At 39.6% G+C, this 144,179-nt stretch overlaps 1 protein-coding gene and 1 long non-coding RNA gene across 2 annotated transcripts; one reads left to right on the forward strand and one right to left on the reverse strand.

Moving 5' to 3' along the window:
* Window positions 1-17,777: 17,777 nt before the first annotated feature.
* galnt18b (UDP-N-acetyl-alpha-D-galactosamine:polypeptide N-acetylgalactosaminyltransferase 18b) lies at window positions 17,778-113,868 on the reverse strand. The gene is made up of 11 exons (XM_074617117.1): window positions 113,045-113,868; window positions 75,962-76,157; window positions 72,959-73,125; window positions 64,354-64,537; window positions 60,867-61,064; window positions 59,223-59,337; window positions 37,186-37,371; window positions 31,391-31,528; window positions 26,502-26,597; window positions 23,212-23,376; window positions 17,778-18,446 (listed from the first exon to the last, which is right to left on the reverse strand). The coding sequence occupies exons 1-11, from the start codon at window positions 113,280-113,282 to the stop codon at window positions 18,300-18,302; spliced, it is 1,830 nt and encodes a 609-aa protein (XP_074473218.1). The 5' UTR covers window positions 113,283-113,868; the 3' UTR covers window positions 17,778-18,299.
* LOC141756992 (uncharacterized) lies at window positions 72,135-88,067 on the forward strand. The gene is made up of 4 exons (XR_012591570.1): window positions 72,135-72,256; window positions 84,717-84,816; window positions 87,532-87,607; window positions 87,826-88,067. It is a non-coding gene; the product is annotated as an uncharacterized LOC141756992 (long non-coding RNA).
* Window positions 113,869-144,179: the final 30,311 nt, after the last annotated feature.

Genomic DNA, 144,179 nt, shown 5'->3' on the forward strand with positions numbered 1-144,179 from the left:
TTAAGAATCCAATATAACTGTCAAAAACAGATGTTTATCTGCATGATACTGGATGAACAAATGAGCTGATCATTCCTCACCAAAGGCAGCAATAGACAGGAACATGGAGTCATCGCAGTGAGATATACTGTACCTCATTATACCAATGTTCCTGAGTTTTATTTGGCCCTGAGTTAACATGTACACACTCAAGTACTGTCCTTATGTACAGTTTTAAGTTACTTGTACTTGATCATATTTATGTTACTTTATACTTCTACTCCTCTACATTTCAGAGGGAAACATCGTCCTTTTTTACCCCACTACATTTATCTGACAGCTATAGTTACTGTAGCTACTTTTCACATTAATTGAATTGAATTACCACCTCATGAGTTGCAGTTTACATCCACGTCTGTCCAATATGTCATCACTTCATCATTTTATCCTATTAGACATTTCTGTTAAATTGTCATAATTAACATAAGAATTGTTGAGTTATGGCCAAAAACGTGGTTTGTGAGGTCACAGTGACCTTTGACCACCAAAATCGAATCAATTCATCAATTCAATTTGTGCCAAATTAGAAGAAATTCAAGGCGTTTCTGAGATATCGCTTTCACAAGGATGGGATGGACGTAAGGTGACCATGACCATGACCTTTGACCTATGATCACCAAAGCAGACATACGGACGGACAGGCGGACAACCCGAAAACATCCCACCTCCACCTCCACCTGTTGCCGGCACGGAGGTATAAAAACACATGATAAATACATAAAATACAATGCATTTTAAAAATGAAACCAGAGTTTTCTAACTCTTTTCTGGCTTGTGACCTCTGGATCTGGCTAGGGCTCCTTGTTTCAGATGTCTATAAGTTTGTTATCAGTTTCATCAAAGAAACATTTCTCCTCTAAACTTCTCACATGGTTTCATTTAAATAGCAGTTTGAGGCCCAAAGAGGTCGAATTATCCAACATTTCACAAACAAATCAACGGTTAGCAAAAAGTTAATCTCTACAAACAGATTCTGCATTCATATGAATGAATCTGGAGGCAAAGGGACAAGATTTTGGTACCAGAAGCGTTCTGGTAGCGTTCTGAGTAGTATTGACCAATCACGTTCGAGCAGGATTTGGTTGAATGCAGGTAAACAGTCCGTGTGGAGCACGAGAGGCGGCTATCGTCTGACGAAGATTTAGCTTTAGTTTAAAATTAGCTTGTAAACCGGCTACTTGTGAAACAATTCGGTCGTACACATTGTCTCTCAAATCCAACACCAGTCTCGCATCTCAAGTTGCTAATCGGACTGTAAACAATGAGCAGCACACGAAAGAGGAAGTCTTGACCTGGATATCTGCCGGCTTTACACCAGAAATATAAACCCTTGCCCCCAGAGGCTTATCCGTCGTCAGACCAATAGTCCATAGTATGAATACAAATTTGTGTGTCAGAACTCTGTTTTAAATGCTGGATTATTAGTTGTAATTTTCAATCTAATTTTATAATATATTTTACATTACTGTATTGGTACTTTTTACTTGAGTAAAAAATCTGGATACTTCTTTCACCACTGGCTATTATGGTTAGGCATTTTAGTGTAACACGCTAATTATGGTGCAGGACTGGACAGCATTAGCAAAGTGGTGACTGAGAGGAACAAGGTGAGAGGAGAGGCCCACATTATATATTATTCTGAAAAAAAATCCTCATTCTTCTCACTTTTATTCTCTCTTGACAGTAAGTGACTCCATGCTGAGAGGTAAAATTGATCTTTTTCTCACTGCGTAGCTTCCTCCTCAGTGGAGACAATTTCCAATCAGCCAATTCATGACACAAAGCTGCAACAGTTTACAGTCTTTATAGCAGATTAAACTGCATCAAACCAGTATCCTTCTACCTGGCACTATGTTGAACAGATGCCAGTCATAAAGCACACCACACTTAATATATCATTGTTTCAGTTATTCAGTTTAAAGGTAATTATGTTCCTGCGCCTTTAAGATGTGCTTGAATTGCAGATCCTCACTCTCACCCGTGAACATCACAGGAGAATAAACATGTTACTGACTGCAGGATCATTTTGCAAACGTGTCGCATATAAATTACATTTATAATAATTAATTTTTTCAAATATGTTTCGAGGGGAACATCGTCATTGCCGCTAGGATTATGCAGAGGCAACATTTACAGAAGTTGCAGGGAGGCGGTGGTGATGGATGATGGACACACACACACACACACACACACACAGCACAGGACTTAATTGCCTTGTAGCACTCAGCGATGCCCTGCCGCAGTGCTGTATCACAGGAAATGGAGCAGGTCAAAGTGTTGATATTTAAAGCTATTAAATATGCATTTATATGTGGCCATTTCCATTGCATTTGGCCACATTTGTCAAAAGAGCATGCTTGGTCTGTGGTTGCTTTACATCCAGCGAACGGTACCAAAGGGACATGAAAGGTAGAATATCTAAAATTAGGACTTTTTTCTGTTGTCCCTTTCGTTCAACTTAAAGCCCCTGAAAACTTGATTTGAAGTATTTTTCTCTAATTTTGAAAAGTCATGATTAACTGCAACAATCAGATTTAAAGTTAGGAATAAAACATCGTCAGTTATTATTCAGCAATCATAGACTGTATATAAGATCTGGACGTAGTCACCGTGACGTCACCCATTGGTTTGTGGACTACCGTTTGGAAGCCTCGAGTTCGGCATTTTAGACGTCGTCATCTTGGGTTTTTGGAACCAGAAGTGACACGAGAGGGTGGAGCTAAGTACAACCAAACGCTGAATAAGACATTTTTAGGCAACCAAAAAGGCTTTAATTAACTTTCATGAACTGAAAACACACTGTGAAAGGGTTAAAGATGTAAGACGAAAACACGGACAACTCCCAGACTGGACAACTCTGTGGTAGCGACCTGTCAATCCCAAGGTAGCCACGCCCTAAAGCATCCCCTGCTTTATGGTGGATTTGACTCTAAATGGGACCATAATTTACTAAATGAACATCATGCTGTATTGAAGAAGACTTGAAACTAGTGATTGAGACCATAAACTCATGTTTACAATGTTTACTGAGGTAATAAATCCAGTGAGAAGTAGGGTCATTTCTCATAGACTTTTATATAATCAGTCTTCTTTTTGCAACCAGAGAAGTCGCCCCCTGCTGGCTGTTAGAAAGAATGCAAATTTAAGGCACTTCAGCATTGGCTTCACTTCTCAGACCCAGAGTTGCCCACTGTCACCTCTCAAAAACTCTGCTTCATCAGGACTGTGTGGACGCAGTTTAAACATATTTGACTGATTTGATTGACAGTCATCATATCTTTTAAAATATGCATCTGTCCATTATCTAGCCATTGATCCAGGTCAGGACTACAGCGGAGTGAGGAGACTAACAGTTGGCCCTGTCGTCTCCTTCCACCAGGGGGTATTCTTATTTCGAACTTAAACCATTTCATCTGGTTTATCTCGGTGTGGAGGAGCAGTGGCTGGATGTCAAGGTCCCCTGAAATTACATATTCCTCATCCTGTCTCTCAGAGTATGGCCAGCTCCCTCTCAGAGCCATCTCATTCGGTGGTGCTTGTATAGGTGATGGTCATAACGAGATATCGGTCAGTAAATCAAGAGCTTTGATTTGTGGTTTAGCGCTTTCTTCACTCCCAAGGTCTGATACCAAGGTGCGTGGTGCTTGGGTTGCAAAACTGTCGTACACCGCAGCTATCAATCACACGATTTTTCTCGCACTCGTTCATGACCCTGCGCGACCCCCTCTAACTGTGCCAAATACATCCCAAATGAGTCGGGCTCAGCTGCAGTGTTTACTGTTGCAGAAGCAGAGTTCTCTCTGCAGTTTTGCAGTGCACACAGTGTTGGCCATCCATCATCGAACAAATACTGTACCTGGGAGGATTCTGTCTGTGACTTTGCATGCATGTGTGTGTGCACCTGACTTTGTTTGCATACTGTAAGTATGCCCCGTGGGTGTTCCCCTCATGTTTCTTTTACTAACAGAGTTCATTAGCATTTCAAACAGTTTCAGCATCTATAAATCTGTCACATCTCTTCTTTCAGGAAAAACAAGATCAGAGGTGCTCGCCCCGGAGTCTAATGCCGCTCAGGTCATTTGTTTTCATTGAGGATGGCAGAGTGAGAAGCATATTAAATGATTGTTAACGAACTGCGCTCTGCTTTGCTTTTTTTGAGGTCTCCCAAATGACTCTCTGGCCTTGTTTATAAATGGGGCCAGAGAGGCATCCAAAGTGTCCCAATCTGCTTTCTGTGTAATGATCAATCTGTGTATCCAGTCTGCAGTCTGCATTGTAATTACATTTTATTTTCTGCGTTCTTTGTGCAGTTAAACAGATCGATCACTGACTTTTGGCCAAAATAAAGAATACTGGTTACTTACCCCTTTCTTTTTAATGTAATTAATGAGAAGGGCTTCAACGGCATACAGGATTATATTTTCTTGAATATTTACTATTTTCCTAATAATTTTAGGATATTTTCCTAATAACTGTTAGATATTTGATTGATTTCTTTTCTGTGATATTTTAACTATTTCTGCTCTGGATATATTACAAATTTCTTTTCTCGAATATTTCCTAATCATTTTTCAGATATTTTTCTAATAATTTTTGGATATTTTGCTGATTGGCATTTTTATGAAATTTTACCAATTTTTACTCTGGATATATTGCTGATTTTTAAAAATATTTACTAATAATTTTCAGATATCTTACAGATTTTTTGGGGGGATATTTTACTAATAATTTTTGGGATATTTTCCTTTTTCAGATATTATCTGATACTTTGCTTTCGATGCTGCTGTACAAAACTTTGAAGCCAGCACTTAGTAACTTTGTAGAGTAAAGATACCACAGCAGCAAAAGCAAAGACAGTTTTAAAACAACGTGCTGAAAATACTGTAATTAACTATTTAATCTTATGTTGTGTAAACTTTGTAGATATTTGTCTTCATACATTATTTCAAATGAAAATGTGATCCAGTGGTAAAAGGGATCTAAAAACACAATTTATTTTCACTGTGGTCAACAGAAATGAAGACTAAAGGCCCGAATAGGAAAAATGAAAGCCTCCTGTTAAATTTCTGGCTGCTGTTTATGGTTATTTAGTGTCTGCTTCACAAAAGCAGCAGCTAATTATGCTATTAGTGCCTGGAACTATCCTCTGCAAATGAACGAGAGCTCAAAGGCACATTTCAGTGGTGGATTTAAGTGAGATCAGCAACTTCAGAAGTGGAAAATGTGGGTTACTGATTATGAAACAGAAACAACATTCAAAAACATTTACCAAGGCCACAATTAAGTAATTTGAGCCTCTTTTACTCATGAAATTATAACAATAACCTGCAGTTGTAATGCAGTGGGAGCCACTGACTAAAGTTCAAAGGGAATGATAAAGAGATTAATGACATAAAAAAGAAAGACAGCTTCACACTTATTTTTGGTGGCATTTGATCTAACCTGTCGACATGAGCTGATCTCTGTGTGAAACCGTGGCTGTACATCATGCACCCCATCCTCCCTTTTTGTTCCAGAAACGTGTCTCGTCACAGTGATGTGCTGACAAACGTGTTCTCGACATACCTGCATTCACTTTCCAATTAGCACAAACCTTAACTCAGCTGCATGAAAACATCAACTAATCTGACCTAATCTCCCTCTCGCACTGATTCCCCCCACTGAGACACCTGTCACCTCCCCTGTGCGCCACAGAGTTAAGCTAATCTTCACTTGTTAACATCATTGACTTGATTGATCCATCAGCTGTCACCTGTTCACTCTTTTTTTATGCTCACAAATTAGCTGCTTGCTGATTCCCAAGTCAGTGCTGTGGCCAAGCAAAGACTAACATTGTTTTACCTTTTAAAGAGGACCTATTATGCTTATTTTCAGGTTCATACTTGTATTTTGTGTTTATACTAGAACATGTTTACATGCTTTAATGTTTAAAAAACGCTTTACTTTTCATATACCGGCTGTGCTGCAGCACCTCTTTTCACCCTCTGTCTGAAACGCCCTTTTCGAATTCCTGCCTCGCCCTCCGAAAAAGACCAGTCTGCTCTGATTGGTCAGTTGGCCTACTCTGTTATGATTGGTCAAACAAACCAAACTCTTCAGACTCCGCTGCAGCTCTGCTAGAACTAGCTTTGTTAGAGGGCTTGCCAAACTAGCTGCTAGGCAAGTATTATGAAAATGTATTACTTGGTGACATCACCATGTCATGGAAGAAAAGGCGGGACTTCAATCAAGGCGTTTCAGGCAGTTCAGGAGCAGTGTTTCTGTGGGGGAGAGTAACTCCCTTTGGCATGGACTTTGGGCTTTATAACTTTGTAAACCTTTTACATGCACAAAAAACGATACAACACACTAAAGGAAAGGGAAAAAGCACAAAATCATAATAGATCCCCTTTAGAGGATTAGTCTGACGTTTTGGGAAATTTGTTTGTTCACTTTCTTGCCAAGTGTTAGATGAGAAAATCGACACCAAATATGAAGCTGAGAGTGGCATCAACCGTCTCATCTAACTCTCATCAAGACAGCGAATGAGTGTATTTCCCGAAAGTGTCACACTTTGTAAGTAGTAACTGTGCGGATCACACATCTCCAAAAATATGTTCTTAATGGTTATGCATTATTCTGCCTAGATTTACTATATCTGCAATGCAAGAGCAATTTTTTTCCCCATCATTCAAACCAAATGTAACCTGTATTGTTAGTGAATTTGTGAAACAGAAAATAGTTTTTTAAAAGTCTGTTAAATCCAGAGATAACTGGTCAGGGGTTTTAGACTACTGTCTATTGATTACATCGTGAGAGGTTCAAAAAGAAATATGACTAAATTATTAGATAGAAATTTCTATTTCTGAGTTTCAATATGTCAGCAATTTGTTTTCCAAGGCTCATGTAATTGAGTCCTGTAAGGACATTCAGAAATAAGCTATTGATGGATTTTCTCCTGCAGTATATTCTGAGGATTATAGCTTATTGTATTGTGTGTATACCCTTGATAAGTTCAGAGCCAGGTGGCCATAGAAATGAGCGTCTCTCCTTCTAAAGCACATACCATTAGATCATTGCACTCCATCTGCTTGACAGATGCTGTTTGCCAGAAATTATTAATTTTGCATCTAGGTCAGCACGAGCTTTGTACATCAAACACGCGCTAACATGAAAATTACTTTAAAAGGGATCCAAATGAAAGATAGAAAGGATTTCTGGAGGATGTGTCTGATTATTCAGACCATCTGTATCTCATGCAGATGGTTCCTATTTTTCTACAACAGATATCAGTGTGTTATGATGAACCCGTAATGTCCAGAGTCACCCAGCATGGTGAACTGCGTTCTCCATCCAACTATAGATGAGTAACCTCCAGTTCCATTGATGTACCAAATAATGTACAGGTAATTAAACTATTAGGGCAAGTTTATGTATTCTTTTTTCAATTAAAGATAGGGTTGGTAATCTTAAGAAACTAGCAATAGTAAACTAGATAAAAAAAATTATCCAACCAAAGAAAATGAGTCCAGTGTTGCCAACTTTTTTACCAATGAAAGTAGCAGCACTAGCACCAAAAGTTCCTAAATCTAAAGAGAAAGTTGCCAAGTCGGCGACACTGACAGTCCGTCCCTTCAGGCCTCCCTCCAAAGCCACTACCCCAAAATTATCATAATGAACGTAAACAGCAAACATTGTTAGTACTCACAGCTGTCAAGCTAGCAGCCTGTGGAAGACGTGCAATGAGTGCACGGGCAGAGTACGCACAGGCAGAAAGACAGGTAAGCAGGCAGGTCGTCCAATCATTTCATTCGAGCCGAATGAAATGATTGGACAGGTTTATTACAGTCCTGCGACGGCCACAGATACCAGATTTTTTTTCTGTCAGCACATTTGATTTATTGATTGGTATCGGGATGTAATGAGAATTTCAACAATGTAACAAAAATGTTTTTGAAGAATATTAGCAATTCTAGCTTAATCATTTAACTATTTGGTTTGTAAAATGTCATAAAAATAGTTCTCAGTAACCAAGGTAACATCTTCAAATTGAAACCAGAAGATGTTTAATTTACAGTGGTATAAAACAGAGAAAAGCAGCAAATCCCTGCATTTGAGAAGCTGGAACCAGATAATATTTGGCATTTATGGTTGATTTTAGACTTGATGTATTTTCATGTATGACATTATTAGATTGTTAATACTACAACAATGTGTAAAGAAGCATTTTACTTTTGTAGTTGGTCGATGTGGAGCTACTTACGTAATATAGTCCAGTGGTTCCCAACCTAGGGGTTTGGGACCCATCCAAAGGGTCACAAGATAAATCACAAAAACAAAGTTCTGATACACAAATTTATATACCTTTTTGTATACTTGTATTTTTGTGAATTATTGGATATTTTACAAAAACATCCAATATCTCCAACAAGGTTGGAAACCACTTACTTTTAAATAAATGGATAATGTGTTTTTTAATGTAAAATAATCAACACAGTCTCACAGGAAGGCGTAAAATGAGCACGACATTACACAGACATTCTGCATGTTATGAGGAAGTATTTTAGGCTTTTCTAGTGTCTTTTGTACGCCACGTAACAAAACTACAGTAACGTACGCAGTTAGGTTTAGGCAACAAAACCACTTTAGGTTTAGGAAAAACATCATAGTTGGACTTAAAATAAGGACGTAAACTAAGTAAAATATGTACGGAAACAACATAACATAAATACAGAAAACAGACACTGATTAAAACTAAAAAAATTAAGGTCTTATGTTTGTTGGACCCATCCACCTACCTCAAGCGGCCTTTCTCGCTTTCTATTCTACGTCACTAGCACTGAGCGTTGCATATTCATGCGGTCAGTATCGGTACAGTCTACATGGCGTCAAAATGACACACCAAATACATGCAAATATTACTGAAATTTAAATAATTGTGGCTGTGGTGAAGTAAAACCTGCAATATTTCCCTCTGAAATAAAGTGTAAAATAGCATAAAATGAAAATACTCAAGTACCTCCAACTTGTACTCGAGAACTTGATACAAATTAAATATTTTCCACCCAGAGACGGTGAATAAGATAGACAGAGACAGACAGGTTGATTGACAGATTGTGTGAGACAAGTGCAGAGAAGCCGTCATGTCCTCAATCTTATCTGCGATCAGAATAGCACACTCTTGAAGGTGACAGTCACATGTCTCTGAGATCCATGTGAATCCAAAAAAGAGATGACACCACAACTCTGATGTCTATAATCTTCACAAAACCCCAAATCTTTAATAGATATGCTGTTCAGCAGGGCTCTCTGTGTTTACTTAGACAAACTGAAATCTTTCAGAGAGATCTAAATCCAGAGGAAGAACAGAAACAGGATAATCTTTGGCTGTGGAGGCCTTCATGATCTATTGGTGTGTTCGAGAGGATCTGGTATCAAATGCAGCTCCGTGTGCAGGAGGACAAGAATAGAAATAGAGCTTCGCTTCAGTGCTAACAAGATGTCTTTCTCAGCAGCGTTGCCGCTGGAGTGGAGGGGCAGAGTCGAGATCCAGATTGATTAGACATTGTTGGAGTGTGTCTGCGATGTGGGTTCATGGACTGAAGCCTTTTCTACCCATTTAGACAAAAGTGGTCTAAAATTCCTCCGGCCAGTGGTGTCAGGGGTCACTAGGTGTTGTCAGTGGGCAGACAGAGGGCAGACTATTGTTGTCACATCAAAATGGACCATAAATATGTGTCTGGTCTAACCTAATGTAGCGTGTGTGTGACAAGCACAGACTGAATCACTCTCTGAGGTGTGATCTTCAGAATAGGTTTCCTGGCTTTGCTTTGATTACATTTTGAAGGATCTTCTTGCAAAGAAACTTTTTTATTATTGCAGTTTATTCATTAATTTTAGATGTCACAAATGTGCAGATAGAAAAACAGCTTTGTAGAGTAGTAGCAAAGCAAAAAATATCCCAATACAAAAAATCCATTTAAAAAAAAAAAAAAGGTTTACCTTCAAGTTAAAATATTCAGCAGGATTGACTCCGTAAGTAAATCATGACCATGATAAGCTATTCAGTGGCATCTGATCCCTGCTTCAGAAAAGGAATAATAGCCACAAAGTCTTTCCGCAGAGGCAGACAGATTTAACTTCAGTGAGAAGTTACTAAAAGCTAAAAGCAAATAGAGTGCAAATAATACAGTCAATACCAATTTTCACTGTTAAATCTGATTTATAGGCTTCCTCTTGGAGCCTCATCCGTCACTGTCAAAAGCCAGTTAAATTGAAATGGATGAAATGCCACAATATGTATATCCTCTCACTTGTTAGCACTTATTGAATAAATCGATAGCAGCACAAGTAAAGTATAGTGAGTTCCAATGAGCCGCATGTCTTTGTAAAATATGGGTTTTTGATTCAGTTTAAATCTAATATTCAGGCTTATTGTTTTAACTGCTGAAAACAAAGTTACTATTAATGACCTGCAGTATTAAACTGGGAAAAGGAAAAAATTGCATTCCTGACAGATTTGTGCAAGTAAAGGTTTTAAAGCTGCTCTAATCAATATTTCTATATTAATAATTGATCAAAAGATTGCGTGTAGGAGCCATGACATTATTTTGTTAAGTGCAATATGCAGCCAAGCACTATACGGGTTGTTTGGTGCAGGCCTAAGCTCTAGGCCTAGACCTCGCCACATGGCAGTTATCGCATGTCATTCTGATTGGGAAGGAAGCAAACTGTTTTTTGATTGTGTTTCGAATAACATTGTGTGCTGTATGTGTTTAATTTGGAGATCAAATTTATTGAAAGTGACGGACACAGATTATGTTGGTAAAATAAACGGCATTATATAAAGTATTGGTAACCTTGTATATTGTTTTTCGGAGCACATGTCAGAACAACTCAGATCAATTTGCTGCCAGTAGCCACCAATGTGTAATAAATGTGTCACTTGTAGTGCTGAACCCACAGAACACCCTCAGCTCTACGCAGCATTTCAGATTCTTGTTTTCTTGTTTTTTTAACCTACAACTTTACAGTGGTAAACAGCATCGTTTACGGCTGCAGCAGGCCGCTGTTTCAGCAAAAAAGCTCTAAAAACCCCCACTGCATACTACCTGCCCAGCACTACAGCAAACAGACAAAGTCAGCGACTAGCTGGTGAACATAGTGGAGCATTCAGCAGCTAATGAGTGTCACAGACTGGCTCAGTGTGACCAGGAGGGAGTCCACACAAGGTCCTACACACCAACACAAATTAAAGTACAGTTAACACAAAACAAACAATGGAGTGTGTAGATCAACAACTCAACAACAAGTAATGAAAGCCATGCATGAGTGTCAAGTGTACTGTGGAGGTGTTGAAGGTGAAGAACCCAAAAGCAGCCATGCAGGGTGGATGTCTGCTGTAGAGAGACAGGGAGCACACGGAGCACATGGAGCAGCTTTCATAGCCTGGAGGGCCCAGATGAGCTCAATCAAGCTAATGAGCCTCCCATGTCAGCCAGCCTCCAGGACAGAGGGGGAGGGGCGCGTCACATGAGCCACATATTTCTCTCAGGAGATGGAGGAGACCAAAACAGGGCAAAAGAAGACAAATATTAATATTCGGTGGCCCCAAACGTGACGCCGGTGAATGCTAATGTTGCTCCGTAACTGCTTGATACTGAATTTGCTAACATCTAAATAATTGCCATATCAACTTTATAAAGTGCTAATATGTCAATTTTGTGGTTACGACTTGTTCTTCCCCAAAATTGTATGGAAATGAATGCAGCTTTAAAGTTGAAGTAGTACCTCATTTATTAATTATTCATCTTATTCATTAATTGAGCAACTTTAAGTAGACAGTAGAGACCGAGCGCCCACACCGGAGTGTAAAACAATTCATCACTCTCCATTGACTTTGTATTGCATGAAGGTGCCTCCTTGTCAGTTGCTGCTGTGTGGTGGGATGCACTACCAACACAAAGAACCCAGAAGTTTTTATAAGCTGCTGAACCAAAAAACTGAGTCATTAAGAAGACACTCATGCTGATTTTGTCCTAATGTCAGTTTTAGGGTAATTTTCTGTAAGTTAAGCTAAAGCATTATGACAGTATGCAACTTGTGTTATAGAAACACAAAATCAGAAAGCCATGCAATTATGTTTGCAAGTGCATTAGCTCAGTGGTTCTCAACCTGGAGATTGGGACCCCCGAGGGGGTTGCAGGATCATTTCTAGGGGTCGCCAGATGGTTGTGGGGAAAAAAATAAAATAACATATTGAAAATAAAATAGACTGGGGAATGTTTTTTTTTACATTACATTGCCTGTACCAGTGATATAATTTGCCTCAGGGGCGGTTCGCGAACACCAACCTGGTTATTCTGGGGGGGGGTCACGACTACGGTAGCTTGCTAACAGCTCGCTTCATCATCTTAATCATCATGCATCATTTTGGTTATCAATTGCACCCTGGGTAGACATAATAATCCTTTGACATGCTGAAATCGGATGTTTTTAACTAGCTTTTTTGTTCAGCATTTTAGCCCTTTTTTGAATATTGTGGCGCCACTTGTTTCCCCTCCAGTGGGTGTGGTTTTCAGAGTATGACACGCTGCACTGTGTCTCTATGGGGACAGAATAAAACTGCATTACTTCAGTTTAATCTCCTGCGCTGAAACATGTCTGCCTGGGTGATCAGAGATGATTTGCCCCTCACTTTCAGCCTTTTTCATTATGACTTCAGACCTCCCCATGAGATGCATTTCCACTGTAGCAAATCCCTTATCCACCATTACACTCCTTTACTTCACATACAACTGAGACAGATCTGCACAAAAACAAATAGATTTGTCAGCCTGTAGGTCAAAGCATTCAAGCGTGAAATAAAAAGGGCAAAGATTAAAGTTACATCTGCATCTGCGGGCAATTACATCCTGTCAGGTCTTTTCAGCTAATGTGCTCACCTATCGTCCGATGCCTGGGGATATCGGAGTAGGAGAATATGCAGTTTAGGACTTGTAGCCATGGTAACAAGTCAGATTCACTCTCACGGAAAACAATTAACAGTGACATTTATCCACATGTGAAGCATTTTGGCTGTGCGGTGAACACAAATTTCACACCCACATGCACTGTTCTGGTAAATCAGTTTTTTCAGCTTAAAGCCTCTAACACTGTTGTCCTCCTGCAGATTGTAAATGAAGAGTCGTTTCATCTTTGGCAGGGTTTATGTTTATTTTCAACTGAGAAGTAGCTGCTTAGACTATTCCCAGTGTCTTTTCCCGTGTGTTGTCCCATACGCCCTGCAGGTACTGACAGCTTCCCCTCAGCTACCTGTGGCTCACCTGCAGGAGAGAGAACAGAGAAAGCCTCCTCTCTGCATCCTGAGGGGTGTTATTCTCACTTCTGACAAGCTGCTTCCTTTTGCCACAAGGTGTTCAAAACTCAGCTGATTCCCCTGATCATACCAGGACTTCTGCCAGGAATATAGTCCTCAATGTTTAATGTCTCCATGTCGGGCGCACAAAATAATGACAAGACATGATAGGTTGCCTCTCAGAACCTTCTTCCACAAGAGACAAAAGATGAATTATAGAGGCAGAGAGAGATACAGAAACACATGGAGAGAGAGAGAGAGAGAGAGAGAGAGAGAGAAAGAGAGAGAGAGGTGGGGGGTGACGTAGATTTTATTTTAAGGAATAGTTCGACATTTTGGGAAATAGGCATATTTGCTTTATTGTCGGAAGTTAGATGAGAAGATCTGTACCACTCTCCTATCTGTATGCTAAATATGAAGCTATTGCGGGTGGGAATCACCAGAGGCCCCACGATACGATATTATCACGATACTTTACTACTGCGCTTTTAAACATTTTGCGATATGCTGAGTATTGCGATAAGATATATAAGATAAGATATTCCTTTATTAGTCCTACAGTGGGGAAATTTGGAGTGTAGCGATACGTATATTGTGATTTATTTCCTTTTTCAACGGCAAATTATGCAGATTGTCAACCTCTGTTTTATTTAATAAGATACATTTTTCATTCTGCTCATCTCAGCGTTTTCATTCACGTATCTTGAGGTCAGAGGTCAAGGCCCCCCTTTGAATATGGCCATGCCAGTTTTTCCTTGCCAAAGCGTAACTTTTGAGCGCTACTTAGCGTTCTTCCCAACAAGCTAACATCACATGGTTGGTACAAACTTGATAAGGACGGTTAGGCGGTTAGTTTATATAATAAAAGATTGATACTTGACATCCCTTTATTGAAACAATATTGCCACACAAAATATTGCGATCTGCAATGATTTCCCCAGTTAGTAACAAACAGTAACAACAATAACGGTAACAAAACCAGCCTGCTATGTAGCCAGGACAGCGACTTTAGATTATGGTGTTGCAAATAAATCGGTTGTAAATACTTTTTAAAAGACCTATAGAACGAAAAGGCTAAGCCTATATGTCCTTTAACAATAGCTATGTCATGAAAAGGAGCCACTATGTGTGGCAGTAGATTTAGTTTTATTCGTCAGATGGATCTTGCATTGGAAATCCAAAACTACATTTAACATCTAAAGATCCAGTATGCAACATCTGCCGATATCTAGCGGTGAGGTTGCAGATTGCAGCTTCTCCCGTGTACCAAGCGTGTAGAAGAACTACAGTGGCCAACGTGAAAACGCGAATGGCCTCATCTAGAGCCAGTTGATGTAAGAGTAGGTCATTTAGAGCAGAGTCAGTGTGGAGAGTGTATGTGTGTACGTGGGAAGTGAGTGGTGAAGCAAGAGAGAGAGAGAGAGCGGCGGCGTATGTGTGCAGTGGCCAGAAAACAGAGTTAGTTAAGCTTTGAGAATTTCAAGTGAATGTTCAGTGGAAGTTGCAGTTTGTGCAGAAATAAATGTTGCAGCTCCTCAAGACCAACAGATGTTTCCTGTGTCTTGTTTTCCAGCGGCTGAGTGGAGTGACGGGGGTTAACTCCGGAGCGAGTAACGTTATCCACTCCGGCCCAAGCAGGAAAAGTTAACACAGTGGTTTGTCCGTTCTGGGCTACTGTAGAAACATGACAGCTGGCTCCGTGAAGAGGACCTTCTCCCTATGTAGATATAAACGGCTCAATCTAAGGTTTCACAACAAATCACAACAATTCTTATTTTCAGGTTAAACACTAAAGAAAACATACTTATTAATATTAGATTCAATTTCCGCCCATAGATCCCCCAAATGTTACACGTTTCTTTAAAAAGTAAAGCACATCATAACTAATTTCATTGCAACATTGGCTGTTTTTTTCCCCATTTTCCTGTCTTCTTACCCAGTAACGATATTAATTATTAAATAGGTACATAGTCATTTTACCTCCTCCCTGGGAGGTAGGTACCCAGTAAGTATTTTTCTGTTACCCCTACGTTCTTGATAATAATTACATTGTGATTCGCATGCGGTAATCTAAAGCCTTACCTGAGCTACAGCTATTCTACTATCGCCACGTTTCAACAGCATGTTTTTACCCAAATCTTCCCAAAGGAGCTCTCAGTCTGCACATAGTCTAGCTAAGCAAAAAGAATTGAATAAGGACAACAACAAAACTGGTGGGGATTAAGGAGCAATATTTCTTCCGAGACACATTTTCTCCCATTTTCAACAGTAAACCTCATGTTTCCCACAAATAATACACACTGCCCTTTTGGTCCAAGTAGTTTCAGTTATATAAAAAGCAAAATCACATCAGTATATTTCTGGAAATTGAAGAAGCACTCTCCATAATAAAACCTGTCTCTTGTGACAAATTGCTCATATGAATAAAATATTCATGACAGTTGCTCCAGAGAGGCAGAAGACGTACCTGTTAAAAGTCAGTCTTTAATTCTCATATCAAGGGTAAATGACTGTAATTTCGCAAATGCTAGATCTCAAAGGGAAGACAGACATTTTATCGCCCCGGCTTCATCGAAATCAGGCCAGCAATTCTCGGAGACATAGTACGTGACTCATGCTCAGACAGCTCTGCAGCTCCATCACAGTGTACTTTGTGCCAACCAAAAATAAACCTTATTTCAAGTCATTTTCTGGCCCCAGATGATGTGCTAAATCAACAAGGGTGATAAATGTATGTATGATAATAGAATATTAAGCAAATGTACACACACAGATTCCCCATCTACGGTCATTTTAAAGTTGAAAGTAGCGTTTGGAAAGCAGCAGGAAATCAGTATGTGAGGTCAGCTAAAAGAGGATGCAATGTGCATGGGAATACTGTTTTGTTGAACTGCTTTCATTCAAAAGTTTGAGCATGCAGAGGCGCTCTTATTGCATATATTAAGACGTGTTAGTGAGGGAGATCCTTTTGATGAAAGTGAGTTTCCATGTATATTTAATGCCATGGTTTGCCGAGCTCTGCTTGAATGTGGATGGTAATGAGGACTGGCATGTTGAAAACAGGCTGTGCCACTCGTCTCCTCCCCAGGTGCTCACAACAGTCGGAGCAGAAAGCAGCCTCGTTTCTCAGCTCCTGCCTCTGCATTTGTCACTACAAACCGACGACATCTTCCATGACTCTGTATTTTCTAAATGCTGTGTGTGTCTGCATGTACATCAGTCTTTGTTATTAACCAAATCTATGGTGGCCCTGAGAGTTCACACTGCAACTAAAAAAAAACAAATGTAAATAGACAAAACAAATGCAATTAAGAAAACAGTCATCAACTTGACCATGGAGAGCGAAGGTTTGTTTCTAATCAACTACGAACGATAACCTTTTTGACCTCTGAAATGACCTCTGTGTACTTAATTGTAGTTTGTAGTCCGTAACTCAACTCAGCATGACCAGAGCTTTCATTAGAGCCCTAAGAAGAAGGCTCTATGAGTTTGAAAAATTGACCTTTCAGTGCTGAAAATCAGCAGCAATCTTGGATTTGAAGGTCAAAAATAGGTCAAATCATCAAAACGACATAATTTATGAATTCCTTGACCCAAAAAGTCCCAGATACTGTTCAGCATTGTCGGTGAAATCATTGAAAAGATCATTTCCAACATGGCCGATGGTGTCAATTTTTGGATTTGGGGCTCTCACAAAGTTAGCGCACATTTTTGCGACGGGAAACGAGCCTCAGTTCTCCACGGTAACGGAATTGCTGAAGATGACCAAACTAAAACGGAAAACACAAATACCAAATACAGAAACACACTTAAGTTGACCACCTGTCGACGGTGTTGGAAAATGAGCTAACAATTAAAGTTTATTTCAGTTTTAACATTTGGATTATATTTCCCATATTGCACAGCAAATATCTATAGAATACAGTACAGGCCAATAAAGCCCGTCACACTATGGCATGTCTACATGAGAGGTGTTTCAGCTGCTCTGCTAACGCCTCCTGTGGGAGACAATGTGTAAGTCATACGTCACTTCATTACCCACATATCACGACAACGACTCACGTGCATGTCCCCCTGGAATCTTGCTCAGTTCCGTTTCTTTTTTTCTGCAACTTGCAGCATTTCTGTATTTGGTTGTTGTCTGACTTTGCAGTACATTTTGTTATGTATGCTGTATACTGTATGTGTAGTCAAACTGATGAAGTGTTTTGTATATCTGCATAGGTTTTCTTTAGTTGCGGTGCATTAAACTCTCAGAGCCAACGTACATACCCAACATTTTTGACAATAAAAAATCTATTTGGGATTGACAGCAGATTCCAGTCCTTTTAATTTCAACCCTTTTTGTTAAGAGTTGAATCACAGATTGCGCCACAACAAAAGGAAAAAAAAGCACTTGCACTCAGTAGTTTACATGAGTTATTTTACTGTTATATATTACAAATAATCAAAATATTTACATGTAGAAAATAATCATTTTCAGATTTATTCCAACATTTCCCACAACTGTACAGCTGAATCGCATAATAAACCTACAAACCTGAGACACTAAAATAAAATAATTACAGCAGGGACGGGTTCAGAAAGCTTGCTACACAGTAGCAATTATGAACAAAATACAAAAACATATTGGACCCATTACATCTTTTAAGTCAACGAAAATCTGACTGTACCACAAAATATACTAAATATACTACCTTGTCAAATCTGCAAAATACCCGCCAACTATGGCTGATCCTGTAGGCAAAATAAAATGTTTAACATTTACGATGTGATGTCGACTCGGCTCATCGGAGGACATCGTGGAGCTCAAAATGATCGTGTTCAACTCCTGTTCAATCTCCTGTCCCGACTCCTGCGTCTTATTCTTTCACACACACAAAAGAAACAACTTATTCACTCCGCTCTTCCCTTCAGCAGTCGATCATAAGGCGCTGCTAAACAGCACGTTTGTGATGAACCATTTCTGTCCAGTGCATTTCTGCAGAGCCAGTTGGTAGCCAAACTCATTGTCGCTGCTCGCTACAAGCTCTAGGCATCTCTTTGATTTCCTGTTCTGAATGGATCCTCCCTGAAAAGATAAAAGCAGGCTGGTGAAAATTGTGCCGCGCTCCAAAAGAACAATTTGTGTGCACAATATAACTTGCCTCTGTTAAACCCACACTGCTGTGAATGGATGTGTGCAGCTGAAGCACCCTGAGCTCTGGGCGTTTTGGCTGAATCACACTACCATCCTCATTGGGCCCACCAGATAGCATCAAAAATGGTTTCAAGGCAAAAACAACATTGCAATTGCCAGTGTAGTCATTAGTGTTCTTCCTTGCAAGGGCCAAGATTATAAGGGAATACGCAGAAGAAAAGAGGAAAACGAAAGACACAAAAACATCTGGTGTTGAGTTGAAAGAGAAATTGAAACAAAGGCATGAAGGACACAAAAACCTCGTAGTTTCAGAGCCATTGTACTATTATTTAAATCAATCATTTAATTTCTAATTGGCAGGTGGGAAATATGCTTGGAGGACGAGCGAAAACTTTAGTGCAAAAATAAAGTACGGTCCAGCAATTTACAAACTTTAATATGACAGCTGTTGCCCGATTCTGAGCACATCAAGCTCTGCAAAAATATTCCAGCGTGTCCCGATGAAACGCAGTAGGATTTTCTCATTACAGCGTCGGGGCAGACCAAGGGCAAGTGACTGAAGAGGAGGCCTTCAGCAGTCAATACAGTGTGGAGAGAGCTGCGAGGAGATAGCAGCGAGGAGAGAGCTCTTTCCAATACTATGAGAGCAATGTGGGGGGGAAAAAAAGAGCTAAAGATTGGACAGGTTGTACAGACTGAACTAAATTACTCTTTCTGTATTTTCAGAGTTTGGCCTATCTGTGAGGTCCAAGAGACATTTTATGTGATAGATAACAGATGGTAATAACTGCTGAAAGTGGCCATTTATGGACCACTATGTGGCGGTGTCCTTAGCCAGCCCATAAAAGCAGTGAATGGGGCAATCAAGGCGTTTTTTAAACTTATGGGTATCAGCTAAAGCCAGATTCGTTTCAGATCCCCACTCTAGGTTACACTGTGCCAGCTTTCAGATGAGTTGTGAACTGCAGAGATTATAAAATTATCATATTCTATAATGTGACAACATTTTAACCATCTCCATGACAACTGAGCTGAGCTGAGGAAGGCCACACGTTGTGGTTGAAAGCTTCAGAAACAAACAACATTAACATTATTTTGTTGAGCTCCTGTTTGCAGGGTCAATGTTGAACCTTCAAGCTCCAGCATTAAGGAAGAGAACATGAAAAAAGATGTAATATATTTAATATTTTATATATTTATATATTTTTTCCAGCCTTTTAGAGCAAAGATTAGTATCCAAACTTGAAGATACTTTTACACGTTTTTTAAAAAAAAATACTTTTGACGCAGACACAAGCTCCATGGCCAAGTTTTCCAAGGCTGGATGAGATCCTGGCAGTGTGCACTGCAGGAGAGTGCCTGGGCCTGCCAAGGCTCACAAAGAAAACCACCTGTTTAAGCTCTATTCAGAAACGGACTCATACTCTTGGTTGGTGCGTCTTTGCTTCTGAATGCTGTCGGGGTGCTTGGACCCCTGCATACCTGCTTGCTGATTGTAACACTATAAACTATTTGTAGGCGGACGATCCAAACAGATTATTTGTAACATTTCAACGGCTTATTAGTTGAAATTCAACAATTCAACTGTTTCGCCTCATCTGTAGATCTTTACGTATGTAATTCATGAACATACCTGCATATTCTCAGAATGATTTAGTTAAACTTGAACTACTCACTCAACCTACAGTATGCTATACAGGAGTGATTGTTCTGAGAATATCATGAATTGTCACATACAGTAATCTGTTAAACATCTACAGACAAAGCTCAACTAATAAGCTGTTGAAATGTTACAAATATTCTATAACTATTTGTAGGAGGACTATCCAAACAGTGTTACCGTAAATTAAGTAAATACTGTTGTTGTTAATATAAAACATTTGTTTTTAATTTTCAGGTAAGAAACCTCTATCAAATAATGTCTACCTTTAAGGCAGTTACACACCAGCGCCATTTTTTTTGTGCGATTAATTTGCCAACATATTTTTTCAAACTGTTGTTTTTTTCATGAATACTTTCACACAGAACACAAATATTATGCGTCGAAAAAGCAATGTAATTTGTTTTTCAGAACCAACAAACATTGGTTTCAATTAACCAGTCACATTGTGCGGAACGTTTTGAGTTGCACCTATTTGCTATATTTATGAAACAACAACACGGAGGCTCCATAGTCAGGACGGCAAACTTTTCAACCTTGACAAAAGCAGTGCAGAGCAGGGCCACTCCTTCTGTTCTTACCTTTCACAATAAAAACCTAGTCATATAATATTTGCAGGCGAGTATTACACATTTTCGTGTTGTTTATTCGTCATGGTGTGTAATGGCCTTTAGTAATAAATAAAAATAATTTGACCAGCCTGACCAGGATGCTCTTTCATTGATGATGTTACGGACTGAGTTACCCAGAGTAATAAAAGTTATAAATTATAGCATATATACTATAAGAGAGAAAACCAGGTAACATCTAATAGTCTTATGCTACAATATATTTCAAATACAGAATGACACAAACCAGGTGTTGACTGTAGAATCCCAAAGCCTGCATCGAATGATTATTTCATTTAGAGATGATGTTTGGTTTACTAAGTTATCTGGATAACTTGGCTGACTAAAAGTAGCCTAATAATTAGACTGAATTGTCATTTTGTTTCACTTTAATTCGGTCTAACGTTAGCTGATTTCTGTGTCGGCCAGGGAAAGTGACACATCGGTTCTGTTGACTTCAGGTTTTAGTTAAAGAAGCTTCAGTGGCAGTAGCTTAGAGCAGTTTATTTCTCAATCCATAGATGTAGTGATTTTTCTGGCTCCTGCACAGAAAAACAACATCCCTATTCTTAATGCTGTTTACAATGCTCTGATTGGCCGATTGTTTCTCAAACCGGAGGAGACAGCAGCCCATTAGCACAACACTAGACATATCTGAGTAACTCGCTAACAAATCAGAGATGTGGGTGGTGATTCAGAGGCCTGGATGGAGGCCAAACTACAACCCAGGATCGCTGGAGCAATAACTGATAAAAGAAGCAACTGGGTTTCACTCAGCCAACTTCTCTATATAACCTCTTCAGGCTGCTTCTTGCTAATGAATGTATATGCGAGCATATAGCATGTGGGAAGGTTGTTATTTGATTGACGGTGCTATGGTTTGCATTACATTCAACTACGCTATATGCAGAACTATCTGTATTCGTTACAGAGAAATAAAAAGGTATCGCCCACGCCAGCAGAACAAACCATACAGTCCCACCCACTGAACATGTGCTCGCTTTTCTAATCTGCACCTACCAACGTATGACGGATCTTTACATGCACTCACTATTTCTTTTCTTTCCACAAATCAAAAGCTCTTCTTCGTGGATAACGAGAGGTCTTTACAGCGGATAAAGGAAGTGAAGTAATTTTGCACGTTTCACTGGGAAGAGATTAAAAATATCTTCAGTTAATCAGGTTTTGTGCAAAATTTGAATTAAGATTAAACAAAAAAAACCTCTCTCTAATCTACTATGGCTGCATCAAGGCAATCTGTTTCTGCTTGAGTTGGACACTTTGCATATGTGCAGTCAAAACTGTCAATAATTGATGTCATATTTCAGAGACGTGATACTCCCCAGTCTTGCTGATATGTCCCATCCTGCTTACTAAATTATACAAAGTTAACTAAAATAACCATTTACAGTTCAGTGTGAGGATATGGGACGTATGCGCTCAAGCATATAAAAGCTTTTCACACTTTATGTCCATGGCGCCGTAAAACCAACCAACCTGTAGCGGCAGTCCAGCAGCGACAAAGTCAAAAGAATATTGTATGCGTTATAATCATAGACTGTATATAAAGATGGACGACATGACAGCTCCCTAAAAGTGAAGCCAAAACATCTGGAACGCACCCTGGTGGCTGGTTGCAGTATAGGTCATAAAGCCTGCCTCCTCTATTTTAGCGGATAGGCCAAACTAAAAAGTCAAAGTACACGTCAAATAAATTTTCCCCAAAGATGGTTTCTGTCATTTTATGTAGTTCTTATCACATTTCAAGTGTTCATTTTTCTGATAAGTTATGTTTTAATTATTTATTTCAGTCTATAGAAAGGGGGTGAGACGTCATGATTGACAGCTGTGAGTCTCTCGATGACTGAATCTGAATCTGAAGATGGCAGCTCCCGTATCCGTGATATTTTGGCTTCACTTCTGTACAGTGGGAGGAAGTGGAGACAGGTCGCCCATCTTTATATACGGTCTACAGTTATAACAAGCGTCTAATATGAAGCACATTTGGGTTTTTAAATACATATTTGACTGAAAGGGGAACAAAATCTATAATTAACGCTGTGCTGACAGCGTGGCAGTTAACAATATGAGGTCCTTTGAGCCCAAATTAAAGCATGCAGTAAATCCAATTCACCCGCTGTCATGGGGCATTTTGTGAGGTGGCTGCTTGTTCTGTTAAAACACAGTTTGCAAGCACAGCTAATGAAGAAAGACAATCATCAAGTTTCACTGGCTCTTCACGTCTAAATGAGTTACAGAACTGAGGCGGTCACACAGTAAATTAAACCACTCGCATGATTAAAAGCTGCCAACACAGTTGGTTTTCCTATCACAGTCAACAAATTGTCCTAACTGAGGCTGAATGTAAACAGAAAACTGAATGTTAACCTTGTGTTTTCTGACCGTGTGTGTTCGTGTGTGTCGTCACCTGAGAGAAGAGCCAGTGGAGCTTCATGCGTTTGGCTGCGGCGTAGCTGCACTCGAGGAGGCGCGGCCTGCTATTCACGTCCACCAGGCACTTGTTGTCGTCGTCGTCAACGGTTGGACTGAGGAGCCCGATGTGGAGCTGCTGAGTACTGGTGTAGTACACATTCTGCAAAGAAACACCACATCCTGCTAACTGCATAGTGCCGTACTGTAGGTTCAGACTGCTGTGGTTGACATTTAGATAACGCTCCCTCCAGAGCTGTATATGACCATACAGGTAATAAACTATGCAGCAAATGAGGATTGCTCTTCGGTTGTCTTTGGGTATGAAAGAGACATTTACATACACTAACTATGCATATTTATACAGCTATGCTGACTGAATGGAGGACAAGGAAAGACGAGGCAAGGCACACAAAAGAAGCTCATTATTAATTCAGGAATGGGGAGAAAACCCAAATAATTGTGCCCTCTCTGATGGTCTCCATCCCAAATGATTTTTTGCTCATATTTAGCTGACAAAAACTGAAAATCATTTGCAGGAATAAAGCAGGAGAAGAGGCTGAGTGGTATAAGCATGACAGAGAGAGAGAGATGGAAGAGAGAGGGAATATGTGGATTGTATTTACAGAGAGACCCAGCGCAGTCTGTTGGCGTAACGCTGGCTTTAGTTTGGTGTAGTGCACAAAGGATGGACTGTATATGATGACATACAGTACAGTCGGGTTTCCACACACATCATTGCAGTTTGTATGAGAAAGTTGGTTTGTGTTCTTTATATAATCGTAGAATAGAAAATTGGTACATTTGTCTGTACAAGGCCACGTTAAACAAACTGCTTCCTTATTTATGTTTATATCAGTAGCTGCAACGTCCGTCGTTCCTCGAACCAGCACCGTTTCTGGTGAAAGTGCTTTTAAAGTTTTTGGAGCCTCATCTTGATGTGAGCTACAGAGACATTTTAAACTACATTATCTTATATGCATGCAAGATTTTAAAAATTAAGGATTATTTGCGCACTGAATGCACTAAATGAACATTATCTGATTGTTGTAACTTTCTGTTTGTTTTAAATCTCTTTAATGTGAAATGTTGCTCTTTTTGCTCTTTTGCTGTTACGTCTGTTATTTGTGTTTTTATGAAACTTTTAAGATGCCATCTTGGCCAGGACCCCTTTGCAAAGGAGATTTATAATCTCAATGGGATTTATCCTGGCTAAATAAAGGTTAAATAATAATAATAATAATAAAAAAAATAAAAATAGAAATAACTAATCTGTGCATTTTACAGAGCAAAGCAGGGAAGTAAAGTGAATTTACCCGAGCGCTGTACTTATAAGTATAATTTTGAGGTACTTGTACTAAGTAAACTTCTACTCTGCTACCTTTTTTAAACAGCTATAATTACTATTTTACATACAAATACATTAAATGCTTATGGAAAAACAATATTGAATTATCGAGTATTTTTACATTATTGTACTGGTACTTTTACTTCAGTAAAGGATCGCTGTACTTCTTCTGCTACTAGCAGCTTAAAAGAAACAAATGAACAAAAACTAAACTGAAGGGAGGCCACATAAATCAGTACACAGAATCCAAATGAGAAAGAGGCGTAACAAGTCTATGGGGGAGTTAGATTCATATCAGAGCAGACAATTAAACAGAGTCAGTCGGTGGAAGTCTATGCATTTCACAGTGGGGCCGCGGTAAAGCTCGTCTCTGACTCAGCACCTTCATTAGCTGTGAAAGCACCCCGAGATATTTCCTTTTATTAAAACAAAAACCACCAGGGCCATGTCTGCTTATTCTGCTGCGTGTCTCGCTTTTACTCTTATCCTTCTCTTAGTCATATTTGTCTCATGTTGCCCAAACAGCCTCCTGCCTCCTTCACACTAGACGTTCAACAGTCTGACGAGTGTGAATTTTTCATTTGTGCTGCTCATTTTCGGAGCCGCGCAGACTGCCAGGCCGTATGTGGCTGTGCTTTCTATTGTTGATGTGCTTAAGTCGCTGTATTTTATTACTGCTCGAGCTGAAGTGCTGTACAGTATGTTTGCTGACAACATGCTCTTGTAAAGTCAGTCACGTGCTGGACTGTAAGCTTTGTAATATAATTTCCTTTCATGTGTGGCTGTGCGATTTACTTTCAGCACGTCGATGTGCTGCAATTACCGCAGCGCCTCGCAAAGTCCAGCAACTCAGCAACATTTTGACAGCAAACATTTGCTATGTATATGTGTCACTATGGAGGCAATCCAGGGTCTAATTCCTCTCGATGATGTAACACTGAAACGTAAAAATAGAGCAGACTAGATTTGTCTTGCAGAGGAGATCCCTAATCTCATTAGGAACGCTGGTGCTACTCCAATCCTTTGTTTGAAATGCCTGGATTTATGAGAGATTTATAGCATATAACAGATTTATAATTAGCAAGTTTTAAAGTTATCTAGGTCCCAGAAAGGGCTGTACAAGTAAAGGAAAAAGTGCTTTCCACAAGATTATAAAGATTTCTCCTGAATCCGTTTTAATTTGCACTGCGGTGCAAATATCAATATGAGGCGCAGCGAGGGAGAAACTTCCATTTGAATCTAGAGGGATAATGTGAGATCAAGTCTCACTCTATATGGACAAGTTTACAGCCTTCACGGCAAGGTTAAACAATCTCTGAAAACAATCTTCTCCGACATAATGGGACGGAGGAATCGATAGGAGAAGGTAAATGATAATCAAGCTGTGCTAACATTTGAAGACACTTACTCCCTCTTATTTGGGCTGTCCTGAACAAGTAGTCCAGAGATACGGCTTTAAAGATATTGACTGGGGGAAAAAAACAGAGGCAAGAAGCGGTTGGAATAATCCTTAAGTCTATCAGGTTGTGTGTTAGAAAGCAGGAGACGGAGACAAATGTTCAATTTAACTTAATCAGAAAAACAGGATTCTACATTGTGTTTCGTCAATAACGTGGCATTTCATTCTGAGCCGGACTCAGTTAGGACATGTCAGCCGTAAATGGAGGTGTGTGAAAAATGGAGTTTAATATGTATTTAAAAACATCGAGGAGTGTTTCTGTAAAGGGCAAAATAGAAAACCTGATCCCGTTTTATGAGGTGAGGCTACTGAGTTTGATTCAATCTGAAAGCAGAGGGAAGTTATTTTTCTTCCAGATGGAACAGGTTTTATTGAGTAGGGAAAAACCCGAGATGGAAATAAAATATCGAGGTGATGTATTAAATCTGTCTTTGTGCTGCGCGCTGCATGAAACAGTGGTGCGGAGATAGAGGGCTCTAACCTGAGGTGTCATCCCGTGACAGAGATACAGGATGGGGACGTTGTCGTTATCGGGGCCCTGGTCCAGACACAGATCAGTCTTCAGGGAGTTCTTCAGCTAGAAGACAAAGAAAAACACATACAGTCACAAACATAGAAATAGAATAGAGTAGAGTAGAACAGACATTCCCGTTCAAATCAACGTAGCAGACTAGTCAGAGTGGCGGCATTTTATGCAACAACAATCGCCATTATCTTTTTTACTAGTCAAATTACCACAACAAACAGTTCAATGTCCCCTCTACTCCTATTTTATTTCTTTGGTCACAAACGCACAAAGAAACAAAATATATGAATTGTTTCGGGTTAAAATCAGTCATATGACGGGGCCTGTTTGCACAAACTAACACAGATATTAGTCATATACAGTGTGAGCTTCAATTCAAGTCCATCACAATGAAAACATGTTACATAACACCTGTGCACTTTATTCAAACAAAAGGAAGGCCTCTTTCAAAGGATCCTATTGCTGCTGGATTTTATTTGCTCTCAAAACAGGATTTTTTTGAGAACAATTAGACATTTTGAATGTGTTAAAGGCCTTGAAAACCTGTTTTATCAGCCTCATACTATAAATGATGAGGTCGTACATGAACACACTATTTTTTATATTTTGTATTAACTGCTTCACACAATAGACACACCAACGCAGTCCTGACGAAGCAGATTAACTGAGTTTTTGATTTTTTAGCTCTTAATAAATAATACCTAAAAAAGTTTTTTCTTTTTTACTTTTCTTGCTGCTTATTATTTATAAATATGTAATGTTTTAAGATTAAAGCCAAGTTTTCAGAAGCTTTAAGACAGACTTTTAAATTAGTTATTAGTTATAAGTTATTCATAAATTCTAATAGATAAAATAGATTATACTGTGTTTTGAAAAGTTGGTGAGGTTGAAAGAATTTGTTGCTTTGAATCGAAAAATTAATATTCAACTTTTTTACCCATTGATGGGTTAAGATCAAATTTGTTAAATATTATCCTGAAAAGATGTTTGTAATTATATATTTTGTATTGGTCATTTATATTTGTCTCAATAGTATTTTGTGATTAAAAAATGCTGATAATATCTTGTATGCTTCGTATTGATAGTGATCTATAAGTCACATGAATGATTAATGGACTGTGTATTTTAATGGGAAACTGAAAACAACCTCAGACATCCTCCTGATGAAAGAGAAACAACTGAAAATGTTTGGTAAGGCGAATTAAATGCTGTGCGCTGGACTATGAATAATGGTAACAGATAAATCCTGTGTGGTGTCCAGTCCACAGATAAAGTCACACTGCCAAAACACAGTGAGAGCGAGGAAGCTGCATCTACCACCTGCTCTCTTCAACTCTGCAGTACGTTATTTCCTCTACAGGGGAAACTATTATACAAACAATAAGCGCTGCCTGCTGCGGTGCTCACTGTTGATATGGAAATGTATCCACATGATTGTGCAAGCTGTTCTCATACACCTTCATAGCTATACCTATGAAAAGTAATGCACTGTGATTCGTATTTATCCCACAAAATGAATTTGTATGTAATCCACTTAACTGTGGACCAGGATGTATAAAGCGACAAGCCACAAATGCAGCGTAGTGAGGAGGTCGGGGTGGATTGGTGGGTCAAAAAACACCAGACTTTCGCCCAGGAGACCGGTGTAAGGTACCCCGTGTGAAACCAGAAGTCAACGTTGATTTATTTGTCACATAACTTCCGTACTTTAGTTACGCCACTTCTGGAGTTATTTTAACGCAAACCACGATATTTTCGTAAACCTAATAGTAGAAGTTTTGTTGCCTAAACCTAACCAAGTTGATCTTTTCCTAAACCTAGCTTGGTAGTTTTGTTTACTAAACCTAACTTGGTAGTTTTGTCGCCTAAAGCTAACCAAGTTGATCTTTTCCTAAACCTAGCTTGGTAGTTTTGTTTACTAAACCTAACTTGGTAGTTTTGTCGCCTAAAGCTAACCAAGTCGATCTTTTCCTAAACCTAACTAAGTAGTTTTCTTTCCTAAAACAAAATAAGTTGTTTTGTTTACTAAACCTAACCAAGTCTATCTTTTCCTAAACCTAATTATGTAGTTTTCTTTCCTAAACCAAACTAAGTTGTTTTGTTTACTAAACCTAACCAAGTCTATCTTTTCCTAAACCAAACTATGTCGTTTTGTTGCCTAAACCTAACCAAGACAATCTTTCCCTAAACCTAAGTAATTAGTTCTGTTGCCTAAACCTAACCAAGTTATTTCCTGTGAAGACAGAAATTTATTTTGAAAAGACTGGAGCGGAAATTGACAGGTGTCTCACGTGTTGCTGGACATTCGTAGGAAAACTGCTCGAAAAATGAGAAATAACTTTTCGTAAAGTATAATATGAACCGCTGTGTGAGTTTCCACAGGCGTTATGAACCAATAAAGAGAAAAGAGAAATATCTTTATATCCCACAGTGACCATCTAATCCCAGCATCAGCCTGGCACATTCTCTGAGATGCATATAAAGAGAATATAAATATGAAAGGATATTTACATAAAATACAGAGGAAGCCTGAGCGGGTTGAAACATCTAAAACGTGAATCATACACTGAATCCTCTTAGTTTCATTTTTGCTTTATAAAAATGTAAATCAGAAGCGTTATGCTTGATGAACATGACTCAGACTTTGAGGGCCCAGAGGGTTATTCATGCGCATCATGACAAAGGTCCGCCTGATTGAAAGATACAAAGTGCTCCGCAGGGAGCTCCAGGGAGGGTGGTTTGTGTGGGAGAGTGAATTAGGTAAAGATGGGAGATCAGAAGAACACAGCTAGGGGAGGATGCAGCTCCCCGTTGGCTCAGGAGATGTCTACTTCTATCTGATAATCAGCAGATCCACAGAAAGCACATGCAACCGCTCAGGTCTACCAGTAGAAAAATATGCCAGTATAACAGTGACACCTGTTGGGACATTATCTTAAAGTGAAACATTAAGAGCGGAATTTTTAACTTCTGTAATGTGACACGTGTCTGAGTGAGATACAGTATACTATCCTTCAGATTTGATTGTACTGCTCTAAAGTGGGCGTGGCTCAGCGAATATGGAGCGATATAGAGCTGTAGAAAAGGTTCCTACACATTTTCCATTTCCACTCAAATTTCCAGACTTCTCGGTTGTCAAAATATGGTCTGAAAAAACAGACCATATTTGACTTTGTGACTTCATGACTCTGGATGCAGAGTCTGTTGTGACAAGACAACAGTGCTTTTGCTCTTGCATACCCATTGTGGCCGTTCGGTCCACAGCCCTGCGCAGAAAGTTGGATGACATTCCGCTGTCAAACATCTTTGCACTTGGGGCAGGGTTGTTTTGCAGGCTGTGACGTACAGGTCAAGAGGCAGCTCTGCGTAGGAGTGCGTGTTCAGTTGCACGCCATAGCCTACTTCTTGCCTTGCTTTCGACGACCTCAAGCTCGCTCTGGCCCGCGCTCTCTCACACAGCAAAGTACTCTCATACAACGGTTCATATGATATCTTACAAAAAGTTATTCCTTATTTTTCATGCATTTTCTTACAAATGTCCAGCAACACGATCAACACGTCTTCACAGAAAACAACTTGGTTAGGTTTAGGCAACAAAACTACTAATACTAAGTTTACGAAAAGATCGTGGTTTGGGTTAGAATAACTTTGGAAGTGGCGTAACTTAAGTATGAAAGTTACGTGACTAACTAACTTTGTCGCTCTTTATATTTCCTGGCTCACAATTACATGAATTACATGAGAATTGATTTTGTGGGAAAATATATGAATTACAGAGCATTACTTTTCATAGGTATAGCTACGACCGGTGTATGAGACCAGCCTGCACACAGTGGTGCTTGTATGATCTATTTATTTTTAGAAATTCTGAATTTTATATTTTTAGAAAGTAGAATAGAGGCAATAGTCTGGATACGCAAATGTTTCTCCATAATCTCTTTTCTTTTTTCCATCCTTATCCAGACCTGGAAATTACTAAAAATCAAATTCCATATTTGTCCATACTGCGTAGAAGCCCTCTGTAGAGGACAGTTGGCCTCCACCTGCGCCTTCCTTCACCCACATGTTCAGATCAGGGGGAGGAGGGTGAGGCAGAAATGAATAAATTAGACCTCAAACACATTCTTTGGAAATGTCAAAGTTTTTGCCAACAAAAATAATTTTCATCCATGCACAAGAGGCATGGCATGTAACGACTCCTCGAAACCAACCGCGAGTGACGCGCCCGTCAGATGCATGTCGCAAATATAGAATAATGAGGTCAACTGACTCGGAGAAACTAAAGTAATGAGGTCGGCCTATTTCCTCGCTATATCCATCCACCATTTGTCAGTTTGTAATAAGGAAAAATCATCCATACAACATAGAAAGCATAATACTGCGGTCTGTGTGTCACAGAGTGTTAGGGTGAACCACGGTGATGTGAGGTGGGAGGACCGTGGAAATAAAGCTGTTTGAGAACAACTAGGAACGGGCAAATAGAAACACTGCCAGCGCTGTTGGCTCTCACTTTTTCTGGCTTGTCTCGCTAATAAAATTCTGCTGCAATGCCCTCAAGTGGGAAATACTACATCTATATTTAAAGTAAGCTTTGACTGATCCATCCACGTATCTAATGAACATTAATCTAACAGAAAATGATTTTTCTGTAACTTCTGAAGTGAGAAGGAAAGAGTCAAAGTTGCTGCAGCAAACCTCGTCTTTGTGAACTGTTTGTGCTCCTGACGGCAGCCATCCGCATCCCAACACAAGGGATTAAAATGATTTGCTCAGGCACGGTTCACACTCGTTTTGGCTTTTGCAGACGCTGAATTGCATTTGGGATGAAGAGGGAGGCGGCTTACCACTCCGTATGCGATGGTGTCGCTATACATCCTCATCTCAGGGTAGATGTTGACCAGGTACCATCGGAAGGTTTTACACTGCAGCCTCTTCCTCAGAGCCTTCCTCTCAGAGATATCGCCGATGTCAATCCCTGAGTCCTGGGTTCATGCAAACACACACACACACAGAGAGAAGCACACAGATGCACACAAGGCATAACATTGATTAACTGTAGCTAGTGGAGAAGCAAATCCGATAATGGGCCATTGAGGAGCATTGTGCAGCCATTTGTAGCGTATTTGAAAAGCTTCTGTGGGGTTTTGATTTTTTCCTGTTCTGACTAGGGGACAGCTACTGAACTATTTCCAGCTGCAACATCACACAGCCACAGTCAGGGCAGTAATAGAGTACATCTACTCAAGTACTACACTTAATTGTGAGGTGTTTTGAGGTACTTGTACTTTACTTTGATGACTGTAGTTACTGGTTACTTTTCAGAGTAAGACTGTACATAGAAAAACATGCATATAAGCTTATAGAATAGATACATTGACAAGATTAAAGCAGTGTTTTTCCCCTCTAAACGTTTCACATGGTTTCATTCGCAATCTTGGGCTTTGGGAAACAGAATTCGACATTTTCACCATTTTTTCCTACATTTTATAGAACAAACAACTAATCGATTAATTGAGACAATAATTGACAATGAAAATAATCGTTAGTTGCAGCCCTAAAAATAATACAAGAGCAAAAACATATTGCAGATTTGTGTATCTCAGGACTTTATTTTTTCTTCTTTCTTCTCCCATCTATCATCTCACAACTCCTCAGATTTATCTTGTGAGGGGCCGAACCCCTAGTGTAGTTTGGAAACCCCTGGACTAAACTACCCAAAGAAATAGAATGAGAGTAGAACAGACATTTCCATTCAAATCAACATAGCAGAATGGTCAGAGCAGCGGGCATTTTTATGTGTACCGTTGCCACTGCAAAGAACTGTGACGGTTGTAGCGGGCTACGTAAGGGATAATGTACAGCGAGCCGGTCATTGTTGTGAAAGAAACCCCGACAGTAGGATTCTCTCATCCCCCTGAAGGGAATTCTTTCACAACAATGACCCGCTAGCTGTACATTATCCTGCTTATTACACGGCTACTTACTTAAGAAATCAATAATTTTACACAAAAGCGGTCCGCCAGAGTCCCGACATCGTTTTGCAGTAACGACCAAACAAGCAGTGGAGTAATACAAAGCATGGAGAGACTTCTTTTGTGCACAATCTCTGTTGCCCTGCTGCTAGAGAGGAAATGGCTCATTAACACACCAGGACACACAGATATTTATTATTATGAATGTGATTATAGGCCCAGGCTACATGATGAGCATCAAAAAGAGACAGACAAAAGGAAAAAGCTGCCTAATTACTCATTTATACTCCTGCGGCTCTGCACCTATGTGTTCTGTGCGGACACCTCTCGTACATACCGAGCATATACAGTATAGTACTAGAGATGCACCAATCCACTTTTTACAGTTCCAATCTGATTCGGATACCTGAATTCGGATATCTGCTGATAGCAATATAATACCGATATCAGAGCTTTTTTTGCAAAAAATTTGCATTGCAATTTTGCATTAAATTTAAATGTATTCCAAAGCAATTTAATTTGAACTGTAGGTTAAGTAGGCTTCACATGCAAACAGGTGAAGGAGTGTAAATTGCCATGGCAACTCCTTTAATGTTTGGAAAACTTGAACAAATCGAGTGCACAGCAAAACTACTAGTAGATTTCTATACATGAGATCAAAAGTAATAAGAGAATTTCAAAGAGGAATACAATGACAAAATTACATATTTATATGGATCGGTATGTGGATCAGTAACCTCAGTCAGATATCCGATACACGAATTACGTCAGTATCGGAACCCGATATCAATAACGGATCAAATCGGCCCCATCTCTTTAATAGTACTGCAGCGGGTTGCGTGTAGCATGTAATCTGTTTTGGATTTGGACCAGTGGTTTTCAAATTCTTTGTCAGGTGGTCTTTGATTTATTTTAAAGGCGTGATTCAGTAGTTTCATATAAATCTCGTCTAGTGAGTGTGACATATTTTACGGCCCCACTGACAATGGACAGTCATCGTTTGTCCCTGACTTAGCTGGATAGCTAAATTTCATCAGCAAGTCTCTGAGCAGGAAAATCCATAGAAGAGTTCTGGCATCAAGAGTTAAAATTCAGACAGGGGTACAGAGAATAAACATTGCATCATACAAAACTAAAAGCACTTTCCATTTAAAAACATTGCAACTCGTCAAATGACCACGGCAAACAGTTCAATGTCCGTTCTACTCTCATTCTATTTCTTTGAAACTTCCAAACTGTATCTAAAGTAGATGAACTAGCTCCACCTCGAGCAGCGGCAACAGTAAAATGATTCTTACACACTGATGCACCAGAACAATCGAATAACGTCATATATAATAATACACAGTATCAGTCATAGGGGCACATTTTATGCAGAATGAGTACTTTTACTTTTCATACTTTAAGCACATTTAACTGCTAATGTACTTTTACTTAAGTAGGAATTTAAATGCAGTATTTATTGGTACTTTTACCTAAGTTTAGGATCTGAGTACTTCTCCCACCACTGCATGTTACCATCTGTTGCCCGCTGTATCATCATCAACATCACTGATGCCTCTCTTTAATAACTCAAAAGCTGAAGTGGGTGTAAATGTTGCTGACGTGTCTTTCTGGTACTCAAAAACATCAAAAAGTGAACTCAGAGGGACTTCACATGAACATTGGTGCTGTGTTGACTTTTACACTCTCAGAGGTAAATTAACACTGACAATTTAGCTGTGTAGTTAATTCGGGGGGCTAAAGCTGGGGCTGAATTTCATGCTTCTTGAGTACAGACTCTGTTAAATGCCTCATTATTGACTGAATGAATTGCCTGCAGATGTTCATCTATTCATAACGTGGATTTACATATTCAAACAGATTATGCAGGAGGAGGAAAAAAGCTTCAGTGAGCAAACATTTAACTTCGCCTTTGAGGGATGCTACATTTAACATAAGACATAGTGCGGTTATTTACTTTAATGCACCGAATCCAGTTCAAGATCAAATGAAAATCAGTATCTTCTGAAAACGAAGAAATATAAAACACAAGGCAGTGTGCAGCATATAAGTTTAGTATCAGTTAGATTCATGCAAACTTTGAGACATTTTGTACTTTGAGCTGTTGACATTACAGATGTCTTTATTCAATATGTCAAATAACACAACAAAGCCTCAAATAAAGACATCCAAGGGAATAAACTGTTGCATAATAGAATAAAATTAATTATGTACATCTTCTTTTTCTCTGTACTTTCTGTATTATTAATTATTTTGCTCCCAAGTCGCAGCTGTAATCCAGATAGTTCCTTTAATCATCTTTTAAAATGTAATTGTCGTCTTTTTCTAACTGCTAGTGTCTCCATTTAGACCATTTCACTGAATCATATTTAGCATTTATTTATTCTGTGGCACGTATTTAATTCAGGCCAATCTGTAAGTAGCAAGAAATAATTTCATTTGAGCCTTCTGGAGGTGTCGGGGGTCTGATTCAACTAAACATCTGCGATGGGAGGAGTGCAGCTGATAACAGATGACACTCCACCCTGTGACATTTAGATTAGGTGGCTGCAGAACAGAGCTGCCTGTTGGTGCAGTAGATTTATGATGGTATCATCATCTGTATTCATATTTGTGGGTTTGTGCATCATTTCTCCCCATCTGACTTGGACTTCAGCATGAATGCTGCCTTTGGATTATGACGAAAAAGGCTGCAACGGCGAATCCTGCATATAGGTAACAAAAAAGAACCCGCTCTGCTTTCTGTCTATTAAGGCTGTAGCCGGTTTATGGCTGACATCTGACATTTGAAAAATGGGACACATGTACATACTGAGGATTGTGATAAATAGGTTTTGAGTTCATGCAGTTCAGCAAACACGGTTTCACCTCAGCTGTCTATAAAACTGTGAAGATGAAAGAACTTCATGATGACGGATAGCTTATGATGGATTTCTGCTTCATGAAAAACTGTTTTGCATCATTTTGGGGTATATTTCCTTTTCAGATACACAGATTAAGACTTTTGGTTTTCCGTTTTGACCAGTGGGCGACCTCCGAGTCTGACAAGTGAAGCCAATGCAGAAGTGCCTTAAACTTGCATTCTTTCTGATAGAAAGCAGGGGGTGACTCCTCTGGTTGCAAAGAGAAGTCTGATTGTATAGAAGTCTACGAGAAAATGACCCTACTTTCCACTTGATTTATTACCTCAGTAAACATTGTAAACATGGTCTCAGTCACTAGTTTCAAGTCTTCTTCAATACAGCATGATGTTCATTTAGTAAATGATGGTCCCATTTAGAGTCAAATAGACCATAAAGCAGAGTATGCTTTAGGGCGCTGCTACCTTTCGATTGACAGGTCACTACCACGGCGTAGTCCGGTCTGGGAATTGTCTGTGTTTTCGTCTTACAACTTTAACCCTTTCACAGTGTTTTCAGTTCATGAAAGTTAATTATAACCTTTTTGGTCACCTGAAAATGTCTTATTCAGACGGTCAAAATGCCGAACTAGAGGCTTCAAAGCGGCAGTCCACAAACCAATGGGTGACGTCATGGTGACTACGTCCACTTCTTATATACAGTCTATGGTTTTGACCACTTGTCAACAAAAAATAACCATACTTGTTGAATCTTGGAACAGATTGGTTTAATGTAATAAACTAAAATATGTCCTACTCCCGGAAGACACTGCAGTAAAAAAAGGTCCTTTAGTAACGAGTGCAGCTGAGAATATTCTTCCATCAATATGGAGTTAAGATACAGTTAAGATAGAAAATGACAAATACTGTGGCACTCTGTTAGTGGCCAAGTGGTTAAGACGCATGCCACATAATTTCAACGTCTCTCTCCGTTTCCTGTCAGCAAATCTGCTGTAACCCATCTAGTAAAGGCCAAACGCCAAAAACATTTATGTAAATGTTAAATGAGCTGCTGATTATACATCAGAGTCCCTCAAAGTGATAGAATAAAAGTTGAACTACTGAATGGTTGTGCAGCAAATGGTACTCTCATTCTTTGTATTATTCAAAATGTCATCAGATTTGTTTGTGTTAAAAATAAACACAACTACAGTCACACATTTAGAATAAATACCAACTAAAATAATGACACCTTTGTACTGTAGATGATTACATAAGGGATAATAAACTGACAGGGTGATGCATCACCCTGAAGGGGTTTATTTCACAACAATGACCCACTAGCTGTACATTATCCTGCTTATTACACTGCTACTTACTTAAGAGATCAATAATTTGACACGAAAAGTGTCCTCCAGAGTCCGACTTCAGAACTTCGTGTTATACATAGCAACGGTCTGCTTTAAAGAAATAACTGTAAAACGCCGTAACTGAGAACACCAATATATCCTCATTTGTATATATTGTCTTATCAGCACTTTACAAATTTGAACTCTGGTTAGATGCAAAACTGCATTTCGCACACTTGTACTTGCACTTGCACTTGTACTATGTGCAATGACAATAAAGTTGAATGTAATGTAATCTAAATAAGTTAACAATCAGAATCGAGTATTCAATTATGTTGTGTGATAAACACAGATAATTGCCTGTATTGTGACACCAATGTGACACAGTGAACAAAATGTTGTGATAGTATCCTATCGCTGTAACTCATCAAACTTAATACGTATGATCTGTTAGAAAAACAACACGATGAACTCACCTCTACAGGAATATTCCAGGCCATGTAGACGTGGCTTTTAAACTCGTCCATCCAAACTTCTGCAACTCTGAGGGCGTTTCGCCGCACATGAGACGTCAGATCATCGGTGTAGGGTTTGTGAGCACGCTCTATGTGGGCGATGCGAGCACAAGGAAGGACCTCGACACTGCCGCCACACTGCCACACCTGGATTCAAACATTAAGAATACAAAGAAAAGAGAAAATTGTCATTCATCCACGGTAACGGCTTAACAATGAGTCTGCTTTAGGAAATCAAAAAGTCACAATACACACACACATACAGCCTTCAAGTCTAAACCACAGCTGCACCAAAGGTTGCACAGATGTTGCTGTGACGCTGTTGCACCTGATGTTCATGCTAGCTAGACAATAGGCCTTTTGTGGAGCACTGGAATAATGTTCGAAGCTGATTTCAGAAAGTAAAAATTTCCAGCAAAGCCTATCTCCTTGTGCTGCCATTGAACAAACACAATTTAATTCCTGACTTGATGAAAAATGTTATTTTCTTTCTTTGTAGAGCCATGAAGCCTCATTATTTTCCACTCTTCTATTTTTCTCTCTTGTTGTACTTTTTTTAAGCCGTTATCTTTGTTCTGATTCTACCAGTAGACTTAACAACAGACTGAGGCTGGAGAGCCGTTGGGAGGACGTCCACACAGTCAGTGCAGCAGGCCAGGATGGCAACACTTCTAGGCTGCTGAAAGCACGTTTTGGCCAACAAGCAGAGGCCCTCCATCATCACCTCTGAAGCCTATTGTATCCTTGACTGCGAGGAGGGAGTCCCCATTGTGGGAGACGCTAATGTCCCAGTGCCCAGGAGGAGCAGCCCGAGTCGTTGATGACTGAAAGCCAGTGGCACTAACTCCTCATCTAATGAAGACCTCTGGGAGGCTGCAGACCCTGGTGCAGGGATCTCTGCAAACTTTTCTCCACTGTGATACTTCTATCCAGCAAATGGTGACAATAAAAGACTCCTCCATGAACACTAAAAGGAAAAATATATTTTGTGTGCATGCGATGACACTCATATGTGTTTTCATATTATGTTCTCAGATCACTCAAATCTTTGTATAAACTGCAAAGAACAAAGAAAACTGTGTTTTATTTTTTTGCATAGTGCATTTTTTACATCCGCTGCTCACACACTTAATCCCATAATTTCCATACTTTCCATCATACATTTCAAATCCAGCATTAAATGTGTTTGTTATGGTTATTTATGTAATTGATCCATGTGTAACAGCCATAATTGCCCATATCAGTTATTAACATTTCAATTTATTTTGTTATCTTTTAACATTGATACATCAAAAATGATGTGGATTAAAGAGTTAAAAAAACGTTGATGAGAACTATACCAGAATCAAAGCTTGGAGGGAAATGAATTAGGAAATGAATTAAAGCGTACAATGCTGCTGATTAGTATCTGAAGAATTTGAATGGTATCGCAAAGCAATTCAAAGACTCAGTCAGCAGAAGCAATGAAGATGTCCTCCTCTGTTTATATGTTCACATTTGTATGGGGGTCATCAAGGGAGATGTCACCACCAGAGTCTGTCGAGGATCCTCAGAAACCACTTAAATGTGCTGAGCTTAACATTAGTCCAGGACACCCGGCGTGTTAGTAAGAATAAAGTTGAAATCCTCCCACTGTGTTGTTATGTGCGGATCTAATAGCGCAGCTGACATCCAAGTAAAATGTGTCATTTCCATCAAAAAAACAGCTGCCAAAGAGCATAAACAGTGTTCGGTGCAGATGAGCATCATTAAGGATGATGTGACATAAACTGTGGATGTGATCGGGACACTAATGACAGGACAGGACACGCTCTGAACGGGTTGTCAAGCAGATGTGGTCATAACCTGTTGGTGTGTTGTCACTGATGGTTATTCAAGAGGAAGTTGCCTTTTCAGTCTTTTTATTAACTATTTTATTGATTAAAAAAAATTCAAAAGGTGTTTTTCAATTTCCTTTGCTGCGGTAAACCCTGACCCTGTTGGAGGTCCCATAATTAGAATACACAGCTGGTAATTAGTTGAGCATTATGTACATAATGATCATACACGCTACGTATTTACACACACACACACACAAACCCTTGTTCAAGGGGCTGAGTGGTTAACAGGCGGCAGGACGAGGCTGAACATGTGCAGTATTTCCACAGTGAGATTTCTCTGAGAGGCCATTGATTAAAATCAATCAATATAGCATCTCAGACTGTGAAGCATCTTGTATAATTTATTTCCCTATTTTTAAGACGGACAAAGCATAGAGCTTGTCATCTCAGTCCAAGTAGATATTCTGTAAGTAATAGTGAATTTAAATTCAAAGAGAAATTGGTTTGTTGTGGCAGCTGCAGTGATGTCCTGGCGTCACGCTGAAACTGCAGATTACCGACTGATGTTCTTATATGTGTTCCGTTTCCAAAAGCAGATCAGTGACATCATTTTAACATGAAACATATGTAACAGCAATTACAACAGAGAAACTCAAAGTCCAGCCATGCTAACACACAGATCAGCACATAGATCCAACCAGTAACGAATAGGGGTGGGAAAAATAATCGATACAGCATAGCATGGCAGTATTTTGCATGGGAATATTGTATCGATACACAGACCGTCTTTCAGAGGTTGTAGTGGGCTCTGTCTAGAGTGAAGATACTGGTATCATATCAAACTAGAAAACCTAAGGAATCCATTGGTACCAAGAAAGGCATGCTAGCTTGTTACTTATTAATGCTCTGAAATTATGCCACATTTTGGCGAGGAAAAACTGGCATGGCCATTTTCAAAGGGGTCCCTTGACCTCTGACCTCAAGATATATGAATGAAAACTCTGAGATGAACAGAATGAAAACTGTATCTTATTAGATAAAACAAACATGTTGACAAACTGCATAATTTGCAGTTGAAAAAAAGGTAATATCGCAATACTCAGCATATAACAAAATGTTTAAAATCACAATAAGATCATATCATGACTTAAGTATCGTGGTAATGTTGTATCGTGGGGACACGTGGGCATTAGTCAATTAACAGAATATTAAACGTCAAGTATTTTGATAATTAACAATATAAGTAATTTTCCAAGCGGAAAGGCCTAAAATATTGCTGGCTTTCCGTTTTATATTATTACAAACTGAATGTCTTTGAGGTTTGGACGGTGGGTCAACATCAGCATGCTAATATGCTCACAATGACAAAGCTAACATACAGATGATCAGCAGGTATGCTAATGTTTGCCATGTTCATCATCTTACTGTGTGTTCCAATATCCATACTACCATACTGTTTAGTATGACAGAAAAAGATTTAGCATGTCAAACGCAGTATGCCAAAAGTACCAGGATGTCGCATTTTGCAGAATACAAGCTAAGATAAGATAAGATAAGATAAGATAAGATATTCCTTTAATAGTCCCGCAGTGGGGAAATGTGCAGTGTACAGCAGCATAGGGGATAGTGCAAAAAACAAGATGCATCAGCTAACACAGTGAAAAAAAAGTATAACAAAATATGAACCATTTAAATAGAAGGAAGTATAAAAAAATAGTAGTATATACAGTATTGACAATAAACAGACTATTAACAAAATTGCACAAGTGGAAAATGATATTGCACAGTATGAACTACACCTGAGTAGTACTGATAGACAGTTGGTGTACAGTAAAGTGCAGTTCTGCTGTCAGTTTTTTGGTGTGCATGTGGTCTACTGGGAGCAGTGCTGGTTGTGGAGTCTGACAGCTGCAGGAAGGAAGGACCTGCGATAGCGCTCCTTCACACACTTTGTGTGGAGCAGCCTGTCGCTGAAGGAGCTCTCCAGTGCTGAGATGGTGTCCTGCATGGGGTGGGAGACAGCTTAGCCATCATCCTCCTCTCGCCCTCTAACATGCTTTTCTGGCTATTCTGACCCACAATCCTCTGCACAATGTATATATGAGCAAGATGGTCAAAGTTCAAGGCACAATGTTATGTAGTGTGTCCCAATTGTATGAATACTGCATGCAACAGTACATACTTTGTAAGGACAGCTGCAGTATATACTAAAAGTAAAAAGAAAAAGCATGTGGTTTGGAATGTAGCTTTAGTTTCGCATGTTATTTGCTAATTAGCACCCAACAAAGTAAAGCTGAGGCTAATGGGAATGTCATTAGTTTTGCAGATATTTTGGTCTTAATGAGACATTTTTTTTTTACCTGATAATGTTATTACAATTCATCCTGAGAGGAAACATGAATGGAGTCTGGACTAAAGTGGTGGACTGACCCACCTTGCCATTCTTAGAGCGGTGCTGCCAGCTTGGATACTAATAACGGAAATGATCAGTTGCAGTCCAGTCCGAACCCAACTAAACACACCACTTTGAAGATTTGTTGAAGCTGAAAATAGTGCAGTGAAACATCGAACAATTGTGCCATCACTTTTCTAAAAGCCTCAGTCAATTACAGCTCGTATGCAACCTCGGCCCCCAAAATAATTGTCCCTCCATTCTTCAGCGTAAACTTTCCTTTCTGACGATGAAACAAATGCCTCAGAATTTATGCCTGCGTGACGCTCCCCTGCAGTTAACCGCTAATTGTCTGCTGCCTTTTCCCCCAAATGAATCACAAGGAATGGGTCATTACTGTCAACATACAGCAGAAGTCTTCCATTACTACGGAGGGCTGTATTGTTATTCCATTCAAAACAACAATTTTATACAGTGGATAGTGCACCCCATCTAATTTGCATGCCCGACTCAGACAATCTGCTTCTGAAAGCGGAAAGCATGGCTCAACAACACTTTGCTCCAAGATAGTGGCATGATCTTGGATGAGACGCTCCACCTCCAATACCGTCAAAAAGTTGCAAAATAGCAAATTAGGTTAACAAAACTTCTGACACTTGGTCCACGTCATTTAGGAGTATACGTCACCCACTGCAGTGCAAACAAATCCAATCACCACTCCACCACTCCACCACTTTTGGTCTACTTCGTGTTATTAGAAGTCAGGTCCTCACTCCACCCAGCCTCCCCGACTCCACAGAACAATCTCAGTTAGGACAGCAGCACAACCACTCCCTTCCCTTGTAAACTTAAAAGCTCATCTCCTCAAGAAATGCCTCACGTCCCCTGCTCCCACTCGTATCACACCCCTTTTCGTGCCACATCCTCCTGCAAATATGCTCCTGTCTGGATCTGATCTAGCTGCTCTTCCTCTAATTTCTTTGTGTCTAACTTTTCTGGCAGAGAAGAGGTCTCACATTACAGCAGTGTTTGCTTAGATCTATTATCATGGCACCATCCGCCTGTGCCTAAGCTAATTTTTACTGCTGCCCTCATCATAATTTGCTTTTGGATAAGAGCAGGAGCTAAATACCTTTAATGTAAATGTAATGTGAGTGGAAGTGCTTTATTCATTATTTCTGTCTACGGTGGTGCCAGTTACCACGCAGAGCGTCTACACTGGCTTAAAGTGGGTTTTGATGGGAGTTTGCAGAATCTTTGAGGACATGAAGCATAATAATGATGCAGTTTTATGGTGCAGTAATATGTCAAATAAAAGAATTACAGAAAATACTCAATACACTACATAATGATGAGATTGTCAATCTTCTTAATAATCTCATGAACTTTTTGCATCCTCTGGTTTGTGGATGGTTCGCTGCACACACATCTATCTTTAGACTGTCAAACGCTCACCCCCTGCAGGCTTGAAAGGCGGCTGTAACATGTTTGTGTTTTTGCTTCTTCACTAAGAACAGCAACAGCTTTACGTCGTGTCAGTTGCAACAGATTCCAAAAATGTTCACAGCCAAAAAAAAGATCAAGGCGTTTAGAAAATGTCTCGAGCCACTCCTGCAGCACGAGACTTTTGTCCTCAGTATTGTTCTACTGGATAAACACAAAGCTCCTCTCTGGCTATTTCCAACAGAAGCCGTGTATTTGCACATTTTACAATACCTAATTATCACTATGCTTGATTATTATGGAGAGACTATGATTGTGAAATCATTGCTTAGCAACCGTAACTAGGCACAGCAGGTATGTGAAGCTTTGGATTTCTCTACATGTTGAAGCGATGCGCATGAGGCTGTGTGGTAAGAGCCACTGTTTGCTCACCAAAGCTGAAACACAACAGCCAAATTGATAGAAATGAATTGTGTAAGCAGCAAACATTTGCATGCCCGGCTAACAAACTATCTCACTACCTACAGTAGTAACCTTTGCTGTGACTCAATTTGCGTACTTCCACTTGCTATCTTGAGTGCATAAATGCGTTCACACTGAGAAGTATGACAAAATGCAGTGCACTCTAAGTACTCGGATGTTGTACTCTAAACGGTCAAAATGTTGAGTGTGGACATTTCTCTCCCTGAACGGTCGCCATCTATGCTACATAGCGGAAAGGGAGGGTCCACCAACCTATTTCAAACTTGTAAAAATGGCAGCGAGGAAGCTGCAGCGGTTGCGACTGGAACGACAAACACAGAACTATACAAATTTTAATTATACATGATTTTTTCCCCCCAATAAGTACCACTATACTGTAGTTGGAGAGAAGCCATTATTGGATTAATTTTAGGGATGGGTCAAGCCAGCCGTCTCTCGCATCTCCGTGGTCAGATCGGCCGACGCTACTACTGTAGAGCACCCATATACTGACATTTATGTTAAATGCATTCAAACCTGCATTGACCTCTGCATTTTTATTTAACCCATCCGAAGCATTTAGGAGCAGTGGGCTGCTGTGAAGCGCCTGGGGAGCAACTTGAGGTTGAGTGTCTCGTTCAAGGACACTTTGACATGCAGACAGTATAGGAGCCGGGATTGTGGATAAAGGACGACCCGCTCAACCCACTGAGCTACAGCCGCCCTACAGATCAGGCCGTTACTGAAAAAGACAGCATTGCTCTCAGTGAACCTCCTCTGAATAAATAAATGTGAAAAAAGTACATTTTGTCAGCTAGAAAAGAGGAGCACTTGTGTTTGCTTCTGTGTAAAATCAGACTCATAGTTTTAAAAAATATATAAATTTGAGTGGTACATTTTCCACTTTTATCATTGTAAACTGCATAATGCTGCATGCGAGAATGTTACGTTTGACAGGCGTAGCAACAGTAACTAAGGGATCGAATTGTTACCCCTCATTACCACAATATTAATAAGAAACTCCATTATTACCTTGGGATATTTCTGCCCATTATTACCTTATTACAGAAATTAAGCCCTAACAATTTTGTCTGATTATTACTTGCTCACTACGTGATGTTATCTCATTATTACCTTAACTTGTTATTACTGAGCTACTCTCACAAATGCATTCCTGAAAAGTATTTTACAGTCCCTTTATGCAATGAATTGTAAGAGAGGTAAAGTATAACTTTAGTTTCCAGTCCTTCTCTGTGCGAGCGCTATGGGATGCTGCATCTCAATCAGTCTGCTGAACAAACTCCAGACACCAGAGGATTCAGAAAAGACGATATGGTCTCATTTCAAGCTGGGCGGGCTGAGATCTGGAGAACCGTGAGTTCATGCATCAGTCACGCCATGAGTCATCACTGCATGCTGGAGGTAGGGATGTGATGCGGTAGGGTGCATTTTCACGATAAACATCATGCTCCTTAATAAAAGCTGACAGACATTTGAATCCCACGAGATGTTAGGATATGATAGAAGCACAGCATCTTCCTCTGAATAGAATATTTAGCAGGATACCGCAACGAAAAGGACAAAAGGAGAGGTTCAGTTTTTTTCTGCTCAGTCACTACATGTAAAACCAGGTCAGTATCTTTGGGAGGAGAAAATGTAAAATAGAGATTAAATACAGATATCTAATGAAAAATGGCTACCAATCTGGAGTCTAAAAAGCATATATGACTAAATCCTTTGGTAATTTAGTATGAAACATGTGTAGCAAGGATGTTACAAGCATCCTGATGTAGAAATGTGGCCCTACCTTTTTGATAATTGTCAGATGATGGAAGGATGAAAAGAACAGAAAAGGAAACACATACTTCTATAGTCTCCTGCCAGGATGAGCAGAACCTCAGGAACTTTTTGCACCTGTGATTTCTGCTGCTTTAGGTATTTTTCTTATTTCATTTCATACCTGTCAGTGTATCTGAAGCTATCTGCTTTCACCTCCCACTCCCGTCCCCCCCCAGAAGCCCTATCTGGCTTTTAAAAACACCCTAATATTTCCCACTGCATTCATTTCACATTTCCTCAGTATTTTGTGATGATAAAACCCTTCACATCAAAGCACAGACTTGCTTTTAAGGTAAAGCTGAGCTTCCTCTTTTGCTGCCCAGAGCACATTGAAGTAGTGCAGACAATTGGCATAGAGTTTCCACTGTATGAGCATCAACTCGCTCCGTCTGCCGTCTGAAAAGGATGAGTGCATTCCCCATCCACTCCGTAGAAATGCTGAACCATTTACAGACAAACCTAAATTAACTTGTAGAGGAAGAAAGACACATTACATCTCCACTTCTGTCCTTCAGCCTCTGAAACACACAGTTGAGATGGTACAAGTGATGTATTTCTAGCATGAAAGATGTGTTTCTCTAACTTGACAACATCTGCGACCAAATTTTCATCTGAATCATTTCCCTTTATGCGCTGCCAATTTTACATATTTGCCTCATGTTTGAATAAAAGTTGTAACGGCAATCTGGTCCAAGAGATCTACAATAATCATCAGACCATAAGTCTAACTAAACTTTCAACTTCCTACAGTGTTAATATCCAGCAAGGCTACTATGTGCGACACCGCACTCGATTCCAAAATAACCGGACATAAGAACTACGGCTGTCAGATTTAACGCAAATTAATTTTAATGCCACTAATATCTTTAACGTTTTAATGCAACTTGCGATTTTTAGGCTGTAGCAGGCTCAGTTTCTCAACCATGGCATACTAGAGGCTAAATAACGCTCCAAACTGACGCTAAATGTTGGTGAGGAAAACCTGTCATGGCCATTTTCAAAGGGGTCCCTTGACCTCTGACCTCCAGATATGTGAATGAAAATGGGTTCTATGGGTACCCACGAGTCTCCCCTTTACCGTCATGCCCACTTTATGATAATCACATGCAGTTTGGGGCAAGTCATAGTCAAGTCAGTACACTGACACACTGACAGCTGTTGTTGCCTGTTGGGCTGCAGTTTGCCATGTTATGATTTGAGCATATTGTTTTTATGCTCAATGCAGGACCTGTGAGGGTTTCTGGACAATATCTGTCATTGTTTTGTGTTGTTAATTGATTTCCAATAATAAATATATACATACATTTGCATAAAGCAAGCATATTTGCCCACTCCCATGTTGATAAGAGTATTACATCTTTAACAAATCTCCCTTTAAGGTACATTTTGAACAGATAAAAATGTGCGAATAATTTGCGATTAATCGTGATTAAATATTTTAATCGACTATTGAAACGGAAACAATTCTTTCCCCATTAGTCTCACAAACAGTTAAATTGGACATTTGATGTTTGAAAACAATACCTGCAATAACAAATGTTACAAATTATATGTATTGCAGTTTAATATATACAAATTAACATTTACGTATTATCCCTTATTCTGAAATGTAAAACTAAACAGGCTGAATATAGACGTGTGTGTGTGTGTGTATATATATAAACACCATATACTACTGTATGTACACAAAGTACCTTATTACATTACCCATAAAATATTTATCACAGAAAATGTTCTCTGTACACTCCGACGCACTCCCGTTTTCTGACCCTGTATACACAGTGTACAGTAGCATTTTGACCTGTAGACATTGTATATTGTCTATTTGTTGTTTATCTATATATATTTTCTCCTACATGTCTGTACATAAGCCCTGTGATGGTCTGGCAACCTGTCCAGGGTGTACACCGCCTTCGCCCAATGTCAGCTGGGATCGGCTCCAGCCATCCCCCCGCGACCCCGAATGGGATAAGCGGTTACAGATAATGGATGAATGGATGGATGTATATAATAATTACATGATTTTGTTTACTTATTCCTGTCTAGCTTTGCTGCCCTTGCTTTAGCTGTAACTATACAGTTTCTGTGCATCTTCTCTTTGTTCTTTACACTGTGTGCGCACAGTACATTAGATTAAGAGCTGACTTACTGAGAGCTAATATCTAACATCCTGTTATTTGTAGCTATACTGTTGGACAGTAGGCAATAAAATGGACACAGTTCTAATAAATGATGACATTGATGAGAAAATTATTCTAAAGCACTACTACTCACTGTGGTCATTAATTAAACCACAGAGATAAACAGTCATTCAACTGTAAAATACGTTTTAAAATCCACTCACTCACTGGTGCAGCATGTGCGTCAACCATAGACTGTATAAGAAGTGGACGTAATCACCGTGTGGTTTGTGGACTGACGTTTTGAAGCCTCGAGTTCTGCATTTTGGCCTTTGCCGTCTTGGTATTTGTCCGTCGCCATGTTGTTTTTTGCGACCATGAAGTGACACAAGAGGAACGCTGAATAAGACATTTTCAGGTGACCAAAAAGGTTAGAATTAACTTTCATGAACTGAAAACACACTGTGAAAGGGTTAAAGCTGTGGACAACTCCTAGACCGGACAACACCGTGGTAGCGACCTGTCAATCACAAGGTAGCCCCGCCCTAAAGCATCCCCTGCTTTATGGTCTATTTGACTCTAAATGGGACCATAATTTACTAAATGAACATCATGCTGTATTGAAAAAGACTTGAAACTAGCGACTGAGACCATAAACTCATGTTTACAATGTTTTACTGAGGTAATAAATCAAGTGAGAAGTAGGCTCATTTTCTCATAGACTTCTATACAATCAGACTTCTTTTTGCAACCAGAGGAGTCGCCCCCTGCTGGCTGTTAGAAAGAATACACGTTTAAGACACTTCAGCATTGGCTTCACCTCTCAGACCCCGGAGGCGTCAACTGAGAACTCTCTTCTTACCATTATATCATTATTTTTGCAATTCTCCGCTGTACTCCAGTGGTGCCATCACTCCCTATCCTGCACCAGATGCCAAATATTGCAAAGGCATCAGTAAAGTCTGATGTTTAAAAGCCTAAAAGCCTCTGAACACCCACACAGGTGTATTCAGTTAATCTGGCTCATTAGACCTCTGCTCAGGACTGTGTGGGCGTGTACAGACTGTAATTCATTGACATCTTCCTGAGTCTCCTGTTAGCTTTGTTGAACCTGTTAGGGCGGGTCAAATTACACCTCTATCATTGTTATTGGTAGATGAAGATTTGTGGCCTGATAAATTCCCATCAAAGCTCCGCCTTCAACCTGAGCAGAGGTCTAGTCAGCCAGAATAACTGAAAACACCTGTGTGGGTGTTCAGAGGCTTTAAAGCCATCCCTTTAGTGCAGATAGATAAAGCCATCAGTCTTACTTCACTGTCTGAATTCACTGCAGAGACGATCCCCCTCTGGACCCCTAAACTAGAGTCAAAACAATAAGTCGATTCTTTGATTAGTTGAGTGACGGAAAATAAATCTGCGACAGTTTCACAATTGATTGTTTTGTAATTTTTCAAGCAAAACTGCTCAAATTTAAAGATTTGTTGCTTTACTTTGTCTTATATGATATGAAACTAAATACTCTATGTTGGGTTTTGAACTGTTGATTTGTCTAAACAAAAATTGAAGATGTCACTTTAGGATTTGGCATCTTGTAAAAGGCATTTTTCACTTTTTTCAGACATTTTATAGACTGAATGACTAATCTATTAATCAAGAAAATAATCATCAGATTAATGGATAATGAAAATAATCGTTAGTTTTAGCCCTACAACAAACCTACAGTATTTAGAGATGCTACTCAATTCTTCTGTACACCACTTTAGTTCCACAGACAATAGCTTGACAATCAGTCAATTTGCCCCTAAAATTTGGTGAAGATATGCATAGTCCCCAAATGACACCGTTTGTGAGTTTTTTCTAATAGTTGTTTCAATGCAATTCTCTACTGTATTTGGGTGGAGCAGGGGTGAATGTAAACCAGGCTCTATGTGTGGCAACCATGGAAACGGCATCTGTGCACTACTGTAGGCTATGTATCCCTGCCGGTAGAACTATGTGGTGTATGAAATATCCCTAATCACAGCTCGTTGTTGACACGTGTGGCGATGCTGTTTCACTTTAATTAACATTGCAAACAGGAAATTTGTGCTGCATTCATTGGTGTCGGAATAATCGGAAATAAGAGTTCCCGATTGGTAAAATTCACGTGAATGCCCCCTTTAACTCGGAAAAACAACTCAAAACTTTTAAACTTTTGTCAACATTTACAAATTATTCTGCACCACTTTCACCATTTAAATAAATAATTTGTTTCTAATTTATTTTTACACCATGCAGGCATTGAAGGTTGTGTTCAGGGATGCATGAAGCTGGGTGTGGGAGGAGAACAATATCAAGCGATAAAGGTTGGGGTAGCCTAGTAGTACCAGCAGGAACTTCAATCTACTTTCACTCCTGGGGTGGAGGCATGCAGAAGTCTCTGAGACAGATATCTTAAAACCAAGACCAAAATTCAACCAAAACTATTAGCATGGCTCAATACCTCTAGGAGTAAGTGAGAAGATATGTATATATATCATTTGAATTGAATAAACTTACACTCTAAAACAAATCCCAACACTGATTGTTAAATAGACATGGGAGATGAAGCCAGGCTGCCAGTTTGAGGGTAAATGTCTTACATGCCGATCCACCATGCTTTCTATTTTTGCTGACCCTCTCTCGGCTCTGAACGTTGCCCTTGAACATAAACCGCTAATGAAGAATAAATGCATATAAATGTAATTTGTAGGAGACAAGGCTGGAGTAATCCATGCAGACAGCTATGTGAAGAGTCATAGCCTTGAATTATTAATGTACCATTTACCATCTAACTAGAAACAAGGAGTTTCCTATAAGGGAAGAGATGCCGATGAGTTTCTTGATTGGTTGTTTGTGCTGTCTGATTATCCAGGGACTGTTTAGCCTAACAAGCCTCATTCTTGTTGTCATATCTTTAGAAATATGACTCTTGCTGCACTACTTTATAGTCATGGGCAACCAGAGTTTCACAAGCTAGGTTTGACTTAATTAAAAATTTAAAACAATATATATTAAAAGAACAATAAATTCTCTGAGATTTAAGTTTCAAGATCAGATATTTTACATTTATATTCAGGGCTGTCAATCGATTAAAATATTGAATCGTGATTTATCAAAAATCACATTTGTTATTTGTTCAAAATGTACCATAAAGGGAGATTTTTCAAGTATTTAATACTCTTATCAACATGGGAGTGGGCAAATATGCTTGCTTTATGAAAATGTATGTATATATTTATTGGCGACACAAAACAATGCCAAATATTGTCCAGAAACCCTCACAGGTACTGCATTTAGCATAAAAAATATGCTCAAATCATAACATGGCAAACTGCAGCCCAACAGGCAACAACAGCTGTTGGAGTGTGTTGTTTTCTTCCAAAATGCTGCCGTAGACTGACTATCTCCAGAAATAACACTATATTGAATTTAATTCATGCAGCCTTACTGACAGTATCGCTTGGCTCGTCTGTACTGAGAAAATCCCACCAGTTGCAACTTGAGAGACGCTTATTACCAAAATCTAAAAAGCCTGCAGTCTGAACACCCAGTTTTGGTTTCTTGACGCGAAACCAAACCCACTGAGAACAAAATATCTTTCTGACTGGGGACTTGATTTATTTTTCAATCTAAGCAGCTTCCTTCCTCCTCACAAGTGTTATCATCAGCACAAAGAAGTGTGAATTTGAGACCAACATACAAACAGGTTGGCACGTTATACACAACTTCCTGCACACAAGATAACACCTTCTGGGGTGAAACATTTCAAGCAATAATCAAGCCAGTTCTCCGTCTACACAATAACCTTTATTAGCACCTAACTGTATATATAAAACCACGAGATATCATGACAATAAAGAGTCCTTGAACTTAAATATTCCAGTTACCCCTGGAGCTGTGAGAGTTTTGAAGTGTATGTGGCCGTCTGCAAGATGTTTATTTGAGGTGATAAATATGTAAATCAAGGCATATCCACTTTCATATCACAATACAATAAATATAACTGTATGCAGGGTAGAACGAACCCATGAATAATACGTTATCAGAAGGAGATGGCTAAAGAAAGACTCTCCACTGATAAATATGAATTCAGAGATACTGGACAAAAAGCTGAGGAAGAAGTGTGAAAACAAGGGTTAATATTGCACAAAGCCCACACTGCGACAAAAGCCTGACGCAACAGGTTTGCCATCTACCAGATCTGTCAAATCTGATCCGTCCTCTCCGTGGGGATCCATGTTCAAGCTTCTGTATTCACTCTGTGCTACCTATGTGTGCTACTGAATCTCCCATCCACAGGGTGTCTTGAAAAACTCTGCAACCACAGCTCGTCTTATCCTCTGATATCACCTCCTCCTGCATGTGGCGACAATCCCTGTATCAACATCAGCTCCATTTTTTTCAATAAATCAATCAATAGGGCGTCATTTTGACTGGTTTTAAATATATTTATAGGAACAGCGTGTAGCATTTAGGGGGATCTATTGGCAGAAATGGAATATAATATTAATAAGTATGTTTTCTTTAGTGTATAATCACCTGAAAATTTGTCTTTTTTTTTTTTTTTTTACCTTAGAATGATTCATTTATATCTACATAGGGAGCGGGCCACCATGTTTCTACAGTAGCCCAGAACGGACAAACCACTTTGTTAACTTATCCTGCTTGGCTCGGAGTCGATAACGTTACTCGCTGATATTTTCAGAGCTAAACTAACTCTGTCTTCTGCTCCACTAGAGCTCACTTGTTTGCTCACACACATTCACCGCCGCTCTCTCTTTCTTGCTTCACCACTCACTTCCCACGTACAAACACACTCTACACACTGATTCTTCTATACTCCAAATGACCTACGCTACTCTTACAACAACTGGTTATAGATGAGGACATTTGCGTTTTCAGGTCGCCACTATAGTTCTCCTACACACTTGGTTTATTTCACAATAATGACCCGCTAGCTGTACATTATCCCACTTATTACGCGGCTACTTACTTAAGAAATCAATAATTTGACACAAAAACGGTCCTCTAGAGTCCGACATCAGAACTGCGCCCATAGTAACGGTCTGTTATACATAGCAACGGTCTGTTATAAAGAAATAACAAACCGTAGAACGCCGTGACTGACCAATCAGAATCAAGTATTCAACAAAGCCGTGTAATAATGTGCTTTAAAAGCAGTACAAACAAAGAAATAATAGGTACAAACATAATTTGTTTTAAAAGTTTAGTTTAGTTAAGTTCAGCAATGTAGTCTGGAGCTCTGCCATTTAAAGCCTTGTAGGTAATTAAAATAATCTTAAAATCAATTGTAGAACAAATGAGGCAGAGTAAAGAAGCTCATCAGTGTTAAATAAGTGGACTGTTGTTTGTTAGAAGTCTGGCAGCTCGTAGCTGTTTACTGTTAATGTATATTTCTTTTCAGTACATTATAGGAAACACTGTAGTAATATTACACTCGTCCTTCTGCTTACTGTGTGAACTACTGTTGTTTTTAGGATTTAATTATGGTCCAACAGCATTACCATATTTAACTATGCTGGTTTTATATTGCACGAAGCTGTGTTATTTCTTATGATTATACTAGAGGGCTACATTACCATTCACATTACCTCTGTCGGACAAAAGACTTCCTCATTGATTGTGCTGTTGGTCTGAGATTACGCAGCAGGGTTCAATAGATTTTCAACAACACACTGGTCTCAGTGCTCTTCTACAATTACACATTCAGAGTCATTATGGCACAACTTGTGGTGCTTGTCCTGTATGATTACACCGAACGCTGAAGCTTTTGTACCGTTCAAATGATGGGAAAAGCCAAATCATGACATTTTAATGCAGCTTTATGGTTTTTTTCTGACAGTGTTCATGTACATTTCAGATCAACAAGAGACATCAGTCATTTATTCATGGTTACTGTTAATAATGAGTGAAAGTGGTCATGTCTGCTGTTTTAGTTTTATTCACTTGAAATGTGCTTTAAATAAGGTTATTATAAACAATATACTGCAATTAAGACAAACAAGTTAAGAGGCTAAAGTTAAGTGAGCCTGTTTTAAAAAGCATATTTAGATATTTAAATGTTAAACATCATGTTGTACCACTGCTGTGATATGAGTGTGAATTTATTTATACCTTATACACATATATATAACACTTTCTATCAAATTACAAAAGTGCAGCAGATTTATTTGTTCAGAGCAATAGATCAACTTTTAATGTGTGCATGGATTGTTTTTTAATTGGCAGTTGATCGCATTGTGCAAGCTGCCAAAGTCTGATTAATGACAATACTGTAAATATTATAGCATAATAATGTGTCACTGTGAGGACCTGGTCTTTCATTTTTTTCTATGTACTATCTGTGCTTTGCTATTTAAATTGCTCATACAGACAATGATACACGTTGTTTATACAGAATACAAATTGCATGCTGAATATTAGGGTGGAATTTATGTGTGTAAATCATTATTATGACAGTAATGGTGTTTTATTGCCACTTCCATAAATACTGAGCACAAAGCCCATCTCATAATTGTTTTTCATGGCCCTGAATGATCCTCATTTCTCAACACAACCTTCCTGGCACTGGCTGAGAGTGATGATGTCTGCTTTGGTGTTTTTGTGATGCATTGTTCCACGCTGTGCTTCACTGGCACAGCACCCAGCATTCACAGGTGTTTGGGGAAATCATTTGTATTATAATTCAGTTTCAGGGTCCTGTTCAATTTGCTGTCTGCTCCACCGTACAGTCTGACTTGATTGACCGCTGCACAAAAAACTATATCTTAGATTTGCTCCACATCCATCTAAAAACCACAACAACAAATCACCACATTGTGACTTGAAGCTCAAACAGACAGCCGGTACTGTAATTCTGCACTGTGTTTTATAGTGGACAAGGACCACGCTTCCCAATTTACTGCCACAGATGGCATCATCATAAATTCTCTGCATTCACAAGGTCTCTGTTGGATAAATGTTCAGGACTAAAACAGGAAGTAAAGCTGGTGAAAATGCAACACATACGCTCTCCTCTGTAGACGAATCCGCTAGCTGATTTATATGTTGTGCTCCCTCACGCCGCTGCCATTAATGCGGAGGTAGAATCATACAAATTCACTGTCAGTGAAACCCCAGGTATTATAGTTTACAATTGCCCCCTTTCCGACAGATGCAAATGTGAAAGTTGTTCAGTCTCAAATAAATTGGTTATGACAGGTTTGGTGGTGAAAAGAATTAACTGTTTTGTCAAACCTCCACAGGCTGGAGCCCTCAATCCAGATTCATCTCTAGGAAAGTGTACAAATTCTACACTCATACACATTTACTCCCGGGCTGCAACTAACGGTTACTTTAATTGTCAATTAATCTGTCAATTAATCTCTAAATTAATCAATTAGGTGTTTGGTCTATAAAATGTCAGAAAATGGTGAAAGATGTCGATCAGTGTTTCCCAAAGCCCAAGATGACGTCCTCAAATGTCTTGTTTTATCCACAATTCAAAGACATTCAGTTTACTGTCGTAGAGGAGTAAAGAAACCGGAAAATATTCACATTTAAGAAGCTGGAATCAGAGATTTTAAACTTTTTTTCTTCTTAAAAATTACTCAAACTGATTAATCGATTTTGGTGATTAATTAATAGTTGACAACAAATCCAATAAACCTGTATTAGGCAGAAAGTTTTGGCATCACTGGGCAAAAATGTTATAATAACCTTTCAGCATATTGTAATTCAAGTGTTCTGAGAGAAAACTAGACTTCTGCACCTCCTCATGGCTCTGTTTTCAGACTTTAAAAAATCTAGCCAGTGACGGGAGACTTTGGCCAATCACAGGTCATTTCAGAGAGAGAGCGTTTCTATTGGCTGTTCATTCAACGGAGACAGCTGTAAATCACTCCTGAACTGCGATTAAACGGTCAAACTAGGCAGCGCTGATCAAATATGAATCAATATTCTGTTACTGTAATGCCTATTTCTCACCTAAAATGTTTTCAGAACCATCTTGTAGCGAAGTGTTTAGCTGTAACTGTATCAGCGCTGCCTAGTTTGACCGTTTGATCGGAGTTTGCGAGTGATTGACAGCTGCTCAGAGACGGCAGGCTCTAGCTTGACTCTGATTGGTTGTTTTCCTCCGGCCTCCTTGCAGATGCCATTAGGAGCACCGGAGGACACAGAGGCACATGATTTTTTTCAGATTACCTGTCTCATGCACCACTGTCAGGATATATAGTGACCGTTTATAGAAATAACATTCTACCCACTGCAGCTTTAATCGTTGCAGCTCTGATTTACTCCCATAAAAGTATAGTGACAGCTCTTCATGAAGCATAGCAAAGATAACACTGAAACACTGTGTTGAAATGTACCTTTCAAAATAAATGTCTGCTTAATTCACACAGGATTTTACAGGAATATCTGAGTGTGGATATCCGGGCCGGGTTTGGACAAACATTCACAAATGAAGTTCGGGTTCGGCCTACTTTACACGGTGCTTCAATTTCTTTTTAGTGAAATTATAGTGTAAAAATAAAGAAAAAAGAAGTAGGCATATATACTTTATTGATCCCCTGAGGGGAAATTCAATTTCAATTAAAAAGAAATTATGGAACTACTGTCTGTGTTGGGCTACTTGTTATTTACTGCTGGGGTTTATTATTTACGTGACAAACTCAGTGCTTAAGCTTACATTAACTGTGTCAGGCTCGGGTCGGTTCGGACATAAAAAACTAGGTTATTACTCTCTTGGACTCGGACATAAGGAGACACAATATAGATGAAACATTTCTGTCATTATGCCGGATCAGAATGACAATTCTTGCACATAATGACAGAAATATTCAGCTTCCACTTTGTGACCAAATGTGAACAGAGAGCAGCGGTTCATTTCACCCTCATACTACCCAGGACATCCCTTTCAAGCCTCAGCCAACGCCTGGAGCTGTTGGCCTGGTTTGAGTGTGTCTCAGAGGATCCGTCAGCAGCAGCCAGTCTGTGTGCTGGCAGGTGGTCTGGAGGCATGACCAATACGCTGCAGACAGACAGACAGACAGACAGACAGACAGACAGACAGACAGACAGACAGACAGACAGACGGACAGACAGACGGACCCTGCTGGGGCTCTATGGGACTGCTAATCTGGGGCCAAGCCAGGGTGCACCAGCCTTGTAGCCCTCAGCTCACTGTGTCACCCTCTGTTTCAGAAGCATTACTGAACTCTAAACCACATTAACCTCCAGGCAAGGACGAGTTCCTTCAGTCCAACACACAAGTAAACAACACGGAGAGCAACACTGAACTCAAAACTAACATACAGAGCAAAAATGATTAATCGAACTGTTTATACATAGGGTTTATAATAGATGTGACAAAATCATCAATGTGTCCAGCTATAAAGCAATCGTTATTATCAGGCCCAGGAACTCTAAAAGCATGTAATTTGTGGAGGAAAATGACTTACGGGACTAATCTCCCTTCTTTACTGATGATTGCATCTCAGTCATTAGCGAGGACGGATAATTCCACATTCGCCCTGTCGTAAGATTGTCTCCATTTCCTTCTCACAGTGCAATCTCATCAGGGTTGCGCTGAGGAGGAGTTGTCCCTCGCTTCTTGCTGTTATTGAGCGGGCTGATAGCTGCATTAATGTATGCTATCATTAGGTATCCCTACGAGGGCCGTTCTTCCTCTGGCCCATCTGCTTGTGTTGCTGCTGAACTGAACATCACACAGACGGATTTTTATCCAAGTCAGAACTGGTGATGGCGTGCAAATGAAGTCTAGCAGTGTGAGAGGAATGCAACGCAAGTACTGACACAGTGCTTCTGTCTGCTCTGAACAATGTCAGTGCTCTCTTCACACGTCCCTGTTAACAGTAACAATGACTTTGAGTCCTATAACTCTCACATGAGCTTCAGTGGGATCACCGCGGAACGAAGGTGATCATTCAGACTTCAACTTTAATTAGTAGTGATTATTTATTCTAACACCACACTAGAGAGCCCGTCACAGCGTGTTCCGGGTACATTTGCAAAAGGATCATTTCCTGTACTGTGTTCACTGTTCATCTCAAAGCAGGTACGTATTGTTATTACATTAGTTACTCTGTTTGGTGATATTCTGTATTTTTTCTTATTGTCAATAAATCCCATGAAGAGACCAAAACTAAGAATGAAATTATCCTAGTAACAAGTATTATCTGTGTAGCCAACGCCTGAAATAGCATCTGTGTGCTCCCCTTTGTCTGTGCCAGTTGGTCTTTACTGTTTTAGTGAGAGTCCCAGTGATTATCTTCCCAGTATATTTTAATTTAATTTAATGTGCAATGACAATGTACATTAATCAACTTTCAAACAAATGTAAATGTACCCGAGTTAGCCTAGAGGCTAGTTTTCATCGGCAGTCTCTTTGCCAGATGTTGTTAGGCATCCTAGAATAATAAAAGTTATACAATATGTACAATAGTTGTTCCTTGTGTTAATGACCTTGCTTCTGTACTTGTTGACTAAGTCTCTGCCTTGTGTTTTTGATACCGTTGTCTGTCTTTCCTGGACAGTTACCTGTTTATTACGCTGAATAGTAAAGACAATTGTTTTCGTCTGTGAGTCGTGCTTTTGGGTTAATCTTCTGCTGGTTGCCGGTGTAACCCTGATAATCTTTGCCATTGTGACCTCCATTCTTGCCCAAAAACACACACAAAATAATCACATCAATGAACAACGATGTTAAAGATGTTGACTATTTAGGGTTTTAGTAACCCGGATTGAGCTTACATTCTGCAATTAAAAATGTCATAGTATTTCATAGGCTGATTTAAGTATCTCTAAACTCAGTATTTTTAGAAATTGACTATTTTCTAGGTCAATAAAGACATTTTTTAAAATACAAATATTAAAGACTTCATTCCTGGCAGTGTGGAGAGGGCTTTGACGAGCTTCATGTTGGGAAATAACATTTACAGAAAATCTAATTTAACTGGTAACCAAATTAATAAAATCCATCTATTATCCATAACCGTTTCTCCTTTACAGGGTCGCGAGGAGGCTGGAACCGGCGAAAGGCGGGGTACACCCTGGAAAGGTCGGCAGTCAATCACAGGGCTGAGACAGACAACTGTTCACTCACATTCACACCTACGGGCAATTTAGAGTCAACAGTTAACCTAATCTGGAGAAGTGCATCACCATGCTGCCCATTTATAAAGTATGAAAAATCTAGATAATAATATTAAGAAAAGGCTATGGTCTCATTATTTCTAAATTCCTGGCCCTGGGTACTGTAGTATACAGTACATTGACTCAATCCCACATACGCTGTCCTGCTGCTTTAAATACTCATGAGAGCACCAAATGTGTATTAATCCGCGGCTGAAAATAGTCCCAAACACATGCACTATTTACTGCTGTTAAATAGACCTTGAGGTTAGATTGTTTTGTCAATAATATATTTGCTTTTGTCTTCAGTTTGGTGAGAGTGTCCCTGACAGAGTAGGGAAGTCGAAGAGTAAAGAGAGATAAAACGCATTGTTGGGTTTGGCCTTTTCGTGGAATATAAAAAAACATCAGTACTATATTCTTAATGGAGCTCTGAGGATAAATTGCATTCAACTAAATTAGTATCATCATCAAAAGCACTGTCTTTAACACTGACCTTTCACACTGTCCTCTTCTATACTCCTCCTCTATTTACTAACTGTCACTCTACCTGTACACCATTTTTTTAACACATCGCTTGCAGCTAAATGATGCTCTTTCAATGCGTTTAGTAAAAAGAAGACAATGAGGCTCTCAGTGACCTTGCACCCAACAGCCATTAAGTGTCATTATCATAGATACTTTCCCACACATTACCTGGGTGAACAATGGCCCGTGGCCTCGGGGGGTGACGTTATTACTCACCCTGATGCCCAGCTCCACATTTTCTCCCCCGTACACCTCCATCCCCTCATCCAGCAAACCGATCTCCTCGAAGTACAGCCGATCCACCACGAAGCAGCCAATCAGGGCCGGGCTCCTGAGGGGATTAAAGATGATGAAGATCAGTTTTGTTTGTCTTTTGCAGGTAATGTTAGCTTGGCACAGTTGCTATAGTAACAGCAGGGACAAGAAGAGAACTGTGACCTTGCACAACATGTAATCTGTTCATGGATGCTGCATGAATTACCCTTTTAGGAGGGAGGACATTTGTTACTTTAGACTAGATTGAGACCAAGTATATGGCTGGACCGTATGTGGGCAATGTATGTCCCTGTTATTACAGGGATAGTCCGTGGTCGTGTCTGTAATGTGAATTCCTGAATATTAAATATTCATCTGCAATTTTATGTCGTGGTCCCAGTAATATCTGTTCTTCAAGTGTACTGAAGTGGCATATCACATAACATGGTTGGTAAAGCACAAATGTAAATGATTGTCCTTCCATATTTTGGTATTTTTCCCCAAAAGCCCCCTCCCACCCAACCATTGCTGATGCAAGAAGGATAAAGAACAAAAAACAAAAATTTAAATTAAAAAAAGGAAGAAAAAAAGAAAAGAAAATAGATTAAAAAAATATATATATACTAAAATAAAATAAATAATAATAAATAAAGTACACATTGACAGAAATAATAATTTTAGGATAAATCCCAAACTACAGATTAAAAAGGTTGATAAACTTTACATCAAATACTCAATGCTTCAAACAAGATGCGTTCAGTTGTCTCATTAGTACCAAGCTCAGTGACATCAAGTACAAAGCACCATGTACAAATGGACAAATTAACTGTTAGTTATCATTTATGCTTACATAATTCAAACTTTATGATGTCATACATTAGATTCGTTTTAAGCGTGCACACAGAACGGACAGCTAGCGGACCGTGAGGAGATATTCGCCGAATTAAAAAAAAAAAAGTGTATTGGATTAGAATCGTTGACTGCACCTTTAATTTAATAAGTTCAACTATTAATCATGCGATTTTCAACAAATTGTTGTTTTGGATTACTCATCTTAAGTGTTAATGTCTTATTTTAGTCACTTGCCAACGTACAGTTGACACAACAGCTACTGGTTTGCATTACTTTGTTAAACAAACCAGGTTGTATCCCATGACATTTATGAACTTGCCCACAGCCTCAAACGTTGAACAGAAAACAGAAAATATACCGAGATAACTTTCCTGCTTCAGCTTCCAGACTGTGGTCGGGGAGCACAAGGGAGACTTTGTTTTGCCTCCAGGGCCGACTTTGATGCTCTCTTCGGGGCTAACCCCCTTCACTTTGAGAAGCAAGATACGGGAACTTTACTTGGATCCAGTGGTAGAAAGTAACATTCAGTACATTTACTGAAGGACAAGTAAATTTTTAGGTACTTTTTATTACTTGAAGCCTGACAAGATGGATTTTCGGGTGATATGTGACCCTGCGATTCTCACGCGATCTCGTGACATCACGAGAATCCAGCTGCGTGCGACATAGCTGCTTTGCTGAGGTCCAGCCAAAAAAATCATATTGTCATGTGTCATTTGATTCAGACTTTCAAGATATGTGGTGTTCACTTACTGGATCGGTGCACTCTTGTTGCCCCTGTGCCACCAGGACTTGGGTGGGTTGAGGTAGCGACACCACAGCTCCCAATCAAAGCCTTGGGCAGACAGCGGATACTCTTCAATCTCAAACGTGTCGTACTTGATGTTATCAAATGATGGGGAGATTATTCGGGTTCTGTCTTCTTTAATTCTCTGCAGGATGGGTTCAGCCCTTCAAATATGGAAAGAGAAAGTAATTTCACTGAGTATTTGTTTTGACAGGCTTTCTCCATTACCTTTGAGATCATGTCTGTCATGTAAAGGCACGTTTTAAAAACCAATTTCACCATCTCAAGATTAATTCAATCCAATTTATTAGTCTGACAAACCATTATTTCCCATCTGATAAGTTGATGGATTTTTTTTTTTTTTATCAAAATATGAAGCGATAAAATATGCAAAGACTACGTAAAAAGGTAATTTAATGTGCATGTGGCAAAAGGGACCAAAGTGATTTATACTCCCCCTCTAAATACATGACAAACATGTAGACAACACTGCGTGTGATGTTTTTGCCACTATAGGGAATAATTTAAAAGAATATAATATAAAAATCTAAAGCAATAGTTCTACATTTTGGGAAATTCGCTGATTTGCTTTCTTGTTGAGCAATAGATGAGAAAATTGATATCACTCTCATGTCTGACTGTACGATAAACTTGAAGCTCCAGCCAGGAGACTATAAGCTCCCTGACGCCAGTAAAAACGTTCGCCTACAAAGCACAAAAGCAAAGTAAAGTAAAACAATATTATTTCACTCTATTGTCATATTTAATGTCTCTACTGAGATGTCCTGTGTTGAACAATAACAATATTATAAATATGCATAGTATTATAACTATTTACTTACTTATTTATTTATTTATTAAACTTTTTTGCCCGGCTGCTTCCCAGAGGAGCATAAAGTGAGCGATGGACATAAATGGAAGTTAGAAAAATCCAGCACATACATTTTGAGCGCAATCTCAAAGTTTTTCATGTCAAGGACCTCCTAAATCGATGTCTAATAGACCACAAACCATGAATGTACAGACGTAGGCAAAGTTGTTGGTAACGTTCCGTTAAAGAGAGAAAAACCCACAATGGTCACTGAAATAACTTGAAACTGGCAAAAGTAATAATAAATAAAAATTTACTGAAAATGATCTAATGAAAATCAGATATTGTTTTTGAATTGTGGTTCAACAGAATCGTTTTTAAAAAACAAACTAATGAAACTGACCTGGACAAAAATGATGGTAGCCCTAGAAAAGATGTAAAATAATGTGACCATAGGGACATATTAAATTAAGGTGTGTCCTGTAATTAGCATCACAGGTGTCTTCAAACTTGTAATCAGTCAGTCTGCCTATTTAAAGGGTGAAAAGTAGTCACTGTGCTGTTTGGCATTATGGTGTGTACCACACTGAACATGGACCACAGAAAGCTAAGGAGAGAGTTGTCTCAGGAGATCAGAAAGAACATTATAGACCTTCATGTTAAAGGTAAAGGCTATAAGACCATCTCCAAGCAGCTTGATGTTCCTGTGACTACAGCTGCACATATTATTCAGAAGTTTAAGGTCCATGGGACTGTAGCCTACCTCCCTGGACGTGGCCGCAAGGGGAAAATTGATGACATATTGAAGAGACGGATAATACGAATGGTAACCAAAGAGCCCAGAACAACTTCCAAAGAGATTAGAGGTGAACTCCAAGGTCAAGGTACATCAGTGTCAGATCGCACCATCCGTCACTGTTTGAGCCAAAGTGGACTTAATGGAAGACGACCCAGGAGGACACCAAATCATAAAAAAGCGAGACTGGAATTTTCCAAAATGCATATTGACAAACCACAAGGCTTCTGGGAGAATGTCCTTTGGACAGATGAGACAAAACTGGAGCTTTTTGGCAAGTCACATCAGCTCTATGTTCACAGACGCAAAAATGAAGCATCCAAAGAAAAGAACACTGTACCTAATGTGAAACATGGAGGAGGCTCGGTTATGTTATGGGGCTGCTTTGTTGCATCTGGCACAGGGTGTCTTGAATCTGTGCAGGGTGCAATGAAATCTCAAGACTATCAAGGCATTCTGGAGCGAAATGTGCTGCCCAGTGTCAGAAAGCTTGGTCTCAGTTGCAGGTCATGGGTCCTCAAACAGGATAATGACCCAAAACACAGCTAAAAACACCCAAGAATGGCTAAGAACAAAACATTGGACTATTCTGAAGTGGCCTTCTATGAGCCCGGATCTAAATCCTATTGAACATCTGTGGAAGGAGCTGAAACATGCAATCTGGAGAAGGCACCCTTCAAACCTGAGACAGCTGGAGCAGTTTGCTCACGAGGAGTGGGCCAACATACCTGTCGACAGGTGCAGAAGTCTCATTGAGAGTTACAGAAATCACTTGATTGCAGTGATTGCCTCAAAAGGTTGTGCAACAAAATATTAAGTTAATGTTACCATCATTTTTGTCTAGGCCAGTTTCATTAGTTTGTTTTTTTAAATGATTCTGCTGAACCATAATTCAAAAACAATATCTGATTTTCATTAGTTAATTTTCAGTGAATTTTTATTTATTATTACTTTTGTCAGTTTCAAGTTATTTCAGTGACCAATGTGGGTTTTTCTCTCTTTAACGGAACGTTACCAACAACTTTGCCTACGTCTGTATAAGAGGTTGTGTCCTGTGCTTTTGCCCTGCGTGTTAGTAAATAACCTACAACTCCATTAAATTCTGTTTATGTCATGCTACTAGCACTACTAGCTACTGGCCGATAGCCGGTTGTTTGGGAGCAGAGACGTTAATACATCCACCACGGTACAGACTTACAGCATACAGCCCATGGGTGTATTATAATAGAATAAAAGTGATAATTAAAGCCAATATATCCATTATTATAGCACCATACAGGTAGCAGGAAGCTGGTAGGACCGAATATGTCATATGAACGTGCAGGGCGGTCTGATGTTCATTATGCCGGGGAGAATAACTTTTGGTTTGATTTGGTTATTAGTAAATTTTACAACTTTTAGGACATAACAATTTAACTGAGGGCTATTTAGGTGTTTGTACTGGGAAGTTGATTAAACTAAAAAAAATCCTCTGATTTACAGGTGTCTCTTAATACAGTACATCTATGGCAATGGATTCATTGGCGTTTTCAGTCCAAAATGGTGAAAGCGCTACTGCAGCGTCATTTAGCAGCTATTGTCAAAAAAGTGGAGAGAGAGAACCCCGGCAGACGAGGGATTGTTGTGATCTTGTGCAGAATGTACTCTGTGTGTGTGTATATATATTTATATCTATACATCATATAAATGCTTCATAGACACAGGATACCAGAAAAAGAGCCAGGCTACAGCTACTCTTTGTTTTTAAATGAAATTATTTTCTGTAAACCCACACAGAGTGATATGACTCAGGACTCTTGTGCTGAGCTGTGCTAACTTCATGCTGCACTTGTTGCGAGTGACTCACCAGCCAACGTTGAACTCGACGTGGGCATCAAACAGGGCAACAACTGGGGCAGTGGCCGCCCTCCACCCGCTCACTCTGGACCGGATCAGACCCTCCTGCTTGGCATGACGCACCAACTTGATGAATCCTGGATGCTGGCTGTTGGTCTCAGACACAAAATTCTGCAGCTTCTCTTTTAGCTCATCTACAAAACACACACACACACACACACACACACACACACACACACACACACACACACACACACACACACACACACACACACACACACACACGAACTGTACATCAACATCTGAAGAGTTTTTGAAGATCCTGTACGAGATGAGGTGAGTAAAGTGCTTGTGAGCAAACTTCCACCCACAAGACGTCGTCACGTCCTCCTCCAGTGGGCAGTATTTCATTGGTAGGAGGCCAAAAGTGCTCACTGCTTCACTGCTTTGATCACTGGACCAAAGAGGCAGCAGCTTGAGCCAGCGCTGCAGACCTCCATGGGGCTTACCAGTCATAACGGGATATTGCAATATTGAGGACTTAGCCTGCAATGCTTTTCAAAACATGAGGGGAGGACACGGAGGAAGTCCATCCAGTTTAATGTTTGGCATCAAAGTTTACCTCCGTTATTACCTGAGCTATATATTTGATGATGAGTCATGCCCTGCAGGATGAAAGAGTAAGTGCTACTTATGTGAAAAATAATCACAGTTCTCCCCACAAGTCGTGAGTGGTAGCAATATTTCTGCAAATGTTCTCCAACACACAGTAAATTACAGCAATGTATAAGAGGTTCCCCTTGTGGTTCAACAAGAAATATCTCAAGCTAAGACTGATCACCGTTTCTTTAAAAAAAAAAAAAAAAAAGCCACTCTTTGGAGGCGGCTGTGAAATGTCAGAAAGTGAGTGAGTAAAATTTTATCACAACTCTATATTGTACTATCAGCCGGCTAGAGCTGGGAAAAAAAATAAAACTTTCATCAGCACTGTGTTTCTGCTAGAGATGCCTTGTATAAATCACCTTTGGCTGTGTTCTCACTATTTCACTTTTAACCGGCGGTACCTTTCGAGTTTAAAGGGAAAGGGGAGCAGTTGCTGTGAAATCATGCTGTGTCTGGCTTCTTTAGAGGCGCTGGGAGTCGATTTATAAAGTCGAAAAACTGTTTGATATTCCAAACCAAAGAAACGGGAAAAAAGTTCTGTTGGAGAAGTAGTTCATCTGATCATGTACAAAGATGCCGTATTGTTTAAGTTTATATCCGTATCTTTGATCAACTGCATAAAATATGATTAAAGCAGCACTTTTTTTCCCCCAAACACGCAAAGATTCTGTACAGTCTCATGATCACACACTTTGCACAGCAGCATCCTGCTTCAGCACTGACTTATTTTAATTCAAACTGTAATTTCTGAATATTTTTCAGCAGCCTTATTTTCTCCTCTTTTGCAAACACCTGGCACCTGGTCGCTGTTAACAAACCTCATATCAATCGGTGCCTCTACAACAATGAATTTCAATATAAAATGTAAAAATAAAGAATAGGAATGATTCATCTGCTGTCTTTTCAGCAATCCCTTCAGAGGATAGGAAAGCAGTAATTATATTCACCCATATGTGGAGTGTCAGTCTTAACTTTAACAATGTTTTCTTTTCTGGCATATGAGAGAATAACAACGCAACACAGAGCAACACTTAAAAATGTAAATAGTGCCTGCCCATTATGAATGAGTCAATACGTTATTGAAATAGCACTATTCAGATTGTTCATGTCGAGGACTAACAAATGTGTCGAATGCATTTTCTTGCAACAATACAAACTAAATGGAGAGCTGCCTATAAAAGCGTTGCTCCATGGAGCTTCTAATGGTCAAAAATCCCACAGGGTACCTTTAAGTCTCAGTATGTTCTTACCTCAGCCCCAAAGACACAAAACCTCTTTGAATTTGTTCAATTTGTCTAAACTGTTCCTCGGGCAAAAACAGACCTCATGAATCAGCTGGGGAAATTAATACAAATATTTCATAAAATCTCAGATTGTTTCACTTCTCATTATAGTGGACGCTGCTGGTCCATGAAACTCAGAGAAATACTGCTATTTCCCACCAGGAACAGAATAATACTCAAACTATATACAACACATGCAACATTAAAAGGAACAGTGTATGACAATTTTGGGGGATCCATGAGCAGAAATGGAATATAATATTCACAACTACATTTTCATTAGTGTATAATCACCTGAAACTAAGAATCGTTGTGTTTTCGTTTGCTTAGAATGAGCCCTTCATATCTAGGGCTGCTCGATTATGGGAAAAATCATAATCACAATTATTTTTGTCATTATTGAGATCATGAATATTTAACTCATTGACTTCGGAAACATGAATTTACAAAGCAAATTATGTACATTTTAAAGTTAAATATATCAATCTGGTGCACGTTGAGAGCAAAATAAGAGGCTAGATCATTGAAGAACTTTGTGCTCCTGTAAACAATGTAATCATAAACACACTGGTTGTATAGATATGAACGGTGATGACACGGCAAAAAAGTCCCAGCCACAAAGCATGGTTCACAAGACGGGGTTCGTGGTTTGAGACAGTGAAAGCGCACCACCGTAAAGGAAAGGGGATGGATTTATAACACAAGACGAAATGAGAGCGTAATTTTCCGTGAAACGGAATGCGACACAATAAACGTTTTATGATGATTATCTTGTTTTCATAATGGTTGGAAGCAAAAATTGTAATTGAAATTTGATTAATTGCACAGCCGTACTACATAGTGGGTCCTCTTCATAGAGTCCGCCATGTTCTACAGTAGCCCAGAACGGACAAACCAAACACTCACACTAGCGAGAGCCTTTTGTGTTTTTACGTTACCTGAATTTATAGAATAGAATAGAAAGCTTTATTGTCATTGTATTAAATACAACGAGATTCACAGTTGCCACTTCTGGTCAGTGCTTTAAAACAAATATTTGACAAGACTAAACGAGGCAGATAAAACATATAACAGGTAAAAACAAAAACAGTTATAAAGCAAATAAAACAGGTTTACTAGATGTAATAAATAAATATAAACAGAAGTGTTACACTAGAAGTATAAGATATAAAGATAGATGTAATGTAAACAGAGGTAATTGCACTTGTAAAATAGGTAGGGTAGATGTAATAAATAAAATGTAAACAAAGTTGCACTTGAGGTGTATATTGCATCAAGGATATATCGCACAGATAAATGTATTCACCTTCAGTGTATTAATATTGCACAGATTTATTGTTTATTCGGTGTCCGTATGGCCCAGGGAAAGAAACTGTTCGCGAGTCTGGAGGTGCGGGCTTTCATTGACCTGAAGGCCACCGTAGTTCTCCGACACGCTTGTGAAACTGTGTTAACGTGAGACGCACAGTGCAAAACCGTGGTACCTCCAGCCGCCGTCTGACTTCCATTGCTTATAAAGTAGTGTTATTATGGTAAGGATGACCTCAGAGCGAGGTGAACGGCGTTTCCACGCTTTTGCACTCGGCAGTTCACGTTACTGCAGTCTTGGAAAGGGAGGAGTGAGTGTAGGGGTACTCAGTTGGTTGCAATCTGCAAACACACCACTAGACGCTGCCAAAACCTACACACTGTACCTTTAAATTCTACAGTAAATTTATGTTAAGCATTATACTATTACATTCAGAAGAGCCAGCAGTGGTCGATTGTCTATTCTTTCTGGTTAATTGCAATCAGCAGACATCCCAGATGTACATCTGCCCTTGATTAGAGATCCAGAACTTAAAGCAGAGGGACTCTGGGTCATCAAAGGGCTGAGAAACGCTAATTCAAGCTTCAGCATATGTAATAGAAAGATTTCTTCACTTTGGACTCTTAATTCTGGCTCAAGGAAAGCTACTGTAGTTACTCATGCATACTGTATATTTTCTTCTTTTCTAATCCATCAATAATTAAAACTTTCTGATGTGTGTGTGTGAATTGAAAGTAAGAATGATGATGTGTTATGTCTCATAACAAATCATAATAAAGCACAGTTCATTACACCAGGAATGGCTCATGGCCAACAGTCATCAATCTTTCAGGGTGCTGAAGCTCAGCTGGAAAGCAATGGGCTTTGGGATGGAGGTGGACTGGAACAACAAGCAAACAGGTTTCTAACATCACTGTGCAGTCAGCCAGTAAATCCAGTAACGTTTCCAAAATGTTCAAAGGTTTTTCTCAGAAGATAAAAAGCAAAGCTAACGGTGAGCTGCCAAATCCTATCCTGCGATATAACAAAATAACATTTCATGAAACTGTGTATAACTTCCTGAATATTGATACTGTTTTTCTGAATCTACAATATATTGATATTGAAAACTCAACTTCTAAGTGGATTAAAAATCCTCTTGTTCCTCTTGTGAACAACAATGACCCGCTCGCTTTACATTATCCCGCTTATTACACAGCTTGTTACTTAAGAAATTACATTATTTTGACAAAAAAACGGTATACATAGCCGCTATACATACAGACCGTTGCTATACATAGCAATGGTCTATTATAAAGAAATTACAGACCGCAGAACGCTGTGATTGACCAATCAGAATTAAGTATTCAACACAGCCGCTTAATAAATCACTTTAACGTTGCAGCCGGTAAAGGTGATTTTAATTACTTTCCCCCGATAAATACAATTGTATCTTATTTGAACCGTATAATAATACATCATTTATTTGTTGATTATATGTTGTATTATTAATCTGAATCTGCAAGGTAACTAAAGTCAGCAAATTAATTAATTTGCCTCTGAAGTGTAGTGGAGTAGAAGTATAAACTAAGGTACAAGGACCTCAAAACTTGAGAAAATGTACTTAGATATTTTCCCCCACTGGTCTGAGCTGAGCTTGTCTGTCTAAGCCTCAATTACTGTATGTTCTCTTCATGCATGTTCAAACTAAACAACACTCACTGTGTTACTTCTTGCACAGCAGATGGCACATTGGCCTGGTTACTGGTCTCACAGTCGCCGTGTAGTTCTTTGCACTACACATCTCTGCGGCTGTTAAGATCCGTGTATAAAATATCCAACTGGTAAATTCCTCCAAGATTTCACCAGTCTTGTATCCAATCCTGGGTCCAATCCTTCACCATCACACATATACAAGACTCCTTGGTATAATCATTTAAGTTAAAGTATGGAATCATAAGTCCGCTGTCTAATAAGCGAGGCCTTCTCAAAACCCCACTCTTACAAAGACGAGCCATTCTCGGGCCACAGCTTGGGACATTATCCAATTAAGGAGGAATCAGCTAGGTCAATTTGCCCTTCTCTCCCTTGATGGCGACACGTCCTCCTGCATGCTAATGCCTCTCGGAGGTGAGCTGTGACAGTGGGCGATGACTAATGTAAAGCTCTGGATGCCTGGGAGGTTAGCTGTGGACGGTGACCCCTTCAACAATATCAGCGGCATCACGGGTCAACGGGCTAATGACATTTAGCACAGATAAGATTCACAGTCATGGTGATAATGATAACACCAGGCCTCTCAGACACAGTGTGACAGAGTGCTCAGGCAAACAGGGTGAAATGTCATCAGCAAAATGTCAACGCGTGACTTGGGTCCCTGAAGGAGCTAAAGGCAACTGCTCCCTAGCTCTCAAATATGTTCATGAGATCTAATGGGAGAATCCAATAATGTGATAGCGGGAGCAAACTTTAGGATTTTCAGCTTTACATTTTTAAACAGATGACGTTGGATATATTCGACTTTCTGGTCAATAACAACCAGAGGGAGAGTCATTCTTATCCCAGCGTGTTGAGATAAGTTAGACATGCTAGTGATCTATATTCTGTGTCACCAGGCAATGCTACATGTTTTGCATTATTGACTTTGATAAAAATATTCTTCCCAAAGCCAGTATTTCCCATGTTGATTGCCCGTCTGTTTCAATGCTTGTAACCAGCAGCACAGCCCGATTAAGTGCACTGCCTATAAATGACCTTGGCACACTATCATTACCTTTTTATAGCCTGCTTTCTGCCTTTGTAATGTAGTTAAGTCTTGCACTGTAAATTACCACGTCCACTTTTCACAGGTGACTTCGAGTCTATTGCTTGTGCCTCGCATGGCAGACTAAAGTCACCCATCAGTGATCTCACACATCAGTCATTCCAGTAATAACAAGTGAACAGAGCTCAGCAGTTACACGCTGTCAGCATATACTGGATATCTTTTCGACCCGACACTGTTTGCACTACATCCAATGCATGCAGATGTAGGAATTAGGGTTGCAAATGCAGACACGATTTGTACAAACACTTCATCACCTTGCTGGATTGTTATGTGCCTCGGGGCATATTTCTTGGCTTTGCAGCTAATTAGTGTTATTCATATATCGGTTAAATCCAATGAACACAGCCGCCTAATTAAAAACATTAGAGGAGTTTGGAGGCCAGAGGAGCAGTACAGATACAGATATCTCCACACATGAGGCAATGATATGTAAACTAGGCCTCCTTTAACACAAGGTTGTTAAAGCTAAGCCCCGCCCCCCTTAGTTACTGTTGCTATGCCTGGAAAGCTTTCCGTTCTCACGTAGCACTGCAGTATAAAAAGATAACGTCAAAGGTTGTATATTGCTAAGAAGTGAAAGTCAATTATAAGTTCCATTGCAACGCCAGCGCCCAGCAGCAGACCTACGCCTCCACCATTTTGGACTGTAATGGAGTCGACTACCATAATGACACCAGTTAAATATTCATCTACAAAGTGCCGTACAAAAGTCAAACAAAATTATTTCTATTCTACTATTTATATTTAATGTCTCTACCAAACTGGCCTGGGTTGAACAATACAAATATTATAAATATGCATACTATTATAACTATTTACTTACTTATTTATTTATTAAACTTTTTTGCCCGGCTGCTTCCCGGAGGAGCGTAAAGTGAGCGATGGACATAAATGTAAGTTAGAAAAATCCAGCACACAGATTTTGAGAGCAGTCTCAATCTTTTTCATGTCACCAACAGGGACGTTAATACATCCACCGCGGTACGGGCTTACAGCATACATCCCACGGGTGTATTAAAAGAGATGAATTACAGCCAATATATCCATTATTATAGCACCATACAGCTAGCAGAACCGGATATGTCATATGAACTTGCAGGGCTGTCTGATGCACGTTCATTATGCTGGGGAAAATAACTCTGGATTCAGCTTTTAGTTAATCAAACTTTTAGGACATAATGATTTAAATGAGGTCTATTTAAGTGTTCGTACTGAGAAGTTGATTGAACTTAAAAAAAAAAAATCATCCTCTGATTTACCGACGTCTCTTTATACATTCATGGCAATGGACTCATTGGCGTTTACAGTCCAAAATGACGGCAACGCTACAGAAGCACCATCTAGCAGTCATTGTCAAAAAAGCACCAGAGGTTCGCCTCTTTGCTTTTACACTCTTTGATAACGTTGGCTAATTTACTGTCAAAATTCTTATTAATTTTTGAAACAATGGGTGCTTCATTTCAGACAGAGGTGGAAAAAGTAGACTTCATTTCTAGCAGGCGACTGTCAATTTTGCCGGCCGAAATGAAAACTGTCGCAGGCAGATCAGCAGCTGGTAGCTAGCTCGATAATTAATCTAACGCTAGCTCCGTGAGTTTGTTGAAAACTCTGTCTTTGGCCTTTTTGATTTTTCCAGCTGACTCGTTATAGACAAGAATCTTATATATAATAAATATGTTAAAGGTACAGTATGCGGGATTTGGTGGCATCTAGTGGTGTGGTTGCAGATTGCAACCAACTGAGTACCCCTCCACTCACTCCTCCCTTTCCAAGACTGCGGTAAATTGAGCAGCCGGTGTTACCACGGTTTTGCACTCTGCAGCGTGTGTCGGAGAACTACGGTGGCCTTCAGGTAACGTAAAAAAGCGAAAAATAGGCTCTCTCTAGAGTCAGTGTTTGGTTTGTCCGTTCTGGGCTACTGTAGAAACATGGCCGACTCTGTGAAGAGGACCCGCTTCCTATGTATTTATGAAGGGCTCATTCTAAGCTAACGAAAACACAACGATTCTTAATTTCAGGTGATTATACACTAATGAAAACATAGTTATGAATATTATATTCCATTTCTGCTAATAGATCCCCCGAAATGTTACAAACTGTTCCTTTAAATGTGCGCTCGATGGCTACATACATGAAAGCATGCTAAAAAAGGGGGGCTAAAGTTGGCATGTCCCAGACAAAGAGTCAACATCCTGACCAGTTGATGACCCAGACGACATGAAAATGAAGAAACTGCGTTGTTCTTGCATTGCAGTGTAGAACTAGTTAGTTTTTTGTTCTAACATAATTTGAAAGAGCAGATAAACACATTGTTCAATCCCTTCATATACTTTCGCTCGTGTTTTTGGTTTTGGAAAGGCTAAAAAAAAAAGACAAACACTTTAAATGCAGAGTATCTCTCTTACTACAGCCCCATGCACACCACTTCATCGTGTTAAGAAACCCAAGTCCTGCCGTGCCTCGTTGTGGTTGCCAAGCTACAATGACTCACTGTTTGGGGAGGTTGAGGTTTAACGAGAGGTCAATTGCTGTATTATAAAATGATGCTGCTTACTGTTATTGCTGTTGTCGTCCACCAGGACGATCTCTTTGAGAAGGTGGGAGGGCGTCCTCTTGATGGCAGAGTGAATGGACCGCAAGATGACGGAAAGGGCTTCATTCACAAAAATGAACACGATGCTCACTTGAGGGAGGTTTAAAGGATAAGTGAGGTTTCTGCACCTGTGGAGGACAAATAAAAAGCCCTCGGTGAGGCAATGTTTAGACCTTGTCCGAAGGATTAACAGATACATTTGACATTGATTCCTAAAGAGCAGTGTAATGGCAGATTTCATGCCAACACAGCTACTTGGCAGACTGTATCAGGACCCTATTTTCATGAATCACAGTACAAATGTAAGAACTGGCACCAGTCCATGTCCAGCAGATTTTTTGGAAATTTAACAATTAGAGTGCTTCTGCAGCAGGGTGCACCTGTAGAGCAGTTTGATCTGTGTAGGAGGAATACATGATTGGTCTTCCGGTAAGGTCTGACATCAGTCAATCTTATCTCTTTACCTATTAAAACATTGTTTTCTGCCGCCACACGCTGACATTTTAATTGTGAATAAGGAGTCCAAGAAGAAACTGTTCCAGGAAATGCAGAGAGGAAGCTGCAAAAATCAGACTATAACACTGCAAGTAATGTCCTTTTAGTGTAAATTAAAATCCTAATCATATTGTTTTCTGTGTGTAATGACACAAATGCGTTAGAAGACTATTACATCAATAACAGTGTGTAGATTGTGGTAACAAAAAACTGTGGCAAGCTGACCATTTAATTTAATTGTAAAGAGTGAAATGTGTAGGGAATTGTAACTCTTTTTGCAACACCTGTTTCCAGTTCTGCCTGTCAAATTTAACAAAAATCCCACTGCTGTTCCCACATCATAGTGCTAAGAGCCTGTTGTATTTACAGAATGGCCTGGCTCGGGCACTACTTTTGGGAAATGTGTGCGAAATGCGCGTGATTAATGTGTCCCCCAGAACAGTTTTGGATGAGTGTACACAGAGCCAGTATGAGTGGGAGCGGACAGTCTCAAGGGAGTTTAGTGATGTGCAGTGGAGAAAATGCCCTGCAGATCTTTGAGCTGTGTAAACTTTCAGACCAGAGTGTCACTGTGCGCTCCTATAACATATGAACTTGAAGGCTGTGCTGAGTCGCAGCTAACCGATGTGGTGTGAGCACTCCCTGTAAAGATGTTGTTGTATTGACTTTGCAGGATTGCTTTTTTTGTCAAGGACTTAATCAAAGTGCCCACAGTGCACAAATAACTGCACACAGTGCATGCGTCCCTTAATTTACAGGCTGCAGGTGGGAACATGTACTTTGTCCTGCCACCTTCAGGTGGCTGTAGGGGTTTGAGTCAGATATTTGTACAGTAAGAGTCACTCCTTAATCAAGCCTACAACAAACAAGAGTTTTCTCAGCAGCAGCGTTGCACTGAACGCTGTAGGCAGATTGGTGTTCAATTAGAGGCACTTAGTGCTTGAGAAGGAACAACAATGTGATTTTCGGAAGTGCCTCATGAGTTCCTTTGTTTATTACTGAAAAGTGAACGGTCCTCAGAGCTAAAAAATGACCACAGAACACCAGGGTAGATAAGGTTGACCGATATGAGGATACATACAGACTAGAGCTGAAATGATTGATGATTGTTTGGCAGAAAATTAATCTGCAACTATTCTAAACCATATCTTTTATTTTTTGATTGTTGATCGGAAAAAATAATGATTTTGAACATGACACTTTGGGCTCTGGGAAATTGTAATGGTCACATTTTACCATTTTGTGACATTTTATAGACAAATCCATTAACAGAGAAAACAACCGGCAGATTAATCAATAATTAAAATTGTTAGCTGCAGCACTGAGACAATGGCAATTTGTTAACCATCAGAGATTTTGCCACACTGTTTATACTGTGGTGGATTTAATATCTCTAGATGTGTTAGGCCATTGTGGGCGATGTTGCAAATCACTGAGCAGAACTGATGTTTATCAATACAGGATTTTTACAAAACGTTTAGTGATGATGGTAACGTTGATCTAGTTGGGTCTAGGCTGAAATATCAACTGGTGTGATGGATTGCCATGAAGTTTTGTACAGGCATTCATGGTCCTCCAAGGATCAATCCTAATGATCATCAAGCACCATCATCAGGTCCAAATAGGTCCAATTGTTAATCACAAAATACCTGCAAAACTAATTAACTAACTGTTAGCATTGTCATTGTTAGCATGCTAAGGCTAGCATTTAGATTAAAGCGATGTGTTTTTTTATGTGAATAATTTGCACGTCAGTCTATTTTTTCAAACTGAACGTGAATATTACGCGTCGAAAGAGCAACATACATTTTTTTTACGAATGAGGTCGATTTTTCTGCGTTGCGCCTATATTTATAAAACAACAACACGGAGGCTCTGTAGTCCGAACCAAGACGGCCAACTGTATTACTCCTTTCAGCCCTAACAAAGGTAGCACAGACCAGATCCATTCCTTCCGTTCTTACTTTTCACAATAAAAGCCCTAGACATATAATATTCACAGTAGAGTATTCCTCATTTTCGTGTCGTTTATTCGTCATGCCCCCGGTGTGTAAAGGCCTTTAGTCTTGTTTTTTCATCAATGTGATGTAGTACTTTGATTGTTTATGTGTTAATTTGCTTGATAATCATAATCATTATCATATATCATGACATATATTGCTATCACAATATAAAATGACTCATACTGTGATAGAGGAATTAACCATTTTGCTCAGAGACACACACATACAGAAGTACAGAAGTGAGAAGAAAAGTCAAACAATCAAACTGACACTTTTGCAGCACAAAATTTGGACTCAATTTGGAGTCACAATCTGTAATTCAGATGTATCAGAAAACAACAGAAAAATAAACAATTCACTCAAACACAGGACACTTTAGAGAACTATATCAACAGCTAGCACCTACTGTAGGGTGATAGTATATGAAAACCACAGTGTTTGAGCACCATTCTGCCTGCAGTCTTACCCATCAGGCCTGAGGTCTGGTATCGGTCTGTCTAAAGAGAGACGATCACTGAGGTAGCCGTTATATCCGTAGTACTGGAACATCTTCAATGCCACCCGCCGGTTGTCTGGGCTGAGCTCCTGACCCCAGTGAGCGAACAGCGACGAGTCAGAGAATGATGTGTCCGCCTGACCGTCCTCTCCCCTCCCTGGAGTCTCTAGGAGGCACAGGAAGAAAAATAGCATGAATATTTGTCTAGGCCACAGCTTCTCAAGCTACCGGTGAGGTTGTGCATAAGGTGACATTTAAGGGATGTGGAAAAATGATAGCACTAATATAATCACTATGATAGATGCAGCTTTCCCCTGTGCTGTAATATATGTTAGCAGGTGAAGGGTGGCCTGTCATTTCCAAAGACTGATTGGCTGTCCTTCAATAGAAACACCGAGAGTTCATGCAGCACTCTCGAGAAGCTCTGGTGTCCTTGAAACAAAGGATTCACTTCCTACCAGCAGCTGGCGGGACGTTCTGCAGCTGACCTTGCTCTTTGACCTACACAGCGTGGAGAAAGTGAAACTAATTTCCCTAAAGGCATCGCTACACAAGTTTCCTTTAATAATTAATCAAGTGGTAATGTGTGATCATCGTTGGAGTAAGTGAACTTTTCTCCGTGAGTGTTTTTTTGCACTACAGAAGATTCGCAGAGCGACTTTGTGTTTAAAGGGCTGAAACCTGACGGGTTCAAATGAGTGCAGTCCTGACTCATTTTATAGCTGAGCAGCACTGACAGCGCTGAGAGCAGAGACACATCTAACAAACACACATTTAGTGCGACAAACAGTATATTACTGCTTGCGGTTCTTGCTGATAGACTCAGTTCATGTCCAGACTCCATAAAACACCGGTGGCATCTGTTAAAAATTCTGTACCGCTTCCAAGAGGTTTTAATGCACTTCAGAGGAAAACTTCTGAGTGTCTTTAACAGTCAGGGAGCTTTATCCAGCTTTAGGCGAGTGGTTTAAATGCCTAAAAGAAATACAATATATAAAGGAGATACAGAATGAAGTGATATCACCTTGAAGAATATACAATAAAAGTTTCCCAACTGCACTTGCATGATTGCAGTCTGTAGCTCTGACATCTCAGTGATTATGTCTTCTCTTGCACCGTCAATAAAAACATGTTAACAGTGCAAGACCTTTCCCAGGTTTTTCATTTCATAGATTTCTCGTACCTGTTGGAACATTATTCAGGGATTCAATAGAGTGCCGCAGTCAGGTCTGAATATTGCAGAGCTTTCGTGTTATTGAACAGCACAGTGATATCTCTGATCTGTGAAAATATGGGGGGGTGTAGGTGAGAGGTTGCTGGTGGCAACCCAGTGAAGTTGAGAACCAGAATTACTGCCTTGCAGTCGTACAGTATGCCTCCGCCAACCAGTCAAGTTGCAGTTTGCGTCCATGTTTGTCCAATTATGTTATAACTTCATCATTGTATCCTGTTGGACATTTGTGTAAAATTGTCATAAATAACACATGGATTCTTGAGTTATGGCCAAAAATGTGTTTTGTGAGGTCACAGTGACCTTTGCCCTTTGCACACCAAACTCTAATCAGTTCATTCTTAAGTCCAGGTGGACGTTTGTGCCAAATTTGAAGAAATTCCCCCCAGGCGTTCCTGAGATATCGCCTTCAGATGAACAGGTTGGACAGACGTACGTTGAGACGTCAAAGGTCGTCTGAGATGGTCAAAATTAGATTTGCACATGTATAACTAAAATCATAATAACACCCTTTCTGGGTAATTTATACAAAAGTCTGTATAAAATATATACAAATATATTTTTGCTACTTAGTAGGCCAAATTCTGTTTAAAGTCAGTATTTGTGCACAGTTGCAGATACAGATCAGGCAACACTAATATTATTATTATACTATTTGTAGAATTAGATTCCAGTGGTGACTGCGTAGGATTGTTTCAGACTTGTGTGATCCAAACATTTCCAATAACTAAAGAGCGTTGTAAAGTCCAAAAGTCAATATTTATTGAAAAATAAAGATTGTGATAAATAAATATAAAGATAGATGTAATAATGTAATCATTTGTATTAATGTTTTTATCTGACCAAATATTCTGCATCAATCCATATTTGTTGGCGTTTAGCCATCAAAATCAACGTTTTCACTGAGATAAAAAACCTATTTGCTCTCCCAGTCGCCCCACACAAAGGGAGGCATGCACCAGTATTAGTGGGGCGGTCTAGCAGCAATCTGACGGCACCTTACATTACATTTATTTAACCACAATGGAAAAAAAATAAAAATCTCGGCTCTAACATTATTAAAGCAAATTAATTAAGCCGTTACCAAAAAAAGTATGTTGTATCTGCATTCGCTCGATGAATCTGTCAAGAGTAATGACTTTATTCAAATTGAGGATTTTGTTCGAGGATTTGTAATTTTTTTTAGGGTGATGACGTCAGAAAGTGTGTGTATGTAAGCTTTTCTTAGATACAAGTACGGGGGACTGCAAGGAAAACAGGTTGGGAACCACAGACCTATAGGACTGCAAACAGACGGTTTCTAAGAAGAAAAAAAGCCAGAAAATAATTTACTTAAAAATGATTTACCTAATTGAAAAGGACCGAGTACAACTGAATTCCCTGTCATGGATAATAGTTGCATATTGTTAATTAAACTGTCCTAGTCAGCAGGAAATGAAATCTAATGAAAATGGGTGCTGGTATAATGTGTTAATAATTTCATTAAAAGAGAAGTCCCCTGCAGCATATTGAGTCTATACAACAATAAAACATTTTTCATTATTAGGTAGTGTCAGTATTTCAGGTTACTGCGGACAGACAGTAATGAACAGTTTTGTTTTCTTTTTCAGAGTGAAATGAAACTCAAGCCAGGAGAAGAGTGATAAGAACGGTCTCTCCTTTTAATTAATACTATTTGTCATAGCTGTGTTTTGTTGAAGCCATTTTAAATGAATGTCTCTCAAGTTTCAGAACACGATAAAGGCTAATAAATGAAAACTGAGATCTTTTTTGAAAAAATCTCAGACATGAAATGAAAAAAGTGAGGAATGCACATAAACCAAGAAGCGTCAAAGAGGAAAGAAAAGGCTTTGAGTCCTCACTGCAAGCAAAAGACAAGGTTAAGTGTGTGTGTGTGTGTGCAGTATGTACGTGTGTGTGTGTGTGTGCAGTGTGCATGTGTTTTGAGCAGATTGCTGAAGGTAAATATTCATGAGCAGATTGTTTCAACATACAAGTGACAAACAGTCAGCCATGGAAGAACTAAAGCAACAATATGGAGGCAGGTGTGAAGGGATTACATTATGAACCAAAACAAAAAGAACTGCTTCTGAAAAGAGTTCACAGTGAATGTCTTAGGAAGGTGAAGGAAACTATTGTACCAGTAGTTACAGCGTATATCATATCCTGTAATATTAAATTATGCAGTACTTCTCTTACACGTGTGGTTATTAAGAGGACATGTTTATATTGAGCTAAAAGAGAGTGAATACTGGACTTATATTTGCTTGGAGGCCAGAAACTCCAAATCAATGACAACGTTGCTCCGTAACTGCGGGTTGTGTCAACAAGCAACTGTTTGCTAAAACATTCCACTTAAAAAGGTGAAGATATGTAAATGTTGTGCCCAGAATTAGTTTCTGTTGCCCCAAAGTGGCAAAAATAAAAATGGTTTTGCAGGAATAGTTTGACATTTTGGGTAAATGCCTTTTTTAGCTTTCTTGCCGAGAGTTCGATTGGATGATTGACCACTCTCATGTCTGAGAGTTAAATATGAAGCTATTATCATTATCATCATCATTAACGGTAGCCTAATTCTGAAATTTTTGAGCAGGCTCATTTATTTCAAACTAAATTATTCAAGCAATCAAGAGCTCGGAGGGTGAAGCATTTGGGGAGGTGGATGTGAATAACAATATTACTGTAGCAAAGAAGTTAGAGCAGAAAGGAGGGGTTAATGGCATGCCGACATCGGGCCGACCATGAACTGGTACGAGGATCGGCCTACTCAGGGCCGAAGTTCAGCCATAAATTCGCCCCGCATTCAGACCCGGCGGCAGACATAAACCCGTGGGTGGGCATTTGATTTCTGTGAGTGGGCCCAATGTAAACATAATAGGCGGCGCTGGCACACTAGAATATTGATCAGGCAGATTACAATTATAAGCACATCTTCCCGATCTAAACGTAGCATGCGTTGAATTTTCACCGAGCTAAAAACAACAGATGAAGTCATTGACACTTATAATTATACAATATAATATATTAACACAATATATTTAGCAGGTCAGTGGAAATGCGTACCTCAAAAACTGTTATTTGCTCTCCAGATTGATTATGAATTGTGATATAAAAATAATTACGTTCTGCCATTTTCAGCCAATTAAACTGTTGTCAGGCTATTAAATAGGCGTATCAGTCGCTATAAGCCCCATATACAGTATGTGGGTCATTAGGGGCCTACTTCACCCACTAGTAGGTTTAATCATCTATTCACATGTTAGATCACCAAAAGAAGGTATAAAAGAACACCACAGCGACCTCCAGCGACCGTAGTAATTATGACAGGAGCAGAAGTGGAAGCCAGGTACTCTAGTGTAGACACTGTGAAACCCCATAAGGGGTGGAGGTAGAGGACGATGGATTGGACACAAAACACAGGTCTATCAAGTCTGTCTCCTATCTCACATTTGAGCTTCACATTGGCTTACATTTTAAATTATTTTCGGAGCTATACTCATAACGTTCAGGGTTAAGCCCTGACAAAATGACCAGGTGACACGGATGCCCGTAACCATAGTAACTCACTCCTGCCTGCATGTGCAGTGTGCACGGCGAGAGAGGAGAGGGAGAGACGCTGTGTGTGCTGCCAGAGGAGCCGCTGACTGAGTTTACTCTGAGTTCTTAGAAGGGTCTGAAAAGTTGATAAATCCAGTTAGAAAGTGTAATCTCCACAACGTTTAACTAGTCCGTCTTTAGGGTCAGAGGCTCGTCATCCAGGGCGGGCACAGGTGACTTGGTGGGCGAGCCCGGCCCCCCAATGCCCTTCCATGCCGCCAGAACTGCCTACACTATATCCTGCTGCTTAACTTTGGCCCTGAGTGGGCAGTACGGCAGATCATTACCGGTTCATGGTCGGCCCTGTGTCAGCTCTAAGTTATCAGCTCTAGATGGTGAGGTAGCTACTGTGTAAAATGTTACTACTAATGTATTCAATGGGAGAGTTCCTATTATAATGTATGCACTTCAGCTGTAATGACAGCTTTAGCTGCGGTTAAGTGTTATAATTGCGGCTAATTCAGAACTACCTGAGTGACCACTGTCTCCTGCATTTACAATACCAAATGTGGTAGCCTATTTCGGTGGTTCCCAACCCGGGGTCCGGGCCCCCCTCAGAGGGGGGCCAGAATTTGTCTACTCTGAGATGGTCAAAATTAGATTTGCACATGTATAACTAAAATCATAATAACACCTTTACTGGGTAATTTATACAAAATATATTTTTTTGCTACTTAGTAGACCACATTCTGTTTAAACCCGGTATTTGTGCACAGTCGCTGATAAAGATCAGGCTACACTGATATTATTAGTATTATACTATTAGATTCCAGCGGTGGCTGCGTAGGTTTGCGTAGGAGGTGACTCGTGTGATCCAAACATTTCCAATAACTCAGAGCGTTAAGTCCAAAAGTAAAAACGTATTGAAAAAAGATAGATGTAATAATTTTTGTTTTGTTTTTATCTAACGAAACATTCAGCTTCAATCCATATTTGTTGGCGTTTAGCCTTTCAAAATCAACCTTTTCACTGTGGTAAAAAACATCTTTGCTCTCCCACTCGCCCCACACAAAGGGAGGCCCGCACATGTATTAGTGGGGCTGTCTAGCAGCAATCTGACGGCACCATAAATGACATGTAGTTAACCACAATAACAATAAATACATTTTGGCTCTAACATTATTATAGTAAATTAAATACGCTGTTACAAAAATAAAGATCATATTTTGTATCTGCATTCGCTTGGCGAATCCGTCAAGATGTAATCACTTTAATACACTGTCATTTGTTTTAGGGTGATGATGTCAGAAGGTGTTTGGTGGAGGGGCTCATCTTCTCTTAGATACAAATATGGGGGCTTCAAGGAAAACAAGTTGGGAACCACTGGCCTACCGCATTGTACAGAGTGTTAATCCACCTTTTTCACAGCACAATGACGACTGTATTTTAAAAAGTACTCAGTGAAACATTAACAAATCAGAAGTTGAGAGAACGGTACGCGCCTGAGGCAGAATAACTTCAACTCTTCAAATTCAACACACAGTTGTTAAACTTTCACTGCTGTGAAGCAGAGGGGATAGGTCTCAGCTCTTGATAAGACAACACTGTGATTAGAGTAAGGACATGATAAAAGTTCTGAAAGTCTTTCAATCCTGGCGAGCTACGCCTGAAGGCCCATTCGTTTCACTGCGAGTGGGGGTGATTAATTAAGCCTACAGAGACAGTCGCCTCAGAGGTGAATCCCTGAAGCAGCGGTTAGGGCAGGTCCGTGTTGTTTGGACAGCGTAACCTTGGCAACGTAGTCTGTTTGGTGTGCTGTCTCAGCGGTGCACATAGAGTAGATGATTGACAAACATGCTGGTACGACCTTACTGAAATGGGTTCAAATAAATCACAACACAGTATGTCACATGACTTGTTTTTCATTGAGCATGTCATGTGACTCACTGCAACCTTGCTGTTTGGAGAGCGGTTTCCTCTCGAGTACACATGCAGTCAACTAACCTTGGTGGTAACTCAAGGAAACCACAGCCAAATATATCCAAGGCAAAAACTATAGTGTGTGTGTGTGTGTGTGTGTGTGTAGACAGGTGAAGTATTCCCGAAGCTTCTCAGCAGCACTCCAGGCGTGAGTGGAGTGCAGCACTAAGTGTGCTTCGACAGCGAGGCAACAGAGTATAGTTGTCTACTCGCACTGTCACAGAGGAGAGGCAGGAGAAGAGACATATGCACATGCAACATGTACAAACTGAGAAAAACTAAATCACTGGAGACCAAACAAAGACACTTAGCAAAGACGTTGCTGAAAGAGAACAATAAAGCTTCAGGTTATACATGAACTTACTTTTTAGAGGCACAGCAGCACATGTTGAATTATTTAATTTGATCCCACATAAAGATAGTTAACTGTGATGAAACTGCCCCCACTACGCACATCGATTTTTATCAGATTATATTTATTCACCCCCCTCCTGTCTGTGGAGAGGAAAATGTTTTGAAAATCATTATCATTTTTCCCACCTCAGAGATAACTCTGTTCCATGCAACGCTAACTCACGGCGGTACAGATGTAGACTCCTGATAAAACTGCTGAAGGCCTGGATTGTGTTTTCTGAATCTACCTCTAAACTCTAGTGTGAGTTGGGAAGAAAGAGGGAAGCATTTGGCCGTTGTAACAATTTTAGTGTAAATCAATAAAAGGGTAAAATCTTGGTTGAGAGATCTTTACTCTGTTACAGATGCAGCGAACTATCAAATGGACAAGCAGAGTCAGTTTTCTAGTAGTAGTCAATTCTTAAATGCATACTTTGTCTGCGCTCTCCGAGTGCCATTCTAGTTTATTCTTGTTATTCAATTAAGACCTCAATCTCTGCTATTCCTCAATCTACTTATATGTTTGAACATTTTTCTGGAGACAAACCTTTGCTTTTTTTTGTCTAGACTATACATTCTAAAGGGTTTTTCGAGACCTGACAAATGGAGGAGTTGTTTTTTCACAGCATGTAGGCTAAGTAGCAGTTGATAACATATAATGTTGCCCAACACAATATGAATATAAACATAAAAAAATATTTTCAACAGTGAAACATCAACAGGTTAATGCAATAATATGTTTTTGGCTGATTATCATTGTTAATACTTACGTTTAAAAGTAATATTTTAATTAGCTGACATTATTCACTGGGTCTCTAACGCCTCACTTCCACGCAGTTTTGCTTTGTGTCTGTAAATCCATACAGTATACGGATAACGGCCCCTAGTGTTCAATGCAAGGAAAGGCGTCTCTTTACGAATGGATAGAAACGCCACCGCAGATATGGGAGAGAAATCAATTTTGTCTGTTTTTCGCCGTCCAGTCTAGACGAGCCACATTTATATATTTTTTTTCAAGTGAAAAGTTCAACGGCATGTTAGCTCACATTGTTAGCAATGTAGCGTGCTAGCTGTGAAACATATAGAGTGCATGGATAGTTGTTTGTACGTCTTTTAACAAAATATTTCACAGAACTGCTAAATATGCCGTTGAACATCTCACTTGGAAAAAAAATTATAAATAGAGCTTTAATACATTCAAAAATCTATTCCACAGGAAGTTAGAAAAAAATTATAACGTTCACAATTTTCAACATACATGCAAATTACGGACTGAAAAAAAAACCCAAAACGGAAGGAGTAGTTTCTCAAACACATCGGAGATCACGGAGGTCCCCATAGGAATGAATGAAATTATGGTTGACTCACATTCACACACTCACAGTACACAGAGATACTGTATGTGGAAACAAGGCGTCAACACCTGAGGTATGTAGGAATGTTTGGAGAAAAAAACCCAGTAATTTAAGGGTTAATGTAAAGAGTCACACCATTTCTGATCATTCTTATATTGGGCTTGCATCTTGCCATACTTCTAAGTAAGCCAAATGAAGTTCACTTCTGAGTTTTGCCTCCATAATTTAGAGACTACTTCCATCCTGACTGAACTCTCACAGAGATGCAGAGCAGCCAGCTCCTCACTATTACGCGGAGAGAGATCAGGCAGCTACTGTGGAAGTCACAGGTATTTAACTACAAACTAAAACTGACAAGCGGATATTGTTTTAATCATATGAAGATCCCTGTTTGACCTTGATACCAGACAACCATTAAAAAACAAGTCTGTAGTTCTTTGTTCCACAGATTTCGCTGCCTGTAAATACCCTCCAATTACAGGAGACAGTTTGCAATTTATCCTCAGTCATCGTGTCATTTTGCATCCAAAATAATGAGAGCGGAGCATGAAGCCACAACATCAAACGCTGTGGTGCAGTCAAAATATTCATTGTATATTCAGTCTGACACCCACAGAGAGAGAGAAGAAGACCTTGGCGTAGACTTCAATCTGTAAAAAAAAAGGTCTCATCATCCACATGAAAATTTCAAGACATACCGGTGTTTCTACAACTTGATATCAAAGAAGCTGTCAGCTAAAAGAGATCAAGTATTTTAAAAACTTTTCACGTTCAAGGCGGTTTTGACAATAGTGCAGGAAATCCCCTCCATGCTGCTATAGTCACATTTACCATTCTTCCAAAATGCATTTCCTGCTCAAGAATACACATCTGAATAACAGATTCAGCTGTCGACCTCTGAGCTTCTTGTCCTGTCCTTTCATTTTACAGAAAGTTATATTAAATCACGTGTTATCTTACTTGAATGTATGTATGTATGTATATGCTCCAAAATGATGGAATACTCTCTGTGCTCTGTGAACATTTTTAAATGACAGCTGCAAACCTATTTATTTAATTTGGCTTATAACTAATGGCATTCTATTTATTGTGTATTTTAATTTTTTAAAATTGTTTTAACTAATTGCCTTATTTTTATTATTCTTAATGGTCTCTGTTTTTAATTTCACTAATATATTTTAACATCTCCTGTCCTCTTATTGTCTAATTTTACTGCCCATCTGCCCTAGTTTGAATGTGTTACATTTTTCTTTTCTTTTGTAAAGCACGTTGAGCTACACTGCTTGCATAAAAAGTGCTCAATAAAAAAGGTTACTATTATTACTGTAATTAAATAAATATTTGAAGTGTTCAAATACAATTATATCCTCAAACAATACAGGTGTTTTGTTAAATGCAGACCAATCAGATTGCTCAAGTTTAGTCCTCCGTCACTGTAGTGCAAGATAATACAGAGTGGTAATTCAGTAATATTGTTTATCTAACTTCAGTGGAATCATAATGTGATGACATGAGCATATTGTGTGATTGTTTTACTATGACTCTGAGCAGAATTTAATTTCAAATGAACTGACTAAACAGAATAATTGAAGACCTTTGTGAGACCTACAACGTATCCTCGTACAACGGTTCTTATGATATCTTACTACAAGTCATTACTCATTTTTCGTGCGTTTTCTTACGAATGTCCAGCAACACCTGTCAATTTCGGCTCCTTACATGCATACAGTCTTTTCAAAATAAACTTCCGTCTTCACAGGAAACAACTTGGTTAGGTTTAGGCAACACTAAACCTACTACAACTACTAAGTTAAGTTAGGAAAAGATCTTGGTTTGGGTTAAAATAACTCAGGAAGTGGCTTAAGTACTTAAGCACTGAAGTTACGTGACAAATAAACCAACGTTGATTTCTGGTTTCACACGAGGTACGAACACCGGTCTCCAGGGTGAAAGTTTGACCCAACCATCCACCCCGACATCCTCCCTTTGTGGCGTTTATTAATATTTATACTTCCTTGTTCACGATTACGTGGATTATATACGGACTGATTTAATGGGATATGCACAAATTACAGAGCCATAATTTTCATAGGTATAGCTACAAACGGTGTATGAGACCATCCTGCAGTGGAACACAGATCAACTATCAGATCAAAAATATCCATTTTAATATTTTGATATTGATTTCAACCGTACATGGACTGGTGAGCAGTGGACGTGACCTTCTCAATCACTTAGGTCCTCATGCTCCATAGCACATATTACACGTGTATTTCACTGAGTTTCTGTCATCTGTACAATGCTTTACAGTCTGTACACTGTTCCCCTTGGTCACATAATTCAAAAATAGTGCTTATAAATAGATAGCAGATAGTATTTAAAAATGATAAATTATAAATGTGCAAGCTAAAATGGTTTATTTGGTCTCCTGAACACCATTAGCTTCCTTAAAATAAATGACACAATAAGTCAGCAAAGAGTAGTTAGTAGCAGTAAATTAAAGGCAGCAGGACTTCCTGGTGATTCAGCATTACAGAATGGAGGGGAAAAAACATCCCTAATTGACTTATAATATAGAGATCTGCCTCCATAACTCACTCCAACGCAGCATCCTGGAACCTTAAACACAGGAGAATTGATTTCACTCATTAAAACCTTGAGGGTGAACTGTTGCGAAACAGCCAAAGTAAATATTATCATTAAGGAAATTTCCGTGTAGTTGTTTCCATGCATATTTTGAAACTGAACATTAGGAGTCCTCAATGGACAGTAAAGAAAGTTTATATATATATAATGCCTTAATATTGCAAAAGCATCCACTGCAAATAGCCCCGCATTATAAGCATACAAAGTTGTTTTATTTCCAACAGTAAGAGCGACTCACAGTGACATGGCTCCACTTCACCATGTTGCGTTCTCTTCAGCGCACTCACATAAAAGTAGCTCATAGAAAAAAACACCAATTTACATTTTGTACAGTTTAACACAGATGGACCCTACCAACGCTCTCAAATGCACTTGTGTTTTTTTCTCTAATTTTGCAGGTGAAGTTCAACTGTGTTTCAGTTCAGAAACACTGTTGTGATAAAACTGCTCTCATCTCACAGCGACATAGAGAAGGTGAGTCACGCTTTCATCTCGATCATCTCACCATTTGAGCTGCGGGTAATATTGGAATTATTGCTGTTAGACTCCTAACTGCAGCTAAATGACATGATCATATTACTCCTGTTTTATCATCGCTGCTCTGGCTGTCTCCGAGGTTTGGAATCAATTTTAAAGATTTAATTGATCGCGGCATGGCCTCGTTCCGAATCATATCTCATGTCCCCTAACAGCCAGCCCGCGAGGGTCTAAGATCTCCGAGGAAACAACCTCCCGACTCGTTCACAGTCTAGACTGAAGACTGAAGGGAACTGACCCTTCAGTGCTCTATATCAAACACAGACATTTATATAACTGCCTTTCATCTGTGTATGATGCAGCATTTTTATTGCACTCTCTAAAGATGGAAAATGTGAAAGAAAAAAAACTAAATAAATTCATTTGTTGTGCATACTGGGATGCAAATATTCCCAACTACAGCACTAGTTGTTGTTTGGGGGATCATTACTAAAAGCTATGCATTTAATTCCATGTTTTGCCAAACCTGTAGAGAATATGGCAAAGAAAACAAACCCAAATACAGGGTATCAATAATGATGCACAGGTTTTCCACACGTTTTGGTTTTTATATGACGACACCAGTCCTTATGACAAGATTTATTTAATTTCTCATCATATCCTGTCAACTTTAAAGCTGCACTAATCAATGTTTTAAAGGACCATTATGTAGCATTTAGGGGGATCTATTGGCAGAAATATATACATATTAATAAGTATGTTTTATTTAGTGTATAATTACCTGAAACTAAGAATCATTGTGTTTTTGTTACCTTAAAATTAGCCGTATATATCTACATATGGACCCTTTCACGGAGTCCGCCATGTTTCTACTGTAGCACAGAACGGAAAAACCAAACACTGGCTCTAGATAGGGCCAATCGCGTTTTCACGTTTTTTGCGTCAGCCACCGTAATTCTCCTACACGCTGAGCAGGTTAGGTGCTCAGCATAAGTTACCATGATCAGCTGTGCGTGCTTATATAGCACAGATATAATACGCTCTCACAGTACTCTTTAACTGTGAGACAGTAAATACAGCTAATAACCAATTAGTGCGTTTACTGGGCGGGGGGCTGAGTCCACCACTCTATAGGTGCCGTATGGGCCTCTGTGACTGGCTCTGGAGAAATTCTCTCATTAGGACGCATCAGTAGCTGGCGCGTCACACTGGCATTTCTTCTTGAATGAGGAAAGGGGTGTGTGGCTTTGTCTTTCTCTTTGTTTATTCCCATGAGGGGATACGCAGTGGCAGAATTTAGGAGGAGGGTCATGTTTACTTGCAGCGGCCTTTGTCATCTCTAGTCCTTTTGTTCATTCCTCCTCATTAAAGCGTTGAGATCACTCGTGCCCTTCAGAAGGGTACAAAGGCTTTCTTTGTGCTTTTTTCCTCTTTTAGGAGAAGAATTCTCCTCTGGAAACTCAATGTCATTATCGCTGGCAGATTCTGAGCAACTAGCTGCAATATTTTTCCTTCTTTTGAACAACAGCAGATATTATGAGACAGCGCCGACGTTATTTGATATCAGGCTCCGGACATTTTGCTCCTGCGCCACATTTCTCATTCCCACTGTTCGACTTGAAAAGCTGGATTTGTTATTCCATTAAATTCAGTCATCTGAGATGCCTTTTCTGTAACCTCCTATCAGATTTGACTTCCTCAGCACTGAGGAAAAAAGTGCTTCTTCACTGTATCTTTTCACTCTTTATCTTGCAAGCTTTATCTATGCCCCCACGCTTAGCATCGTTTGTCCTTTACGGGGAGTTGTTTTCTTTATAAAGTGGAGTCTGAGGTGTAGCCTCCTCTCAGAGAAAGCACACTTCAGCGTAGGATATAAATCAAAAACATTTCAGAGCGTTCACCTGAGAGCAGAGATATAAACTGATGTGGCCCAAGGCACGGAGAAGTCCAGGGTGAAGAAGGCCATCAATCTATCACTTAGGGCATCTATCTTTCTGAGCCGATACCAATTATTTACTGGCAATGATATTTTAAAGTATAACCCGTGGAATTTTTCAACCAAGACATATTTTTCCTATATTTTTCCATCAAAGCGATTTGCTGCTTTTGTGTTTCAGAGTGTTCAATAACACATTAGAGAGCCACTCTGGCAAGTAAGAGTTACATTAAACCTGCAGTAGGCAGAACGTTTTTGGTATCATTAGGCAAAAAATCCATAATAACCTTTCAGCATATTGTAATTCAAGTGTTCTGAGAGATAACTAGACTTCTGCACCTCCTCATGGCTCTGTTTTCAGGCTTTAAAAAATCTAACCCGTGACGGGAGACTTTGTCTTTCACGTGATGCTATTGGGCCAAAAAATACTTTTTCCCATAGATTTACATCGGGAAAGAGACGACTGTAAATCAGCGGATACGTTTTTTTCCCTGTATGACCACTTGAATAGCCCTTATTTAAATCATTATGTGTTAAAAAATTGCATTAATAGCCAAATCCAGAGTTCTTTCCCTTCCTCCGTTCATGTGAATGAGAACCAGGCTGAGGGCTGGGAGTTTGTGTTAAAGGAAACGCTACTATGCCTGCTCTCTGGCCCAATGGATGCGGAAGATCGGCGGATGATTCGGTTAATTTTATACTCGGAAGTCAAGCTTTTTTTGCTTCATGCGCCACTGAGCAACTTTCATAGGAATGAACGGGGCCCCGCCTCCAACGCTCTATCCAGTTCTCTTTATATATCTATGGTTGAGGTGGAAAGGAGGGGCCCACTTTTGAATGTTGGGTTTACAAACAGCAACAGGCAAATCCTACTCATTCTGCCATTGAAACGAGTTACAAAACAAAAAGAACATCATGAAACTTTCATGAGTAGGAGAATGAAAACAGAGCAGAGGTCATAAAATATTTCAGCATCCCTCATGAACTGAACAGAAATGGCAAGTCATGTCTTTGTTGAAACCACAGTTTTTGTGAAACCAGAAGTCAGAGGACCACCAAAGTAAATAGGATTAATCCTCTGGGGACCGTGAATGTTTGCATTCTAGCTCTATGCAACACTTATTTAGATATTTCAGTCTGGACCAATGTGGTGGACCAACCAACTAACTGACATCGCCATCGCCATGCATGCAAATGTGGCTAAAAACCAGAAGGTTAGTGTTTGCATGTGTTTGTGTGATAATCACGATCAGGTTTAAATTCAGAAGGAAACATTTGCCTCTTCGGATCCATCTGATTTGACTACAGGCCTTAACAAATAAACACTTGACTGAGGAGCAGTTTATGAATCAAAATCGAAGCAGGCTTGGCAGCCAATTGGTCTGATTAAATTATATATCTTGTTCAAGAATCGTGATAGGAACAGAAACTCTAAAGAGCAATAAGTCAAGGTCTGTCAGTGATTGTTATATCATCATAAATTATTTGGCTTTTGGTGAAAACACTAGACGTATTCAACATAGGGCCTCCTGCTTGTCCGCCATATTTAACTATTCCTTTCTAGCAATGCAAATAATTCCAGCCGAGCTGCACAAAAACATTCATCTACAATGGCACCACTCCATGAGGAGATTTTTTTTAATGAATAGGAAAAGATCTTAAGGATTGTGAAAGCTTCTGACATACCGTGTTTAATATTTCACTGACAAGCAACAGAATCCTTAAAACACGGTTGAGTTTGTCTTGTTCTTACCGCTGCGTATAGAAACAGAAGTCTCTGCTCTATATTAATGAAGTCTACATGGACTTGGATGGCAGACACAGATATCCAGTATTTTATTTTATGTTTTGTTTTTGATCATGGCCTCTGTGGACAGCTGGTATGGGGCATATATCAATTATTCAGCTATAGAGTTCCTTGATTTCTCTCTCTGGGGGTTTTGAGGGAAATAAGGCATAGGTCACAACCAGAGCTATTGTGAGAGTCTCTATTCAAAAAGCTGCTCATCTCCCGAGGGTTGCGCTGAGAGAAAAGCTGACAAACGGTACACGGCATACGAAAAAGTGCCATTCACAATCTTTATACCACCATGAATAGGAGAACAGTTGTCGGTATAAATACTGAGCTGCTCTAACTTGTCATGTTTACGTGCACTTAAGTAACCAGATTACGCCTTTCAGCAGCAACCTGATTTTTGAAGCATGATGTATACGAGAAACCCGGCTTCTGTAATCAGGTTAGGGGATCAGAGAAACATGATTTCCCCGGATATATTTCATCTAGTCACATATATGCCTAACCAGGTTTCTGATCGGCTTTTTAATGTACAAGTGCATGACTTCATACAGCAGCCGTGTGATTAAAATTTCCTCAAAAGTCTGATTAAAACTGAGCTTATCCTCAAAACTACCATTAAATCTGTTTCCACTGCTGAACAGTTGACTGTTTGTATAATTCAGACACATTCAGACTGTGAGGAAAAGCACTCACACTACAGATCCTGTTCTCTGACCCCCGACACACACACACACCAACTCTTTCTCCTAAAAATTACATTCATATTCTAGGCCTACTAATTTGCAACAGCATGCACGTTTGTTAAGAAACGTAATGCCACATATCTGTTAGCAACAAGTTGTCTAGTGTTAATACTGAACGTATTTGCAAATTGTTCCCTGCTATGTATCTGATTTATTTTTGGCAATATCTGCTCTTAAATCCTAATATCTGCTCATAGCAACTAAAGCATTATTACATTATTTGTATTTATGTTTAGGCACTCACAGCAAATCAACAGTGGCTTCAAGCAGAATATGTTTACTTTATCAAATTTAACCAAAACCACAATCTTTCCCAAACCTTAAAAGGTGCTAAATTTGATATTCAGAGAATAAATGTAGCATCAAACAACTATTTGCTATGTAAGGATATAGAGGAGTAATGTCTACCTGAGCAGAGAATGAAGTCATTTTCCCTCTCTGTGTGTGTTGTAACCTCTCCTTGCTTTGTTGACATCGCCGGGTCTGCCACACGTGCTTTTAGCGCATGAGCGTGCCCCACTGGCTAGCTCACGGCCGCCACTCTGCACTGCACTTATACAGCGGTTACAGCTGATAACGCCGGCCCGACCGCACTGTTAGCACCGTTGGCTGAAAGTCACGCCATGTTGAGAGCCGTTGAGAGGATTTGAGAAATGCTCGCAATCTTGCATTTTGCACCTTTAAACCAAGGATTGGATATGACCCAAAGCCTCCAGTGGCAAAATCCTGCACTTTTTACGCCCACTATCCACCTCTTTACAACTAATATGCAGTAAAGAATTGTAGCACCTTCTTAACTGGAAAAAAAAAATCAAAAGTTGCCACTAAACATAAAATCCAGGCAGCAATTATGTTTCCCATCAAAACTTAATTGGGAAAACAAATTAGTGGTATATAAACGTATACGAGACACAAATCAGGAAGCAGCATTTTGTGTCATTATTATAGTTATTGTGGAAAAAGTAAAGCCATACTTCTAAAATAAGGTCAGAGGTTATAGGGAATAAACTGATTAGTGACATGCATCATGTATACACTGGTTTACAGTAACCTACTACAGTGCATGTAAATGCAATATCTGGTTTGTAAGAGTAACCTGGTTTCGGTGTGCATGTTAACATACTGACTGAGTTTAAAGAATGTTCTTGAGAAACTACTAAATGTTGAAACAGGTAGTTTTATCTGCTGGCACAGATTTGTTGCAGTTACTTACAATCTTAAATTAGACGCAGGATCTCAAATTAACTGTAAATCACTAACATCAGTTTCTAAACTAAAAAAAGATGACATTTTATTGATCTTGGTGAGGACATTAGGGGATTGCTGCTTGCCACGAATGAACTGCCCTTTCCTGCTTGATGGTTGCCTTTGACATAAGTGTCTTAAGAAAAACACCTCTATCAAAGGATGAAACTGGAGCTGTCTCACCGCTCTGCTGCAAAATTAGGACTTCAGTTGAAATGAAATCCTCAAAGACACATGAAGCCTTTTGTTTGCAATGTGTTTTGATGGAGTATAAAAAGCAGAGTGGGAATTTCTGGGAAGTCAAAGCTGGAAAAAGACATCTCTGTAACAAAAAAGAATGAGACGTGTGATGCTGTGGGTTAAAAGCGGCAGAGCTGATAGTAACATTATTGCGGTTGGAGAGACGCTGACAAGAAAGTGAAGTGAGAGAAAGTGAGACGAATGCCGGCGAGTAGAAAATGGGCTCATGGGGTAGATAGACTCAGGCGAATAATGGTCGAAGCTCTTAAGGTTTGATAACCGACTATCCATTCCCAACATCTGCAAGTTAGCCGAAGGCCCCGACAACGGTATCAATCAAGATCTCTCCATTTACTGTTCAGAGGAGGACAAATGACCTGCGGGTCAAACTGCAGAGCTGCTTGTGGAAGAGGGAGAAAACCAGCCTGAAATGTGATAAAGTTGTTGTCAAAACCAGGAAAAAACACATTTAATTGGTCATACATTTTCCTAAGACTGCCCCACTTTCTGTCACACTGCTGATGAAGTACTGAAATTAGAAGTGTCATCTCATGACGGAGAATTTAAATCACCTGTTTTCAACAAAGAACCAAATGTAGTCAGGTTTCCACTCCAACCAAACATCACCTAGTGCCGTCTTCACGGCCCTGCGAGGCACAAGATGCTCGATATTTTGAACAGGGACAACATGAATACATTGATGTTTATCTCTTTCACTCCTGTGTCGGCCATTTCCCACAAACACTGATCTGACACCAGATAAGAATCACTTTACAGCCAGCATTGATATCAGCTCTGTTTCCATCTATGTTGCTTCCATTACTGTGTCTGTTATTTTACAGGATATTTCTCCTGGTTGATATCTTGCTTTTCTGCTCAGTCCGTGTCCTTATTTGTTGTTTGCCCTTGCCTTTAACGGAGAGATCTTTTAATGAGACCTTTGAGGTTTCTTTTTTATCTCATCCGTGTTTTAAATTATTTTCTCCCCTTCCCGCTGTTCTATCACTTTCATGTAGAAATAAACCTGACATCCCTTAAATTAAGAGACGTGGAAATCAAAGACAGGATGATGGACTGAAGGTTCAGAAACAGAATCAAAATATTCTGTAGAGATTAAACATTTAACCGATCAATAAGGCTTTTCACAATACGTGCAGTTTATGTTGAACGTTTTAAAGGTGGCAGTGTTGGTATACTGCATGTGTGCAATGGACAGTTTCTTAAAGGGGAACAACACATTTCTACAACACTGATATTATTCTGGAGGCTACATTGAATTTGATTTGAACATTTGCAATATAAATAAACATGCTGTCACTTTCTGAACCTATTATATGTTAACAATAAACATTTATAAGACAGGGAAACTGTGTCATACCTTTCTGACTTCCCAACCCTCCTAATTTTCCCGGGAGACTTCCGTTTTTCATTTCCCTCTCCCGGTTTCCTCCCAGGGTCACAATTCTCCCGCATTTATCCCAATTTATGGCAATTTTTCACACCTTTTTCTTTTCCTTTTTGTTATCTCAACGTGTTTCTGGCACTGTACAGCGTGTTTAAACCATAAGCCCTACTGTTTCTACCTGGACTGCAATAGAGCTACACCCAAAGTCTTTTCCTGGCGGAGAGCTGCTCGCGACACTACGGCATGGTTTAAGCTGCGCTTGTCACACATCACAGCAGCCCAGCAAAACCGCAGCGGCGTGACGCAAGCCATTGGAAATAACGGGTTTCAGAGCGCAGTGGTGCCGTTGTCACATTGTGTCTAAAGGGCCTTGAGTGAGTGTTAGTGCTTAGTCGACAGCATAGATTATAACTACTGGAAGACGAAAGAAGTCAGAAAGGTATGACACAGTTTCCCTGTCTTGTGTTTATTGTTAACATATAATAGATTTAGAAAGAGACAGCATGTTTATTTGTACATGAGCAAGTTGCAGTATTTTTTCAATGATCTTATATAGCCTCCAGAATAATATCAGTCAGGGCTCGAGCTTAAGGAGGTCCCGTCTTCCCCAGGGCCGAAAAAAGGATGAAAATTAATTTTGGGATGAATGTGGGACGAGAGTTGAAAGAAAAATACCAGTTATATTAGAATGAACGGTGATGAAAATGACTGCACGTTCATGTATCGCACCATTATTATTAAACCTCCTTCACAACATAAACAATCACGCACAAACACACTGTCAGTGTCCAATCCGTCCTGCACGTACATGCACACACACAGCACATACCGCCGGCCTCTGACCTCACGACAGCCGCAGCAGAAACGGTAAATTATTCAACCCAAGTTAATGAGGTAAACTTTCTAGTATTAATGTTACCCGTTGGCTAACGTTAGACTGTCTGATGTAATGTTACAGTTATCGCTTACTAACGAGCCAGCAGCCAACGTTTACAGTGAGTGAGCTGACAATAACGTTATGTTAATTATGAGAATCAAAACTCCGCTACAGCTCAAATCATGTCACTAATGTTGACCACTTATTTATCTATTTACTCCTCTTCGTCCCCTTCGGGTAATAAGGCTGCAATGAGATCTCTCCTTCACATGTTGTCCATGGCAACATGGACCAAATATTTTAAATTTGGGACGGTCCGCATTCATTTCGGTACAGCTTCGGTTGTATTTTGGGGCGGTTCAGGTAGGATGGTGAAAAAGTTAGTTTATATGGCCGTTGTTCCCATTTAACTCTGTCGACAGCGTTTCATTTCAACCAATTACGACACTTCTGTCACTTGTTCTGTTTTTGTGACTGACAGTACACACGTCAATAAATCAAATGGTGCAGTGAGTGGCTCGGAAAAAGAAAATCTTGACACTTGATTGAGAACAACTTCCCTGACGGTGGACAATGTCTGTTTAACCACCAACTGCTGATTTGTTGGGGAAGAAAGGCAAATTGTTGATACAGGTCGAAAATACAAAGTAGAGGATATAAAAACCTGAGACGCTCTGCACTTACTGTGAAAAATAGAGGACAAAGTGACTCTTTTTTGTTTTCATCACATTATTGACTGTAAAATACAAATACAAGCGTTGTTTGTAGTCCAAAATCCACCTGAAGAATACAAAAGTAGGAATAGAACACAGTAAAAAAAACAACACCACTACATAAACTGGGAAAATAAACTAAAATTTGACACAAAATAAAATGTGTTTTATCATCGTTGGTGTTGGTCATATAAAGCCTCGCAGCCGGGATGCAAGTGTGAACTGGCATGCTCATTCATGAGGAAATGGAGAAAAACAGCCTCAGGCCATCTCCATTTGCAAAAGCAGCTAAATGTGTTGCACCTCTCACATCACCCGTTAAAGGTGAAGAAACAAGCTAAAGGCCAGTAATGAGGCTTATCAAGCCTCGAGTGAAGAGAGGCTGCCAGGGATAAACAAACGAGTGAAACACCGGAAACATCACAGTGAGTCTGTTACTAAAGAGTTTATCTTATTCGGGGGGTAATGCATTAAACAGGTTAAAGGTGAAGTGAAATTTGAATTTGCCCCTTTCATTTCAAAATCCTCCCCATTTTTGAGGTCTCAAGGTTGGCAAGAATGAAGGAACATGTCATACAGAAGCCCTGTATAGCCTGCGAACACTGATATTGATACATATGCTTGCTTTTTGCAAATGTATGTATATATCTATTATTGGAAATCAATTAACAACACAAAACAATGATAAATATTGTCCAGAAACCCTCACAGGTACTGCATTTAGCATAAGAAATGATGCTCAAATCATAAAATGGCAAACTCAAGCCCAACTGACTTGCCCCAAACTGTATGTGATTATCATAAAGTGGGCATTTCTGTAAAGGGGAGACTCGTGGGTACCCATAGAACCCATTTTCATTCACCTATCTTGAGGTCAGAGGTCAAGGGACCCCTTTGAAAATGGCCATGTCAGTTTTTCCTCGCCAAAATGTAACGTAAGTGTTATTTAGCCTCCTTCCCAACAAGCTATGACATGGTTGGTACCAATGGATTCCTTATGTTTTGTAGTTTCATATGATTCCAGTATCTTCACTCTAGCTTTAAAACTTTAAAAATGTCATCACTTCATCATTTCATCCTATTAGACATTTGGGTGAAATTGTCACTATTGGACACTGGACGATTGCGCTGAATTTGAAGAAATTACCTCAAGGCGTTCCTGAGATATCGCGCTCACAAGAATAGTCTGGACAGACAGACGTGCGTACGGACAGACGGAAGACCCAAAGGCATAACAAAACTTAGTAGAAAAGTCAGAACAAACACAGAAGATATATATACTGATTTTTTTGATGATGCCTCTCTTCATAACACAGAAAAGGTAGCTGAATGATTTGGCTGTGTGCAGCTCCAGGCATCGCACGATGAGCTGTTTCAGCGCACCACCCAAAATCAAAGTGAACCCACCACCCAAAAGTAAATGTTCTTCCCGGGAGGCATCAATGAGCAGCGTTTCAGCCCTGTAGAGCCACAGCTGAGAAGTCCAGCGTGTCCATGTGTTCAACCTGAGGCTGCTGATTCAGAGGAACTGGCAAAGCGAGCTCTCCGTACAGAAATATGAAAGTTTGTGTTTCAGTCCTGTAATCAGAGCGGAGCAGATGTGCTCTCGCGTTTCATTTTTCATCACTTTGAAAAATGCCTTGTTTTACATTCTGCTCTGCACTCGCACCATCACGAGTCATGACGTATAGGTTGAGGGAGAAATTTATCTAACACAAATTCCTACAACAATACAATGAGATATATAATTAGCTCAAAAACTCTGCTGCCGTGTTGCAAAAAAGTGAAACAGCCCATTCCTTATCGCTGCACAGCAGATACCCCACAAAGGCACAAGACAGTCTTTGCACAGCGTTGGTTTGCACCTCAGACTGAACGGCTGCTGGCTGCTTGCTGACGGCAGCCACTGCCCTCTCTACCAGACTGACAAAGCACTGCCTGACGGCTGTATCGCCCTATCATGTCCTGTCAGAAGATCTAGAAGCTTTCTAAAACCTTTCAGAGTGCAGAAAATGGGGACATTGAGGCAGTTTTAGTTTTAAAATCAACATTAAAGTGACATTAAACACCCTGTGATCTTGCAATTCGAGATCATGTTTTGTCATGTTTATGGATTTGTTAATTCGAAAATAAAAACGTGGATCATCTTCTTTCTTCTTACAAGAAAAAATGCGACTATAAAGGAAATTACCAACAAACACGGCAACAAATGCAGCACGTCTACCTTCAGACGACTGCAGATGGGGTAAGTTGTTGTAAAGAAATGATTCTGGAGCCGCGATGCACCGACTGTTGTTCTCATCAGTGTGCAATTCAGCTGAGACATCCCTGTGCAAATACAAAACAAGCTCCTCACAATGGATCGGATCTACTTTTATGCAAAGCGTTTGCATTCTCCAGGCATTTGTGAATATTTGATGGCTTGCTCTTGCACCAGGAAGCGGTACTGACAGGAAGTGGGGAGAACTTCAGGCATCAACTGCTCCACAGTACGACCAAAATCAGTTGAGTGCTCACAGTGTTGTTAATTTAAACAATACAAATAGTAGCATGTGAGTTCCATTTCTTCTATTTTCTTTTCTTTCTGCTCTCTTTATTTTGTAGCAAACCTTTCCATCTTTCAATATTTGCATTTAATTTCAATGCAATTCTTCTTCGTCTTGTTTTGAGTTTTTCGGAGAGGTCTTTGTATAAGCTTTTATCTTCCTACCTCTCCTGCCCAAGCTCTTATTTTATATATCGGTAAAAGTGTGTTTGTACATATGTGAATGTATTTGAGTGTATATTAAATGTATTTAGAATCATTGTGTTTTTTTAATGTGCAAACAAATAAATAAAAAAGAATACATCAGATTTTGGATCGCAGAACTAAATAACATATTGTCTTTTTCATATGAATGTGGTGTATAGGAGTTTCTGTTTTGTTCTGTAGCAAAAATATAGAAATAAGATCAGATAAATGTGTCTTAGTATTTAAAAGTGCTACAGCAGAAAAGATGTTTTGCAACAAAAAGTTATCTGGTGTCAACAATTACACTATAGGACTGCAACTGATTATTTTTTATCATCAATTTAACTGATGAATATGAATACTGTCAATCAATGTGTAGTCATATTATTTCTATTGTAGACATATCATTTCTGTATATTAATCTTCTCTGTAACATTGTGAAATTTTACCGCTATTTAGGTGGAGGCTTCAAATAAACCCAGTGGGTTTTTTGCCTCTTCCTCCACTGTATATTATATATTTTTGTTATGTTTGTGTAATTTGTGCAAAATAAATAAACATAAACATAAATAAACAAAAACATAATCAATCGTTTTCTCTATAAAATATCAGAAACTAGTTTAAAATACCAGATGCAAGTTCCCAGAGCCTTTAGTGACTCCTTTAAAAAACTTTTTTTTGTACGAACAACAACCCAAAATGGAAATAAATTTACAGGACAAAGGACAGACGGGAAATCTTCACAGTTGAGTGGCACGAAACAGCAGATTGTTTTGGCATTATTCCATGAACAATAATCATCATAAACGATTTTCAAAATTGTTGCAGGTTAATTTCCAGTCTACGGACTAATCGATTAATCAACCAGTCGTTTCAGCTGTAAATCACACATCTATAGCAAGCAAGTTAATAACGGGCAGAGACTCCTCATACAGTAGCTTCACTCTCCGTTTGTCACGACCATGAGGCATCTGACACTGTGTGTGTCAGCAACAGCCGAGGACAACTGAGTCATGTAGAAACTTGTTCTCACATTCAACAGAAAGTAAAGATGCTCTTTGACAGCGACCACACAGAGTCTTAAATTTTATCCTGTGAGGAAAAGGTTGAGTGCTTCGTGACCTCCGGGAATAAAACACTTTTACAACCTCTTTATTTCACGAACATGATCTAAAGTTTTTCTCAATGATTTAAACCCTTAAAAAGTCATAAAAACTTCAGGAGCACAGGAGGTAAAGACTTTCAGTAGAAGAAACTCACCAATAGTGCCACCTTTTCTTTGCACGTACTCAAGTTTATTTCCCCTCTATAAGTTTGCCATGTAAAATACAAATGAAAATCAGAGCATATTCATTAAGCAAGGTTGTTGTTTTTTACATTTCTAATCAAATCTTTTATTTAACTATTTTTATTCTCTTGGCTTTTGTTTTCTGTAAAAGTTGTCCATGAAAACAGTGTGAAAGCATTTTTCTCCTTCTGTTAAGAAAGAGAAACCTTGAACTTTTAGTGGTTAGAGCCGTAAAAAACAGGTAACTTTCCATTTTAAATCAATCAAAGACCAACTACAGCCTGTGCAGAGTGGATTATATGAATGTCAGAAGAATGTCATGACAATTTAACAGCTTCTTGTTATGAATCCATATAAAAATAGACATGAAAGGTGAACAACATTACATTATTTGACATATTATAAGATATGACATGTAATGTTTAATGATTTAGCTTGTTTAGGCCTATATATAACATACTGTAACATACAACACCGAGTCTTTCTATGATAACAGTTCAAGCATTATACTGGATGTAAATGAGAGATGGGACTAAATACTTTTAAATTTAAGATGGAATATTTTGAAGGAAAGTAGAAATGCTAATTTAAATAAAAGTACATCATTAATCATAGTACAATATCTGCCCAAAGCCCAACTCAAACTTGGATAAAATTAGCTGTGGACTTCATGTGATTAACAACAAGATTTACTACTGTGAGTCTTCAGCACCTTGTTTCTCTGCCTGTCAACAGGGAAGTGTGCTTCTGTCTTTATATGCATACACATTTTGATTGAGTATTGTGCAACTAAGTGTGACTGGATTTATTAAGTTTCAAGTCATTTGTTGAGTCCAAATTACTGTAGAAAATGTCTTGGCCTTTGAAGAGGAAGTACAAAAAGTGCAGTTGTGTAAAAGCGAAGCCTGTGGTGAGGAAGAGAGATGTCGATCTCTGTATGTGTGGAAGTTTAAAACCTGATCAGAGGCGCAGGAAATTCTGAAAAAGTCAAAATATCGCAAAAAAGGTTTTTGCGTTTGGCAAAGGTAGAAAAGTTGGCGTATTGATAAAAGCAAAATGCAACAGTTAGCAACAGACTGAATACTTCATGACGTACATATAGCATGTGACTTAAACATCAATTAATGCCCCTCTGGAGAGACAAAAAATAGCAGATCTGTGTCAAGCGATGAAAAGACTCAAATTAATAGATGACACAAACAGAAATGCCATTTTTTCTAAATTTCTTTTGTTTCTCTGAGTTTTGACTACTCTCTTTTAATTATATCATCATCTTCTGCAGTGGTTTAATGGCACCTGACTAAAGATTCAGGGACACCAAGGGTTTATCTCAATCAACCAACTCCTTATATTTGCATAACAGCAATGCACATTAACTCACATTTTCTTTTTTTTTTTCTCGGAAATTTGTTTAAAATTTGCACTAACGTCTACACATATAGCTTGGTTCTCACAGCTCCACCCGTGGCTGGTGGTCTATGTCAAAACCAACAAATTCACTGTAGAAAAAAGTAATAAATTAGGACTTTTATTATTTAGTGGGGCAGTGCAAGACATATCTAGCTAATATCTCTGCATATACAGGCTTAAAATCACTGTTGAGTTCATGTAATATTAAAATGACCCAACCTCCTCTAGAGACATAAATCCTGTTCTGGTCATTTTTTTATTTTACAGATTAACTGTAAACGGGATGAAGAACGCAGACAACCTCTGCAATTATTACAACTCACAGGAGGACCCTGAGTAACACTTGTCCTGACTGAACACATCTTCAGTGTGGTAAAGATTAAAATTTACATTGGTGATGCGTTCAAGGATGCTCAGACATCTGAGGTTTGAAAGTAGCTCAACAGCAATCTTTTTAGTGGGAGAAACATCCATGCTTACTGTTTTGAAATGCAAAGCTTTGTGGCAGATAACTGCAGCCGGAGTTGGATTAATGATGAGTGAAGGTTAGGAAAATGTATTTTGATAGAAGATCTCAATTATAGTTAGCGTTGATGAATCTCGTTTCGAGGCCACGATAATTCACTTCTGTCTCATCGAGTCTCACCCTGTAATCCATCTCCTCCCTCCCCCATCATAACCTCCCATCAGCACCAGCTGACTCAATAAAGACTGGACGGCTGAAGTCAAGTCTTATAAACAGAAGGATCTGCAGAGTGGAAAACATGCAGCTTCAATCTAATGCATGAAAAATGTTGTTTCTGTTGACACAACTCATGTAGTCAAGTTTAAGAGGTCAGTTAGTAGAATTTTACTCAATTTATTGATGTTTTGGTTTGGGTGGTAACAACTTTTCATACTGAACTCCAAGTATATAATAATTCTTTATGTCCTTTACAAGGCTTACCTTAGTGATGCATGATTTCTAATATTACAGCTTACAGACAGTTAAACATGTGAAGTTACTTTAAAGTGTATGCAGCTTCATCTTCATCACCACAACCAGACGGCCTGAAGAGGCTGTTAACAGCGTTCGTGCAACACTTCTAAGATCGGCCCAGTTTTCTTTCTGTAGAACCGTGTTTAGAGATGAAACGAGAAGTTGATTAGTCGATCAACAGAAAATTAAGCAACTATGGTAATCAATTAATTGTTTATGTCATTTATTTAAGCGTGTAAGTGACGTAACACATAGTGTATATGAAGTGACCACTCAGTGACCCCTTCAGACTCTTATGGGCATTAAACTGTGATGGGTTTGGTAGTTAAAGCAGCAGTGGGTGGAAATGGAACAAATATGATAAAAAAAAAGTTATTTTTAAAAAACGGTCACTATATCCTGACAGTAGTGCATGAGACAGAGCACAAAAAAAATCCTGTGCCTCTGTGTCCTCCGGTGCTCCTAATGGCATCTGCAAGATTTCACAGACCGGAGAGAAACAACCAATCAGAGCCGAGCTGGAGCCTGCCGTCTCTGAGCAGCTGTCAATCACTCTCCGAACTCCGATGAAACGGTCAAACTAGGCAGCGCTGATCAATATGAATCAATATTCTGTTACTGTAATGCCTATTTCTCCCCTCAAATGTTTTGAGAATCATCTTGTAGTGTACTGTTTAGCTGTAAAATTAGAAAGTTTTATGATGCCGCTGCCATGTTGAGATTTCTTGAGGAAATACCAAGCACCGCCCACCAGCCGGAGCACAGCCAATAGGAACGCTCTTTTCTCTGAAATGACCTGTGATTGGCCAAAGATTTTTTAAAGCCTGAAAACAGAGCTATGAGGAGATGCAGAAGTCTAGTTTTCTCTCAGAACACTTGAATTACAATATGCTGAAAGGTTATTATGGAGTTTTTGCCCAATGATGCCAAAAACTTTCTGCCTACTGAAGCTTTAAGTGTCTGAAATTTGGTTTGCATTAATTTTATATCGCTAGAATCCATTTGCTGAATTAGCACTCTAATAATGGCTTTTTACTGCAAGCAAGATATTGGCGAGCTCATACAGTATATGACATATATGACGCAATAAGTCCAAATGTTTATTACAAAACTGATCAATATTACAAAATGGGAAGCTATTAACCATAATCAATTCTACCACAACACACAAACAAACAACACACACACACACACACACACATATATACAGTATATATATATAGAGAGAGAGAGTGAGAGAGAGAGAGAGAGAGAGAGAGAGAATTGGTTCATAGTCGTGATATAATACCCCCCATATCACTGCTATGACGTGTCTAACCTTTTCACTTTCAGTATCACTCTGCTTTTAAGACGCATTTAAGGTTAACTTCTATGGAGGAGTGGATTGAGCAGTCCCATCACCAGAAAAAGACCCACCTGCTAAACGACATGCAGCGCTACGTAAAGAGGAGGTTCCACAATGTTACCCAGAATATGCAAACACACAGCAGAAATACACTAGCTAACCACTGCCTCCGCAACACCACGTTTCAGATCTGATGCGGGACTTGACTCAGATTTTGAAGTATCGTCTATCTGCAGCTTCACCCCCAAAAAGAGACAAACAATTTATGCATTTAAAACCGATTCCGTGGATTTGAAAATGTGTGCTGGCAGATTAGATCATGTAGTCAGGACTATAGTCTTAACTCTGAAAACAGAAACTACTCTACTGCAATGAGAAAATGACAGTCCACGCTTGTTAACAGCAGATGAAATCACTTTGTACATAATGGCATGGGTGTTGTTTGAGCCAGAGCACGCTTCCTCACTTAGTGCCATTATGAGAAAGAAAGTGCAGAGGAGGAGTGAGAAAAACAAACCAGAAACAACTGCTGACAAATCTAGAAAGCATGAAGCAACAAAGCACTTCAGTTTGTTCCTTCTGTTGCCGCTTTACTGACGCTCCACAAGTTTTACCCTACTGATCAAAAATCTGTGAAATGCAGCTGTAAGTTTATCCCGAGAACATTTACAGCGTTTCCTTTACTGACTCTGAGCAGTGAAGTTCATCACTGTGTATCAATGTATACAGATAAACGGCTTGTTGTCAGTTTGAGCTGCGATGTGAAGCTCCTACTGTACAGTCACAGCTAAATTCAGTCTGATTTACAAGGGTTGTTTTAATTTTTTTTTTGCTGTGGCTGCAGAAAATCACTGGGGAAAAAAAACACTGAGCATATTTGCAATAGTGAACTGATCTATTTAGTAGAAATTGTCAGGGGACGACCTTTGAATCGACACTCTTGTAAGAGGCTTTTACACATCTAATTTATTCTCTCCGTGATGACTTTGCCCTCCGGAGTCAGAATAATGAATTGTTTTCATTACCAAACATTCTCCAGTGCATTCATATCCCAGTATTTCAATAACATCTCGATTTATTGGAATTACCACCCAGAATGTCTGCTCGTTCTATATTCCCACTCCTCACCCCAGATGCTCTCTCACGCCGTCTGCATCCCTGCCTACAGGCTGCGCACTGCGAATGTCTCTTCTCTTTACTCTATTTCAGCAGATGCCAAGGCCTGATAACCACTATCGCTGTACAGTGATGATGAATTCATAAAAACCTTTAAGGGGGTTGGTCGATTATACTCCAATTTACATACAGCTCTCTGTTTCTCTAAATGTGCTCAGTGTCCTACCTGGATGCTTGCTGAATAAGTCATCAAATTCTGCCAACCTAGCAAGACGGAAATATTCCTTCTACAAATGTTTTTATTCAAACACATAATCTTTTAACAGTGGAGCCAGACTGATAAATCAGCCAGCCGATATCAGCCGATATTAGCTTGTCCCAGATCGATAGCCTACATGTCGATATGTCATGTGAAACTGCAGTAGCCAACAGAAAGTTAATTTGTCCACCAAAGAGCACTGACAAGTTTATCTTTCAAAAGTTCAAGTTCAAGTTCAAGACCTTGATTTATCCCTGAGGGGCAATTGGTTTTACCGCAGTAGCAACAACATCTCATCACAATAAGACAATATACACATACAGCACATCACCACATACTAAAACACTAAAAAAGGTGAAACCTTGAAGTACAGAAATGTTAAAAGGGTTACAATATTACTGTGTAAGTTAGTGAAAAGAAGAAAGAACAGGCATGGGTGGAGGTGCTGATACTACCTATACTTTACAGAGTTGAGCAGCGAAATAGCCGAGGGTATGAAAGAGAATTTATATCGGTTAGTTTTGACTGATGGTTGTCTGTGGCGGGAGCCAGAGGGCAGAGACTTGTGGATGCAGGAGGTGGGTACTGTCCGAAATGATGGATTCTGCTTTCTTTATCAGCTGTTCGTTGTACAGTTCAGACAGACAAAAAGAGGCAAAATAAATGATGTTCCCATCAGCCTCAGCTGTACTTTGTGTCTGAAAAGTGAAGACAGCAGGGGGCGACTCCTCTGGTTGCAAAAAGAAGTCTGATTGTATAGAAGTCTATGAGAAAATGAGCCTACTTCTCACTTGATGTATTACCTCAGTAAACATTGTAAACATGAGTTTATGGTCTCAATCGCTAGTTTCAAGTCTTCTTCAATACAGCATGATGTTCATTTAGTAAATTATGGTTCCTTGGCTACCTTGTGATTGACAGGTCGCTACCACGGCGTTGTCCGATCTGGGAGTTGTCCGTGTTTTTGTCTTACAACTTTAACCCTTTCACAGTGTTATTTCCGTTCATGAAAGTTAATCATTACCTTTTTGGTCACCTAAAAATGGCTTATTCAGCATTCGGTTGTACTTAGCTCCACCCTCTCGTGTCACTTCTGGTTGCAAAAAAACAAGATGTGTTGTTTATATATAGAGTATACATATATTTGTTTTCCACTTCAGCCCCCGCCTTCACTATGCACACAGCACTAGTCCTCAGCTGCTGCCGTTCCTCATCACCTGCCAGCACACCGGCCCCTCATTCACCTTAATTAGCCACCCAGTTGATGCTCACTAACTCCAGAGTCTTCGGACTGATTGTATTGTGCCACTGTAGAAGATAGACCCAATCAATTTACTACTAAGAGAAGGGCATCCCTCATTTATTTCTCTGTTATCATAAATTACCCCTGTCAAACAAAACCCATAAACAGGCTTTCATAATGCTTATCTTTTCAAAATTACAAAATAATCATCATCACCTACATCTACCATCATGCTGCATTTTTAAGAAAAATTAAGAAAAAAAGAAAATGAGCTCTCGAGGTGCCAAATGAAAATGTGTTGCAGAAGAAGTTACACGATGTAACAGCCCAATCAACACTGGAAGCAAATACTGTAGCTCTCTCTGCACATGAAACCTGTTTTAAAAAACGAGATTTTCTCATATTTCTGTCAGTAGTGGAGATGTTAGAGTCAAATACATACTGATTATGTATGTGTTTAATATATTTAATACCTTCAGTGCACCCTTTTAGACATCTTATATCTAATAACATGTATGTAGTCAAAAGAAAAATATTGTAGAATATTAGAAAAAAGGGTATTTATTAAATAAGAAACAAGGTTGCCTTCATCTAAAACTGTATGAAACAAGTCTTTTATCCGTTCGGTCTCCCACAGGACTGAGCACTTCAAAAGGAGGTGGAAGTATGAGTGAGGGTAACTTTCCCGAGCTACATACCTCAGCCTGCATGCAGGAGCATGCACGCAAACACCTGCACACATCCATGAATTCACCGCTCTTAAATTTCACTCGTCTCCTCTACAGCTGCACTCATTGTCGCTCTGGAAAAATCACATCAGATAAATATCCAAACGTAACTGTCCTCTGAGCATCAACGCCAACGCTGATTTACTGAGCTTCTCAATTAACTTGACAGGTGGATTAGCTTGAAGCCATCATGGGAACTGTAGCCATAATTTGCAGCTAAATCAGCACTGTGTTAATGACTGCCTCACGCAGGCCTCGTGGCCGCTCAATCAGACTACACGCTGGTAATACACATCCTCGGAGGTCGAAGCGAGCCATGAAACAAGCTGCTTTTTCATGAACAACATCCTAATAAAACAGCGTGTCTGTCACACCAGACATTCATACAGATACAGTATCTTACACAGTTTGCTTTGACTCTAACAGTATTAAACAAAAAGAAAAAGAAGAAGATAAACACTGTTAATAATCAAGCAAAAACAAAGAAGACTATATGTGGAATTCTAATAATATATACATTGATGAAGAAATATAAATATCCAGAAGTATGCAAACATTTACTCAGTTATGTTGCTGTGCATAAAACATATATTTAGAGCAGGTCTGTCAAAGTTAACAAATTTTAACGCCACAAATTTCTTTAACGCATTAACACAACTTGTGATTTTTATGTTGTAGCGGGCTCAGTTTTAAAGGTAGAGTGAAGATACTGGTATCATATGAAACTAGAAATCCTAAGGAATCAGGAAGGAAATCGTACCAACCATGTCATACTAGTTTGTTGCAAAGGAGGTTAAAGAATGCTCCTAACTTGCGCTAAATTTTGGCGAGGAAAAACTGCCATGGCCATTTTCAAAGGGGTCTCTATGACCTCTGACCTCAAGATATGTGAATGAAAATGGGTTCTATGGGTACCCACGAGTCTCCCCTTTACAGACATGCCCACTTTATGATAATCACATGCAGTTTGGGGCAAATCATAGTCAAGTCAGCACACTGACACACTGACAGCTGTTGTTGCCTGTTGGGCTGCAGTTTGCCATGTTATGATTTGAGCATATTGTTTTTATGCTAAATGCAGTACCTGTGAGGGTTTCTGGACAATATTTGTCATTGTTTTGCGTTGTTAATTGATTTCCAGTAATACATATATACATACATTTGCATAAAGAAAGCATATTTGCCCACTCCCATGTTGATAACAAATAATAAATACTTGACAAATCTCCCTTTAAGGTACATTTTGAACAGATAAAAAATGTGTGATTAACTTGCGATTAATCACAATAACATTATGGACAATCATGCAATTAATCGCGATTAAATATTTTAATCGATTGACAGCCCTAATTTAGAGTACATCATTTATTGTGTATGCAACAAGTAGAGAAACATAAAGTACTCTAATGATTTGCGTTTTTAACTAAAAGCTGTCAAATGTCTTCTGCAGACGGTCACAATAACATGCACAGAGCGCAGCAAGCAGCCCTCATGGTGGGCGTGTGTGAACCTGCTCAGTCCAACTTTCCAATAAATTCTCCTCGGCTGACTGTACTTAATACAACAAAGAGCTCAGCCGCTTTATGTGCTGTTGCCATGTTGCCTTGTCCTGGTAACAGGCCACTTAACTTCATCACACAGTAAGAGAGAAATATTTCTATTTCTGTCTTTTCCCCCCGAGTGTGACGCTGACACCAGAGACTTCTCTTCCGACTGTCCACACTGACACAGCCGCAGCAAATGTTTCATTCTCACATGCAGTAATGCTCTCTGTGGTGTTAGTCTTCTAGTGCACTAAAACTAAGTGCATATTGTGGTTGAGTGAATGGTGCACCAGGACCCTCTCTACAGTAAGTGTGCAAGTCACAGTGCTGAACTGCAGAAGGTAAGAGTCAGAATATACAATTTCTGCACTCGTCTCACAGCGTGATATAGGAGGAGGATGTATTTTTAGAGATGTCATAAGTATACTAATGACTCTCTGGCTCTGCCCGAAGCTCTCTGACTGTTGATGCCGTCGGCCACTTACAGACTCGGATTATGGGTCTCTATCTGCAGCGGATGCATTCAGAGTAATTATCAGGGAAATCCAGACACTATGGCTCGTACTTAAAGTGGCGGGTCATTTTGTTGGAACAGTTTTTATTGTTGCAAATGTGAACTCGACATCAACAGTCTCCTCAAGCATTAGCCTCGACAGCTTCTGTTGTCAACAACGGCGCTGTGCTCCCAAACTCTACATGCATGGAGACTTACTGTATTTAATGGTAGAGTATGTGAGTACAGATTTACCTTGCATGGCAGCTGGATTCTCGCGATGTCACGAGATCACGCAAGATCAAATGTCACACGAAAATCCATCTTGTCAGGCTTAAGGTAATTTGTTGTGTCCGGCAAGCCAGATCACGGACCAAACAGCGTCCTGTGAGGAGCTACAGCAGCTACGGGCATGGTTTAGGTGCGTGTGTGACGACACAGAGGGCCTTTCTCAAACCGGACCTTCCCCACTTCCACTCCGTGATGGAGTGAACTCCGTTTGTGGTCACACTCACAGCTGAATGAACCGTCCTTCTTTATGGTGTACGGTATAAATACAGCGGCAATTTGGGACGAACTTCCCTCTCTCAGACTGAAACTGTCGTAACATTTCGTAACCATGGTTTTGTATTAAGCGGAAGACATATGCATAGGTTCATGGTATTAAGAATAAAAAATAAGCAGTATACAGAGTAACTAAAAATAAAAGTGGAAGTAGGTCGGGAAAGGTTGTTGGGGCTGATTGGAGAAAGGCCCAGAGTGGTGACTGTTCATTCAACAATGAACAACCTCCTGAAGAGGTTAATAAAGATTCTGCAATAGCAGCAGTTGTATCAGAACTGGAGAGTATTTCTTCATTGAGAGAAGAGCAAAGAATGGCACTGAAGGTGGAAAAGATGTTTTCGCTCTTCTCCCGACTGGCTTCAGCAAGAGTTTGATTGACAGATGGTTCATCCAATCACCTGCCAAGTACTTTTCGAATGTGCCTGCCCTTTTCCAAAAGGTTTCCAATGACGACGTCTCAGATGGTTCTGTGTAACACACCATCTGGCGGGTGAGGTTAAGTACAAATTCCCAAAGCAGTCAACAATGATGCAAAGGAGGTGAGAGAAGAGGTGAGAAAACAGTGAAAATGTTTGATATGCATGACTAACTACAGAATTACTGTCCTACTTTCAAAAGTGGCACAAAAACACAATGAGCCACAGCTAGTTCCTAAAGGATGACTGACATTTTGGGAAATAGATAGAGGAGTTGAACTGACGCCACTCATGTATTTACCGTAAATATGAGGCTACAGCCAGCAGCCGGTTAGTGTAGCTTAGCATAAAGACTGGAAACAGAGGGAAACAGCTAGCCTGGTTCTCTCCAAAGGTGAAATATCCACCTACCAGCACCTCTAAAGCTCACTAATTAACATGTTATATCTTGTTTGTTTAATCCATACAAAACCAAAGTGTAAAAAAGACAAGTTGTGGTTTGTGGGACTATTTCTTGGCTGGGTGCAGTAATTTCAAAGATATCCCGCGTTAATTAGGGCTGTGCATTGGCAAGAATCTGGCAATACGATACGTATCATGATACAAGGATAACGATTCAATATACTGCGGTATATTGAGATACTGTAAGCAAGGCGATATATTTAGATTTTTTAAATATAATTTTAGGAAAACTGTCATAGTATAAAAAACACACCAAAAATACACTGTTTAAAGATTAGGCAAAAATAACACATTTATACTGCATGCAAAAACTGCATTGTTTTTGCCCAAAACTCCATGTGATTATCATTTTCAGATTGTCAGATTTTTTTAAGAGGTTAATTAAAAATCAATACATTGTTTTGGAGAATCGATACAGTATCACAACACATAATATCGTGATACTCGTGTGTATCGATATTTTCTTACACCCCTAGTGTTAAATAGTGAGCTTTAGAGGTGCAGGGTTAGGTGTTTTTTAATGAGTAATCTTTTTTTATAATTATCTCTACTGTTAGATGAAGGCTTTCTAAAGTGGAACATCACTGTAGAAATGTTCCCAGACCATCCTGATGTTTTTTAAGCACAAATCTACCATGAAATGATCTTTTCTGCCAGAGTAATAGAAATGGTTGAAACATGTACTTTGGTGGTTAAGTCACCTGAACCAAAGCTCCGCCCTGCAGATGCCTACGGGTGCCAAGCTGAAATGGAGACCTGCCTCCAGGAGGAATGTTTACCCAAGCTTAGCACAGAGCCCTTATTGCTCAAAGCAGCACGAGTGGATTTCTGTCTGCACCAGTCCAGCTCTGTGCCTTTTCAGATTGGGACCTGCCCAAAACGAGCCCCCCTGTGATGACAGGAATAGCTCTCTTAAAAGACACAGAGGGGAGAGAAATTAACTGTGTGTGATCAAGTGTAAAGTAACTGTACACCCGGAGAGGAGGAGAGGCTTGAGGGAATTTGTGAAAAAGAGATTCCAGACATTCCTAAAAGTAAGTTTGACTTAAATAATGTAGAAGGAGCAGGGCTTCATAAATATTCCCAATTAGCTTTGATAGAGTGGAAAATTATCTTTACAACTTATCCACAGCCATAATCAGACTCCAGCGTGGAATCTGAACTGTATTTTAATGTCAAATTTTTTTTCTACTACCAGCTTTTTACTCTGACTCTCAATGAGGATGCATTATGTTGTGCCACACTACATTTTCAGGTGGAGTGCAGTTCAAGATGAGGAGTTTAATGTGTGCTTTTCTAAAGAATATACAGATGGTTTCAAATTAACCTTGATGAAGCATATATTTAAGAGAATGAATGAATGAGATTAGTTCACTGTAAATCAGGAGAGCAATGCTGCACTTTAAAAACTGCACTCAATAGCAAGACTTTATTTAATATATAGCTATTTATGGCAGAATCATAATTAGATATTCTTATATTACAGCCTGTTTGTTATCATTAGTATGTAGTCATATTATTTCTTTATATTAATCTTGTCTCTAGGTGGAGGCTTCAGATAAGCCCAGTGGGTTTTTTGCCTCTTCCTGCACTTTATATTATTCTTTCTTTTTTTTGTTATGTTGTATAGTCTTAAATTGTGCAATATAAATAAATAAATAAACAAATAAACCTATAACTAATTATTTAGCTATTGTGTGAAGCCATTGTACTGATGCTATCTTGCAGTCATTTGTCTTCTATCACAACCTCCAAATAACCTCGTTAACAGACAAAAGAAGTTGTATTAATTTCCAAAAACAAACACATCCTGTCTGTGAATTTACACTAAATGTATTCCAACTTTCTGTTTTATGGAGCCCAGATGTTGTATAGGTGCAGGTACAGATGTTTAGTTACCTTGTATGTGCTGGTTGACCACATTCTCCAGCCGGTCGAGCCTCTCCATGATCCGGAGAGTGTCTCCTCTCTTGTCTCCCTCTAACTTTCTCTCCGGTAAAGGCATGGGAACTTTGATGTAAATATTCGCGATGTAATTAGTGACCCATCCGACGTAGAGCAGGCAAACTATGTTGGTCATGCCGCTCAGTATCACGCATGTGGACACCAAAGTTTTGGTTCTCCTGGTGCAAGCCATGCCCACATCTCCTCCATACAGTATATATACAGCCTGCAGGAGTACCGACACACTGGAGCAATGGGGCGACAATCACCCACAAAAAAAACACAAAGAAACACAAACACTGGAATAAAAAAATGAAGTTATTTCCAGCAGCGACTGTGCAGGGATGCGAGATCCAAAGCGCAGAAGAGCTTTTACTTCAAAAGTATACCGTGCCTATTTTCGGCGCTGGTTCTTATAATGTCAAATATCTACAGGTGAAGGTTGCTCCTCTCGGTCCATACCGAAGCTCCGTCTGCTCCGGTTGCATGTGAGGTTCAAGGAAACAGGAGAGACACGGAGCATCCTGCTGCAGCCAATGGGAGGAGAGAGAGGACTGACAGCCTCCGTGCTGCGCGCTGCGCACTGATCCACTGTGAAAGTGGATCTGACCGGACTATTTCTATACAGCAGCAGTGCACTAAAGTGGTGTAACCTATTTCTGCGACATATTTGCGCCACACCGACCTTAAACTGCTCCAGTTGACGTGTGGTGTTCTCTATAGTATAGGAAGCACTTCAGGAGTTACTGTGATGAGATGTTTCCACGCGAGTCCTTTGCTGCAATACTGGATCAAGCCACGAGATAGAGACAACGGGGTCTCCATGAGGAATCAAGGGGGTCATGATGTTATAGGTCTGGCTCTGGTCCAGCTCTCTCTATATATGAAGAGGATGCTGGAGGATTCAGAGAAGAGAAGAGGCTCTGCTCTCTCATCATCTCTGCTGTAATTAGACCAGTGCAGGAAAAATATACCTGCTAATTACTGCAGACCTGCTCAAAGACCACAGATATACAGTATATACTGCAGCATGGAAGACCTGCAGCACTTGAACCTGCTGAGACAAAGTAGTCCTTTTCTAACCAAACTGTAAATCAAATGTTGAGGCACTGTTATTGCTTCTGTATAGGTCTACCTTTTTAGGTGATTATTGGATGTTAAAGGGACTGTTTGTAAGAATCAGAAATGCTTCTTAACAGTGACGCCTGTGGCCGTTAAGTCAATCAAAGTCAGCGTCGGGCTCGAGGTTGTGCTCGCTCTACATAGACATGAACGAGCGTCGCTCAAAACAGTGAGACGACACACGTAAGCTTAAACCACAATATCACTCTATATTTCACCTGCTTGGCAGTAATGTTAGCTGACCAGACGAAGGTCTCTCCATGAATCACTGCTGATCCTAGTGTTGGCTTTTCCTGCTTCAGCCTCCCGACCACGGCCGGAGGGAGACACCGGCACCTGGTCAGAGACGATAACGTTTCTCTCTGCGGAGCCCCGTCACTTCACAAGACACGGAAAACCTCTGTTGGTCTGGAGGAGCTGCAGCATTTATTTCTGTACAAATGTCCACTAGATATCTCAGAGCTACGAAGTCTTCTGCAGTGTGTAGTGTTCGCGCATCCACGTGAGGTGGAGCGAGCTGAGTGAAGGCAGGCAGGCAGGCAGAGGAGCAGAGTACAGCAGAGACTCCGGCCCTGGAGACCAAAGCTACGGTCTCCCCCGCGTCCTCCGACCGCGGCCAACACTGTTTTGGAAGACGGGCTTCACTAGATATAACTTTGAGGTTTTGGTGCTTCCGTGTAGTTTGTGTTGGAGTCTTGTCTGAACAGCGTAGCCACACGTGAACGCGCACACGCGAGCGCGCACACGCGAGCGCGCACACGCGAGCGCGCATGGGACACCGACCCGGGTGATTTATACGTGTAAGAAGTTACAAACAGTCCCTTTAAATAGTGGAATTTTCTAGTGATGGGGAGATGAAGCTTCATGAAGCACTGAAGCTCTCTCTGGTTCGCAAAAGGGTTCATTTCATGAGGCTTCATGTGGGCTTCATGTGCACATGAAACCAAAAGTATAGTCAAATAGTGTAAAACAGGCAGATATATTTCATATATGTGGCAGTGGTTTAACCGGACAGATGGCAGTGAAAGCTTGTGTAACTTCAGTGAAAATGATAGATGGGAGACTTTTTTTTCTTCGTTTTTATTCAGGAATAATAAGTTCTCAGCTGTATTTTGGCTTCAGGCCTCTTCAATGACGTCATTGGTTTAAAACGATACAAGCCTCGATACGTGCTTCACAGAAAAACTTCCTGGATTACACAACACACGCTCCGAAATCTCGGCACAGCACGTAACATCACTAGAATTGTCTGTTTGGAGGTCTGTTTGCATATTTCTGCAGCCAAATGGAGGCTCATTAAAGCTTCAGTAGGCAGAACGTTTTTTGGCATCACTGGGCAAAAATAACATAATAACCTTTCAGCATATTGTTATTCAAGTGTTCTGAGAGAAAACTAGACTTCTTTTGACCGTTTGATCAGAGTTCGCGAGTGATACACAGCTGCTCAGAGATGGCAGACTCCAGCTCGGCTCTGATTGGTTGTTTTGCTTTGTGATATCTTGCAGATGCCATTAGGAGGATCATGATTATTTCAGATTACTTGTCTCATGCACTACTGTCAGGATATAGTGACCGTTTTATAAAAATACATTTTTTAAATCATATTTGCTCCAATTCTACCCTCTGCAGCTTTAAATGGCACAGCAAGAATAAAAAGCTTAAAATATAGCCACAGAGAAGAAGGTTTTGCCGATGTTCACTCTCTAAACACCTTGCACTGTTTTCTCATATCTGCAGGAGTGTACTGTGATGTGTTTGCAGCAGCCGAGCGTCTGGGCTCAGTGTGTCTGACAGCTATTTCTTTATTTTTCTTTTCTGTGAGGTTGGTTGACTTGTCAATTCTTGCAAGCCGTCCTCCTCCTCTTTCAGAACATCAAATACTTGTATTCATTTAAGGACATCTTGCATTTGTCTGCAACCGAGGAACCCTTAAATGCACATGGAAACATCAGTATGTGAATGAATGGCATGTCTTTTACTATATTTTTTTACCAAAATTCTTGACTGTGTTTTGACAGTCATTTCCAGTATCATCTTTTCCAGATGATTATTTTCTAATAACAGCCTTTGTCATCCAATCTGCCAGACAGCTACAACACAGCAGGCCGCCAGAGTGAAAGCATTATATTCAGTGATGGAAAAAATGAATGTCACATCAATATAATACATTATTAAGGGAAGAAACAGAATTCTTATGACACTTGATTTCCCATATTTTTTCCTGGATGACTACAGCATGTTTTTGAAGTGTGATAGGGAAAGAAAACAACACAAACACTGACAAACGTATTTGTTTGCAGTTATATCAACAATCACTGCCTTTTCACAGCAAAATGCAGCTGAATCATCGTGTTTGTGGGCGACTATCAAACATTTTATGATTATAGAGACAGAACAAAATGAATCAGCTGAGAAAGAACACTTTAAACCAGATTATTTGATATCTATGGCTTCACATTAAAATAATGCTTCGGCATCAATAATCGTCTCTAATTTATTTTGTCAGAGTTACCTCGTGTAGCCTCTCCTCCATATATCCTGATCTAATGACAGACCACCTCCTCTGTCCTGTCTGCTCAGCAGCAGCAGCCATTTATGGCTGTGAGATTATCAATGCAGGAGCATGCAGCCCATTCATCTCCGCTAACAGAGCTGCCACACACAGTGCAAAATGGTATTTTCTTTAGTTTGCAATACGAAGGGTTTTTCTATTTGCTACTTACATTGATGTGATGAAAAAGCGCTTTTTTTGCTCGTTTAATCTCATTTTATCCAACAAGATTCAACTGAAAGTCAATAAACTGTTCGTAGGAGTGTGTGCGCTAAAGTTGCTGTTGATGGAACAAACTGTCTTTTACTGAAGGTCCATTATTAAAGGTTGAAATGCTGACTATTGACCAGGATGTAAGTCTGCTGGAGCTGAAACAAGAAGTCAATCAGTCAATCGACAGAAAAGTAATCCGCAACTTTGTTGATAAGTTATTAAAGGGATTGTATTTAAGTTTTCACATGTATAAACATAAACATGTGTGAACAGGTTGTAACCTAACCTAAAAAATGAGACTCTCTGCGACCTTCTGGGTTTCCTCTATCAGCCTGTAAACTGCTTTTAATGTGAAGAATGTGGGACGTTTTTTCCGGGAAAATCCAACGAATGTGACGTCACGCGCCCTCGCAAGTGCCTTTATTTTCTGCTCCGCTACAGGGCTAACAGTGTGCAATGATAGCTAACGTTTGGTTAGAAATGGAGTCCACTAAATCCAACAAATGACCAGCCCCCACCACAACTCGGACTCCAACACAAACTCCACCGAAGCACAAAAAAACAAAGTTATATAGTGAAGCTGGGCAAAAAGTAGGATCAACATCGGCTGGGCCTTTGATCCATTCAGGGACCTTCGTTTGGTAAGCTAACATTACTGCCAAGCATGTGAAATACAATATCGTGGTTTTAGCCCAGTTAATCAACATGATGCCTGTCAATCACGTTCAGTCTCTTGTGTGTCGCCTCACTGTTTTTTTACCGCTGCACACTCGCGTCTAGCAACAGGATGCTGACTCTCACTGACTTAACGGCCACAGGTGTCACTGTTAACAGGCAATTTCCGATTCTTACATAGAGCCCCTTTAAATGTTTTAATTTAATAAAAGTTTTAGGTTTGAGCTTCTCAATTGTGAGGATTTTCTGCTTTTGTCTGCTTTAAATCTCTTTAAAATGAATATCTTTGGGCTTTGGACTCTTAGTTGGACAAAGCAAACAATGTGAAGACGACAGCTTGGTCTGACAATTATTTTCATTATCAATTATTCGGCTAGTTATTTTCTTGTTTAATTGATTAGTCGCTAAGTCGGTCAGAAAATATTCAGAAATGTCCATCACTCTTGTGACATCATGGCCAAAACCCAAACATATTCAGTTGGCAACGATATAAAACAAAGAAAAGCAACACATACTCACGTTTAAGAAGCTGTCAAATTAATTTAAATGATTATTTGATTATCAAAATAATTGGCCATTAATTTCATGTCTGATGGATCAATCAACTAATCGTTTTTCTCTAGAAATTGATGAGGATTTTCAGGGTCAAATAATCTAACCAGCCAAATATTCAACCTTGCACCAGTTTCCTCACATAGCTGTTTTTTGCATAGTTCCACTTTCAGATGACCTAAAATATACTTTTAAAACGTGAGCTATAGAGAAATATTTCATTGAAATCTGAGAAACATTTAATTTCTCTAATCAAATCTTGGTTAATGCCTTCCACTGACTTCAAATGGCCTGTGTGATGCTTCTCAGACTGCAAACTCTGCACTGTTTAAAGATGAATAAAATGAATGTGGATTGAAATTATAATGAGAAAATCATATCTGGGCTAAGTCAGTCACATTGAAGAACCGGCTGAGCTTGTTTACTAACTAATAGTGTGATGATGTATCAGTGCCACTGGTGAGGTCTGATTTCACTTTGTTCGTGTTATTCACGACTCTTTTCTCTATTTAAAGGGCAGCACAGGAAAAACAAAGCCTGCTCTTGCGAGTAGAGTCACTGGATGTTGTCGTGAAGATGATTTCGAAGCCGTGTACACATTTAATTGACAAGCCATAAACACCTGCAGGTGTTAGACCTGCAACTTCTATTGATTTCTTTTGAATTGGAGCCAGCCGCAGGGACACTTTGAGGTTGGTATTAGGGACCTGCGATCCTCCCACAGAGTGATCCACCCGGCCAAGCAGCTGTCACATTTAGTCTGAACCAGTGCTCTTGTGGGCTGATTAATTACTGTGTGTGAGAGGTTATCCTGTAATCATCACTGGGAGGTCTCAGAGACAAAGCCCCTACCACTGTAAGTTCCTCAGCTGTGGAGACAGCGACCATTAATCAACAAACCACACACTCGACATGTAAGGATTAGTCATTGACAACGCAGGAAAGATAAGTATATAATTGTGATAAATTTTACATCAACCTCTCTAATTAACTGCTCCAAACACCCATAAATTATAGAGGATGTTGTCCACGTTGAGGCAGAGAAAAGACACTGAATCCCTACCAGCTTGAAAAGGTGCTGTTCTGCGGCTGACCCCCTGATTGTCTCACAATCCACCCATTAAATGGTGGCAATGGTCGACTCAAATCCACCTTTCATGTGGTGTGGGAGGCTGACCCTTTAATACGAACTCTCCGTGGGTGGGGGGGACCGACAAGTAAAAGGAAATTTCCCCCGAGACGCAGGATCATTTTCAATTAATTCAGCCGGAGAAAAGTCAATTAATTTCAGTTTCAAAAAAATCTTTATATACCCTTGAAATAAATATAAAGTCACTTTGGTGCCAGGTGTGTGAGGCTGCTCTCCAGTTTAGTTTTTTGTGATTATTTACAATATTTATTAAAGGGACAGTGTGTGAGATCTAGCTGCATCTAGCATCTACGGTGGCCAACATGAAAACGCGAATGGCCCTCTCTAGAGCTGCTGTAGAGTACTGTAGCGCAGGTCATTTGGAGAATGGCAGAGTCAGTGTGTAGTGTGTGTGTGCGTGTGTGTGTGTGTTCGGGAAGTGAGTAATGAAGTAAGAGAGAGAGAGAGAGAGAGAGAGAGAGAGAGAGAGAGAGAGAGAGAGAGAGAGAGCGGCAGCAAGTGTGTGAGAGCCTGTAAACAGAGTTATTTTAGCTTTGAGAATATCAAGTGAATGGACAGTGACAGTAGCAGTTTGTGCAGAAATAAATGCTGCAGCTCCTCAAGACCAACAGAGGTTTCCTGTGTCTTGTTTCCTGGCGGCTGAGTGGAGTGACAGGGGTTAACTCCGGAGCGAGTAACGTTATCCACTCTGGCTCAAGCAGGAAAAGTCAACACACAGTTGTTTATCCATTCTTGGGCTACTGTAGAAACATAGCGGCCAGCTCCGTGAAGAGGACCTGCTCCCTATGTAGATATAAACGACTCATTGAAAGGTAACAAAAACACAACGATTCTTATTTTCAGGTGATTATACACTAAAGAAAACATAGTATGAATTATACTCCATTTCTGCTAATAGATCCCCCTAAATGTTCCTTTAAGGCATTAGGATATCCACAGGTATACATAACAGCTCACTTGAATATACCACAGGACTGTATCACATAGTACATGCAGACATGCATGCACCAATGCACTCACAGCAATCAACACATGTACACACAGACATGTATTGTACATAGATTTACCCAAAATGTACCATTTTGTATGCTACATTTTAAAAATTCTCTGCGGTTCAAGCATCAGTTAAATGAAAGAAAACTATATTCATAATGTCACATGACAGAAACAGAGTATTTATTTACTTACTCTTCTAATTTACTATCACACATAAAACCTTAAATGAAACTCAAGAATCAGTTGGATGCAGTTTTCTTCCTGTGCTCTCAGTCTCCATCTGACTTTTTATCACCTGCAGCTTGTTAAAAAAACTTCAGTGTCTTCAAGTAATATTCACTGCCAACAGCTGAAGGGTAAAATACCTGATTAAAAGAGTCTTCTTCTTTTTTTTGACTCTACACTGAAGTGTTTTGAATATTTGTACTTTTAAATAAGCCGTCGTATTGAGGTAGATGGGTTGTGTGGACACAGGGATTGTGAAATGAGAATCACATTAAATTCAAGCTCATTTATTTATAGAGCCTTTCATCCCAAGTATGTCTCAGAGGACTTCACAGGGAGAAGGCGAGAAGAAACCTATCTGGATCTGTCTAATCATAATCATTCACATGACAAAGTGAAGTGCTGTAATACATGATGAAACAAGTGAAACGCAAGGCGGCAAACAAAGCATAAGGCTCAGAATAGCCTCACACGTCTAATTAGTGTACAAGAGGTGGACACAACATCACAGGTACCTGTACCATCTAATGCAATCCAGTTCAACAAGTCTGCAATAAGCCAGCCTGAATAACACGCCAATTTCTTAAAGGTCCCATATTATAAAGCAGGTTTAAGCGCTATATAAATACTGTGAAAGTATCGAAACGCTCAATCCATGGAGAAATGCACACAGCCCATATTCAGAAACTCTGCCTTGGAAACAAGCTGGATTTCTGTACATTTGTGATGTCACAAATATACAATATATAGAACATTTCACAGTTTTAAATGTAAACATTCTATGAAACGTATACATTAGAATGAACCTGGTTATGAGCATATTATTGGACCTTTAAGTCAGTTTGCGTGTTATCGATACACATTTTTTGCTTTTCGCACATCATTTCACACATTGACGGTCAGAGAAAGTGCTCCGGAAGTCAGGTGACGTAGTATAAAGAGCGAAAAAGTCAGCGTATGGAGGAGGTCAGGGTGGGTCAAAACAAACACATGACTTTCTCCCAGTAGACTGGTGTTCGCGTGCCCTGTGAAGTCAAAAATCAATCATTACTTGTTTACGTTGACTACTTGACTTATGTACGTGACATCATTTATGTAACAAACGTCCTTATTTGAACCCGAACCATGACATTTTACAGTTTTGCTTGAATTCTCAACGTTAACCTCATGTTTAAAACGGTGACCTTGTGTCCGAATGTGACGAGTTGGGAATGAGAACGCTGTCAAATGACACGTGAAAGTGTAAAGGAGCAGTGTGTAACAATTAGGGGGATCTAATTGCAGAAATGGAATATGAAATTAATAAGTATGTTTTTTGCTAGTGTTTACTCACCTCTCCACGGAGTCCGCCATGTTGCACCGCCACGTTTCAACAATAGCCCTGAACGGACACACCAAACACTGTTAACTTTTTCTGCTTGGGCCGGAGTTGATAACGTTCCTCGCTTCCGTTGCCGCCACTCTCTCTCTCTTGCTTCACCACTCACTTCCCACGTACACACACACTCTACGCACTGGCTCTGCTCCAGATGGCTCTAGAGAGGCCATTCACGTTTTCGTGTTGGCCACCGTAGCTCTCCAACACGCTTGGCACACGGGAGAGGTTTCAGTTGGTTGCAATCTCCGCACCTCAGTGCTAGATACCGCCAGAGCTGGTGGGACAAAACACAATGAACACATAACAATTTCATACATTTGCTGGTAGTTTCTTTATTTATTTGTTGTGTCACACACATATAAGGGCCTAGCCCACACAGACTTATAAGACACTAAAAATATACTGTTGCAGTTGGGAAACATTTCTCAAATGTGAACATAACTTATTTTACACATAACATCACTACTGCAAACAAAGAGCTGTGTCTTCTGTCTCAAGCTACGCAAGCCACGGAGGAGGTTCCCTTCCTGAAACACAGCTAAGTTTCTTATGATCATTCATCCAGAAGAACTAATCAGAAATGGACATTTTACAAAAAAAAGCATAGTCCTTAAATCATCACATAATGAGCAATAAAACATCAAATGTACCTGAACAGAGCTGTGCACAGAGCACTTTGACTTTTGGCTAAATTCTGCTTCACATGAGGCTCTTCACTGTAGTAAATGTTGCAGGACTGTTGTATAAGATTGCGTTAGAGACTTCACAAGTTATTCATGATATTGTATCGACATACTGAAGGCTAACCTTGATACCTGACACCACCAACCTAGAACCTGCGAGAAAAACCTCCTGCTTTGCTTTGTGTCTGTCAAAGCTGTGTCCACCTGGTGATATCTCATGTGACGTCTCACATGCATCCTTTCTCTAAGAATAATTTTAACAATCTCATATCTCTCACGTCAGTGGTCTGAGTGTTTATAACACGTTGTGCTCAGCAGGCTGCTTCTGAAGTGCAGCAGCTCATCTCTTCAAATAAAAACACCAAAAATGAGAAGCCACAGAGCTTTAATATAAGCACACTGCCTTAATGGACCAAGAAAGCAATACGTGTGTCTCTTTAATTTTGGTAAGTATTAGCAGAGTCAATGAGCTCAGAAAATGGTTGAAAATTAAGAACCAAACCCAGAGGTAATGAATGAGGAGACTGGTTTTAACTCTCTCAAATGGGGAAAAACAATTCTGCAAGATGGAAATGAACCGATGTATCAGAAAGTGATGGCAGGGGGTTTGAGGAGAAGCAGCAGCCAGGGTTGGCAGAATATTTAAGGAGAAAATAGGTGAAATCACCTGGGCTTTGAGAGGAAATAGAGTCTGCAAGCTCAGTTTGGTGCCCTGAAAATTAGATGGCTTTCAGGAAGGAGTCAAGTTAGGCTACTGCCATCTGTGCCTAAGATAGGAGACAATTAGGAAAAGTAAGCATATGCATAACTGCTGTCTTTGTATTTTTATCTTTATCGCACCCACCAATATCGTTGAGCATGCTGACATTAAAACTAAAAAAAAAGGAGAAAATAGAGAGAGAGAAACAAGAAGATGAGATTAAACCAGATGCAGGGCCTTTGACATGATGGCAGGCCAATGTTGACAAGGATTAGCCTCCAAATACACTGTTGCTGCAGACAGACTCCTCTGTAAATACCCTTTGTCTGAGGAAAACTGAAAAATTGTTTTGACTCAAAGACTCATTGCTATGCTGTGATGACTCAACCTCATCCTAAACTACAAAAACATCACAATCCACCTTGTGACAGGTTGAACAGAATATGAGTTAGCTTACAGAATAGTGCCGTAAAAACATTTCTCTTTTTACTTTTCTGACGTTTGACGTGTTAGACAACGAAGCCCCAGCAAGAAATGAGACAAATCTTTCCCCACATTAAAATAAACTGATTTATGATACCTCCATCACATAAATAAAACAATACTGCACATATTAACAATGTGTATATTGCACAAATAATTTAAGATCAAATTAAATATCTGATCCTTCCCACCTTAGTTACTGTTGCTATGCAAGCTTTACAGTATGTGCACACAACAAATGCTATATACAATAACAATGGCAGATTTAAAGGACCAGTGTGTAACAATTAGGGGGATCTATTGGCAGAAATAGAATATAATATTAATAAGTATGTTTTCTTTAGTGTATAGTCATCTGATAATAAGAGTGGTTGTGTTTTCGTTACCTTAGAATGAGCCATCTGCATAGGGAGCGGGTCCTCTTCACGGAGTCCACCATGTTGCACCGCCATGTTTCAACAGTAAAGAACGGACAAAACAAACTCTGTTAACTTTTCCTGCTTGGGCCGGAGTCGATAACGTTACTCACTCATGTCGCCGCCGCTCTCTCTCTCTCTTGCTTCACCACTCTATGCACTGGCTCTGCCCCAAATGACCTACGCTGCTCTTACAGCTGTTTGCGTTTTCGCATCAGTCACCGTAGCTCTCCAACACGCTTGGCACACGGAAGAGGCTTCAATTGGTTGCAATCTCCTCACCTCACCGCTATATACCGCCAGATCCTACACACTGGACCTTTAACACTTCAAATTCTTATAATGTTTGAAATAGCAGTCCTGATTTCAGACAGAGGTAGATAAAATCATTGACTCATTTCTAGTCGGCGACTGTCGATTTTGTCTACATTCACTAAATATTCTCAGAGCTACTAACGCTTCTGCAGTGTGTAGTGTGCGCGCATGTACGTGAGGTGGAGCGAGAACGAGCACGGTGTGTGAGTGAAGGCAAGCAGGCAGGCAGAGGATCAGCGGAGCAGAGGAGCAGAGACTCCGGCCCTGGAGACCAAAGATACTGAAGTTTTGCAAGACGGGCTTCACTAGATATAACTTTGCGGTTTTGGTGCTTCCGTGTAGTTTGTGTTGCAGTCTTGTCTGAACAGCGTAGCCACATGAGAGCGCGCATATGCGAGCGTGCATGGGAAACCGACCCGGGTGATTTATACGTGTAAAAAGTTACAAACAGCCCCTTTAATGTTCATTTTCAAGTACCTTAACAGTCTATAGAAAATATTCTATTCAATAACATTTTTTAATATCTCATTCTGTTTTGTATAGGTCTACTAGTTGTTAGACCAACAGATGGAGCAAACTGTTTTAGAGGAAAGTAGGATTGTAGTGGGAGCACTGGGGTGTCAGGTGTGACTGCAGTGCGGCAATGGCAAATGGTTAACTTGGCTCATGGGTCGTTGCGGGAAAAAAAACACATGACCTGAGAAATTTACTGATCTAAACTAACTATCATACTTGCCAACTTTGAGACCTCAAAAATAGGGACAATGACACTACTGTGCTCTGAAACCCATTATTTTCAAAGGCTTGTGCCACACCACGACGGCTATTTGCTGCATCGAGCAAAGCCCAACTTTGGGTGCAGCGCACAATGAGAATGTGTGCTGAACCCAGCGGTGAGCGCAGCTCAAACCGTGAGCAGCTCTCTTCCCCCAGGAAACAACATTTGGAGTAGCTGTATTGTTTTCCAGGAGGAAACAGTTGGGCTTTTACACGCTGTACAGTGTAAGATAAAGAAAAGGAAAAAAGGCGTGAACATTTGTCATAAATCAGGAGAAATACAGGAGAATTGTGACCCCGGGAGGAAACCAAGAGAGGGCAATGAAAAACGTGAGTCCCGGGAATCGGGAGGGTTGGCAAGTATGCTCACTATTAGTTAATGTTGGAATGAATTGTATTTAGCCCCCATCACTGAGTAAGTCTCTCTCAGTTTACATGTATGTGTTTAGTAAGTGAAAGAGAGCACGCGCATGTGTTGATATGAGTAAAGCAGATTTGGGGAGGGCCCATTCACCAGACCTTTTCAGGGGCCCTGCCATTTCTGTGGGTGTACTCGGAACGGAAACTAGAACGCTTCTGATAACAAACTCTTACATATTGATGCAGAATCTGTTTATTAAGTAAATAAGTAAGTAAAATGTATTTATATAGCGCTTTTCACAGACATATATCACAAAGTGCTTTACAAGAAAACATACAATGAATAACTCATATAAAGATGTGTTGACCACATGAACCATTTGATTAATAAATTAACAAATAAAACACAATGCATAGAGAAAAGAATACAAGAAATATAGAAATGCAAGCCCGGTGCAAACAGGATTACACAAACGCCTGTCTTAACAGGTGAGTCTTTAACTGACCTTTAAAAGGATCCACTGAGTCAGCGCTGCAACGGCCTCGAAAGCACGATTCACGACGGGTCTTAAGGCGAATCCATGGGACAGACAACAGGTTCTGCCTATTTGACCAAAGAGAGCGAGCTGATAAGTAAGGGCGAAGTAGTTCAGCCACATACGCAGGAGTCTGACTGTGCAGTGCTCTGTAGGTGAGAGTAAGGATTTTGAAGTGGATCCTATACTCTACAGGGAGCCAAAGTATCGATCGGGTTGATGTGAGACCGTTTATCTGACCTAGTGAGTCTAGCGGCAGCATCCTGAATTGACTGCAGACGATCAAGAGCAGACATACTGAGTGAGGAGAAAAGTGCGTTACAGTAGTCAATGCGAGATGAAATAAAAGCGTGTACAAGCATCTCTAGTTCATAGAGATTACTACTGTAGGTAAACATGGAGAAATCCAAAGCTTGACAGGCTTGCTTTGCCTAGTTACGGTTGCTAGGCTAGGATTGGACAATATCAGAGAAGACGAAGGGTTTAGCGATTCAATTGAATTTGAACCTCATAACATGATTACTAATAGGCTCATACATGTCATAGCACGGTAAACACAGGTGTTATTAATTAATAAATTAATTATGGTCCCATTCTATTTAGTGTGTCAGAGCCGTTCCAGTGAGCCATCAGCACGGCCCACCTAAATGGAACAGGGCCATAATTAATGTTATTAATTTCACCTGGTTTACCCAGCTATGACATGTCAAAATGTCTGCTGTGAAAAGGGCATATGCATTTCTTTTTGCGTGTCACAGTTGTGGCAGTATATTCATATTTCATGCATAAGAAGTATTTTTGCAGCTAGATGCATTTTTGATCACACTGCAGGATTTGAATAAGATTTTCAGAGTCTGGTGGCCTTTTACTCAGTGACTATAAGGAGCAGAAATGAACTCATCATCACTGACCATTATAATAGTGGAGACTAATGCCCAGCATAAAATCTCTTTTCTTTGCCCTACTTTCTCCATTTTAGCTTCAGATTCGTTTCATCTCAGTGAATTGGCCAAACTCAGCAGAGTAAAGCAGTATCCAGTATTTGGCATCATGCATATATCACACAAAATGAGAAAGCCTCTACAGTTTAGTCTGCGGGTGAAGATGAGTAAATCCTTTCAAGCTCATGGCAAAAGGCATTGTGTGGCGTCATGGGGGCTTAGATCATTTTTTTTAAGTCAATTAAGACATTTCTTTTGCCCTAATATGAATGAAAAAAAATCGTTGTATATTTGATTTTAATAGTAAAAAATACCACAGTAAAAGAACAAAGTTAGTCTCTTTATCCCTGAACATTTATTTCTTTTAAAATTGTGTGTCCTGTCTTTATTGTACTCACCCTTGGGCGCTTTAAATTTAATCCTGATAATACAGCTTTATTGGAAAAGAATAATCTGTTTTAAATCCCTTTGTTTATAAGCCTTTAAGCCAGGAATGATTTGCTATTCTTAACAAGCCTAAACATTTCATGCTGAACCTCAATTTGTCTAAAATATAAGGTGTAACAAGCAGAAAATCATGCAGCAAATCCACTTTAACAGTTTTGACTGATATTAAAGATGACATGTCTTTGCTGTGGGTGACTGACTTAATAAAGATTTCAACGCTCTTGAGTCAGAAGAAATCTTTTAGCAGTCGTGACCCGACATGTTCATGGTTGTGTGTCATTGTAATGAAGAAAAAAAGGGAAACACTGTCTCGAGAGATTTAATAAAATAACATGTGATGTGAAAACAACACCTTTTGATTTCTGAACAAATGAGGTCACAATCAAAGTCCCCCAGACAACCCATCACAATCTCTATTGTATTGCACTTTTATTGATCTTATATTGCATTAAACTGCCATTTTAAAAATATAACTTTACACTTGTGAAGAATCACAGCGAAAACAAAGTTACGAGCAAAGATACAACATGCGCTAATATAGAATGAGAGTGATGAGTCTTTGAAAAATAATCAGATGCTGGCATGGCCACATACTGTACAGCTCATACTGCTGACTGCACAGCTCACAAAAATAAATCAAAGTCTTCCATACGGTAAAAGCATGTGGTCGACTACTTCTGATGCATTTTAAACAGTCGACACCCAAACAAAACCTACAGTCTGAATAAATACATTACATTCAATATCAGTTTATCTCTAAACTTTGCAAACTGACTGTCCATCGCTATGAGGATCAGGTGCAAATGTGAGTTTTTATTAACATGTTGTAATGGGACACAATAAACAAATGGCAGCAGTGTAATGAGGGGAGTGTAATGAGCAGTAAATGATAGCCTAATAGATAAAACGCTAAAACATTAACTTTTTATTATTGTTGAAAGAGAGTCGAATATGTAGACATAATGTTGTAATATTTATATTTGTTTAGTAATATGTATTTTTTTCGTCAAATGTTGCTTGTCTGTGGCTGTCATTGCTGTTGGTGAGAGCTACCATGAAAAATACAGTTTTAATGTAAGTGGGGAGGTTTAATTAAAGATGACGACAAAAATAGCACATTTCACCACGGAGTTCACGGATCATGGAGTTCAACCCCTCGGCAGAGCCTGTGGCACACAACATTTGATGAACATTTAAAGAGTAACTTAAGTACCAGGCTTAAACGCAGGGATTCACTGCCCTCTCTGGTTGAAAGTGTTAAGTTTGTTGGACCTTTAACTACACCCAGCGTCACTGATGGTTGGGGTCAGAAGTGATGTCGTGGTGTTTTCACACAATGTAGAGTACACTTCTACCTCGCTGCAGCAACGGGAGAAGTTAAACCACTGCAATATTTTCAGCTGATGTTAAAGTCCAACTAAAATCACATGTTGCGTCTAATGTGCCGCCTTCATCCTCTTATCCAAGGTACTTAAAGTGTGCGATCCTGTCGCGCCTGCTGTTACTAAACAACCAAAACCTGTGTGCTGTGATGATGATGATGAAGTTGCGGTAGTTTAGCAGTGAAAGCCTCACTAACTAAACTAAACAAAGTCAAAACAAAGATAAATGTGTTTCCAGCGCTGTGAATCCCTCTCAGTAGCTTTACTGCTCAATTTGTCAGTCAGTCTGGCTGACCTTTCAACTGGATGTTGTGACGTCCTTGAACGGAAAGGGTGAAGCAAGTAAAACAGTCTGTGGGACCGGGGTTTACATTACGTTTTTGCAAGTGTCACTTGTAGTGGTTGGCAGATTAAATTATCAACGGCCAAAAGAGCATATGGTGCCAATAAAATGTAAATACAAACTCATATACAAAAGTTTACATGCCTCCGCTCTGATTCTAATCCAATACACTTTTTGTTCATACAAAGCCATGGCTCTGTAAAAAAACAATCAAAGCTTCTATTAAGGTTTTTGAATGAAGCTTTGAATGTCTGTCATCATATTTTATGACATTTTTTGACTGCAGTGAAAATGTTGTATTTGAAAGGCTACAATTTTTGAAATTATTGCATCCACCTTTTTTTATAAATTTTGACTTTTGGACTTTGGACTGAATACAGAGACGAGGAGCACTGCAGTGTGAGTGTGTGTTTGAGAGAGAGAGTGTAAGGTTTTAGGAGTGGTAAGCCCTTACAACCAGGATGAAAACCAGGCGGGATGGAGATGTCTAATGTGGTTGAGAATTGAGCAGATGAGTCAGACAGATTTTTCCAGAGCTCTGTTTTTTTTCACTGGTGATGAGTAATAAATGACAAAAAGAATTCCACAAATGTCACCCACGGGGGACAGGCAGCTGGAAAATGAAACAGGTTTACAGATGTAGCAGACTACTCAACCTAACCCCCACCTTGCTCTGACAATTATACTGCCTTTCCAGCTGGCCTATCTACCAGTGGACCCTCCCAAGGGCACATGAACACTCCCCAAATAGATTAACTAAATGTATTTACAAATAATCACCTTCACAATATTACTATATACAAGTACACATGCCTATGGTCTAATGGGGAAGAGAAAGTTGACTATTGCACGCAATGTTTTGGTAAAGTATTAATGATAATAATGTCAATTTTATAATTGGAGCTTCAAACTATTCAGTAGGCTACAACCCTAGGAGCCACACAACACTATTTTAAATTTGACAAATGCAGAATTCGGACTGACTAGGCTATTATTTTATTTTTTAGACATTTAACAAATTTTGAAGTTATGTCAAATATAATTGCAATTATATGGCTAATTAAAACATATGTCCGGTAGTGGTTCTATATGGCCGTAACACTGGAATATTAACATCCATCAAAAAAAAAGGTCTAGTGTAAACCCTGCATGGGACAGATCGTAAGTAAGTCTATGGGAAAAAGTCATTTTGGGCCCAGTGGCATCACAGGACCTGGAAGTTGTAATTCCATGGTTTGGCCATTATGAAAATTGGCTTCAAAGCCAGGCGCTCTTCCTGGGGGCTTGATGCACACAGCGTATTGATAGTGGTATTGAAGAGTACCACACCAACATCTAACTGGTCCCAGTAAATGTTTATATGCTGTTTAATGTGCTGCAGTATATCAGCTAATTAGCCTGCAAACTGACGTTAGCAGTGCACTTTTCCCTGGTGAATGTTTGTTTGGTCGCTTGTTAAAGCGCAGGACAAAACATGTGTTCATGTTTTGTATGTTAGATAAGAAGGAGACTTTAGCAGGAACACTAATGTGGTTATTGTGTGTTGTTCAAAGTGTGTGGCTCTTGTCATGTTGTGTAGCAGACTGCACATAGGAAAACACAGGACAAGGGATTTACAGAGTAGATGTGCACTCTGGATGCGGAGCTCAGCATTTTGTTTATTCATTCATTACATGGACCACAAAGTGTAAGAGACAGGACATGAACATATATGGTTGGGTGACACCGTGACTACACTACATGAGACGTCTTGCCTTAATGACTGTGAGACTCTATTAAAACTATTTTTATGAAGTACACAGATGAGCTAAATCCAGGTGAAAGTCATTATCGTTTATCTTGATTAAACTGATTTCTTTATTAAATCTCTACGGAGGAGAAGTAAATGAAGGGAGGCACGAGTCAGAGGGATGTAAGATAACTGACGGGCTTTTCTAATATTTTGTAGATAAGAACTCTATTGTAATAGAAATCTGCTTCTTTTCACTCAACTGTAAGATCTATTTATTTCAAATCCCCAAAGGAAAAACAACACTGACTGAGGGAACAAAAGAATAAGCAGAAAACTTACTTGAAAGGATCATATTGAGGAAGTAAGAGCACCTGACAAAAGTACTTGACACTTGTCCTTTATCTCGGCTGAAGCCGAGATAAAGGACAAACAGCAGGTCTATATACTGTATATGAAAAATGTCGCTCTCATGTTTATGTAGCCTCATGAATTTTAATAGGCAGTTCTCTTGGTAAGTGGCTTTATATACAACATACACACTCGGTAAAGCATTATTGACCTATACATTTGGTGAAAGAGATCTGCTTACATCTGGTTACACCCTGCATGCCCTCAGTGCTGTGAAATGGTCTCTGGTGTACAGTCTGCACTTTACTTTCATACATCAGTAGAATCTGATTTGCACTTCAAAGCAACACAGCGAGGGACAGGAGGAAGGGGAGGGAAGAGAGAAGAGAGAACGAGAGATGGAGTGGCCGCTGGCTTAGTTTTGATTTGATTTTCATTAAGCAAGAGAACATAAAAGTAAAATCAATTAAAGTGTGAATCTTTGTTCCTGTGGTCACGGCAGGTTAGTGCGTCTGTGTCATCAGGGCGAGCAGGGAAGAGCTCTCCACACCCAACCCGGCCGGTAGAGTTACAGATCCAGGCGCAGCTTTGATTAGCGACTCCCATCTCCAGCTTCCAATCACACACTTCCTTCTGTTTCTTTCCTTCCTTTCCTTGTTGCTCAGGGGGACGCGAGCAACTAACCTCTGCCTCTGCTAGAGCCGTAAACTCAGAGCTTCCTTTTATTAGGCGCAGCTATGAAGTCGGGACTGTGAACTGCCTGCTTTGTAGATATGAAACACAAATAAGACTGCAGCTCGGAGTTGGTAAGGTGCTGCTTGGCGTACTTAAAATAGCTCTGACCTCAGTGTAACAGCTTAAAATAGCAGGCATCATTTACTTTATATTAAACTGGATCATGAACACACACACACACACCATGCACCGCTGTCTCCAGGGATTCTGATTGTGCATGGTTGCAGGGTAAAATCCACATGGATAATCTTTTTTTAAACAATACACTAATGACCAAGCTGATGCAAAAAGTCTGATTATTATAAGGCAAAGCATCATGATTTGGGGGATTTTTTCAAATTATATAGATCAGTGATTTCAAAGTGGGGTCTTGGTACCCCAGGGGGTCGGTGGTACTCTGCCAGGGGGTCCATGAAAACTTTTCACATTCATTCATTTAAAGCTGCAGTAGGCAGAATGTTTTTGGCATCATTGGGCAGAAATTCCATAATAACCTTTCAACATATTGTAATTCAAGTGAGAAAAAAATAGACTTCTGTACCTCCTCATGGCTCTGTTTTCAGGCTTTAAAACATGTAGCCCGCGATGGAAGACTTTTGCCAATCACAGGTCATTTTAGAGAGAGAGCGTTCCTATTGGCTGTGCTCCGGCTGGTGGGCAGTTCTTGGTACTTCCTCAAATGGTACTCTCTCATTTTACAGCTAAAACGTGCATTACAAGATGATTCCAAAAAACATTTAAGGTGAAAAATGGGCATAAAAATATAATATAATATATTACAATTAAAATTATGTATTATAAATATTTATCTATTATTTATAAATTATAAAAAAAGTAACCATATTTGCTCCATTTCTACCCACTGCAGCTTCAAATTATCATATGTCTTCTCATTTTTTTTAAATAAAAGGCTTCATAATTCAATTAATAATAATCTAATTTTTAAATCTATAATTGTTCATAGATTACGTTCTATTACGTTCTCTTAGAATATGAGAATATAACATGTCAAAAATACATTTCCTTTGTGTTGTTCTTTCACATAACTAAGACTATAGAAGTGTTAAAAAATAGGCTACGTCAAATTACTCCAAGGGACGTGCATGACGGGGGCCATGGTATATTCTCTATCTTGTAAGGGGTCCTCGGCTGAACAAAGACTGAGATCCTCTGAGATATAGTAGGGCTGCAACTAAAGATTATTTCTTATTGTTGATTAATCTGTCGATTATTTTCTCGATTAATCGATTTATTTGTTTGTCCTATTAAATGTCAGAAAATGGTGAAAAATGTCGATGAGTGTTTCCCAAAGCCCAAAATGACGTCCTCAAATGTCTTGTTTTGTCCACAACTCAAAGATATTCAGTTTACTGTCATAGAGGAGTAAAGAAACCAGAAAATATTCACATTTAAGAAGCTTTAATCTAGGGCTGTCGCACCCTGTGGTGACAATGATTGGCTCAACAGCACAGTATGCAGTATTATTGCCTTTTTTTTTTTTTTGCAAATTACTTCATTTATTCAGAATTTAGCGACATATAGCCAAAAAGCAGAAGTAAAAATGTCAGCACAAGGTAGAATACTCGCTCTGGATGAATGGTGCCTCCAAATGAAACTCGTGAGTTTGTGTTTACAACATGGCAAGTCGTGAACACGATATGCGTGGCATTCAAGTGGTTAAGTCCTGAAGAACACCGCTGCCAAGCAACGGCAATATTGATGTTACTGTCGGTTTCTAGAAGCCACAGAGGCTAACAATTTAGCAAGCTAGCAAGTGGGTAACATAATAAGAAAAACAATATATGACTAAAATTACAATATTCGTCCCAACTCGTGAACTCTGAGCTTCCAGAAACTTTCCTCTTACGAGGTCGAAAACCACAAGAGGGGGGCGTTCATATGGACTCTTCTCTTCTGAGGGGTGGCTGTGGCTCAGAGGGTAGAGCAGAGTCGATCACCGGCTGCTCCGGGTCACATGTCGATGTGTCCTTGAGCAAGACACTTAACCCCAAATTGCTCCCGAAGGCATAGTCATCGGTGTGTGGATGAGTATTTAGATTAGATCCTGATGGGAAAAGTTGGCCCCTTAGCAGCCTCTGCCATCAGTGTAAGAATGTGTGTGTGAATGAGTGAATGCTTACATATAGTGTAAAGCGCTTTGAGTGGTCGCAAGACTAGAAAAGCACTATATAAACACAAGTCCATTTATCATTTACCATTTCTCATGAACACGGTAAATACAACCCCATTTAAAGGCACCAGAAGAAAAGGCTGAAACATGTACGGAGAGAGGACGGACCTGCCGATCTGTGTTTAATAATTTCTCCTCCATATACCTAAAGTTAGACATTTTTCAACTATCACCGACCAAAAAAACACACCAAATGTGTCGCGCTCAGCGCAGAATAGACGCTCAGCACTTCGTCAAGCTGCTTGCATTTGCATCATAGTGTACATACTCCCATTTCAAAGAATTCAAAAAAGTAAAAACTTGAACATAGCGGTTGTGGCGGTTGCTTGCCATCCCCTGCGGTTGGCTTGTCAATAGAATAGAATAGAATAGAATAGAATGCCTTTATTGTCATTGTATCGTTAAAAAACAACGAAATTTGGAGTGCTACTCCTGTAAGGGGCCGTAAGTTAAAAATACAACCTCCACACAATCATTCATACATGTACCACACAATAATAATAATAATAATAATAACGCGTTGCGCGGTATTGCAATATTGCGGTTATTGTGAGAGCCCTACCGGAATCAGAGAATTTAGAGTTTTTTTCTTAAAGATTTAATCAAACCGATTAATCGATTATCAAAATAGTTGGCAATTAATTTAATAGTTGACAGCTAATATATTAATTGCTAAATTGTTGCAGCTCTAGTAAAATACACGTGAATAATCATATTCATTGTTTTTATCAGGATTTTGGGGACTTTTTCAAATCATATATTAGTTGACCAAAAAGTTCCCTCATAAACACCTGAGGCTGCAGAAAAAAGCTTTAGTCCATAAATCACAGACAGACTCTTTAGTAAGACCTTGGAAGAAGCTTTATATCCAGACACTGACTTTGTTCTTTTATGGGCTAAATCAGCATCAGCCACTAATGTACAGCAGACCATTCATGCCTGACTAACAATATGGGACCATATGCTGCCTGACACAAATGAGATGGATAAGACAAAAGTGCTCATTTGTATCAAGTGTAATTTGGAGAGAAACTTTACCGTCTGAAGTCGTTTTTTAGACCATCAGAGGAAACCGGGAGACAACAAAGAGCTATTTGTAGTTATTTATAGGAAAAAACAGATAGGTTATCTTCTTTACATGTTCCCCATTAATCACAATTAGTGTTCTGTTTTGAATTTATGATCAGAGAGGTTGTAACTGTAACCCGACAGGAACATTAAATAACAAACCTTGCCCTTCATTTGTCTTAATTATGAGGTCTAATAAGAGAAAAAGATGAATCTTCAAGCGAAGGTCTGTGACCTGCTCGTGCATGAATAGTTTAATTCAGTGTTGGTGTTGTACACTTGAATCCTATTTCATACCCACAGCTTCTCACTGTCATGCCAACTGCTCACAGTTCTGCGTGCCAGAGGAATTACTCCCAAATTAGTCATTATTATTATTATTAGTAATTATATTTTGTAGTTCTGCATACAATAAATTACTACCTCCATGACAGAATCATAATCATCATTTAACAAATTATCTACATACTTATTTTATATGTCATATTATGATTTAATGTATACCATATAATGGAAAGTCATAGACAAAAGAACGACAGCATCAGTTGTTTCAACAATGACACTTGTTTACATTAAAGTGACAAAGCTCTCAGATATAACGCCTCCACTCTCTTACACCGATTTAATGAAGATAATCCAGACACTAAAATGTGGCCCAGAGGAGGGAACTGTTAGTACGTTGTATGTATATACAGAACTTACTACTCTTACAACAACTGGCTCTAGAGAGGGCCATGCGCGTTTTTATCAGGGTAGTTGTGAATATGAATTGTAAAATATTCCGTAAAGTATATTTCAACTTTGTCGCAACAGAAACGTTTGCACACAGTGTAATCTAATTCTCACCTGTAACTTTAATATGAATCTCATGAGGTCAGGAGTGTTATTGTAGATGTCCTCATTCAGAGTCACTGTTTTCCCTTACTGATAATTATGAAATTATGTGACATCAACCGTGGCAGGAAATTGAAGTAACCCAATTTTATTGGTGAGGAAGACAACACCAAGGGGAAATAAACATACTTAAGAGTTTTTTTGGAAACTAAATTCCTTTCTCTCAGTGTGAAGACAAAAGTGCTGCTGCAAGCTTCAGTAACCTGCATTTCCAGGGACTTCTAAAGTCACTGTCTGAACCTGTGAACTCCCATGACTCACAGCTTTATGTGTTGCAGGTACAACATCAGCAGTGTCAAAACAGCCTTCTTTTTTTTATTACAGCCACAAAGCGCCAAAGAAGAACAAAAACACACATTTCCTGCTGTAAACTGCTGCTGTATTACCAGGGTGTTATCTGCTGTTAATGTGTGCAGTTCTGTAGAAACTCTGAAAAGCTGTCAGTGGTCACTAAACATATTCTCCTTGGGTAGTACACAGCAATGATGTGTAGGCTATTTACTGTTAATTTGTTTTCCTAATTACATTGTGGTGGAAAAAGTAATCGCAGAGGCAATGTTGTTTGAGTGAATGAAGCACTACATCTATACACCGCGCTGGAGGCACTGGGAGGTAGGTGTAAAAACTACAGGACTTTGACTCCAGAGACCGGGGTTCATGTCCTGAGTCATGTCTGTGGTTAGGTTTAGGCAACACAATCAGTTGTTTAAGGTTACAGAAAGATTGTGGTTTTTGTCAAACATTAATAAAGTAAACACATTGTGTCTCCTCCTTCAGCCCATTTGCACGAAAAGGCGTATGAATGACACGTTAATACGCAAGATATTTAGTGTGAAATGAGGCCCTGTCTAGACGTATACAGATATTTAAAAAAATGATATTTTCCCCTTTGCTTGAAAAAAAGGATCTGTTCACAGGACCTTCGTTTTACAAAAATATCTCCGTCCACACTCTAATGCAAAATCGACTCCAAACGCTCATCGTAATATTTACATGTCACCACAAGTGATATCACAATTTAAGTGTCAAGGAATTTTGTTACCAACCTTCTCACTTTCCTTCGGCTTCATTACGGTCAGTTTGATAACAGTTATTGTTGGTGGGGGGCTGGGATTCCTGCTGTCATCAACGGTTTGTTTACAAGCGTAAATGAGGAAAGAGAGGTCATTCAGGTTTATGTCCATATCCCTTCTCAGTGCTCCAGACCTCGTCTTCAATCGCCCAAAAGCACAATCAATCACCATCGACCTCCACAGGTTTAATGTGTTCCCTGCTTTGGCCTCCTGTGACTGGAACATGGTTCAAATGTAAAGCAGCAGTCAGTCCGAGCAGCTCTAACAAAACGTAAAAAAAGCCGGTAATCTGCCATCTTTGTTATTGTTTCTGGAGCGTGCACAAAATGAGGAGAGGACGTCATTAGAAGGCGTTTTCAAAAATATCCTATGTACGCCATGTAGTCTGTACTGACTGCAATGTAAACACATCTGCGTGAATATGCTACGCTCAGAGCTAGTGATGTAGAATAAAAAGCGAGAAAGACTGCTTATGCCAATATTTAGTTTTTTTGTAAGTTACGTTTGTCACATTTTTTTAGTGACATTTGTGATGTGTTTTCCGTACTTATGTTACGTTGTTTCTGTACATATTTTACTTTGTTTAAGTACTTATTTTAAGCCCAACCATGATATTTTTTCTAAACCTGCCTAATAGGTTTTGTTGCCTCAACCTAAATGCAAGCATTACTGTGGTTTTGTTGTGTGGCGTACAAGTGACACGCAAAAAAACTAAAATGCGTCCTCATGACACTGGGAATGTGCTGTATGTGTAATGTTGTGCTATTTGTACGCTTTCCTTTGAGACCGGGTTGCCTCCTTCAAGTCTTTTTCAATGAGACAATGATCTTTCCCTAACCTTAACCAAAGTGCTGTGAGTGCCCAAACATAAAATCATATTGCAAGAGTGCTTATCAGATAAATTTGTCAGTGACTGTTTTGCAGATACGTTCAGTGAGAACATTTTGTGACTTTGCAGATTTGCTCAGAACAGATAAAAAACATAAATCAGGTGCCTTTCTCTCAGAATGTATTCTCTGTTTTTAATCAGTAGTCTATAAATGTACAATATAACAGGAGCTGTGATAGCTATACAGAAACATGACACATAGGAAGGGGGCCCTGTCCTGTTTTAACACATATTGCTTGTCGTGTTGAGCTTTCAGTAACTACTGTATTTCGTTCTTACAGCACGTACCTGAGCTGCACCACAAATTGCCTCAGATACAATATTTCAATCTAGGAGATGTTCTATAGACCAATCTATAAATCTATCTTTCTAATCTAAATCCAATTCCTGACTGAGAATTTAATCACAGGTATTATTAAAGTTTCAGCTCACGATGCCACCAGAGAATACAAGATTTGTCTTTTCTGTATGAAGGACTGTACGAAAAGACACAAGCGTTGAAATTATTCACATGCTGCAATATCAGATTGCCATTATGGACCGTTTCTTTAAGATCCTTGGAGCAATTGCTGGAGATATCACTGGCTCGTTATGACTCCAAAAAAATCAAATAAAGGACAAAAGAAAACTACATTACATTACAGAAACAAAGATGCAGGAGCACCACAAAGGCATTCATGTTCGACAAACTAACTGATACCGTCCTTGAGGCATACTGAGCTGTAAAATTAAATTGGCTCCCTCAGACAACAGCATCAAATCCGAATGCCTATGTTTGCAAATGGGATGTAATGGTGCCTGCTTGCTATACACGCTGAGCTGGCTAAATAGTTTCTCCCCCCTGCGCTCCCCGCTGGGTCACTACAGGTGTTTCACACAGCATGAGCACTTTCAGTAGTATCATCAATGAAACCTGCAACCCACTGCCGGCTCTATTTAACAGCCTGTCCGTCTTTACTCCTTCTGATCAGAGAGCTAATGGCCTCTGCAGGAACGAGTCGGGGGCATTTTGCTGAGCAAAGTGGAAGTTTTAGTTTCCTGTGACCAATCAATGGTATTCCTGGTGCCGCTGTTAAAGTGAAAGAAATAGATGAGTCCAGGTGACGGATTCATTTTGGGACTAAATTAAATCTGGTCTCCTGGTGCTCAAAGTAGCAAAAGTACTACCAATTTGGAGGACAACTTCTGGGAACATAGGGTGAGGAGGACAGTTTTGTGTATCATGGAGGAGCCTTCACAACTCACTACGGGGAGGCTTGAAAATGTTTTAATCTGCAAAAGGGGGGCCCTGCAGAAAAGGTTTGGGAAGCACTGCACTACAGGATACCTCAAACAACAAAGAACATATATAAGAAATCATTCATCCCACCGTCCATTGGCTGCTCAGTTATTAGAGTTTCTATACTCTTAAAGGTGCTACATTTGATATCCAAAGCATTAATATAGCAGCAAACAACTATTTGCTATGTAAAGATTAGGGCTGTCAAAGTTAACGCGATAATAACTTGTTGTTGTGGGCTCAGTTTTAAAGCTAGTTACTGACATATGAAACTAGAAAACTTAAGGAATCCATTGGTACCAACATGTCATACTAGGGGGAATACATATATTAAGACTGTCAGTCGACTAAAATATGTAATCGCAATCAATCGCAAATTAATCACACATTTTATATCTGTTCAAAATGTGGGAGATTTGTCAAGTATTTAATACTCTTATCAACATGGGAGAATTATAATTGCTTTATGCAAATGTATGTATATATTTATTATTGGAAATCAATTAACAACACAAAACAATGACAAATATTGTCCAGAAACCCTCACAGGTACTGCGTTTAGCATAAAAAATATATGCTGAAATCATAACATGGCAAACTGAAGCCCAACAGGCAACAACAGACAACAAACAACAAAATGTAGCGCAAGTTTGGAGCGTTATTTAACCTCCTTCTCGACAAGCTAGTATGACATGGTGCCAATTGATTCCTTAGGTTTTGTAGTTTCATATGATGCCAGTATCTTCAATCTAGCTTTAAATCTGAGCCCGCTACAACCTAAAAACCCAAGCTGCGTTAATGTGTTAGATAAATTAGTGGCGTTAAAACAAATTTGTGTTAACATGTTATTATCGTTTTAACTTTGACAGCCCTAAAATACATTATTTTCCCACCCCATGTTGATAAGAGTATTAAATATTTGACAAATCTCCCTTTAAGTAACACTTTGAACAGATAAAAAATGTGCGATTTATCGTGATTAACTATGGACAATGACGTGATTATTTGCGATTAAATATTTGAATCGATTGACAACTCAGCTGACAGTAAAAGGAGTAATGTCTACCTGAGCAGAGAATGAAGTCGCTTTCCCTCTTTGTGTGTTGTAATCAGAGCTTCTCCGTGCTTTGTTGACATAGCCTGGTCGGCCCTGCAGTGCCTTTTAGTCCTGTATATGTTTGTGCATGTGTGCGTGCCCCACTGGCTAGCTCACAGTTCATAGTTCTACTCTATTCTAAAAATCTGTTTCTCATTTTCCATCAGCAAACATGTCAAAGTCAAATAAGTGGGTCATGCATGAGCAGATAGTAATCAGATTATTAATATAAACAATTTTTTTCTTTCACTTTTCATTTAAAAAAAAATATTGTATGACATCTACATTGTAGGCAGACATCCATGGCTCTAAGATTAGCATATGCTGCAGCCCGAACACGACAAACATGCAAACCTGGTTATTTGTTTTTTATAAACCAAACATAAAAAGATGTGTGAGTTACAGCTACTTCAAGGCCCCAAACATTCAGCCGTGTTTACCAAGTAGAAAACAGGATGAGATGCAAACAGTCTGTGTACCAGTTGTGATTAAAACAGCATGATGATTATAAAACTATAACTTAATCTGCCTCTACAATCTTTCAGTTTAGGCCTTTATATTCACAGTCGTCTCCTCTAGTTTTGCCTCATTAGTGTATGTTTAATTATGTTTCTAATCATATTCGGATATTCCTCTCCTGACTTTTTAAGCCCCCAGTAAGCTGACAGTCGATTTTAAAGACTATAAATAAATCTAAAACACATGTGAGGCTGACACATAATGACATTGGCCTTAGGATGGTCATTTGTTGATTGTTGATTCTCATCCTGCGTTTATTAATCAGATTTACAGTCGCTGAGCAGATGCATGGGAATCACTGGACAGTGACCTTGAGGAGTGCATCTTATCAACCTAATTAATTCACTACTGTTCCTCCAAGTCCCATAAATCAACTTGTCACTCTCCGACTGGCAACAGATGTAGAGGACAGTAGACAATCTATTATGTTCATGTATAAGTGCTGATACGAAACACCATTATGTTGTTGTGGATGGGAGGACACGGCAGCCTGATAAGCAGAAGGATTTTCAGCTACTTTCAGCAACATAATTTGCTGAGAGGTGATTGTACATTGATTTACATTGTCGTGTAATATAGTCTACAAAATAAACTAGAGCGAGTGATAAAAACTAACCCTGAAGTGATTTGCTTTGATTTTTCACTTTATTATAAAAGCTAATGCCGTGCCCGTTCAAAAAGTACCTGTTAGGAATGGGCCGATTGCTCGGCCTCCAGCAGCTTTCTTGAGAACCGCTCATCCAAACTACTTTTTACTCAACACTGCGCTTCCTTTGCTCCCTGGCAATACACCTGCCAAGTCTGCAGTCGATCTGATGAACTGTTGTTGAGCAATTACTAATAAATTTGTCCAGTGGCTCTCCGGTCTCTCTTTTTTTATCTGTTCTTGAATGTACTAGCGAGCGACTTCAATATTGAAGCGAGCGAGCTGTACCCAGCATGCCGTTCGGCGGTGTAACAGTCAATATTGTAGCGAGTGATGAGGAGCGAGCTGTACCCAACATGCCGTTCGGCGGTGTAACAGTCAATATTGTAGGGAGTGAGTTCGGCGGTGTAGCAGTTAATAGAGAGCTCCAGGGATGACATATTCTTGTAGGCCAAACAGGAAGTTAGCATCGCACTAGTTCCCTTGACAAAAAGCCAATGGTATTTTTTCATTGGGTTTTGGATTATTACAGAAAATAAGCTCTGTGGCAAACACACGTTTATGATCCTTACATGTTTTGTTCAGAAAGATAATCTCCACTAATGAACACAATGATTTTTGAAGTGTGAATGCAATCAGCAGAAGTAAAAAGCAAATGTTAGGCTATAAACAAACCACACCACGGTCACATGAGTGTGAGCATACACATCGAGGCTGTAACGACGAAGGAGTCAACGTGAGGAAATTTTGTAGTCTCATTTAGCTACTTGTTAGCAACCGCCTTTTTGAAGACGTAAAAGTAAAAGCTTCAAAATTCACGAGTGGGATATTTACTGACATATTTTATGTCATCGAACAAAATGTTAAAATCTCTTAAGCTTGTGTTAACCACAGACCTTGTTTCTGGCATCCAACTAAAAACCCATTTAAAAAACCCATTGATTCCAGACGAGGGAACCGGAAGTGCTAAAATGATAACTCATTTCCAGGTTTTAGGACTCATTCCTGCACCACTCTATAGGGGTCCCTTCTCAATACACTACACAGTGTGAACATAACACACTACCAATAATTATGTCACACTCGACACTGCACTTCCTTTGGTCCTCAGCAACACGCCCGCCAAGTGTGAAGTCGATCGGATCAATAGTTGTCGAGAAAATCGCAGGACAGGCACACAGACAGAGACTCTTTCCATTTTAGTTAGAAGATCAATACATCCCCCACCTATACCAAACACATACATTAAAAATAAAGGAATAATTTCAATATAGTACTCCGCAACAATCATGTTACAGCTAATGATAGAGACATTTAAGCTTTCAATCTTTTCAAGAAAAACTGCTATAGATGCCATTTACTGTATATATACACAATTTACACTGTGTTTCCTCACAATTGCGAGCCCATATATTGGGCTTATTACATGGCCTTCATTTCTGACATTTATAAAACCACAATATGCTTCACCTGTTAGAAAACAATTGTAATCTGTAATAACAAAGAAATAATTGTGAAATAATTTGCAATAACAGTAATAATGGGGTTAGGTTATGATAATAAAAAGAATATCTGGGTAATAGTAGGTTTTCATTGCCCTGTATGATCATTTATTCTCCTAGTTACAAGCCCATACTCTGTTGCATGGCCTCTTCTGATACTCCTCCAGGGCTGTTGGTGCAGTATGTTACCGCCCAGTAGCCTGTGTCTGACCGACCAGTGTTTTGTTCAGGTGTGGACCTCTCTGAACCTGGCAGTCTCACTTACCTGACTGCACCCAACCACCCACGCACCCTCTTTAATCCTCTAAGTGTCGGGTATTAAAGCTCCGCACCTCAACAAAGGATGTCCTTCAAGCTTTGTGCTGAATGACTGAGTTCAGGATGTGGTTTTCAAAACGTAAAGGTTATTGGAAAAGGCACACATTGTTATCAGCACTCAGACAACTGAACAAACTAATAACTGGCACCTGTATGCACAGATGAGAGGGGGAAAACGCTGTGGGATACATGTTAAATACTTGCATCTGGCTACTGACATTGCTTATGCATGGCTCTCACGTTTAATGGTATTGGAGGGTGGCTTTTTATGCCATTTTCAAATATTAAAATTTGCAATTTCACACATGCTAGTCACCTGGATCCATTTACTGCATGTCCTCTAATATACAGTTCTTTATTTTTCTAACTGATTGCTAAACCAATTTGTCAGTGGAACCAAATTAAAGTTTGAAATTGTCTTTGATAAAGAAACAAGTGCACAGAGGGGAACACTTGTCGCCCGCCTACACTGGTAATGACTCCAGTGCCGGCTGGCTACCCTTCATATAATGGGCTTAGTCAAGTCAGTGATGCAAGAAACACAAATTCTCAAAC

This window comes from Sebastes fasciatus, chromosome 2 (genome assembly GCF_043250625.1).
Source record: "Sebastes fasciatus isolate fSebFas1 chromosome 2, fSebFas1.pri, whole genome shotgun sequence".
NCBI lineage: Eukaryota > Metazoa > Chordata > Actinopteri > Perciformes > Sebastidae > Sebastes > Sebastes fasciatus.

Excerpts from the sequence above, each read along its gene's own strand:
- galnt18b (XM_074617117.1), bottom strand. The coding sequence starts at position 113,282 with ATGGCTTGCACCAGGAGAACCAAAACTTTGGTGTCCACATGCGTGATA. Across the intron at positions 61,065-64,353 it reads GTCGAGTTCAACGTTGGCTG|GGCTGAACCCATCCTGCAGA; the intron begins GTGAGTCACTCG and ends CCATATTTGAAG. Across the intron at positions 18,447-23,211 it reads TCCACTGGCTCTTCTCTCAG|GGAGGATCCATTCAGAACAG; the intron begins GTGACGACACAC and ends TTATCTTTTCAG.